The sequence below is a fragment of the Paroedura picta genome, chromosome 5 (assembly GCF_049243985.1).
Source record: "Paroedura picta isolate Pp20150507F chromosome 5, Ppicta_v3.0, whole genome shotgun sequence".
NCBI lineage: Eukaryota > Metazoa > Chordata > Lepidosauria > Squamata > Gekkonidae > Paroedura > Paroedura picta.
Window position 1 is genome coordinate 120540092 of NC_135373.1, and position 105345 is coordinate 120645436.

General features: G+C 47.0%; 2 protein-coding genes across 14 annotated transcripts; one reads left to right on the forward strand and one right to left on the reverse strand.

Annotated features, from left to right (window-relative positions):
* Positions 1–2073: 2073 nt before the first annotated feature.
* On the reverse strand, positions 2074–16684 carry CMAS (cytidine monophosphate N-acetylneuraminic acid synthetase). The gene is made up of 8 exons (XM_077340212.1): positions 16400–16684; positions 12667–12809; positions 11862–12017; positions 10733–10866; positions 9184–9278; positions 7796–7967; positions 6652–6805; positions 2074–5782 (listed from the first exon to the last, which is right to left on the reverse strand). Exons 1-8 carry the CDS (start codon positions 16621–16623, stop codon positions 5589–5591), a joined length of 1272 nt encoding a protein of 423 aa, XP_077196327.1. The 5' UTR covers positions 16624–16684; the 3' UTR covers positions 2074–5588.
* A 5785-nt stretch (positions 16685–22469) lies between these two features.
* ABCC9 (ATP binding cassette subfamily C member 9) lies at positions 22470–96152 on the forward strand. 13 transcript variants are annotated; one of them, XM_077340215.1, is made up of 41 exons: positions 25482–25680; positions 29488–29657; positions 30571–30712; positions 32275–32396; positions 33863–34029; positions 35420–35662; positions 41316–41510; positions 44708–44866; positions 47006–47161; positions 49328–49462; positions 52161–52323; positions 53570–53610; positions 54470–54612; positions 58532–58640; positions 58793–58903; positions 59414–59486; positions 61127–61232; positions 62602–62640; positions 65719–65781; positions 68647–68745; positions 69513–69597; positions 70371–70451; positions 71641–71778; positions 72350–72475; positions 73105–73207; positions 73447–73706; positions 74834–74982; positions 75253–75322; positions 77210–77367; positions 78414–78506; positions 80057–80159; positions 83445–83546; positions 86777–86897; positions 87894–88024; positions 89426–89504; positions 90799–90907; positions 91489–91592; positions 92425–92558; positions 94571–94633; positions 95269–95434; positions 95821–95960. In XM_077340215.1, exons 2-40 carry the CDS (start codon positions 29501–29503, stop codon positions 95404–95406), a joined length of 4770 nt encoding a protein of 1589 aa, XP_077196330.1. In that variant the 5' UTR covers positions 25482–25680; positions 29488–29500; the 3' UTR covers positions 95407–95434; positions 95821–95960. The 13 variants fall into 13 exon arrangements, with proteins under 13 accessions (XP_077196329.1, XP_077196330.1, XP_077196335.1 ...); XM_077340214.1 differs by lacking the exons at positions 25482–25680; positions 95269–95434 and adding an exon at positions 22470–22589 and having other exon boundaries at positions 95821–96152; XM_077340220.1 differs by lacking the exon at positions 62602–62640 and having other exon boundaries at positions 25486–25680; positions 73105–73201.
* Positions 96153–105345: the final 9193 nt, after the last annotated feature.

Genomic DNA, 105345 nt, shown 5'->3' on the forward strand with positions numbered 1-105345 from the left:
CTCCCTTTCCCCTCTTTATGGACACTCAGGGCCATTCCGCACCCAATAAATACAATGAAATGCTCACCTTATGCAGATGCCATATTTTTGGCGTTTCGCACAATGTTGCTGACATCCAGCATCCAAGCAGCAAATTGGTAGCTACATCCTCCATTTTAAAGCGCTAGTTGGGGAATTGCATAAAGTGGATTCCACCAACTCAAAAGCACAAGCTAGAGGAAAGCAACCAGCAAGCCACACACTAAGGAAATGTGTGGAGCCAAAGTAGCGCTATCTCCGCCTCCAATTCCTGCCCTCACACCCACTTCCCTCTCCCTTCTCCCAGCGTATCACTATTTTTTTAAATGTGCGGAACTTCCCTCAGAATGACACCTCTTTCCACAGGGGGGGGCTCCCCACCGCCAGTCTGATTTCTTCCACTGCAATTCTACTCTTCTAGGGCCCTGCAAATCCTTACACTGCCTCTGGTGCTACAGGCCCAACCAATGCTTAAAACCCTTCTGCGGGCCAGGCTGGCCTGACCTGGTCAGCTCGCAGAAGCATTTTCTCTAGGGGATTTCTGTAGTCTGATCAAAAGTAATACTGGGAGAGTTCCAGGCTCCACCGAGAGGTTGGTAACTAGAGTTAGCTAGAACATTCTGGATACTCGGCGGCCATCTGAATCTTGAGACCCCTTCCTCCAGCTGTCATCAGCTCTGCCTTTTAAATTAACTGATGAGATAATTCCGCACAGAGCAATAACGACGCCAGGCAGAAAATTTATTATACCACGGGGACTTTCTGATCCACCCTGGCAGAATGCAACGTCCTCTTCCAATACGTTGACCGGCATTCGTTATGTCACAAAAATTATGTCAAGATGACAATGTGCCAGACAGCAAAATACCATCCAGTATGACCCACTGGTTTATTCCCAGCAGCCTTTTCAGGTAGTCTGCACCAGCGTTTCTTGACTTCTTTTTACCGCTGAGAAACCCCTGAAACATTCTTCAGGCTTTGAGAAACTCCAGAAATGGCACGATCATGCTGAATATGGTTAAGAAGCGGAGCTATGGACACACCCACCCGAGCTCCCCCATCCTGACCCCTCCCGTCCCATCACTGGCCATTTGGGGGGGGGGGCAGGTCGATGTGATCATATGGTCATATCACCTGATGTTTAGCAATTTTTTAAAAATATTAAAAATTACCTCCCACTCATTCAGGAAACCCTTCCAGGGCCTTCATGAAACCGTGGTTGAGATACTGACTTTAAAGAAGCAATTTCCCATGGTGTGACCCTGAACTGGAGAAGAATCGATGCATTTTTGACTTGCAGATTTCAAAATGACCGTTCTACCTTTTCAGAGGGGCAGGCCCTACGTGTATCCACAGGTGCAAGAAAGACCACATCTCAGAAGATGAAGAGATAGCTTTTACCCCCTGGTTTTCATTACCTGAAGGAGTCTTAAAGCAGCTTATAATCTCCTTCCCTTCCTCTCCCCACAACAGACACCCTGCGAGGGAGGTGGCGCTGAGAGAGCTCAGACACTGCTATGTGAGGACAACTCTAACAGGACTGTGACTAGCCCAAGCTCAACCAACTGGCTGCACGTAGAGGAACGGGGAATCAAGCCCCCATTGTAGGAAGAGATGTGTAGTTAGCATATTTAGATAAGGAACTTCCTAGTATTTGCAAATAATTCTCTTCCGGTTTCCTGATTGGCTATTTTGGAAACTTCCTGCTCCTTTGAGCACACTTCCTCATGGACTGTCTGGACAATTAGTCAGTTAGACTGTTAGGACTATCTCTCTCTCCTCTCTTCTTCGTGTAGTTGCATCTCTTAATAAAAATATTCTTTAAGCAGCCAGTGCTCCGAAACCCCTTTGCATATTTAAACTATCAACAGTGAGCCTCTGTCCAAACAGCCACTGTGCCTACAAAGCTGAGTCACAGCGAGAGATGGTCACACAATGTCACGAGGGGTCAGGCCCATTTCAGCAGCAGGCGAACGGCTCCCCAGAAATGGTTGGAACAATTACTCTTAAGGGGCGTTGTTGTACTTGTACATACTGAAGAAAGGACAAGAAACAGACCTTAATATATATATATTTTTTGCATGTAGAAAAAAATTCCCAAACTGTCCCAAAGATTGGTCATTCGTTATCTGTGCATAAATAAATAATCAACAGTAAATCAGCCAGGTTTTTATCCGTATCATCTACAAATGTCAGAATTTCAGGACAAGAGACAGAGAGAAACGGAGTAAGAGAAAGAGATTGAAGTCTGCAAGTTTGGGCCTGTTGATAAATTGCAAATTGCAGGTTTCTGCAGCCTCAACTTGCCTTGGGGTTATGCAGGAAAGTTAGTAGAGGGTGGTGGTGGTGGTTAACTCTTTAATCACCAATCAGTTTTACAAATCAAAACCAGTTCCCAGGTCCGTTATGTTTATAAAAAGGAGGGAGGGAATGGCCTTGAAAACATCCTTCCCCTTTAACATACCGACTACAAAACAAATAGGGTTCCCTGCTTTGCCGTCAGCATTTAAACGAGAAAACATGGTTTAAAGGAGATTCCCCCTCCCCCTTTTAAAATGTGTATAGGAGAGTGGGGAACCTATTTCAGTTAGCAAAACCAACTGGAGGATGAAGGGTTAACTCCCCTTCTCCTTTCCCTGCACAGCCCCAAGGCAAATCGGGACCTTCATCTCGTTTGTTTTTGCCCCGAGTTAAGTTAAAAATTCCTTTGCCCCGAGTTAAGTTAAATCATTTCCTTGTGTGCATACTCTCAACAGCAGAAAGACGAAGGGTGACTTAGTAATATCTCCACTTAGTAATACCTCCTGGTCCTGCTACCTGCCTGCCTGCCTGGAACTCCAAAAATCGGGACGTTAAAAAGTGCCCAGCTAGCAAACTGCTTTTTTGCATGGGCAAGTCACCAGCTGGGCTGCTCCACTCGGGGGAGTAATCCACCTACAAAAGTTCCCGTGTTGCATAACTCATCCAAGACCAGGGTAGAGCATGGGCAAATCAAAGGCATTTGTGAAATTGCCAACATTTATGTTCCCATTCCTGTAAAGGCAACCAACCCAGGGGAATTAAGTTACTATTGTTTCTTTCAACCCAGAATAACTTAATCTCAAAACGACTGGAAAGGAGGCCTATAAAAAGACTGCAGACGTTACATCTGCCATGAACTCCTATTTTTGACCATTGCTGACAGGGCAGGAAAGATGCCCCTTTCCCCAAAAATACAGACACACATACATAAATATGAAAATGAGCCATTACCCCCAATCTTTCTTCCAGGGAGCTGAGAATGGCACACGCAGGGTTCTGTCATTCTGTCAGCAAGACAACCCTGCGAGGTAGGCAGACTCTGAGCAATGGGAAGCACGAGCCACTGATCATAAGGAAAGCGGGAGTGGAGCACGACCCAAACAAAAGGGGCGTGGGAAGAAAGGACATATGGAAAGGGCAGAACCACCGCAAAGGGGGGATAAACAACTTAATAACCAACTTTTTAAAAAGCCTCCCTGCCTGTAGAAAATTAGCTCATCAGGGAAAGAAGCAAGGTTAAAACCTTTTCTCCTGATGTGCTACATTAAAAAAAAAATTTTTTTTTAATGTGACATATTAAAATACAGCCACCCTCCTGTATCCACTCAGAAGTGGCATGTACCACTAAAGAGTTTCCCAGGATTGTGAGGAAGGGGAAGTTCAACTAGAAGAGCCACTGAAAGAAGAAAAACTCCAGTGAAGAAAATAAGGGGGGGGGGGCGGGGAACTGGTGCTTGTAGGGGAAGAATCTTTTAATATTTCTGAAACCCCACTTCTTCACATTCTCAGTAGAATAATACTTCTGTTAAGTATAAAACTGATCCTATTGAGAATCTGGATTCAGGGGTAGTCAAACTGCGGCCCTCCAGATGTCTATGGACCACAATCCCCATGATGGGATGGGAATTGTAGTCCATGGACATCTGGAGGGCCGCAGTTTGACTACCTCTGACTGGAGGGACATCTCCCTGAAGCATCTTGATGCAAAACATGTTGGGGGCCCACAACTATGAAAGATCCTTTCCCTACGAGCACCACTGGTATTCCCCCCCTCCCCAATTTCTTCATCTAGGAGAGCAACAGGGCAACCAGAAAGGTTCCCAAGAGGCAGAGAGCTGGCATGTTAATTATTTTGCTGTGAAAGCCCAGTGCCTTTTAAAACTCAGCCGGTTAGATTGACTGGGGGGGGGGAGTGGGGCCCCGAGAGACCTACAAGGTTTAGAAGGCAATAAGACTCTTCAATTGCCTCCAGTGGGGGTTTCTCACCATGGCTCAGCTGGCCAGTGGGAGGAATATGGTACCCAAATGGAACAGGAAGCGGGAGGTCAACTGTAAGTCGATACACTGACGTCATTTCCTGTGCCCGGAAGTGACATCAGCCCACTGCTGAGGGAAGCCTAGGACGTCTTGGTATTTAAGCAAAACTCTATGGTTCGCCGGCAGTGACATTGGCACTTTGCTAGTGATTCCAGCGTGTCGCCGATAAGGACCCTTCCCCCAGGTACTCCCCTTCTGCTCTGTTTTGTTGCCAGAGGAGACCTGGCAACCTGCCTCACCAGGTCCCCCCACCCCCCACTGTCATGTCAAGCTGGGCATCTGCAAGGACTGGTTGGAGACACTCACCACCCCTCTTGTATCTAAGCAGCCTTCAGCATATACAGAACTGGAAGCAAAGGGTTTGTTTTGATTTTCCGTTAGCCTGATCGTCTGAACGCTGCTACCTTAGTCAGGGCCCACCAAAGCGGGATCTGAAATCACAGCTGGTATCGCTTAGCCAAAGAGGAGACTAGGATTTCGCAAAAGTATCAACACAGAAGTCCCCACTTCACCATGGCTTGCACTGCGACCCCAAACGGCAACTCCTCGGGAAAGCCACTGTGGGATTCAGAAGGGGGCTGTTCTGCTTTGCGATTTCCCAGCCAGTCTTGGCCAAGGCTGAGGCGTGGCCCCCCGGTTACAGCGACGGCAGGCCGGAACGTAGGGAACCAAAACGGCACTGGTCACAGCGAAATGGGAAGTGCTGAATTCCAATTTCACCAACTAAGCGGGTTAGTTCAAATAAACTGTAGATACAGGTGACATCTGATCTCAGCCCATATCTGAGTGCAGATAAAGATGTGACCCTCACAAACATCTTTTTTTTCCAACCCGTTTTCTTTTTAAGTAGGAAACCAATTAAAATATTTTCCCGGCCCGTTCTCTTTTTACATGTTTGCTTCTTCTTGAAAGCCGGGCCACCGAGGAGCAGGAAGGAACGCCGTCAATTTCTTAACCTTTTCACAAGCGCTGTCAAGCTACGTTGACCGTCATGGTCTTGGTGGGCTGTGGCTTTTGTACTAATGGGGGGCAGCAGCTGGAAATTAAGATTTAAGTGCTTGGGGGGAGGGGGGACATATACCGTGCTCCACATTTCTCAGTGATGCTCTTTGGATTTCTGAAATGTCAAGAACCAAGTCCCGAGTAAACAACAGAGAAAGCAGCAGAGAGAAAGGATAAGGGGGCGCCGTTTTCCTTCCCCTGCGGCGGCAGGGGCTCCGGGGGGTTCGGCATCAAGCTTTCTTTCCCGCTGCATTCACCTTTTCCATCAGAAGGAAGATGTGCTCTGCAAACTCCCGGATTGCGCCGCGGCCACCGTTGCATTTGCAAATGTAGCTCGTAGCTTTCTGCGAGGCTGGGCAACCGTCAGCGGGGACTGCGCTCATGCCGGCTTTTTTCAAGCACTCCACGTCCGACTCCTCGTTTCCTGCAGCGAAAGAGGCACCAAGTGCACGGTCAGGTTATTGGAAGCCCGTTGCCAGTAGGGAAATCTGAGTTCGAATGCCGCCGTGGGCCCCGGAATCCCATTGGATAGCCTTGGGCCAGTCAGACTCTCAGCATGACCTCTTGGGGTAATTGGGCAAACAAAATGGAGGGGAGGAAGAAGAGTTGGTTTTTATGCCCTGTCTTTCACTTCCTGAAGGAGTCTCAAAGCAGCTGGCAATCGCCTTGCCTTCACCTGATAGAACGGCTGATTTTAGGAACTTAGGCAGATTGGGAGCGGGTGGGCAGAAGGGATTGTGTCAGTGCTTGGCTCTTATGGCCCTTCCTTGCATGCCCAGGGAAAGGCCAATCAGGAGGTGAATTTCTCCCAGGCCAGGCTATTTTGGAGGGGAGGGCGGGAGGCATCATTTGGGCATGGAATTGGGTTCACTGTGCGTGGGCAGGGAGTTTTGAATGTCCTGCATTTCGCAGGGGGTTGGACTAGATGACCCGGGAGGTTCCTTCCACCTCTATGGTTCTAATTATTCCATCCACATGAGGCATCAAGTCACTTCTGACTTACGGCGGCCCTGTGAATAAAACATCCTGTCTCCGGGCATTTGCGCCCATGCCAAATGATGCCACTCCGATCTACATCAGCTGCCAAGCACAAGTGGACTTCTCCATTACACAAAGTAAAATTCACTCACGAAAGGCACAGGACATGGACGGAACGCGCTTCATTTACCATGTGTGAAAGCGCCCACTGACAACTGCGCTCAGGTCTGGCAAACCGAAGGTCACCGCCAGTTCCCGTCCGAAAGGATACCACCTCCAAGAGGTTACGAAAAATGTTTGGGAGCAGGGCCTCACCTAAGTATGCCACCTCCTTCCAGCATAAGTTCAGCTCTGTCCTCCATTTCTCGACGACGGGCAGCTTGTGGGCCACGCCGACTTCCGCCACGCAGCCCAGCTTCATGGCAGAAAGCGTCTTGGGCGAGCAGTTCCGCTCGGAGATCAGGCGTACCTAGAAAAAGAGTTGGTTTTTATACCCTGCTGTCCATTGCCTGAAATGAGTCTCAAAGCAGCTTACAATCGCCTGCCCTTCCTCTCCCCACAAAAAGACACCCTGAAAGGTAGGTGGGGCTGAGAGAACTCAGAGAGAACTGTGACAGGCCCAAGGTGACCCAGCTGGCTGCATGTGGAGGAGGCACAGGGAATCAAACATTAGTCTGCGATTCTGGACCAGGACACCATTTGGTTCTCTCAACAGACATCCTGTGAGGCAGGTGAGGCTGAGAGAGCTCTGAGAGAACAGAACTAACAGGACTGTGACTAGCCCAAGGTCACCCGGCTGGCTGCATATGGAGGAGGAATGGGGAATCAAAGCCAGTTCTCCAGATTGGAGTATGCCATTCTTGACTATGACACCATGTTGGTTCTCCCAACAACAGACATCCTGTAAGGCAACTGAGGTTGAGAGACTTCTGAGAGAACTGTGGATAGCCCAAGGTCACCCAGCAGGCCTCATGTGTTTCAAAGTTCCTTACAATCTTCTGCCTTTCTTGTGAGGCAGGTGGGGCTGAGAGGCTCCCAAGAGAACTGCGACTGACCAAAGGTTGCCCAGCATGCGGAAAAGTGGGGATTCAAACCCAGTTCTCCAGCTTAGAGGCCACCACTCTTAACCACCACACAAACTGGCTCTCAATGTAAAAATGTTGCTTTGGCAGCCCCGGCACAAATATCTCTCCACTCCCTGACAAAAGGTAGGCTACAGAAGCCATTCTGTGGCTGGCACCGCCTCCTGGGGCAGCCATTTTGGGGCTGTGGCCATCCCCCCCCCCCGTATCAGAGTTACCAAGGCAACCACAGGGTGTCGGAAAGGTTGGGAACCAGTGCTACATATGACACCGGCCTTGAAGCCCCTCTCTCAGAGGGTCTCCTCTAAACTGAAATTTCCACGACCGTCCAGCCCTTCAACACTCCCCTGCTCCCAACTGTCAGAAATGCGACGTACTTCAACGCCCCTTTGCTGTAGTAGCTGGACCCCAACGGCATCCCGGACGTCGTAAGAAAGGACCTCTTTTCCGTCTTCAGACATGTAGATGTGACCGGTGGTCAGGCACCCGTCGATGGTACACACCAGCAGCTTCACTTCCTTCAGCGCCTCCTTTCCGAAATACCCAAACCTGGAAACGCAGAGGGGGAGATCAGGGTTGAGAGGTCGCTGGTTCGTTGCCCACCCTCCTGAAACAGGCAGATGAAAAACAAAGAGTCTTCTGCATGTACTTCTTTCTTCTGGGGACCCAGAGCAGCTTAAATAATTTGGGAGGGGCTTTGGCGTAGTGGAAGGGCCTCTTGGTGTAGTGCTTAAGAGCAGCGGCTTCTAATCTGACAAGCCGGGTTGGATTCCCTGCTCCTCTAATGTCTACACTGAAGATGGTTTTATCCTGGACCTCTAAGACTGCAGACCGGAACCAGCATGGTAATGATTTCTTTACTTAGTTCATTTCTACCCCACTTTTCTCACCAGGGGGGACCCAAAGCTGCCACCCATTCAGAAAACCCTTCCAGGGCTGTCAAGAAACCCCAGGGTCTCACAAAACTGAGAAAGCCTGGTCTAACCACTACACCACTACTCTGAGCAACTTCTCATGAAGCAACGAAGGTAAAGGTAAAGGTATCCCCTGCGCAAGCACCGAGTCATGTCTGACCCTTGGGGTGACGCCCTCTAGCGTTTTTGTGGCAGACTCAATACGGGGTGGTTTGCCAGTGCCTTCCCCAGTCATTACCGTTTATCCCCCAGCAAGCTGGGTACTCATTTTACCGACCTCGGAAGGATGGAAGGCTGAGTCAACCTTGAGTCGGCTGCTGGGATCGAACTTCCAGACTCATGGGCAGAGCTTCAGACTGCATGTCACTGCCTTACCACTCTGCGCCACAAGAGGCAACAAAGGTACAATGAGATTTTTGCTGAGTTTGGCGCCGGTTTGGTTTAAAGGCTTTCTCAAAAAAGGGTTTTAAGCAAGGAAGATCTGGAACATCCCAACGGGCATAAGGTGGGGCGAGCAAACATGAGCCTCAGCTCCTGTCTGAAAAGGCTTTGCTATTATATTATCAACCCCCCCTTTCAGTCTCCAAATGAGCTCTCCCAGGGGTTTGAGGCAATGCGAACACCAACAGCCAATCAAAGTGTGCCTTGGGGAGGGGCATGGCCAGGTGACCGGCTCCCTGGTAGTCCTCTCAATGGATCCCAGAACAATGGATGGGGGCAATCCATGGCAGAAGGGCCTGGCCAATCAGTTTAGCTGACTCTACAGAGAGCTTTTTTTTGGGGGGGGGGGAGAGAAGGTTCCCCACAGCGACAAATCCAGTGGTCAAGCCAATGGGGCTCTTTTTCTTTACCGCAAGACTCTTTGCTCGGCGATCGGCCAATCGATGTCCACGTCGATGTCCACGCTGTGCTCGGCCCGCATTTCGTAATAAGCCATCTTCCCACCCTAAACAAAATGAAGACCCATCAGCGTTTAGCTGAGCTCCTCAGGCAAAGAGCAGAACCGAAATGAACTCGATATCTACAAGAAGAGTGGGTTTTTATAACCCGCTTTTTACTATCCGAAGGAGACTCAAAGCAGTTTACTATTGCCTTCCCTTCCTCTCTCCACAACAGACACCCAGAGAATTAGGTGGGGCTTAGAGAGCTCTGAGAGAACTGCTCTGTGAAAACAGCTCTGTGACTGGCCCAGTCACCCTGGGGTCCTGTGTCTCAAAGCGGTCTACAACCACGTTTCCTTCCTCTCCCCACAACGGACACCCTTGTGAGGAAGATGGAGTTGAGAGAGCTCTGAGAAAACTGCTGTGAGAGAACAGCTCTAACAGGACTGTGACTGGCCCAATGTCATTCAGCTGCTTGAATGTGTAGGAGGAGTGGAAAATGAAACCCAGCTAAACTGCCCCTCTTAGCCACTACACCACACTGGATCTCTAGATCTGGGCTCACTCCAACCCTCTTAATATTCAAGATGGTTTACTCTACCTCCCATAAGAAATAAGCAAATAGAATATAATTCACAACCACTCTGGTGGCATGGATGCGAATGGGTTGTTATTTAGGGGACACTCAGGAGTGTCAACAGCACTCCACCCCCAGAGAAGCCTCAAATCCAGCTTGGGAGTCCGCAGAGAAAGCTCAGAACTGGGTCCCTTTGGGGCACCTTCATGATTATGAAAAAAGACATTGGCCAATGAGCATGGAAGTCATGTGACCAAAACTGGCTTAGAATCCCTGGCCCCAACAGGTGAGGCTGACCTTAACCCATGACTAGGGCCTTTTCGGTGTTGGTTCCAGCATGGTGGAGCGCTCTGCCGAAAGACACCAGAATAAATTCCTGCAGGACCTTAGCCAGTTCCTCAGAACTGTCCTGCCAGGCCTATAGCTGAGGCCCAGACCGGCCATCAAGAAGCCACTGCTGAAACAGAAGGAAGATCTGCCCGTCCAAAGGTCTTAACCCACCCCTCCCGGTTCAACTTATAAAAATGTTTTAATGATTTATATTTTGAATTTATTCTAGGATTGTTTTAAAACATGTCGTTACCCGCCCTGAGTTATTCTGGAAGGACGAGCTACAAAACTAAAGGTTATTATTATTATGTATTATTTATCATCACCATAAAAGGCAGAGCTAGTCCCCAAATGAAATGGCGCCAACCACAACAAGGCACGGATTGAGGTTATATATAACTCTAACAGTTATCTCTTCAATACTGCAAGCAAAAGGGCGGGTTCACAAGATGCCTTTCAATCCACACAGCCAATCAGGAGCTCTGCTGGGAAATAGCCCCATCTAGTCCCGCCTGCTTTCTAACGCAGCACCCAAAGGCACCACTTTGGGGAACCCAGCCTGGAAAGTGTGGGCGAAGTTGGGAACAGGCCCAGCCCTGCATCAGCACCAACCTGTAAATACCCCTTGTCAATCAGGGACCGTTTGGCAAAGTAAAACGAACCATTTTCGTAAAGTTCCCCATCCCAGTCCTGGCGCCGGGGTCGTTTTGCCGGATTCAGGTTCTGGGGTTTTGTCACCTCACACACTGTGAACAAAAAACAAGAGAATCTTATCTAAGGGGAAATATTGAAGGTGAGACTCGGATTTGGATTTCTATCAGCATCTTAATCGGAAAAGATATGACAAAATCTTTGTGGAAACGTGCAAACTTGCACTTAATCTCCCAAACAGAGTTTATTCAGCGAAATGAGGAAAAAGATTGTGTATTGTAACGGCCAGGTGACAACAACTCTTCCTTGGCTATTTTCTTCTTATTTGAAAACAAACAATATATTCTTATTTAGTAAGAATAAATACATTTTACTTACACACTAGTAAAACGTTCAAGCATAAAGCTTCAACCGTGGCTTTCTTCTGAGGTAAAAACCGGTTTTCAGAGATAGTTTTTTCCTGTTTACATCAAGTCAGAATTGGTTCTGTTACACCAGGGGTAGTCAACCTGTGGTCCTCCAGATGTTCATGGACTACAATTCCCATGAGCCCCTGCCAGCGTTTGCTGGCAGGGGCTCATGGGAATTATAGTCCACGAACATCTGGAGGACCACAGGCTGACTACCCCTGTGTTACACCGTTTCCTTTTTGACATTCACAACACAGAAGCGGAGATTATTTTACATTTTCTGACTGACTTATAAACATGACCGGAGACTCACTCTAAATCTCAGCATACAACACGGTCACTAACTATCAAAGCTAACAGAATTCTTCTACCAGGCATCACTTTGGTATCTGTGAGTGTGCATGCAAAAATTTCCACAGGGAAGGCACAGTTCTACCATCTTCCTGCAACATTCCCTGACCGAAGAAAAGAGTGCATTTCCGCCAGCAGCTTGAATGGCTCAGACTACCCCAAGCAAAGCCTCTTGACTCGGAAATATCTGTAGTGCATGTGATTCAACAGGATATGAATGGCTCGGACTAGCCCATGTTTGCCAGCGTTCGAAAGCTAAGCAAGGTCAGCCCTTGTTCCTCCTTGGACAGGAGACCATGAAGGAAGCGGAGGTTGCTATGAAACCTTACCTCCTTTTTTGATTTCACTCCACCTGAACTGATGCCGCCTCACCACAGAAAAGACCGAGTCGAAGCCGTCCTCTCGGATCATTTTGGCCACTCTGATCAGATCCTTGGGATGCAAGCACGGAGAGGTGGCTTGGATGTTTCCTACGACGTCGACCTCTGCAAACACAAACACAAACGAACAACAAAATTCCATAAAGTAACCGTTAGGTAACGTTACATAAGGCAAACAAGTTCAGGTTTGTAGTTTTTTTAGAGCGGTTTCTCAGTGGGCCAGGCTTCCTCGGGAGGTGGTGGGTTCTCCATCTTTGGAAATATTTAAACAGAGGCTGGATAGGCGTCTGACGGAGAGGCTGATTCTGTGAAGGCTCAAGGGGGTGGCAGGTGACAGTGAGTGAGCGAGAGGGTTGGGAGTGTCCTGCACAGTGCAGGCTTTTGGACTACATAACCCAGGAGGTCCCTTCCAACTTTATGATTCTATGATTCTAACCTCTTATCACCACTGCATTATAGACAGGGATTCCACTACACGCTCTTATCAGTCACTTTCTTTCTTTTTGTACCCCCCTTCCCAGCCGAAGAAAGTATTCTGTGAAGCTCAGATGCTCTCTCCCTACCTCGGTAATGCAGGGCTCCCCAAGGTGATGCCTGTAGGCAACAAGCATTCCCCCACCTTGCTTTCACAGAAGCATTTCCGGGTCAGGATGGGGGTTAGGCTGAACTTGTTCTAAACTTCCTCAAGGGGGTTTTTTCCTCCAAGCTCCCCACTCCCCGATCGCTGCCCGTTTTAACCTCGCAAGGGCCGCACCGTCGTGGTAGTGAAGAAACTCCATGATGGCATCCAGAGACGTCGAGGAATCTTTGGACACTTCGGAGCTCCTTCGATGGACTTGCGCTCCGAACTGCTTGGCCACTTTCTCGATCTCATCGTGGTCGGTGGAAACCCAGACGCTGTGGGTAGACAAAAAAATATAAAATTAAATTACAAGAGCAACATGAGAAGTTGCTCAAAGAGGCGAGGAGGAGCAACTGTGTCAGTGAGGACTCAGCGAAACCACCTGATGCTGGGCCAGTAGTGCCTTCAAGAGACCAAACAAGAGTTTCGGGAAGAAGGTTTTGAGAATAAAAGCCTCTTTCATCAGTCACGAGTAGAAATAGAGATCGCTTGAATGGTTTATCAGCCATTCTCAACCTTTTTACCCTTGAGAAACCCCTGAAACATTCTTCAGGCTTGGAGAAAACCCAGAAGTGGCATAATCATGCAGAACATGGTTGGGAAGCATCACTGTGTACATGATCAGGCAGTGTGATGCAGCAGTAAAAAAGGCAAATGCCATTTTGGGCTGTATCAACAGGGGCATCACATCAAAATCACAAGATGTCATCGTCCCATTGGACACAGCACTGGTCAGACCACACCTGGAGTATTGTGTGCAGTTCTGGAGGCCTCACTTCAAGAAGGACGTAGATAAAATTGAAAGGGCACAGAGGAGAGCGACGAAGATGATCTGGGGCCAAGGGACCAAGCCCTATGAAGATAGGTTGAGGGACTTGGGAATGTTCAGCCTGGAGAAAAGGAGGTTGAGAGGGGACATGATAGCCCTCTTTAAGTATTTGAAAGGTTGTCATTTGGAGGAGGGCAGGAGGCTGTTCCCGTTGGCTGCAGAGGAAAGGACGCGCAATAATGGGTTTAAACTACAACGATATAGGTTAGATATCAGGAAAAAATTTTTCACAGTCAGAGTAGTTCAGCAGTGGAATAGGCTGCCTAAGGAGGTGATGAGATCCCCCTCACTGCCACAGTCTTCAAGCAAAGGTTGGATACACACTTTTCTTGGATGCTTTAGGATGCTTAGGGCTGATCCTGCATTGAGCAGGGGGTTGGACTAGATGGCCTGTATGGCCCCTTCCAACTGATTCTATGCCTACCTGGAGCTCCTCCCTTTCTCATGCCCTCCATTGGCCATTTCTGGAGGGGGGGAGAGAGAGGTCGACATGACCATATATAACTTTCTCCCAATTGGGAAACCCTTCCAGGGATGCCAAAAAACCCTAGGATTCACAAAACCCTGGTTGAGAAAGCCTGGCTTATTATTTTGTTTATATTATTAATAATAATAATTGGACTTATATGACCGCTGCTCTCAGCAAACTGGCTCACGGCCGTTTACATTTTCACTTGCACCCTTAAATTTGGGTTGTTCTCTAAGGCAGGGCTAGTCAACCTGTGGCCTCCAGATGTCCTGGGATTCAGAGTCTTAGTGCAGATATAGAGGTTCCCCAGTCACTGTGGTTAGTAGGCATTGATAGACTTTAAAGTTGGGTCACCAGCTCTGGGACGGGAAACACCTTAAGATTTTGCAGGTGAAGCCTGCGTAGGGTGGAGTTGGAGGAGAGGAGAGGCCTTAACATGGGGCAAATGCCACAGAAGCCCCCTTCCGAAGCAGCCATTTTTCTTCCAGGGGAACTGGTTGTCTGGAGACCATTTGTGATACCAAGAGACCTGCAGAAGCCACTTAGCACCCTAAGTCAGGGGTAGTTAACCTGTGGTCCTCCAGATGTTTGCTGGCAGGGGCTCATGGGAATTGTAGTCCATGGACATCTAGAGGACCACAGGTTGACTACCCCTGCTCTGTGCTATGGACTTGAATCTAACTGTTCTACTGCAGATCAGACCAGCTACCCTCTGAAATTACTCAAGAAAGAAGCCTTTCTAATCACCATTCTAAACAGGATGGTATTCACTTTTGGCCCAATTTTGAGTAAAGGGACAGGGGTTTCATACAGTGATTTTTCTTCCATTAATCTGTAAAGCACTATGGACCTTTCAAACAAGGCCGCTTCCCCCACTCCGCTACTGTGCAATCTTCCGCAGGCTTTATTTTAAAAGAATGTTCTGAGTTGAGCTCCATTGCCAAAGAGGGGTCGGAAACTGAAGACGGTTGTTTCCCCTCAAAAGTGGCTCAAAAACGCTTTGCTAACCTGATGCGAGTGGGCTTGTGCAAACAGGTAAATAAATTCTGCTAGTGGCGGGTTCCTAAAACAGGTCTGTCTGAAATGACAGGGGGGAAAATCCATGACCAGCTAGTCGTCCTGCAGAGACAGGCAATGGCAAACCACCTCTGTCAGACTCTTGCCACGGGCAAAAAACAGCAAGAATGATAAAGTGAGTTTTAACCGCAGCTGAAACCCAAACCCAAAGGACTGATTAGCTTTTTAAGCAAAGAATTATCATGCGGCATAATTGGGATGTTATAGAATCATAGAGTTGGAAGGGGCCACACAGGCCATCTAGTCCAACTCCCTGCTCAACGCAGGATCAGCCCAAAGCATCCTAAAGCATCCAAGACACACTTTACTAATTTGCTACTAATTTACTTTTTAAAATATCTGTACTCTTATGATCCCGGTTCCATTGTCTGAAGAAGCATGCATACACTAAGGTGACCAGATTGTCCCACTTTTGGAGGGACATCTGGGGGTACCTGGCAAATTGTACTTATGTTGAAATTAAATATATATATATATTACAATACTATTTTTGCATTCTATGAAACTTTTTGTTGCCCTATTTAGACCAAATTTTTAATCAAGGACCCCCCCCCCCCCCGGTCAATGGTTACCAATGTTAAAATCTGGTCACCTTAGCATACACGGAAAGCTCACACCCTGAATCAATCTCGGTTGGTCTTAAAGGTGCCATTGGACTCAAATTTTGTTGTGCTGCTTCGGATCAACATGGCTACCCACCTGACTCAACCTTATTGGAGAAGGATTCATGCAGATGGCCATGTTGGTCCGAAGTTGCACGATGAATTTACTAATTTGCTACTAATTTCCTCTCCCCTTATATCTGTGATCTTACGATTCCTGTTCCATTGTCGGAGGAAGCTCACACCACGAATAAACCTTGGTGGGTCTTAATAGAGCCAGTGGACTCCAATTTTGTAGCGCTGAAACAACTGTACAATTTACCACCATGTAAAATCCCCTGCATAGATGGTTACGGTAAAAACCAGATTCTCGTATTCCTTTGCTTGCTCGCTCAAATAAGGAATCAAAACCAAGATCCAGATTTTGGACCTGCTGCACAAGAGCTAACTTCAGAATCAAATGGGGGTTACTCCTCAAGGCAGGGGTAGTCAACCTGTGGTCCTCCAGATGTTCATGGACTACATTTCCCATGAGCCCCTGCCAGCGTTTGCTGGCAGGGGCTCATGGGAACTGTAGTCCATGAACATCTGGAGGACCACAGGTTGACTACCCTGCCTTAAGGTGCCACAGTCCTCCCTGTTTATCCCCCCCCCCCTGCAAAAAAAGGCCCCGGGCTTAAGCACTCATTCGCATTTTCCCTTGTTTGTTTCGGGGTCCAACCCTCTGAACCCCAAAGCACCACGCCCCTACAACGTGGCCACCCTAAGAACAGCGCAGAAGCCAAGTTGCATCCAACACGACACGGAAGTCGCGCCCGGAACTAAAGGAACCTTTCCCCTTTGTTTGAATATCAATCGGGAACGCCCCTTACGGGCGCATGCGCAAACCTCTGGAAGACGCCGGCGTCCAGGGCTGCCCTCAAGACCCAGCCAATCAGCGGCACTCCGGCCAGCAGCTTAATGTTCTTCAGCGGGATCCCTTTGCTGCCCCCGCGGGCCAGGATGAGCGCCGCCATGTGCGCGGAAGGCCGCTCGGCCTCGCCAGACCCCTCGGGACGCCCGGCAGCGGCAGAAGAGGAGGCAGGAAAAGAAGGTCTATCGGCAGCCGCCATCCTCCTCCCGGAGAGACGAACATTTCCCTCACGGACACGTCTAGGCCGCGCCTCCTCACGTAGCGTTCGTGGGGCGCGGCCGAAGAGCATGCTGGGAGATGTAGTTTTCCCCCGGCGTGGCGTTAGATTGCCGCCTTTGCTTCGTAGACCGGAAATGGCCGGGGGCTCTTGGTGAAGGCTGATGGGAAATGTAGTTTGTTGAAGCGAAGAGAGCGGGGAGAGGCCGTGTCTCCCGCTGGGTGATGGGAAATGTAGTTCTAATGGTGGTTCTCTTGGAATTAGAGCTCGTCTCCAGGCAATTGAAATCTGCTCCCCTGGAGAAAATAGCTGCTTTGAAGGGTAGATTTAGGGATGCCAGTCTCCAGGTGGGGCCTGGAGATCCCCTGGAATTAGCAAATGTCCAGATTAAATAGATCAGTTCCCCTGGAGAAAATGACTTCTTTAGAGGGGGGACTCCATTAGCATTATGCTTCACTTAGGTCCCTCCCTGCCCTAAGTCTAAGGTGACTAGATTGTCCCATTTTTGGAGGGACATCTGGGGGCACCTGGCAAATTGTACTTATGTTGAAATTAAATTATATATATTACAATATTATTTTTGCATTCTATGTGTTTAGGGTTGCAATGGGTTGGACATGACTTCGCAACTAACAACAACATTTTAAGTGTAGTAGCCTCTAATCTGGAGAACCAGGTTTGATTCCCCACTCCTCCACATGCAGCCAGCTTGGGACAGTCACAGTTCTCTCAGAGCTCTCTCAACCCCATCTGCCTCACAGGGGTTTTGTTGTCGGGAAAGGCAGAAAAGGCAATTGTAAGCCACTTTGAGTTCCTTTGGGTCGTGAAAGAGTTACCCTTAGATTCTTGCCTAGCCTTGCCCTCCAAGGTTTTGTGGGTGGCTTTGCCTCTTGTGGGAACCATTTTGTGGCTGCACCCATCACCCTGGTGTTGGCAGCTCTCCCTTCCCACCCGGTTGCATTCCAGAATGTGAGAAGTCTCCCTGGCTTTCTTTCTGCAATATTCCTGATCCCCAGAAGAGGGCAGGTGCATCACATGGAACTGTTTTTTTTCATTTTTGCATGTGTGAAATTAGGCAGTCTCCTTCAACCCTTTTGAGATTTGAGAATTGTGTCACAGGTGGCCAAACCCAGGTGCAATCAGGAGGTCCACCAGTGGGGCCAGAACTCCCGAAGCCCTCCCATTGTGGCCTCCCCAAGCGCCAAGAATACAGAGCATCGCTGCTACACACAGAGTGTTCCCTCTATACCAAGGGTGCCCAACGTGTGGCTTTCCAGATGTCTATGGACTATAATTCCCATGAGCTTCAGAGACCCATGGGAATTGTAGTCCATGAACATCTGGAGAGCCACAGTTTGGGCACCTCTGCTCTATACCTTGTAGCTAACAGCCCCTGATGAATTTCTGTTTCTTATATTTATCCAGTCCCCTTTTGAAGCGTTCAGTGCTTGCAGCCTCAAATGAGTAGCCGTGTTGGTCTGAAGTAGCACAATAAAATCAGAGTCCAGTGGCACCTTTAAGACCAACAAAGATTTATTCAAGGTGTGAGCTTTCGAGTGCAAGCATTCTTCGTCAGACTAAGAACTGACCATCATAGTGGGAATATATAAGCAAAAGTTAATCCTGTTACATTAGTAAACTGTGTCACCGCATCCAAATACAGCCACATGATAATTATCAGGGAATTATCAAAAGCTCCCACCTTGAATAAATCTTTGTTGGTCTTAAAGGTGCTACTGGACTCTGATTTTATAGTGTGGCAGGGAATTCTAGATTTAGTTTTTCCTTTACAACAATTATATGCTGCCTTTTTGAGACTTCACTGAGAGGGGCCACAGTAGAAAAGACACAATCAACACACAGTATGAAAATTTTGTTTTTGTTAGGTGCAAAGTCGTGTCCGACCCATCGCAACCCCATGGACAATGATCCTCCAGGCCTTCCTGTCCTCTACCATTCCCCAGAGTCCATTTATGTTTGCATGAAAATTAAAGAGTCCATTAAAATTTACTAGTATCCAAATAGGGCCGGCAGTCTCCAGGTGGTACCAGGGGGGTCTCTCACTGTTACAACTGAGCTCCAGCAGACAGAAATCAGTCCTTCCAGAGAAAATGGCTGGTTTGACGGGTGGTCTCTATTGTATTATAACCTGCTGAGACCCCCCCCCCCTCCTTAAATCCCACCATCTCCAGGCTCCATCCCCCAAATCTCCAGCTGCATCCCAACCCAGAGCTGGCAACCCTAGTTCAAAACCATCCACTAAAACCCAGAAGCATCAAAGTGCATTAAAAACACAAGCCATAAAAGATTGGGCCATCTAAAGAATCCCCATAAATGTCCTCAGGCTAGAAACACTTTGTAAAATCATGTCAAGATATCAAATCCCTTGTTAAAAGCCTGGATTGTTTTTGGTTTGGTTTGTTTTAAACTCCAATGTTTTGGCCTAGCATCCAAAGGAGAGCAACACAGGCACCAGGTGCGAACATGCAGTGTCTGCCTCTTGTTAGGCCACCAGTTCATCTCTTAAAGGCTTCTGGCAGCCACATCCTTTGGCAGTGAGTCCCACAGTTTAACGATATGGGGTTGCCAACTCCCACTTGGGAAACACCTGGATGTTTCCGGGGTAGATCCTGGGCAGGGGGAAGCTTGGAGAAGGGGGGTTTTCTGTGGGGCAGAGCGTGTACCCTCCGAAGCAGCCATTTTCTCCAGGGGAATTGATCTCTGTTGCCTGGAGTGCAGTTTGATCCCAGGAGATCTCCAGATACCACCTGGAGTTTATTGCAAACAAATACGTGGAGGTTGGCAACCCTAATGACAGCTGACCAGCTGCCTCTAAAAAGCCCATCAACAGGCAGGTTTCAAGAGCACCATCCTGCCTGTGCTCTCCTGGAATTGCTCTATAGATGCCCACTGCCTCTGGAACAGGTAGATATCCGTCATGACCAGTAGCCCCGTCCGCCATGAATTAGTCAACTCCCCTTTTAAAGCCTTCCAGGTTCGTGGCCGCATCCTGTATCACTGAGTCCCACTATAAGAGTCTTAACTATACGCTACGTAAATAAGGAATCCCTTTTGTGCGTCCTGAAATTCCCACTGTTCAGCTTCAGAGGATGAACCCTGGTTCTAGTGAGGGTGGCCGGTTCTGGGTTGGCAAATACCTGGAGATTTTGGTGGTGGAGCCAGGAGTGGGTGGGATTTGGGGCAGGGAGGGACCTCAGTTAAGTATAACGCTATGGAGTCCCCCCTCTAAAGCAGCCCTTTTCTCCAGGGGAACCGATTTCTTTAATCTGGAGAGGAGCTATAATTCCAGGGGATCCCCAGGTCCCACCTGGAGGCTGGCATCCCTATGTTTCCCATACATTTTAAATCAGAAAAAAAATGATTGGATTGTGTCGTCCCGCCCCTTCCTGCCCTCCCCAGTCTTCACCCTCAAATATCCAGGGATTTCCCACTATGGAATTGGGAAGGAACGCTAGCCAGTGTGGTAGAGTCTGGGTTCAGTTCCCACTTAGTCATGAGGCTTAAACTTTAAAAGGGCCGTTCCCTTTTTCCTCATCCTAACCTACCTCAAAAGATTGTTGTGAAAATAAAATGGAGGAAGGGAGAACTATGTACATTCCTTTAGTGGCTTATAATAGGGTGTGTGTGTGTGTACACACCTCTTGGCTCAAGGCAGAGTTATCCCCCCCCAGTCTTTCAAGTATAAAGAGCTCCATGGCCTTCCTCCTATTTATTTTGGCCCTGAGAGGTCCAGCACCTCCTACAGTCAGAATTAAGTACTGCAGGCTGTTCAAAAATTTAATAAATGCAACGAGGGATGTTAGTTTTACATTAGGAACAATTTTTACAGTGATCTGACATGGGAAATGTGTTCCCATCCGTTCTTTCTGGGAACATGACAATTACCCCTCTGGGATTTTCCTTTTGGACGCCACTGATGATGCCTAGTGTTGCGTAGTTTGGTGTGGGAGTTTGCTAATGGAATTCAGATACCGCAACAAGGGGCGTCTTCTCAGAGTTGTTCTCATGCCGGCACGGATGGAGCGAGGTCGTATTCCTTTGGGATTAGCCCACTACGTGATAGAGAAAGGTTTTCGTCCCCTGTGTACAATTGGTGTAAGGCATGTACAGAAAGAAAGTAGATTTCAAATGCCACATTTGTGGTCTCTCATCAAGAAGAGTTGGTTTTTATATCCCAATTTGCCCTACCTGAAGGAGTCTCAAAACAGCTTACAAAATCATCTTCCCTTCCTCTCCCCACAGCAGACACCCTATGAGGGAGGTGGGGGCCAAGAGAGGTCGGACAGAACTGCTCTCTGAGAACAAGACTATCAGGACTGTGACCGGCCCAAGGTCACCCAGCTGGCTGCAGGTGGAGAAGCGGGGAAACAAGCCCAACTCTCCGGATTAGAAGCCACTGTTCTTAACCACTACACCAAGCTGGCTGGTTCTTCAGATCTTCGGAGAAGAACCAGTTCTAAGCGACATCCTAAAACAGCAATCAGCTTAACCACCACTCTGGAATGGCACCATGCGTCTCTGTCTCACAGTCAGGGATACAGCAAATCTCATCAGGTCTACCAGATCCTTGCTAGCCAGCTTGTCATGTTTATGACTCTCCACATACCTGGTCTATCTTGCAGGTGTCACTGGACTCAGACTTTCCACTGCTGCTTCAGTGGTGGATTTGCTGAGGACCAAGCTTGAGGTCCGAGGCAGGATCCCAGCAGACATGTAATTGACCCATACGCTGCTAGATCCCGTCTGCCGCATCCAATCGGTTTAAGCCTGAAACTGACCAATAGCGCACTGGCAGGAAGATCCATGGGCTGCCCTGTGAAAATATGTTGGTGTTTTCAGGTGTGTGTGTGGGGGGGGGGAGAATTTCGGTTCAGTTTTCTTCAGTCTTCACTTTGTACCATGCTAAGGTCCTATTAAAGAGCTGACTGAACGCCCACTGTCCTGGCCTCCTTTGAACCCACGGATTTAACACGCCCCTCCTTGAATCTCATGTGCCGAATGATTTTATTTATTTAGATTTATATTGTCCTGGATTCATATGAACACACAAAGTGGCCTTCTACTGCATTGGACCCTTGGTCCATCAGAGTCAACATCATCTGCTTAAATCAGCAATGAGTCTCCCGGGTCTTAGAATCCGAATCAGACAGAGCTGGAAGAGACCCGAAAGGGCCATCCGGTCCAGCTCCCCAATCTTCTCGGGGACTTAAAAAAAACCACACCCTCCTGACAGGTGCTCATCCAGTCTCCTCCTCGAAACTTCCGATGAAGGAGACTCCACCACGCTCCGAGGCAGCAGATTCCATCTATGGACAGTCCTCGCCATCAGCAGATGCTTTCTAACATTTAAGTGGAACCCCCAGCTTGTGTTTTTGGATCCGCGCTGATGCCTGACAACAACCAGAGTTGCCAGGTGAAGGCTGAAGATCTTCCAGCTCTGTTGAGTTAAAAAAGCCTGCCCAGGAGGGTGGATTCTATGGTATTATACTCCTTTCCCCAAAATCTGCCCTATCCAGCCCACCCCTGAATTTCCAGGAATTTCCTAATTCAGGGTCAGCAACCCTAGGAACTGATCCGGACCCTGACTCCAGCCCTCAATAAAGGCCATGCAGCGAGGTCCTTATTTGTTTCAGTTCCTGGGGAAAGCATTCCTTTCAGCCAGGGACGGAGGGGGAGAGAGTCCCCCCCTCCCGGTCCCCCCCTGTGGGATGGCAGATGGCAGAGGCCCAATACCTGCACCATGGCATTTGGAGATCCCCCCCCCACAAGCACGTACGTGATGGCTTTGGATGCTCTCTGCTTCCCCTCCCTCTTTAAGCTGGAGTAGCCAGCGCCTTTGGCTCTGTGACCGGCTGCCGGCTGCAGCCTTTGAACATGCCTCCCCGTAAGAGCCGCTCCCTGGCAAATCGCTGCTGCAGTAGATCCCGGTAGGTCCTTTTCTTTCAGAAAACAAAGTGGGCCGGGCGGAGGGAGGGGGGGAGCTGCTTAGGGTATCTGAGCACGGCCGAGAATTGGAAATCTTTCCTGTAGCATGGCCCTTACGTAATGCGTGGGAAATGGAGCGTGTCATTAAGAAGAGCGCATGGTGCTTACAGGGAGAGGCAGCCGCATCCCTGGTCCCTTGGAACTTTTCCCTCCATGCTTCGGTCACTTAGATGAAAGGCATCTCCTTGTTCGCCCATCCGGCTCTCCTGTTCTGGCCCTGCAGGGTAGGGGAGATTCCTCGGTCAGGGTCTTTTACGCGTGGCACTGCGGATGGCAGACGTTTTGGGCGCTGCAGTCATAGAATCCTAGAGTTGGAAGGGACCTCCAGGGTCATCTAGTCCAACCCCCTGCACGATGAAGGAAATTCATAACTACCTGTCCCCCCACAGTGATCCCAACTCCATGCTCAGAGGAACCCCTCCAAAAAACAGAATCCCTGGCCTGGAAGAAATTAATCTCCCGACCCCAAAGTAACAATAGGCATTTCCTTAGGCATGCAAGAAAGGGTCACGAGCCAAGCACCCACACGATCCCTTCTACCTGCCAACTCACAATCTGCCTACATTCACAAAATCCACAGACCTCGCTCAGTCCGGAAGGTCTGGGGCCAGTTGCTTTCTCTCGGCCTCCTTCTCTGCAGGGTTGTTGTGAAGACTAAACGAAAGAAGGAGAATAAAGTACATTGCCGGGAATTCCTCAGAGGAAGCATGTGATTTTTTTTAAAGCAGAGTTAAATCAAAATTTAGTTAACGCTCAAAATCCAATTCCCTCTTTGCAGAAATGGGCTTTAACAGAGTTCATATTATACAAAAGTGAATGGATGTTGTGCAGAAGCTAAGGGTGACAATTTGGGAAGTGCTTGGTTTGAATCTCTGTCACAGGCTCTTCGGATGGCCTCAGTCAAGCTACTTCCGCTCAGACATGCTGCCCTGTCTGCAAATGGAGATTACCCTGCCCTGCTCAGCAGGGCTGTTGTGAAGATTGCAACAAAGTAACAAATGGGAATACTCTAGTCTATACTAATGCCCCGCATTCTAGTTTAAAGAGCAATCATGCCTGTATGGTCCAAAGTCGTATCTTCATTTATTTAGATCCTGACTCTCTCCCCAGTCGTTCTTCTCTCCACCATTTTATTCTTGCAACACCCCTGTGAGGTAGGTTCGACTCATAGTGTGTGACTGGCCCAAGGTCAGCATCCATGGCAGAGTGGGTGTTCAAAGTCGGGTCTCCCAGAACCTATTCCAACCCTCCGAACACTGTGCCACGCTGACCCCCAACTTTTATTGAATAAAACTGGTGTCATTTCTGGAAAACAAGTTTACAGTTGTTCACGGGGGTGGCAGGTTATAATGGATGAGCGAGAGGGTTGTGAGTGTCCTGCATAGTGCAGGGGGTTGGACTAGATGACTCATGAGGTCCCTTCCAACTCTATGATTCTATCATTCTATGATTCAGGCTTCCTCGGGAGGTGGTGGGTTCTCCACCTGTGGACATTTTTAGACAGAGGCTGGATAGCCATCTGACGGAGAGGCTGATTCTGGGAAGGTTCAAGGGGGTGGCAGGTGACAGGGGATGAGCAAGAGGGTTGTGAGTGTCCTGCATAGTGCAGGGGGTTGGACTGGATGACCCAGGAGGTCCCTTCCAACTCTATGAAACTCTGTCTCAACATCTGGAAGAAGTTCCTGACAGTCAGAGCGGTTTCTCAGTGGAACAGGATTCCTCAGGAAGTGGATCTGTGGACATTTTTAGACAGAGGCTGGATAGCCATCTGACAGAGAGGCTGATTCTGTGAAGGCTCAAGGGGGTGGCAGGTAACAGTGGATGAGCCATAGGGTTGTGGGTGTCCTGCATAGTGCAGGGGGCTGGACTAGATGGCCCAGGAGGTCCCTTCCAACTCTATGATTCTATGATACGTTTAGGCTAATCCTTGAAAGATCTTCCCTACCTTACCTTTTTGTTAATGGCTAATCTGAAGAAGGGCTCTGGCAAACCCAGAAGCATGCAGTTGTTATTTTGCAGTAATTTGGGTGGGTGGTCCTCAGAAGAAAGCAAAAGAAAGTCAGAGAGAAGCCATGTTGGATCAAGCCAATGGCCATCCCGTCCAACACTCTGTGTCACCCAGTGGCCAAACCCCAGGTGCCACCAGGAGGTCCACCAGCAAGGCTGCAAGAACATAAGAGTAGCCATTTTGGGTCAGGCCAATCACCCATCCAGTCCAACACCCTCTCTCACACAGTGACCCAAACCCAGGTGCCATCAGGAGGTCCAACCGGCAGGGCCAGAACTCCAAAATCCCCCCCTGTTGCCTCCAAGAACCAAGAATACAGAACCTCAGTGCCCCAGACAGATTCTTCCCTCTTTATTTTGTGGCTCGTTGCCTGTGATGCACCTCCGCTCCATCGATTTATCCAACCCTCTATGCTTGTGGCCGTCATCAATCCCAGCGGCCGTGAATTCCACGTGTTCATCATTTTAAAAGTCACGAAAGAGCATCTCTTTCAACTTTTGATCCAAACACCAACAGAGCTACTCAATGTTAGGGTTGCCACCCTCCTGGTGAAGCCGGGAGATCTCCTGGAATTATCATTCATCTCTAGAGCAGAGATCAGTTCCCCTGGAAGGAATGGCTGCTTTGGAGGGGGGGGGGACTCTGTGGCCCCAGACCCCGCTGAGGTCCCTCCGACCCCCGACCCTTAACCTCCAACCCCCCAATCTCCAGGACGCTCCCAAACCAAAGTTGGCTGCCTCCTCCTTCTGGAGACGTGTCCTTAACCACAAGGCGGCTAGTCTGTTGATCTCTTCCCCGTTTCCTGCCTTCTGGAGCGTCTGTGGGTGAGAAAGCCAAGAAGAATTCGTACACTTTGGAAACCCGATAGGAGGCAGCAGCAGCTGATCTTCTCTTCGCCTGTCTAAAAATAATCAGTACTGGGGCTCGTGCTGGCTCCTTGCTGGGGAGCAGACAACTTTCGTCCGAATGGTAGCTGCCACCCCAGGAGGAACTTGACTTGGGGGCCTTGGGGGGTGTGCCTGAAGGTAAGGCGCTTGACCCAAATTGATCTAACAACAAACCTGACTCAAAGCCCGATTTTCCAACCTGACCTGACACAGCTTCCCCCCTCCCCACTAACCTCTCTCTCCGCCACCCTTTTCCTCCTACCTTCTGCTCCCCCCCTCTTCAGACTCCTCCGGGCTTCCCCACTGCAAGCAGAGTTGCCAGATCCAGCCTGGAGATTTGGGGAGGGCCAGGACCCCAGTGGGGTATAATGCCAGAGAGCCCACGCTGCAAAGCATCCATTTCCTCCAGGGGAACTGATCTCTGTAGTCTGGAGAGGAGCTGTCATTCCAGGGGAGCTCCAGGTCCCCACCTGGAGGCTGGCATCCCCACATTGTTTTACTCTTTGCCATCCTAGAGGGCGGGTGAGAACTCTACTTTGTGCCGGAATGATCCCAAGAACTTTTTTCGTGTTTCGACAACATGTCTGATGTACTATTTCAAGACAGATGATGTATGAAAACATCAGGAGGCACAATTCAGGTCTCTCTCTCTCTCTCTTTTTAAAGTGATTAAGTTTTAACAAACTCCTGTCTTTTTAGCATTTCAGTCCCCAAAGTATAAAGAAGGCATTCTCCAGCTTGAGAAATGAAGCATTTTTGAAGTTGGTTTTTAAGTCGTGAATGTTTGCGTTGTACTCATTTACGGGCCGATTTTGTGCACAAACCCGAGAGCCTCTCAGCTAAGGGGATGGAATAGGAAGTTTTGCCACAAAGAAACAAGATTTAGAAGCCATGAAATGATTGTAGCATCAGCCAATGTGCTTTCCTTGGTTTTTAAAGTCCCTTGATTTGACTGGTATCTCATCTTCAGGAAGATGGCCGTAATTCCGGATAACTCAACGGCAGGGTTTTGAAAAGCCTGATTTCAGTTTATTGTTGTGTGGACACAGGTATACTTTTGAACACGTGCAGATAAGAATAATTTGCTGCATTTGTGCCTGGGATTTTATAGTCTGAAATCTTAACCATCCATGTCAGAGTTCCAGTTTATAAAATAAAATGAATTAGGGAAGGGTCCATAAGAGATTTGGGTTATTTCTCTGGGAAATGCCAATTGCACGTATTTCTCCTATATATACTGAATGTAGGTATTTTTTAAAAATAGGTTGAATGGCTATAGAGAATGTGGATATGCTTAACTTAACCAATGGAAACAATGTAAAAAAGCAGGATAGTTATTTACATAAATTTATATAAATATAAGAGCCTCTTGTGGCGCAGAGTGGTAAGGCAGCAGACATGCAGTCTGAAAGCTCTGCCCATGAGGCTGGGAGTTCAATCCCAGCAGCCGGCGAAAGGTCGACTCAGCCTTCTATCCTTCCGAGGTTGGTAAAATGAGTACCCAGCTTGCTGGGGGGTAAATGGTAATGACTGGGGAAGGCACTGGCAAACCATCCTGTATTGAGTCTGCTATGAAAACGCTAGAGGGCGTCACCCCAAGGGTCAGACATGACTCAGTGCTTGCACAGGGGATACTTTTACCTTTTTATATAAATATATTTATTTATAAAAATATATGGCAGTATATATCTGTTACAAAAGCCAAACGCTATAAGCCTCGCTGAACCCTTAGGGAAGCGTGGCATAAAAACCTGAAAAATAAATAAATAAAACCATTTTCTTTTTACACAAATGAAAACGCACAAACAGTTGTCATCCCTTTTTCTCTGCCACCCGCAAATGACATTTGTCGTGCTAGAACAGACAAGCGGTACTCCTAAATGCAGAAAAGAAATCGAGTTTGAGGTTCAGCCAGAGCGTCCTTACCTACTTATTGTACAAAGCCATCTCTCCTTGTTTTTCTGCTCCACGGAAGATGTTGCCTTAACCTCTGACAACTATAAAATAATCCTGAGGCCAAAACATTAGCGATGAAATCAAAAGCACAGTGACTTAAGACAAGTGATTGGACACCAGAATCCATTAAAAAGAGAGGGGGGGGGGGAACAATCAGCAGATTTCAAATCTATAAAACAAAGCAGGAGAGAATAATCAGTGCTCCAAGGCACTCGGGAACACCGTCCCTTTAGTGTAGCCCAAAAGGCTAAGGGAGTAGGTGCCAGCAGGGTACCTCTGAAAGCAGAAATTCCAGAACCAGGGCTCATTCCGCACACATAGGGTAATGCACTTTCAATTGGCAGCTGGATTTTCCTGTGCGGAACAGGAAAATCTACTTTTAAAGTGCATTGAAAGTGCATTATCTATTGTGTGCAGACTAGGCCCAGGAGACAGCAATAGAAACGGATTTTCCCTGAGTACCTGTTAGAAACCTGTATTATATACTGGGAGGGTAGCCAGGTCCCAAATGATTTAAAAAGCAAAAATGAATATCTTATCTATTGGGCACACCTAAAACATCTCTTTGTGTACCCCACAAAGGACTACAAGTTCAGACCTAACACATTACGATCAAACTGATTTTCATCAGATATCCGTATACACATAGTTGTGTATAACTCCCCCCCCCATTTACAAGGGGGGGGGACTTCTTTAATCTGATGTGGCTGGTTCTGTTCCTGAAAAGTATTCATATTAGCGGAATCCTCTGCCGGCAAATATTTCCTCCCCCCCATACTGGAAAATCTTGCCATGTGTTTCTCTGCAAAAAGGTCCAAAATGGGTGCGAAATGTTATATACAACTGTGTGTACCTATATATGATTGAAACATGTTAGGTCTGAACTTGTTGGCCTTTGTGGTATACACTCTGAGATGTTTTAGGTGTGCCCAGTAGATTAGATATTCTTTTATGTTTTTAAAATATTTTGGAGCTCTGATGATAAATTGTTTCAGTTTTTCTGTATTTGGTTTTATCCCTAACCTTTGCAGTTCTGACCGCCTGGTGGAGTCTGGAAATTTCCTACAACTGATATCTAGGCTGCAGAAATCAATTTCCCCGGAAGAAAAAGACGAGTTGGTTTTCATACCCAGCCTTTCATTAGCCGGAGGAGTCTCAAAGCAGCTTACGATCGCCTTCCCTTTCCTCTCCCCACAACAGACAGCCTGTGAGGGAGGTGGAACTCAGAGAGCTCTGAGAGAAATGCTCTGTGAGAACAGCTCTATCAGGACTGAGACTAGCCCAAGGTCACCCAGCTGGCTGCATGTGGAGGAGGAGTGGGGAATCAAACCCAGCTTGCCAGATTAGAGGCCACTGTTCTTAACCACTTAACCATGCTGGAGAAAATGGCTGCCTGATAGGTTGGATGGTAGGAAGTTACATCCTGCTAAGGTCTTTCTCATTGCTTCATCCAGTCTTCAGGAATTTCCCAAGCCAGAGTTGACAGCTGGATAACAGGCTGGAGTTTGAGCCAGTTCAAGTTGTCCCACCTCTTCCTGCTCCCGCGTAGGGGAGCATTTTTCCTGGAACACCTTGTCCGTCCCAGATTTGTGCTCCTGCATAGAGCCGGGGAAGCAAAGTTCCAGTGAAGAAACGGATTGGAAAAAACTTGGAGATTTGGGGTGGGGAGGAGTTGGGGAGTGTGTGGTTTGAGAAGGGGAGGGACCTCAGCAGGTATAATGCCATACAGTCCACCCCCCCCCCCAATGCTGCCATTTTTCCAGGTGAAGAGATCTTGATTGCCTCGAGATCAATTGTAATAGCCAAAGATCTCCACTTGTCACGAAGAGAAAAACGAAAGAGGGAAGAGCAACGGACATGGCCTTAAATCTCCGGGAGGAAGGACTGGGTTCCAAAATGCACTAAATATCAAGAGATAAATGGGAATATCTTGTTTCATCCCCCCCCCCCCCCGTGCAAGTTTTTAAACATTCATTTTGTTTTTGGAAGGGCGACTGACTAAATGCGGGAAGTGATGGAAATTGCCTTTTGTGGCACCGACAATTCTTCCGCCTACGACATCAGCGGCGGCTTCTTAAGGAATGTCTGCTTTTTGGATGCCCTCAACTTGGTGCCGCACGTCTTCCTCTTATTTATCACTTTCCCTATTTTGTTCATTGGTGAGTAATCTTTCCGCTACCTAGAACTCTCCTTTCCTTTCCTTTCCTTTCCTTTCCTTTCCTTTCCTTTCCTTTCCTTTCCTTTCCTTTCCTTTCCTTTCCTTTCCTTTCCTTTCCTTTCCCTTCCCTTCCCTTCCCTTCCCTTCCCTTCCCTTCCCTTCCCTTCCCTTCCCTTTCCCTTTCCCTTTCCCTTTCCCTTTCCCTTTCCTTTCCTTTCCTTTCCTTTCCTTTCCTTTCCGTTCCGTTCCTTTCCTTTCCTTTCCTTTCCTTTCCTTTCCTTTCCTTTCCTTTCCTTTCCTTTCCTTTCCTTTCCTTTCCTTTCTTTTCCGTTCCGTTCCTTTCCGTTCCTTTCCTTTCCGTTCCTTTCCCTGTATGCTATGTCCATTTAGGATCATACTTAATATGATATGCCCAGTATTCTCTATATGCATGCTCCATGATGGGGTGCCAAACTTGAGGTGGGGCTTGGAGACTAGGATACATTCTGCAACTCACATTTTTTTCTATTGTAAATCTTGCCGAATTTTGGTTGATTTAAACCCGTATCTACAGCCTTCCTTTCTCCTGATTTTAAACATGTCACCCTTCTGCATTTGCATTGTCCCAATTTTCAGTCTCTTTCCAGCTTGATTGGGGGGGGGGGATGTCCAGTGAAGCTCCAGCAGTCATTGAAGGAGCACAAGGCTGGCGAGTGCTTTATTTCCTGTCCTTTGACTCCTGGTGATACAGCCAGAGCAAACCAGGAGAGGGGCAAGTGGAGCAAGAGGCTGCTTGGGAAGGGAGGGGAGGGGGTAGCAGCCTCACAGAGAACGAGTAGGGGAAAGTAAACCCAAGAGGACACCTTCAGGCAGTGAAAACCTCCAGCTCTTCTTCTTTTCTTCTTAGTTATTTCATTTCAATGTCTTTATTTCAGGTTGGGGAACCCAAAGCTCAAAGGTCCAGATCCATCACAATACATGGCTACACTTTCCCGGCCACAATTTACGATGGATCCTGACGTTCACCCTTCTGTTCGTGCATGTGTGTGAAATAGGAGAGGGCATCGTTTCTGATACGTAAGTTCTTGGGTTTGGGGACCAATTGCACAGAAAAACTGATAACGGAGGTGCCCACGTGTTCCAAGGTTGATGTTTTAATTTTTTTTTTTAAGAATCTGTTGGGAACTCTCATGAGCATGTGGCCTCAATGCAACAGCTATTATGTAGGGTTTTATTTATTTGTTTGTTTGTTTATTAAACATACCCCGCCCCTCTCAACAAGTCAGCTCAGGGCGGCTTACAAATAAAAGGCAAATAGCCTTTACAATAATAAACACAATAAAAAGACTAAAAACAACATTCCCCCCCAGTTAAAACATAACAATCAAACAGCACAAATAACCAAGCAAGGCAGATGGCAGACAAAAAACAGAAACAACTCCCCAATTCCCATGATGCCACCTGTATCATGCCATTATTTATTTATTTATTTATTTATTTATTTATTTATTTATTTAGATTTATATACCGCCCTCCCCGAAGGCTCAGGCATATTATTGGCATATGATGGAAGAACAGGCAGTAAGATGTCATTGGGCTGGACCCATAGATCGATCGATCAGCCCCGGTATTCCCCTCCTCCCTTGGAAGGGCAACCATGTAGATCCATGTTATGGAAATCCTGGAGATTTGGAGCTGATTTAGAGCTGAAGTCTGGGGAGGACAGAGACCTCAGTGGGCTGGACAAATACTTCTGGATGCTTTAGGCTGATCCTGCATTGAGCAGGGGGTTCTTCTTCTTCTTCTTCTTCTTCTTCTTCTTCTTCTTCTTCTTCTTCTTCTTCTTCTTCTTCTTCTTCTTCTTCTTCTTCTTCTTCTTCTTCTTCTTCATCTCTAGGAGGTGGCTTAAGACGGTTTCATTCAGGACTATGTTTGGTTAAAACAGTCCTAAACTGTGATTTCAACATTTTGGTTTCAAGTGTTTTTAATACACTCTCTGTATTTGTAGCGTAAGCCACCTTGAGCTCCCTAAGAAAAAAAGGCAGCTAATAAATGTTTAAATGAATTAATTCAAGTGCTGTAGTTCCCAGAGGGAAAATGGCATTGCCTTTTCGGTTTATGTTTCCCTGTTGTACTTTACACCATGGTGCAAATGCTTTAATATACCTGATTGATATTCTTCTTCCATGAAACTGCCATTGTCCTTTCATTGCCTCTATGCATCACAGAATCATGGAGTTGGAACAGGCCTCCATGTTCATCTAGTCCAACCCCTTGCAGAACGCAGGAAACTCCCAACTGCCTGCCCACCCAGAGTGACCCCAATTCCTTAATCCCCCCTCTAAGAAAACCAGAACCCCCGGCCAGTCTGGCTTGGAGGAAATTCGTTTCCTAGTCCCAAAGTGGCGATCGGCATTTCCATGGGCATTCAAGAAAGGGCCACAAGAGTCAAGCACCCACACAATCCCTTCTTGCTTATTCAATGTGTGTAAGTTTACAGAATGAGAATGCAGTCCCAGTCTGTAATGTTCTCCCTTCTGCCTGGAGACTCTCTTCTCCTTGGAATTCGCGTGAAACAAAATACCCACCACTATGAGGAGAGTGTGGGAGTACCTCATGTTCTGCTGGTTTCTTTGCAGACATCTAAAGTCTCGCCACCTGCACCTCTTCCTTCCAGCTATCATGGGATTTGTAGCTGCCACAACATCGATAGTCTATTACCACAACATTGAAACATCAAATTTTCCAAAATTACTTCTGGGTAAGTAGCTGTTCTTTCCTGTTTCCGGTTCAAAAAGCCGCTTGCACAAACCATGGGTCCTTTAGGACAGGGGTAGTCAACCTGTGTCCCTCCAGATGTCCATGGACTACAATTCCCATGAGCCCCTGCCAGCGTTTGCTGGCAGGGGCTCATGGGAATTGTAGTCCATGGACATCTGGAGGACCGCAGGGTTGACTACCCCTGCTTTAGGAAACAAGGCTGGCGTAGCCTCAGAAATGCTGCAAACGGTCTTCTACTTAAGAGGTGTGCAAACGGTTCTTAAGAAGTGTGAAGAAATGCATTTTCTCTGTGAAATCATTGAGCATTTTCACAGTCCCCCCCCCTTCTCTGGACAGACCAGGCAGAGAGGGGTAAGTCAGTCCAATGGCTCAAATTCTTATCAGTCAAATGAGTTTATCCAAAGACAAAGAAACAGTCAAGTTTTCTGTCTTCCTCCAAGCAGGGAATAAGAGATCTGGAAGACTTTAGACCAGACAGCCTTCAGGTATAATCTCCCGGCAGGAATTCCTGGAGATTCTCCAGGATGTGACTCTTTGACCCAGCTTGGCCTGTGCAGTGGGTGGGAAAAGAGAGGTGGTAAAATCCCCTGGCAGCAAGGAAGGAGGGCTCTTTGGGGCTGTGTCCCTCAGGGCAATGAGCTCTCTGAACTGTATCTGGGGCAGGCAGCCATTGTCCATGCCTGGAGTGCTAAGGGAAGCTTCAAGGTAATGGAGCCAGTGTAGAGAGCTGTAATTTATTAAGATAAGGAGCCTGTCCTATATTTTAACATATGATATGACATGTATAGCAAGAGGGATAGAGGATTTGGATTTCACCTAATTCTTTTGGATCCTTTGCTCAGTCTGGTGCTGTGCTAAAAGTCTACATGTAAATATTTTCTTTTTCATACTTTGGATGCTGGTAGTGGCTCTCTCTACCACATAAAACTCCACTGCCTTGGATACCCTATTATAAAGGGGTGCCAAGAAGGGAAGGGCTGGCAGAGGCAAGCAACTATTATTCCATGGTTGCACAAAACTGTAAACTAACCCTGTAGTGACCAGGTGCTGGACAGCAGAAGACACAAAGGCAGGGCCTCAGAACTCTAAAAGGAAGCTGGGAGTCCTGACATTCCCAGCGGGGAATTCCATACTCTGGTCAGGGTTAGTGGCAACATTTACCAAGATTGCAGGGCGGGATCTCTTTAGAAATTGGAAACCTTTTGGAGTGGGCAAGGTAGATTAGGGCCTACAGGCCTGTTTCACCACAAGAGGGTGGAAACTGGTAGACTCACAAAAGACTCACAAAATTTGTGACAGGATATGAGCTTAGAGGCTCATCAAAGCTCCTCCCCTGCTACAATTTTGTGGGTCTTTAAGGTTCTAATGGACTCTTGCTCTTTTATACTGCTACAGGCAGACTAACATGGCTGCCCACCTGTATTTACTCATTCACTCACTCCACAGCTCTGTTTCTGTACTGGGTCATGGCCTTTGTCACCAAAACCATCAAGCTGGTCAGGTATTGCCAAGATGAGGTGCCGCTTGCCCAACTGCGTTTCTGCATCACCGGCATCATGGTCGTGCTGTATGGGTTGCTGATGGCGGTGGAGATCAACGTCATCCGTGTTCGGGTACGTGCTTATAGCATCGACTCTTCATGGCATTACATGGCATTATTGAGAGCCAGCTTAGTGGTGTGGTTGAGAGCTTCAGCCTCTAATCTGGGGAACCTGGTTTGCTTGCTGCTCCTTCACATGCAGCCAGTTGGGGGACCTTGGGCCAGTCAAGTTCTCTTTGAGCTGTTCTTTCAGAACAGTTCTCTCAGAGCTCTATCAGCCTCACAGGGTGTATGTTGTCGGGAGAGGAAGGAAAGGTGATTGTAAGACACTTTGACATGTGTCATAAAAAGGGGGGAGCATTGACCAGTGTGCAGCCAGATCCATTGGCCAGATCCAGATCCAGTCAGTTTAAAGTGAAACTGACCAATAGCGTGCCCTGGCAGGAAGATCTATTGTGAGGCTTTTGTATATAAGTTGGGGTTGGTTGTGGGTTTCTTCAGTTCAGTTTTCGCTTCTTTATACCATCATGCTGAGGCCACGATACAGAGCTGAAATGAATTCTCCATGCCATGGCTCGAGTCTGCACTTTGCTTTTTATCCTCTCCCAGTCCGAATAAACCCCTCCCCTCTGCACTATATTCAATTTCCTTTTTGATTTTTGGCATTTTAAATTTGCCCTCTGCAACATCCATAATTGATCTGCGGTGACCCTGCCTTTCCCCCATGATATCCAGGAGCAGATATAAGTCGCTATATTTGAAGACCCGGATTTTAAAGCCTCCAGTATAAGTGCAGATGTTCTGCATTTTGCGGATTAACTTCCTGCCCATGCCTGCAATGCTGACGTAGCAAAGCAGTCTTCCTCGATTGGCCAGGGCGTCAGTTCAAAGACTTCCTAGTTCCCGGTTGCAAGATTTCCTTCCCGGTTGAAACACTTTCCCTCATTTTGGGATTTCCAGAAGCCCACACTTCTCTCAGCAGAGATTTGTCTCTTGGATTTATTTCCCCCTCCTCATTTTCTGTGAGGCTGCTGTCTCCAATCCCCCCCTTCAGGAAAATAAAGAAAGAACCTCATTCTGCACTTGGCTTCCCTCCCCGCTCTGAGCTTACCCAATCAAGTGCAGAATACTTCCTGTTTCAATTTGGGGGGAGAGAATAGGAAGGAGGAAGTCCCGAGTTCTAATCAATCTGAATTCAGCAGAATCGACAACAGGAAAAACAAAGTAAGTGCAGAATCATCCCTGGTCTTACAACCCATGGCTCTAACACAGCCCACCCTCCAAAGCAGCCATTTCCTCCAGGGGAACAGGTCTCTGACCTCTGGAGATCAATTGTAATAAATGGAGCTCTCCTGGCAGCCATAAACCGAAAGCCGTCTGTTTGCATAAACCTCAAGAGAGAAACGTCATCCCATACCAGCAGGGGAAAATATCCGGAATCCTCTTTGCCTTTTTGTTCCCAGAGATACGTGTTTTTCACAAATCCCCAGAAAGTAAAGCCGCCCGAAGACCTCCAGGACCTCGGAGTGAGATTTCTTCAACCTTTCGTCAACTTGGTCTCCAAGGCGACATATTGGTGGATGAACACGCTGATCATATCGGCGCACAAGAAGCCGATCGACCTGAAGGCCATCGGGAAACTGCCCATCGCCATGCGAGCGTTGACAAACTACGTCTCCCTGAAAGACGCCTACGAGGAGCAAAAGGTAGTAGGTGTGGTGTCGTGTCTTCCAAAATGGCGCCACTGTCCTCCCATTTCTGGCCTGTGGCCTGCCGGTTTCCAAACTTCTGGTTTGGGGTCTGAAACGGTCCTTCAAAAAAATGTCATTGCGAGGGCACTGTGGACTTTCTCAAATCCATGTTGATGACAATAGGTCAAGTTCCAGAGCCATTTTAGATCAGAAGAACTGTTACGAGGGGAATCATAGACACGGAGCTCTTCCGCCAGGCATATGGTTGAGGCCAGGGCAGCTCTCCCACTAATCCATCAGAGGATCCCCTCCAATATTGAGATCTCTAACACCGAGATAATGGTTAGATGTATTGTATTGGTGCCACCCTCTTCTGAACATTATTCTCTCCACCAGGCTGAACTAAGATCAGAATTGTGACCACCGCCGCTATATGTTATGTGATATGTTATATGTAACTTTTAATTGGGGTTTTTATGGGGATTTTATTGTGTTTTAACTATTTATGTTGTAAACCGCCCTGAGACCTATTGGGAGAAGGGCGGTCTAGAAATTAAATAATAATAATAATAATAATAATAAACCTCTCCTCTTGTGCTGTCGTCCCCAACCCAAATGGACAGCTAAGCTTGACAGATCCAGGCTGGGGAATCCCTGGAGAATTTGGGGCTGGATCCTGAGGAGGATGGGTGTCTGGGGAGGGGGAGGGCTTCAGATGAATCCATTTTCAAAACAGTTTTTTTTCTTTAGGAGAACTGGTCTGTGTTGCCTGGAGATCAAAGGAAATCCCAGGAGATTTCTAGCCAACACCTGGATGTTATATGCAAGAAAATCCATCTAAGGCAATGACCTAAAGCCAAAATGTCTCTTTCTGTCTCTTTTATTTTTTCAATATCTGTCTTCCGGTCATATTTTACATGCTTTTAGATCAGGGGTAGTCAAACTGCGGCCCTCCAGATGTCCATGGACTACGATTCCCAGGAGCCCCTGCCAGCATTCGCTGGCAGGGGCTCCTGGGAATTGTAGTCCATGGACATCTGGAGGGCCGCAGTTTGACAACCCCTGTTTTAGATATTAATGTTAGACAGCAGTTCTGATGAAGATGTTTTGAAAAGGGCTATTACCAGAAGCTGGGTTGACTGTAACTGACTGTGATTTATTGATTTTTTTGTGCACGTCATTACTGAAAAAAGCAAAAAGAGACATTTTGTCTTTAGAAGATTTATTATGGTTTTCCTTTCGTATAGCCTGCGCTGTTTGGGCTCTCCTTGCTTAGAAATTGGCAATCCTATTTCCATCCAGTCACCCTTTACTGCAGAGGTGGCCAAACTGTAGCTCTCCAGATGACCATGGACTACAATCCCCATGAGCCTCTGTCAGGATGTGCTGGCAAAGGCTCATGGGAATTGTAGTCCATGGACATATGGAGAGCCACAGTTTAGCCCACGGGTAGTCAAACTGCGGCCCTCCAGATGTCCATGGACTACAATTCCCATGAGCCCCTGCCAGCGAATGCTGGCAGGGGCTCATGGGAATTGTAATCCATGGACATCTGGAGGGCCGCAGTTTGACTACCCCTGGTTTAGCCACTTCTGCACAGCTTCCTAGGTTGGACCATAGGGTTGCCAGGTCCCTCTTGGTTACAAGTGGGGGACAGGGAGCAAGGCTGTCAAATCCAGGCTGAAAAACTCCTGAAGATTTGGGGATGGACTGTGGGGAGAACAGGGACCTCAGTGGGGTACAGTCCCATAGAATCCACCCTCCAAAGCATCTGTTTTCTCCAGGGGAACTGATGGCCATAGTCTGGAGATGAGCTGTTATTCCAGGGCATCCCCAGGTCCACCTGGAGGCTCGCATCTCTATTGGTCTACAATTCAGCTGAAGTAGGGGGAAATTGCAGGAGATCAGAAGTTCTGGAGTCATGATCAGGCACTAGCTTCATATGTCTGAATGGGCCTAATAAATTGGCCCCCGAATCTTCATTTTGATGGCTTCACTGTTCAACGAATAAAGCACTGCTACCGTTTCTGCATTAGGAGACCTACCTCGTTTTAGCGTCGTTTTGGACTCCGATTGATGCGAGTTGGCATTCTGCTTTCCTCATGTGGGCGACGAGGAAAGAGGCATGCTCAAACACTCAAATTGCGGCCGCCATGACAAACTGAGCACATGCATTTCCACCCTGAACAGCCCTGAGACTGCCCCAGTTAGACCCCACGTTAAAAAGTGAAAACTGGAATTTCTGGGGAAGTGAGAGAGCCATTAGGGCCTGCGCCTGAAAAGGCAGATTTCAGCACAGAAACAGACAAAAAACTCAACCATTTAAAAATCTGAACGATACCCCTAGTGCAGAAACGGTTTGCATTGTATGAGGACAGCAAATGGCTCCTTCTTTCCCACAAAGCCAAGGTTCCTGGTGCTAGGCTGTGAGAGACGATCGAGGAGATTTCGGCAAGCTGCAAATCATGAAGAAACCATTACTTATGTTATAGTTTATACTATTACTGTCGATTTGGAAGAAACCTGGCCTGTTTCTCTCGGTTGCCCAAAGGAAAAGGATGAAGTCAAATTAATTCCTGTCTGAAAGTCTATGTGATAGATTTGGCCTGGCTGTTATTCGAGCTCGCCCACAAGGAGAAGGATGAAGGCAAATAGGATGCTTTAGGATGCTTAGGGCTGATCCTGCGTTGAGCAGGGGGTTGGACTAGATGGCCTGTATGGCCCCTTCCAACTCTATGATTCTATGATTCTATGAAATAGCTCCTTGTCCAATTCGAGGTCACATAAAGTGCGTTCTAACCTCCTGCAGAATTCAGGGGCCGGTTCTCTTCTTAGCCTTTTATCGTGCTTGGGTGAAAGATGTGGGATACGAGGACAATGTCCTCCGTGTCTGAGGTAATGACCCGTGAGGTTCTTCTGGGGAGAGATGCTGGTCAGAGAAAATGGATCAGACCAAAGTTCTGACTCACTCCAAGTCAGCTTTAGATGTCTGCCTCTTTTTCAGTTTCGAGATCATCTCGCCAGCTATTGTGAGAACAGAAGGCTCTTGACCAGATTAAGAAAAGACTAAAAGACTGGCTCGCTTCCTATGAAAGCATTTAGTCATAAATGAAAGGGAGATAACTCCTGAGGAAGACGTAGGAAGGGCAATCTCTGAGGAAGATCGGCTACCAAACAAGCTTACATCTAGATGTATGTCGCGTCAGCTCATCTACGGTTTATTAGTCTGTTTGTCTACAGTTTATCACGGAAGCTTTCCCACGGCATCCCAACCTAAGGGTTTCGTCTGCTTGTCTACAGCAGTTCTCCACCTTCCTAATGCCGCGACCCTTTAATACAGTTCCCCATGTGGTGGTGACCCCCAGCCATAAAATGATGCAAGGGTTCTTTCCCAGAAAGTAAATCAAAACTGACCAATGGTGTGAAGATCCATTGTTCATAATTGTATATAAATTGTTTTTTCCCTGGGATTTCTCAGTTCAGTTCTGCCTCTTGTCCTACCATGCCGATCCCGCCCTTTTCCACTGCTCCAGACAGACGAACGCTCTATCTCGATCTACCCCACAAGGCTGTTGTGTGGATGTCCCCTACTACATGGATAAACCAGTTTCTGGTTCTTTGCACTGTGCTCCCGGCTGGTTTGCCTGATTCAGAACAAGGCAACTTCACGGTTCCATGTGCATTACAGCTTATCTCTAGACAACAGAGATCCATTCTCCCAGAGGACATGACTGCTTTGCAGGGTGGCCTCTCTAAAGTCCCCTCCAATTCCCAAGCCTTGCCTTCCTTAGGCTCCACCCACAAAATTTCCAGGAATTTCCCAACCCAAAGCTTAGCAATCCTCCTCTGTACCCTCTTTGTCTGGCTCTCCAGGGCCACTGTGTGCGGCATGTTCACCCCTCCTCCCCTGTTCACAGTGGGAAAGCTGGTCAGATCCAACCCTGTGATGGGGATCGAGACCGAGGTTTGTCACAGGTAGCTTAACCCATACCCAAAGTCCACAAAGGTCAGTGACGTGAACCCCAGGTTTGGAAGTGGAAAGCCAGGTTGAAACTTCCGTGGTTATCAAAGTGAAATTGGAAATAGTGGGTGTATAACTAGGGATGCCACCAACTATGCCATTTGGGGCTGTATCAACAGGGACATCACATCAAAATCACAAGATGTCATAGTCCCATTGTATATGGCACTGGTCAGACCACACCTGGAGCACTGTGTGCAGTTCTGGAGGCCTCACTTCAAGAAGGACGTAGATAAAATTGAAAGGGTACAGAGGAGAGCGACGAAGATGATCTGGGGCCAAGGGACCAAGCCCTATGAAGATAGCTTGAGGGACTTGGGAATGTTCAGCCTGGAGAAAAGGAGGTTGAGAGGGGACATGATAGTCCTCTTTAAGTATTTGAAAGGTTGTCACTTGGAGGAGGGCAGGATGCTGTTCCCATTGGCTGCAGAGGAAAGGACACGCAGTAATGGGTTTAAACTACAAGTACAACGATATAGGCTAGATATCAGGAAAAAGTTTTTCACAGTCAGAGTAGTTCAGCAGTGGAATAGGCTGCCTAAGGAGGTGGTGAGCTCCCCCTCACTGGCAGTCTTCAAGCAAAGGTTGGATGCACACTTTTCTTGGATGCTTTAGGATGCTTAGGGCTGATCCTGCGTTGAGCAGGGGGTTGGACTAGATGGCCTGTGTGGCCCCTTCCAACTCTATGATTCTAACTAGGGGCGGACCTGGGGATCCCCTTGTACAGCTCATCTAAAGGCTACAAAGATCAGTTCCCCTGGAGAATATGGAAGTCTTGGAGGGTGGTCTTTGTGGTGTATGCCCCCTGAAGAATTTTGTAGTCAACAAATTCTAACCTGCTAACGACCCTTGGCCCTAAAGAGGTGTGACTGGTTTCAAGCAGAGCAAGGGCCTTTTTGCCAGCAGAAACATGGGCCCTCGCAGAGCTGCTGAAGTTCCAGAGGGCCAGCAGAATGGTGCTCTTCCACCAAGTATTTGGTTGAGGTCAATTATCCACCTGGGCCCCATGGCTACTCCCCTCCTCAAGCCAGGCTCTCAGCTTTCATGAAATACATTTCAGACTCTCTGCCTGGCTCGCTGGATTGTTTGTTGTCTAAGGCAGGGGTAGTCAACCTGTGGTCCTCGAGATGTCCACGGATTACAATTCCCATGAGCCCCTGCCAGCGGTTGCTGGCAGGGGCTCATGGGAATTGTAGTCCATGGACATCTGGAGGACCACAGGTTGACTACCCCTGCTCTAAGGTGAAGCAAATGATTAGGATTTTCAGAATTCATTTCTAAATGGGATTTTAGCACTTTGTTGTTACTTTATACCTTGTACTTCTTATTGTTGTACACCACCCCAGACCAATTTTGGGGGAAGGGGCAGTTTACAACTCACAATATAAAGAAATACAAATAAATATTGTTTCCCCCTCCCCATCCTCTCCAGGCTCCATCTCTAAATCTCCAAGCATTTTCTAACCCACCTTTGACAGCCCTACCCTGAATCCCTTACTGGTGGCCCAAGGGGACCTCGTAACCCTAAGTTTCGTCTTGAATTTCTTGGGCGAAAGACAGGAGTTAAATGGGAAATGTTGCCACAGGCATTCTTAAGGAAGCCTCATCTTGCTTATGGTGACTGTACTTCTTGGCTTCCTTTGCCAGAAAAAAGTGGCCGATGAACCGAATCACATCCCTTCCATCTGGCTCGCCATGTACAGGGCTTTTGGCCGGCCGATCCTCCTTAGCAGCATGTTCCGTTACCTGGCCGACCTTCTGGGCTTTGCCGGACCGCTCTGCATCTCCGGTATCGTTGACAGCTTGAACAATAGCGACGACAATACCAGCAAACCATACAATGTAAGTGAACAGTGATCAATCGCTCGGAATCCGTGAACAATGCATTTGCGTTTCATTTCTTCCCCTCTCGATGTTCCATTTCGTTGACAGGGAACTGAGCCCAGCTCCAACCCCATGTCTTCCGTCTGCCAATGGAGCCAGAGGGTTGGATCTAAGGTTGCCAGCCTCAGGTTGAGAAATATCTGGAGATCTGTCAATGGATCCTAGAGGGGAGAGGGATGAAGAGGGACCTCAGCAGCATATAAGACTGTAGAATTCCCCCCTTCCAAAGCAGCCATTTGGACACCTGGAGATGACACCTGTCATCTGGAGATTCAGCTATAATTTCCGGAAATCTCCAAGTCCCACCTGGAGTCTGGAAGCCCTAATTCAGGGGTGGGCAGACTGTGGCTCTCCATGGACTACAATTCCCATGAGCCCCGGGGCTCATGGGAATTGTAGTCCATGGACATCTGGAGAGCCACAGTCTGCCCACCCCTGATGTCGTTGTGACCTACCAACATTTCCTGCTATGCAAGAGGGAAGGAGGTAATTTTTGACCTCTTGTACGGCTATTTTGGGGATCACGAGACCCGTGCAGACCAAAAATAAAGTGTTACAGACTGCAGGAAGGATTTGGGTGACACTGTTCCTCTTACACCCACAGAAGAGTTGGTGGGATCTGATCTCATTACTCTCTTCTGTTCTGTCCTTCTCCAATGAACAAATTACTTCCCACAACGGAGAGGAGACCTCCTGCATGGTAGGCTTGGAGTGGAATCATTGGATCCAGCTTGGCAGAAAGGAATCATCACGTTCGATCTGTTATATTGTAATTTAAATGTTAGGAAAAGGCCAGATCCCTAAAAGAGAAACTCTTCCTTGGGTGAAGATCTCTAGCAGTCTTGCCACAAACGATCAACAAACCATATTTTGGATTATGACCCAAATGGAGACCCAGTTGGTTGTCGTGGTTAAGAGTGGCAGCCCCTAATTGGGAGAATCAAGTTGGATTCCGCACTCCTTCTTCACATGCGGCCAGCTGTGTGACTTGGGGCCAGTCCCAGTTCTCTCAGAGCTCTCCCAGCCCCACCTCCCTCACAGGGTGTCCGTTGTGGGGAGAAGAAGAGAAGGCAGTTATGACCTGCTTTGAGACTCCTTCCCTGCTCTAGTTGTGAAAAGCAGGGGATAAAAACCAACGCTTCTTCGTCTTCTGAGATGTGGTCTTTCTTGCACCTGTAGATATACATAGACCTGACCCTCTGAAAAGGAAGAACAGCTAATTTGAAATCTGCAAGTCATAAATACATTCATTTTTCTCCAGTTAAGCACCATGCAATGGGAATTTTTCTTTAAAGTCAGTATAGACCAGGGTTTCTCAGCCAGGGCTTCATGAAAATCTGGGGGTTCTTGAGGGCCCTGGAAGGGTTTCCTGAATGGGTGGGAGTTAATTTTCATATATTTCTTAAATTTGTCAAACATTTATCTGGTGATCTGACCGTATATGATCATGCCAACCTGCCCCCCTCCCAAAATAGCCAATGATGGGCCTGGAGGGGACAGGAGGGGAGATGTGTCTCCAGCTTGGTGGGCGTCTCTACAGCTCTGCTTCCCAACCATATTCTACATCAGGGGTAGTCAAACTGCGGCCCTCCAGATGTCCACGGACTACAATTCCCACAAGCCCCTGCCAGCATTTGCTGGCAGGGGCTTGTGGGAATTGTAGTCCGTGGACATCTGGAGGGCCGCAGTTTGACTACCCCTGTTCTACATGATCATGCCAGTTTTGGGGTTTCTCAAAACCTGAAGAATGTTTCATTGGTTTCTCAGCGGTGAAAATGTCAAGAAAGTAGGAAGAAACAGGGTCCAAAAAAAACAGCTTGAAAAGCGATAAGAAGAAAGAACCTACAATACATTTAAGGAAGGAAGTAAAAGAAGGGTCTCTTTCTACATGTTTGTTTTAATTTATACTCAGTCCATATGAAGAAACACCATTAGTTTCTTGTAGAAATACACCCAAAGCAAACACAACCAAAAGGCAAAAAGTTGCGTCTTCTTGAAATTCATTAAATGCAATCCTGAATTAATTTGCAAACAATTTTATTTTGGGTTGCAAATTTATTCAGGGTTGCATTTAATAAATTTCAAGAAGACACAACTTTTTGCCTTTTGGTTTCGTTTGCTTTGGGTTAATTTATACTCTGCCTGTCTCCTCAGTGAGTGACTTGGGTCATTCTCCTCCCTTCTGTTTTATTCTGACAACAACCCTGAGAGGTAGGCTAGGCCCAAGGTCACCCAGAAAGCTTTTGTGGCAGAATGAGGATTTGAAGATGGGTTTCCGAGATCCTAGCCTGGCACTTTAACCACTACGCAATACTGTTACACAGAAAAAATATCTGATTTCACTTATGGAAGAAAAGTATAAAGGCACGGGTAGGCTCATAAATAGGGGTCTTATAAAGCGCTAATCTTTGGCTATCATAGTTTTGTCAGAGACTATTGTCTCTACGGCTCTGTAAATGTTTACGTCTTCTGACGGTGAGCAGCACTTAGACTCAGATAAAGATATTTCATGGGGTTGTTTGTTTAAACATACCATCGAATCAAAATTTGGTCCAAATGCCCTGTCAGATCTCAAAGCGCAGTTTCTTCCTGGTGAAATTCAACTTCAGATTTTTCATACAACGGCTCGGATCCAGTAACACGCAACTGGAAACTGAAATATGAAGGGCAATTTCCCCAACTCATGATTATTTAAAACACCGAGAGCCAGCATGGTGTAGTGGTTAAGAGTTGCGGACGCTAATCCGCAGAACCGGGTTTGATTCCCCACTTCTCGACGTGCAGCTAGCTGAAAGACACTGGGCCAATCACAGTTCTCTTAAGCCTGCTCTCACAGAGCAGTTCTTTTACAGTTCTCCCAGCCCCGACTACCTCACAGGACGTCTGGGGAGAGGAACGGTGATTGTAAGCCGCTTTGGGACTCCTTCAGGAAGTGAAAAGTGGGGTATAAAAACCAGCTCTTCTGTTCTAGCTGCCTTTCTTGTGGACCTCAGGTCAGCTTACAATGTAAGTTTCTTCTTGGCTATCATTGACCGTTATGCAAGTTAAGACAACGCCACTATCTTTAATTTCCTGTAATGACTTTATTGTTCTTTGTTTTTCGGGGAGTGCTCTGACAGCCCTCTGAGACCCTGCCTTTCCTTTTTCTTCCCAAGGATTTGACAAAGCCCTATCTGACCTCGCACGATTTCCTGAAAACTGCGTATGTCTTGGCGATCCTCCTCTTCCTGGCCCTCATCCTGCAAAGGACGTTTCTCCAGGCCTCCTACTATGTCGCCATTGAAACAGGCATCAATCTACGTGGAGCTCTGCTGGTGAATAAAGATATTCTTTCATTGGCTCGCTCGCCAATGAAATGTCTCGATAAGGGCCTTAAGATAATTGTTCCTGATTTGTCTTTTCCAGAACAACAACACAGAGAGCTGGACAAGGATAAAAGCTGGACCAATAGCTAATAGCTGGACCAATAGTGAGAGCCAGTTTGGTGTAGTGGTTAGGAGTGCGGACTTGTAATCTGGCATGCCAGGTTCGATTCTGCGCTCCCCCACATGCAACCAGCTGGGTGACCTTGGGCTCGCCACGGCACTGATAAAACTGTTCTGACCGGGCAGTGATATCAGTGCTCTCTCAGCCTCACCCACCCCACAGGGTGTCTGCTGTGGGGAGAGGAAAGGGAAGGCGAATGGAAGCCGCTTTGAGCCTCCTTCGGGTAGGGAAAAGCGGCATATAAGAACCAACTCTTCTTCTTCTTCTTCTTCTTCTAATAGCTTTCTTTGCTAAAGTTGCCAGCTCCAGATGTTTTGAGAGTTGGGGGTAGAGCCTGGGGAGGACGGAATTTGGGGGGATCCTATAGAATTCGCCTTCTCAAGCTTTTGGGAGTCACGACGCAGTATCTGAAGAAATGAACAATGACTCGCGAAAAATTATTTATTTATAATTACATTTATATATCGCTGCTCCCTGCAAATGCAGGCTCGTGGTGGTTCACGACGTAAGCCAATAAAACAGCAACCATAAAACCATTAAAACATCTAACGTTATCACGATAAAACAATGACCCCCCCCCCAACCCAATAAAATCAAGATGACGGCCAAAATCCCTCTACTGCAGATGTGACCAGTATGGGCCGGGAAACTGGGAATGATAGAAAAAAAAAAACGAAGGGGTAGAGCAAACAGTGGGTCTTGGCCGATTTAATACCTTGGCCTATGACTCAGGGGTGGGGGGAGATGCCACAAATTTAGCCTTTTTATGTTGCTACTGGACCCTTAACTGTTTTATTTATTTATTTGGCTTTTATGCTACTTCTCCCTGCAAGCAGTCTCTGGGAGTTTATATCAGCCATTCCGAACCCTTTTGTTTTGATCATGGCCCTTTTAGAAGCTCTTTTTAGGTTCTAGGGACCCCTGCGGTAGGCTGGGTGCTTACATAATGAGCTCGGCTAAAAAAGGCCTAAGCTAAGGGTGAACTAGTTATACTTAGAATCATAGAATCATAGAGTTGGAAGGGACCTCCTGGGTCATCTAGTCCAACTCCCCGCACTATGCAGTACATCCACAACCCTATCGCTCATTTACTGTAACCTGCCACCCCCTTGAACCTTCACAGAATCAGCCTCTCCATCAGATGGCTCTCCAGCCTCTGTTTAAAAATTTCCAAAGATGGAGAACCCACCACCTCCTGAGGAAGCCTGTTCCACTGAGAAACTGCTCTAACTGTCAGGAACTTCTTCTGGATGTTTAGATGGAATTTCTTTTGAATTAATTTCATCCCACTGGTCCGTCCCTCCGGGGCAAGAGAGAACAACTCTGCTCCATCCTCTACATGGCACCCTTTTAAATACTTGAAGATGTTTATCAGGCCGCCATGGCCTCAACCAGGTGGAAGAGTGCCATTTTACAGGCCCTGCAGAACTTTGGTAGTTCCATGCATTATTGGATTTCATTTTCTCTTCCTGCAACAGCAACTATTCGTAGCTGAGTTATTCATTGCAGACAAGCCAATCCAGTTGCACGTGGTACCTCTTGTATGCAAATGTGAACAGAAAGACACTAAGGACATTTCTTGTTGGCCACTGGGATAAGTAAACAAAAGGACCAGGCAGTAGATGATGGAAAAGCCATCAGCCTAAGCTCAGGGAGAGGCTGTGGCTTAGTAGAAGAGGCTCTGCTTGGCATACAGAAGGTCCCAGGTTCAATTCCCAGAATCTCCAGTTAAAGGGACCAGGTAGCAGGTGATATGAAAGACTTCAGCCTAAGACCTTGGAGAGCAGCCACCAGAGTGGACAATTTTGATGATGGACCAGGTGTCTGATTCAGGATAAGGCAGCTTGAATTGTGTACATCGGGATGAGGAATGTGTGACCTTATGGGATTCTAGGAATGAGTTTTTAACGATTCTCTTGCCCATCTTGGCTGTCAAAACATTGAACAATGTTGGCTTCTTTTCATAGGCGATGATCTACAACAAGATGCTGAGGCTCTCCACGTCCAACTTGTCCATGGGAGAGATGACCCTGGGGCAGATCAATAACTTGGTGGCCATCGAGACCAACCAGCTCATGTGGTTCTTGTTCCTGTGTCCCAACCTATGGGCTATGCCCGTTCAGGTAGAGCATCAAAGTAAGGGGTTAATTTTTAAAAGACAAAATACAATGTATTTATTTTTTTTGCAGCCTGCACATGTCAGATCTGCCAGAAATAAAGTCAGCCACTCTCCCAGTATTATTTCTTATTTATTTATTCACTACATGTAAACCCTGCTCCTCTCCCCAATGGAAACCCAGGAAGAAGAGCTGGGGTTTTGTAACTCACTTTTTACTACCTGAAGGAATCTCAAAGTGGCTTACAATCACCTACCCTTCCTCTCCCCATAGCAGACATTCTGTGATACTGAGAGCTCTGAGAGAACAGTGACCGGACCAAGGTCACCCAGCTGACTACATGTGGAGGAGGAGCGGGGAATCAAACCCGGCTCTCCAGATTAGAGGCCACCATTCATAACCACCACACCAAGCTTACTTTCCAGACCTAGCCCTCAAAATTCACAGAGAACAGGACTACTGCAATGTTCTTTACTTAGGGCTGATTTTGAAGAGTATTTGGAAGCTAGTGCAGAACCTTGTGGTTAGAAAGCTGGCGTGGGTCAACTATCAGGAGCATGTGTCCCCCAATACTATAGCAATTACCCTGGCTACTAATCCACTCACTCACTAACCCAACTCAAGACTTTGTCCATGATAGTTGAAGCCCTACATAACTTGGGACTCGAATGAGTGGAAGTTAATTAATTTTTAATATATTTCTTAAATTTCTTAAACATTTATCAGGTGATATGACCATAGATGGTCAGGTCGATCACCCTCCCCTCCCAAAATGGCTAATGATGAGCCTGGAGGGGGTGGGAAGGGGAGGGGCCCCTGGTGGGCGTGTCCACAGCTCTGCTTCCCAACTATATTTTGCACGGTTGCACCACTTCTGGGTTTTCTTGGAGCCTGAAAAATGTTTCAGGAGTTTCTCAATGGCAAAAAAAAATTGAGAAAGGCTGGTCTAAATTGTGATAAACAAATAAATAGGGACCAAAGTGGTCCCAGAGAAGTGAAACCAACCTCAACCAGAGCCAGGGCCTTTTCTGCTCTGGCCCCAGCCTGGTGGAATGAGTCCAGGGCCTTGTGGGACCTAAAACAGTTCCACAGAGCTGTTCCACAGGCCTATGGTCAAGGTCCATAGACTAACAGCAGCAATCCCTATGCAGAAGTCACATCAGAAATAACATTTAAACGCCAAATATCTACAGCAATATATCACTCCACACCCCGCCACAGGAGAGAGGGTAATAGCACCTCTGGTTTTGACCTGATTTTTTAAAAATAATTTAGATGTTTTAATAATGTAAATATTTTATCTCATTGTACTAATATGTTCTCAGCCTTTGGGGAAGAGAGCAATAGAAATGTGATGAACTACCATGTCATCAAAGTAGGCACGGCATTTGAAAGTGAGGCCTTATTTATGTCATGTTTATGGAAGATGGAAGCAACCAGAATCTTGGAGTCTTTCTGTGTGACATGGAACTGATGTCTTTATGGGTTTTGGCAGGAAGATCTATAGTGTGGCTTTTGTATATTAGTTGGGTTGCTTGTGGGTTTCTTCGGTTCAGTTTTGGTTCTTGTACTATTTGTTAGTTAGTTTATTTAATTTCTAAGATTTTTATACTGCCCTCCCAAATGGCTCAGGACGGTTTACATAAAACTTTGCAGGGGTTACATAGAACATCATAGGAATATAACACAATCATAACAACACTTCCAACAGTGGTTCTATGATAAACAGAATTTCGATGGCCTTGATTAACAATATTATAACAGGAACGATAACTTTAACAGGGAGATCAGGGAGATCTCTGAGAGATCTCCTTAACTTCAGGGAGATCATACTGGTTCAGATCATGGAGGGGGTGTCTGAGGGGGGACTAGTGGTCATGCTGGGGTCACAATAAAGAGCCAAAATGAACTCCCAGTGTACCAGTCTCTACGAATCTTATAGTGACATCGTGTTGGTCTAAGATGCAGTAGAAACTGTCGGGTAAAACCATAGCATTTCTGTTGAATTGTACAATGGTGTGATATCACTTCTGGGTTTGGCCAGGAAATGACATCACACGGTCAATGCAGCACTTTCCATGCCCCATTCCCAACCCCAGTCTTCAGGATACACTGATCCAGGTATACTAACGGCATTTCTTACATCTCTCTGTTCCTTTTCCTGTTTCTTAGATCATCATGGGTGTGATCCTGCTCTACCATTTACTAGGGAAAAGTGCCCTGGTTGGTGCAGCTGTGATCGTCCTGCTGGCTCCGATACAGTATTTCATAGCAACAAAGCTGGCGGAAGCTCAGAAGAGCACACTTGTGAGTTGTCAGGGTTTACTATTGACTCCCCTATCCCACCCCCTAGAAGGCATTTCCTGCCACATTGCCTTTTCCCTGCCCCTGGACGTTTTGTAACCTAGAAAGAGAAGAAAAGTCAGAAATGAAAGGAAGAGAAAGGCAGGCTAGCAAGGAGGAAGGGTAAATAAAGAAATGAGAGAGAGGAGAGGATTGGAGGAATGAAAAAGGAAGAAAAAGTTGGAAGGGGAAGACAAGAAAAAACAGAGGTGGCTTGATAAGAATGGGGGAGTAAAGGGAGGTTCCCTGGCATTCAGATTATTTGGGGTGAGATCTATTCCTTCTCTAGCCTATATTTCAGTACTGGCACCTTTTATGGCACAAAATGTAAGACCTAAGGGCTGACTGTAGATGGTGTCTAAGATTTGCCCTCTGTGACCAAATGGTTCTCGTCTCAGTCTGTTAATCACATGTTAGATAATGCGCTTTCAGTATGCTTTTGCGTCTGGATTCTCCTGGGCGTCACAGGAAACACTATTTCTAAATTGCACTGAACGTGCATTATCTTAATGTGCGTGGACAGACATTATGTATGGCTCATAATTCCAGCCAGTCTATGGAATTAGGACAAATTGCATAAAATACTCCTAAATAGTTTTCTTCTCAATATTATCTTTATTCCCAAATTCATAGAATCATAGAATCATAGAGTTGGAAGGGGCCATACAGGCCATCTAGTCCAACCCCCTGCTCAACGCAGGATTAGCCCTAAGCATCCTAAAGCATCCAAGAAAAGTGTGTATCCAACCTTTGTTTGAAGACTTCCAATTAACCTATAAAGTTTTATTATCTTAGTTCTATTTAGATATTTTGTATTTTAGTTGATGAATATTTTATTGTTTTATATGCCATTAAAGAATATATGATCTGATACTCCTAAATATTCTAGGAATAATTCTGAAAATGTGCTGGTATAGAAAGTATTAAGAGCCTCTTGTGGCGCTGAGTAGTAAGGCAGCAGAAATGTTGTCTGAAGCTGTCTGCCCATGAGGCTGGGAGTTCGATCCCAGCAGCCGGCTCAAGGTTGACTCAGCCTTCCATCCTTCCGAGGTCGGTAAAATGAGCACCCAGCTTGCTGGGGGGTAAACGGTAATGACCAGGGAAGGCACTGGCAAACCACCCCGTATTGAGTCTGCCACGAAAACGCTAGAGGGCGTCACCCCAAGAGTCAGACATGACTCGGTGCTTGCACAGGGGATACCTTTACCTTTACCATAGAAAGTATAATTTCATAGTGGCAGTCCCAAACCTTTTTGAACCTGTGGGCACTTTTGTAATTCTGACACAGTGTAGTGGGCAGACACAACCACAAAGTGGCTGCTGCAGGAGGCGGAGCCAGCCACAAAACGACTGCTGCAGGAGGCGGAGCCAGCCACAATATGGCTGCTGCAGCAGGTGGAGCTTAATTTCCATCACACAGTGAAGATCCTTGTGCTGTGGTTGCAGCTGCTGCAAAGCAGGTGTTTTTTAAAATGTGCATTGCCTTATAGTTTGTCCCGCTTACTCTTACTCATCAGGTATTGGTTTCAACCAATGTTTAAAAATGGTATAAATTTCATTCAAGGGCATTCTTCTGAATTTCAGTGATCACCAGCTCGCTTTAATGCAAAGAAGCTGATGGACAGCATGTTGCATTTGTGCTGTAATAGCTCCAAAAAAAATAGATATCCCATTATCTGAGATGCAAAGAACTCCTTGCAAAAGTAAATTTGCATGGTGGAAGCAGACTGGGAAGTGAACGTGACCCCAGAACAAGCTCAACTGAGCAGCCCTTAAAAGCCAGGACACTGGGGGCCTCTGAACTCAATGGTCCTGACCACTGACATGGCCTCACTCTCATTCCACAAAACCCCAAAATGGTAGGAGTGCCGGATAAGACAACCAGGGAATTTACACTGATTAACAAGGAAGGGTCTAAGTTGGAGATCCCCAACCAGGGGTCTTTGGGCCCCTGGGGGTTTGTGGGAGCTCTGAAGGGGTTCTGCAGGAGCTCTGGAGTGGCATGGTATGGGGGGGGGAGTCTAGGCTGTCTTCTCAACTTCTTTCCAGCCTACATAAGGCAAAGCCACCATAATAGTAGTAAAGGTGGGAGGAGGGAGCAAAAGGAGGGCTAACAGTATGTGTAATGATGCACTTCCAGGGGTGTGGCATGGGTGTGTCCAGCCACCTGACATCACTTCCGGGGTTCCTCAAAGTGTGAAAAATTAACTATTTCAGGGGCTCCTTCACAGTCAAGAGGTTGAAAAAGGCTGGTCTAAGTGGTCCTGGGGTTATTGACTCAGTTGTAGGGGTTTGGCAGTGACCCCCTGGGGAATTTCCCGCTAAATTACATGCCCCTGTTTTAAAGATGCAGCTGAAAAGATAAGCTTAGAGGCCTTATTTCCATGTTATTGGTTTTAAGAATATGCATTGTAATTTAGGGGGTTGACAAACGTTGTGGTGGGGTTTATAACCCCCCCCAACAACTTTTCCAAAGAAAGGTGGTTTAAAATACACCCCAAATAGTTAAGTAAGCATTATTGTACACAATATAATGCATAGCTATCAAAAGAGGCAATAGCTTTCTCAGTGTCATCTCTTTGAAAAAATGTTTCTTCTGCCTTGTTTTACAAATGGAATGTGCTGTGTTTTAACTCTTGTCCTTTGCACACTTCATGGAAAGGATTATTCTACCGAGCGGCTGAAGAAAACCAACGAAATCCTGAAAGGCATCAAACTGCTGAAGTTGTATGCGTGGGAACATATATTCTGTAGGAGTGTGGAGGACACCAGGATGAAGGAACTGACCAGTCTCAAAACGTTTGCCCTTTACACGTCTCTTTCCAGTGAGTAATGTACTTTGTGTTCTGTGTCCTCAGTGTCCTCAGTGTCTCAAGAAGGGCCTGCTCCTGAACTCCAAATTGTTTAAAAGCGAGTTGGTGTTGAATCAGGTCTTCCTTCTAGCTAGCTGGGTGTCAGGGGTAAGAGCGGTGGCCTCTTATCTGGAGAGCTGGGATTGATTCCCCCCTTCATCTCCACGGGCAGCCAGCTGGGTGACCTTGAGCTAGTCACAGTCCTGTTAGAGTTGTTCTCACAGAGCAGTTTTTCCAGAGCTCCTCTCAACCCCACCTACCTCTTTGAGCAGCCTTTCCCAACTTTTATTTTACTTTTGAGAAACCCGTAAAACATTTGTCAGGCTCTGATAAATCACAGAAGCAAGGGAAGAAGAAGAAGAGCTGAAGGAGTCTCAAAGCGGCTCACAAACACCTACCCCTCCTCTCCCCACAACAGACACCTTGTGAGAGAGCTGAGAGAGCTCTAAGAGAATGGTGACTCTCCCAAGGTCGCCCAGCTGGCTGCATGTGGAGGAGAGGGGAATCAAACCTGGTTCTCCAGATTAAAAGCTGCCACTCTTAACCACGTCACCAAGCTGGCTCTGAGAAGGCAAATCAAGATCTCTACATTTTTTTTCTTCTTCAAACGCTTCCCTCTAAACTGGGAACAAGCTGAGTGAAGCTTACAAATTCGTATAAATCCCCACTCTTGGTCCAATAAAAACGCCCCTCTGACCTCTCCCGACTTTCTCATACTCCCAAACCAACGAGACCAGCAAGAAATAATTCCCTGCGCTGACCATCTGTCTGTTTACACAAATAATGGCAGAAATAACATCTGTGGATCCCATAAATTAGAGTTTTAAAGTGAATTGCCAGCCTAGGGTTTCAATTGACCCGTGACTTATAACCCTGGTATTTTTTCAATACATCCTTTTGCATAAACACCATCACAAAACTCAACATTTTAACTATGGCACACAACTTGACAGTTCTTTGGGGAATATGTTCCCCAGCTCGGGAAAATATACAAACCATAATATTTCCAAGTTTGTTTTTGTTTCAGATTTGCAGTGGAAAGAGTTGTTTTGGGTTTTTTTTTTATTTTGGCTTCTTACAGAGTTGTTCAATATTTTGATTATAGGCAAGGAATAATATTCAGGGGAAAGTTCACAGGTCTTTCCAAACTTGTTCTTCGATAGACTCTGCTCCGTTTTGGTGTATAAAGTGCGTTAACGGTTGTACTTTGCTTTTGCAGTTTTTATGAATGCGGCTATACCAATTGCAGCTGTCCTCGCGGTAAGCTTCTGTTTTTTGCAGTTTTCGTTGAGCCAGGTCTTAACCTGGGTCTGTGAATAAGGCAGAATAGAGTGGGAGGGAATGGATCGTACCACTTGAGTTTGATAGGGTTCTCATTCATGAGTATTCTCCTGTGTCGACCCCTTGCAAACTCTTCCTTCAAATGGAAAATGTTTACACCGTGGAGAGAGGTTCTAGGCCGGTTCTTTGCTTGTTTTGTTTTTCATTGGAAGGAGTTTTATGTTAACGCAGCTGAGCAAGCAAATTTGGGATCCCCTGTAGCCACACCAAGTGTGTCTCCTAAAAAAGGCTTCTTCAGAAGAAACTGCAATTTGCTATACAACACTAACATTACTGAGTTCATACAAACATGGTTAGAATGTGTTATATTCAAAGTTTAAAAGCTTGTCTTAAAATATGCAGAACGGCTAGAGCTTCTTGTCGCCTTAAGACTGCACGTACGAGAACTCCTAGCCAAGAAAGCAACAAAGATAAGGAATTCCAACACTCAGCCAGCTGCAACCCGGAATTTTTTCTATATCTTTTCTTCTGTATCTAAATAAAACTGCCAACCTGCTTTTCTGTCAACAATTCATCAAGGGGTTGGCAAAGACACCAGAATAGCTTGCTATATTCTGAGGTTCTCTTTTTTTTTGGGGGGGGGGATTAGTTTTGGCAGTTTAAAAACCCAGTTCACCTGTTTTGCACTATTATTCTTGGCCCCCTTTCCTCCCCAACTTTAACTGGAACCGAACCGTTTGGCTTCAGGAATAACAGAGGGTGGTTCCTCGTATTCCGTCTTCTGTTTCCTCCCAAGCCACCTTAGCTCCTCCCACTTCTCTTTCTTCTGAACTTATAGACCTTCGTGACTCATACGTATTCCGAAGAGCATCCACCAAGTCCCGCCCAGGCCTTCGCCTCTCTGTCGTTGTTCCACATCCTGGTCACGCCACTGTTCTTGCTCTCCACTGTTGTTCGATTCGCCGTCAAGGCTGTCATCAGGTATGTGATGTCATCCGTATCAATATCTGAAAACGCCTCCTTCTCACTTGAGTCCAACCAGCAATCCAATGGGAAAGCAGTGTGGCATACTGGTTAGACCAGGCGTCGCCAACGTTGTGCTGAGAGCGCCGTGGTGCAAACTGATACCTATCTTGGCACCTTCCAAGCATTCTTCGGATGCAGGTGGAGCCAGGTATGGCTTTTCCCCCAGCAAGACTGCTGATCAACTATTGGAGATTTGATTGGCTGTGCAGGTTTTTAAAAACATTGTTTTGGCAGCAAATGCCCACCACAGCGCAACAGTCTAAACTGTATTGCTGCGGTTAAAGCAGTGGCCATCTTTTTCTGGCTGGCTCTGCTTCCCGTGGCAGCCATTTTGTGGCTTCTCCCACCTTGCTGTGTCAGAATTTCAAATGTGCCCTTAAGGTTCAAAATGGAAGGAAAACCCTGAGTTGGATTGTCCACTGACTGGCCCAAGGTCACCTACGGTCTTCCATGACAAAGCAGCTATTTGAACCTGGCTCTCTGGGATCCCAGGGCAACATTCTATCTCAGGCTTTCTCAACCAGGGCTTCATGAAACCCTGGGGTTTCTTGACGGCCCTGGAAGGGTTTCCTGAATGGATGGGAGGTAGTTAATATTTTAATATTTACAAAATGTGGTAAACATTTCAGGTGATATGACCATATATGGTCATGTCCACCTACCCCCTTCTCCCCAAATGGCCCATGATGGGCCTGCAGGGGGTGGGAAGGGGAGGGGCACCAGGTGGGCATGTCCACAGCTGTGCTTCCCAATCATATTCTGCATGGTTGCACCACTTCTGGGGTTTTTCAAAGCTTCAAGAATGTTTCAGGGGGTTCTCAACAGTAAAAAAAAAAGACAAGAAAGGTTGCTCTAACCACTATCCTATGCTTCCTGTATTTTTTTCGCCATAACATGAGTGACACATCCAAAGCAGATTCAACTGGGTAGCTATGTTGGTGTGAAGCAACAACACAAAATTTGAGTCCAGTGGCCCTGATAAGACCAACAAAAATTTTATTCAAGGGATACATTTTTGTGTGCATACAAATTTCCTCAGAATGAATTGCCAGGTAGGGATGAGTAGTAAATGAGAATTCAGCAGCCTTTCTCAACTATTTTACCACTGAGAAAACCCTGAAACATTCCTCAGGTTTTGAGAACCCCCAGAAGTGACATGATCATGCAGAATATGGTTGGGAAGCAGAGTTGTAGACACGCTCACCCAGGGCCCCTCCCCTTCCCACCCCCTCCAGGCCCATCATTGGCCATTTTGGAGAGGGTAGTTGGGTTGACATGACCAGATATGGTCATAAAGGTAATTATTATTATTATTATTTCGATTTATTGGTAAAGGTATCCCCTGTGCAAGCACCAGGTCATGTCTGACCCTTGGGGTGATGCCCTCCAGCGTTTTCATGGCAGACTCAATACGGGGTGGTTTGCCAGTGCCTTCCCCAGTCATTGCCGTTTACCCCCCAGCAAGCAAGCTGGGTCCTCATTTTACCGACCTCAGAAGGATGGAAGGCTGAGTCAACCCTGAGCCGGCTGCTGAGATCAAACGCCAAGCTTCATGGGCAGAGCTTCAGACCGCATGGCTGCTGCCTTACCACCCTGCGCCACAAGAGGCTCTTTGATATGGTCATATCACCCGATACATGTTTAACAATTTTTTAAAAAATTATTGAAAAATAATTAACTGCCACCCATTCAGGAAACCCTTCCAGGGCTGTCAAGAAACCCCAGGGTTTCACGAAACCCTGGTTGAGAAAGCCTGACATACAGCATGATGAGGATGTTTAATTTCCTTGCATTTTAGGAAGTGTGTGTGCACATGAAAACTTATACCTTGAATAAAATTTTGCTGGTCTGAAAGGGGCCACTGGATTCAGACAAGCAAAACGGGCATTACCAAACCCTCTTAGCTTCTCGATTTTGACTTGAAACTGAATAGTCTCCCTTGCAAGAACAGACTGGAAAAGCAGTCCAAGGAATCTTCTAAGGGAAAGCCGTTTTTCAGCCCTAAACATGGCATTTGGCCACCGTTCCTTCCAACGAGATTAGTAGACTCTCCTTTGTTTAAATTTCCAGTCGTGCTTTCTCTCCTTCCCCCCTAACGCTATATTTAGCACGGCTGTTAACGCCGGGAATGCACGTTGATCTTGCTTTGTATATCTGGACCATCGGAAGATCTCTCTTTTGACAGGACAAAGCTCAACTCTTCCGCAGCTGAATCCCTCCTCATCCGTCTCTCTCAGCCTAAGCCGCTTCCCTAGCAAAGGATAACTCATCCGAGGCCATTTTCTTCCGCTCCGTTATCATCCATCAAGTTATCGGCAGAGAATTAAGTGCTTGTTCCCAGCGTATTTAAGTACTTACATGTTTCTGCCAAGCTCATTTTAAGGAGTAGCCATTCTGTCAAGGGAGAAACCTTTTGAGGGCTTGAACCCTGGGGTCAACACAAAGGAGATGTTTGGGAATTTGTGACTGGACGCCTTCCATTGAAATGGCTGAGGAAAGCCACCGGGCAGGCCGAATGGCATTAGAGATTACACAGGAAGGGGTGAAAAGGGGCTTAACTCTTTCTCCTCCATGTCGTTTTGGCAAGCAAAAACATTTTTTCCCCCGTTTCATTTCCTTTCCGGTCTGCTTTTCTCCCCAGTCGGGACTCAAAACAGCTTAGAACATTTTCTCACAACAATAACCCTAGATTCAAGTGGGTAGCCATGTTGCTCTGACGTAGCACAACAAAAATAGAGTCCAAGAGCACCTTTAAGACCAATAAAGATTTATCCAAGGCGAGAGCTTTCGAGTGCAAGCAATCTTCCTCAGACTAAATGAACAACAACCGATATAGGCTAGATATCAGGAAAATAATTTTCACAGTCAGAGTAGTTCAGCAGTGGAATAGGCTGCCTAAGGAGGTGGTGAGCTCCCCCTCACTGGCAGTCTTCAAGCAAAGGTTGGATACACACTTTTCTTGGATGCTTTAGGATGCTTAGGGCTGATCCTGCGTTGAGCAGGGGGTTGGACTAGATGGCCTGTATGGCCCCTTCCAACTCTAGGATTCTGTGATTCTATGATTCTATGATAACCGTGGAAATATAAGGCAATAGCTAATTATGCTAAATTAGTAAACTGCATCACAACATCCAAATACAGCCATCTGACAGTTCTTTGCTCAAACAGCCAGTCAGTCCCCTTCAGTTCAGTTGTAGTTCACAAAAACATTGGAGAAATAAAACTGTCTACGTTCATGATTAAGGGCTGTCCCTTGACCATTTGTTGCTGGACACATCCCTCTCCCCCCAAGAGTGAAAACATTCCTGCAAGTGACAAGTTGTGCTGGCAACAGTCTTGTCCCGAGACCAGAGAGTTAAAGTCAAAATTAGCTTTTGCCTTATTTTTCCACTGTTATGATGGTAGTTCATTAGTCTGAGGAAGAGTGCCATGAAATATAAATGTATCCACTGAGATTTGCAATATGCCAGTCACACAAACAAATCAGTTGTATTCATTTAAAACCATCTTTAGCTGTCTTCCTTATGGAGCGTAAGGCGGCTTACAAATGTCGATAAAACACATCAAATAAAGTACATTAAAGCAAACTTTTAAATCAGGACTGTGAGTAAACTCAACCAAACGCAGTCCTAAATAAAACTTCCTTATGTTGCGTCGGGGAGGGGGCCAGGCACATCTCCCTGTGGAGTTTGTTCCATCATCGTGGGGCTACCACTGAAAAGGCCTTATCTCCTGTGCCCAGCAAACAAACGTCTTTGATTTACGGGACAGTCCAGAGGGACTTTCTGTGCCATCTCTATTCCTCGACGGGAACCTATGGAAGAAGACCGTACGTCTTCAGAATACTTCATATCCTCTCCCTTTCTCTCTCAAGTGTACAAAAGCTGAACGAATTTCTCATCAGCGATGAGATCGGCGACGACAGCTGGAGAAACGGAGATAGCGCCCTGACGTATGAATCCTGCAAGAAACACACAGGGCTGGTAAGGCCTCTCCTCTACACCAGACATCGAGTCGCTCCCTCCAATACGCCCAATGCTTAAGAAAAACATATAAAACATTGCTTTCTTTCTTTTCTTTTCTGGCGGAAATGAAACTGGCTCCGCTTCTTCTCCTTTGATTCCAACCAACGTAGCACCCCAAGGCTATCAACCGGAGGCATCCCATCCGGCATCATCTGGACAGCTGCGAACAGACCCTGAGGATACCCAGCCGCCATATAGACATAGACGACTTCGCCATCAAGGTAGCCAAACCAGATTTATTTTTGTTGTTGTTGTTGTTGTTAGTTGCGAAGCCGTGTCCGACCCATCGTGACCCCATCAACAATGATCCTCCAGGCCTTCCCATCCTCTACCATTCCCCGGAGTCCATTTAAGTTTGCACCGACTGCTTCAGTGACTCCATCCAGCCGCCTCGTTCTCTGTCGTCCCCTTCTTCTTTTGCCCTCAATCGCTCCCAGCATTAGGCTCTTCTCCAGGGAGTCCTTCCTTCTCATGAGGTGGCCAAAGTTTTATTTATTCATCCGTTATTTATTGTTACGCCATCAACAGCCCAGTTTCCTAAGTAATCGGTCAGAACAGATTGATTGCCTTTGAACACATTGGCGTCAGTGGAAATACGCTGGGGGAGGAGTCTGAAGGACAATCAGGACTGAACACAGATAGTGGCTTTACGGCAGGTCGGAGTTACACTAGATGCTTTATTTTTCTTCTTGATTTGCAATACAAAAGTCTTTGTTGGGGTTGCATTGCAGGTAACCAATGGCTACTTCTCATGGGGGAGTGGTTTAGCCACTTTATCGAACATCAATATCAGAATCCCAACAGGTAGGACGAATCGCTCTGCTTATTCGACGTTGCTTGGCTCCAGGCACTCCTCTCTTTGAGTCTACAGCCTCCAGATGGTTTTCAAACCATGTTAAATAAAATGGGCTATACAAAATGCTCAAGGGCCAGCTTAGCTCAGCAGCCCCTTCACATATAAGCTGCCAATAAAGAGCTGAGCATCATTCCCACCGATTTCAATGGGAAACCAGAATTTGCTCTGCAGTGCCATCCTGGGTACATCATAGTCAATGGACTTTAAAAAGATGTACGCCTTTATAAACAAACACACAGCTTTTTAAATGCCTTTTTAATGCCTTTATAAATGAACACACAGCTTGACTTCAGTTGCACAGTAAAAATGTTCCTACTGCCGTGGCAGGTGCTGTCAAAGCAATTCTATAAAAATCTGATCTCCAAATGCCAGTCAGATGTCGTATTGAGCAAAAGCCCTGCCGGGTCCGATCTGCTTTTGAAAAATGCCTGTTGGCAGGTATCATGATGCCCACAGGTATCTCTTCTTTCCTACTTTTCAATTAGATGGAATTTGAGGAGATCTGTTGCTGAGTACCCCTAACAGCCCTTAAGAGCCAGTTTGGTGTAGTAGTTAGGAGCGCGGGCTTCTAATCTGGCATGCCAGATTCAATTCTGTGCTCCTCCACATGCAGCCAGCTGGGTGACCTTGGGCTCGCCACAGCACTGAGAAAGGTGTTCTTACTGAGCAGTGATATCAGGGCTCTCTCAGCCTCACCCACCCCACAGGGTGTCTGTTGTGGGGAGAGGAAAGAGAAGGCAAATGTAAGCCGCTCTGAGCCTCCTTCGGGTAGGGAAAAGCGGCATATAAGAACCAACTCTTCTTCTTCTTCTTCAAGAAGAAGAATCGTAGAGCTGGAAAGGACCTCCAGGGTCACCTGGTCCAACCCCTGGCTGAATGCAGGAAACTCACAACTGCCTGCCCACCCACAGTGTCCCCAAATCCATGCCCAGATGATGCCCCTCCCCAAGAAAACCAGAATCCCCGGCCACCTCCCGACCCCAAAGTGGTGATCGGCGTTTCCCTGGGCATGCAAGAAAGGGCCACAACACAATCCCTTCTGCCCACCCAGTCACAATCTGACTAAGTTCACAGAATCAGCATTTCTGGAGGTGGCTCTCTAGCCTTTGCTTAAACACTTCCAAAGAAGGAGAACCCACCATCTCCCGAGAAAGCCTGTTCCACTTGAAGACCCGCTCTAATAGTCAGTGAAATCACTGCTGTGCAGGGCCCTGATTGGGACTGGCACCATGGAAAAGGGAGAGATGTAACCCCTTGGCCTCCTCCTGGTTTTGCTAATCAGAACCACATTCATGCCTGTGAGGTCAAAGGTGGGTAAATCAAATTAAAATAAAGTACTCTAAACCAGGGGTAGTCAACCTGTGGTCCTCCAGATGTTCATGGACTACAATTCCCAGGAGCCCCTGCCAGCGTTTGCTGGCAGGGGCTCATGGGAATTGTAGTCCATGAACATCTGGAGGACCACAGGTTGACTACCCCTGCTCTAAACCAACAGTTAAAAGCCCCGTCCAGTACATATTCTGACAATCACCAATTTCCCATTCTTAATGAAATCCTGGTCTGATTTTCTAATGATGTTCCATCTCAGGCCAAATGACGATGATTGTGGGTCAAGTTGGCTGTGGCAAATCTTCTCTCCTCCTTGCTATCCTCGGAGAGATGCAGACGCTGGACGGGAAGGTTCATTGGAGCCGGTGAGTTTTGCCCTGAAAATAAGGTTCCTTTCAAAAAGGGACGGGAGCTCTTGTTTTTAGATCCATGGCCTTCAGCGGGGCACCACCTCTTAATTTGACAAATCATGGAGAATCCAGCCAGTAGAGCAATCACAGTATTTCATGAAGGGATTTAGTGCTCTCATGCGTCATCTGGTAATAAGGTTTTTAAAGCTATTAAATACACCACTGGAATACAGGCAGAAGTCATGATAGCTCCTGTAACAGCTTCAAAGTCAGAATGCCTGATCCGCCTTCAAGAAAGCCAGGTAAACCCTACTCCTGGAAGGGAAGTATGGCCTTGCCAGGTCTCAGGAGCTAAGGAGGGTTGGCATTTGGAAGGGAGATCTCCAAGAAGACTCGGTAGAGGAAGGCAATGACAAACCACCCCTGCTTCTCTCTTGCCTTGAAAGCCCCTTTTTGGGGCCACCAGAAGGCTTGGATGAGAGACCATCAAGGAAAGCTCTGTAGAGGAAGGCCATGGCCATCTGCCTCTGCTTCTCCCTTGCCTCAAAATCTCCTTACTGGAGTCGGTGTATGTCAGCTGCAAATCGATGTCACTTTGCACACACAAAAACCCTATTCCCGTCTTCTACCTGGTCAGGGCAGTCGATGCTGGAAGCGACTTAATGACCCTTAATACACAAGCATATTTATCCTTGCCCAGGCCAGGATTTTTTGTGCAGATGGTGAAAGCAGGCATTAGAAGGACACCTTTTGAGGCCTTCAATTGTCCAAAGAAGAGGATCCTGTCTCCAAGACAAGACCCCACCTCTGCAGCACCTTTCTCCCAGGCTCAGATCCTTAAAGGCACAGACGATCTTAGAAAGAAAATGACCCAGCTGTTATCGTCTAGACCAGGGCTTCCCAACGTTACAGATCCCCTGGAGCACCTCAGCTTTCTTTTTTCTGAGGGGTGGCCAAACTGCGGCTCTCCAGATGTCCATGGACTACAAGTCCCATGAGCCCCTATGAACTCCCATGAGGGGCTCGTGGGAGTTGTGTAGCCCAGGGGTAGTCAACCTGTGGTCCTCCAGATGTTCATGGACTACAATTCCCAGAGCCCCTGCCAGCGTTTGCTGGCAGGGGCTCATGGGAATTGCAGTCCATGAACATCTGGAGGACCACAGGTTGACTACCCCTGGTGTAGCCCATGGACATCTGGAGAGCCGCAGTTTGGCCACCCCTGACTTGGCCACACGTCCGGCCTAGTTTTTGGGCACTTTGAAACCTGAAAGATGTTTCAGGGGCTCCTCCATGGTCAAAACGTTGAAAAAGGCTGATACGGACTCTATCCATTTATTTACAAGTCACATAAACGAATGTAGTTGTGTTTTGCTGATGATTTCAGGCTGCCCGAGAGAGAAGTGGCTACAGGAGGATACTTCAGGTATACCAAAATACAGACCTGCTGGTTTCAGTCCCTCTGGTGATGATAACCAAGGTTCTAATTCCTTCCATCTTACTACATGATACTACATCCTTCTGCATGCTTGAGAACTGACGCCCAGCAAGCAAACTAGCAAAGGGAGCATCAATGCATTAATATCACCAGGGACGTGAATGGGGATGCATCATTGTTTGGGTATGGTTACCAACCTCCAGGTGGTGGCTGGAGACCTCGCAGGGGCCACAGATCAGATCCCCAGGAGGAAATGGCCACCTAGGGAGGTGAAACATGAAGTCCCTCTCCACCCCCACCCCTCCAAAATCACCAGGAATTCCCCAGTCCAGAATTGATAACACTGTGTGCCTTTTATGCACGCATCGTGTTATATTTTATCTTTCAGTTGTTCTACTGAAGCCAGTGAGGTGGGCGTAGTGGTTGAGAGTGGTGACTTCTAATCTGGTGGGCCAGGTTTGATTCCCTGCTCCTCCCCATGCAGCCAGCTGCATGACCTTCGGCCAGTCACAGAGCCTGATGGGGCTGTTCTGACCAAGCAGTAATTTCAGGGCTCAGCCTCCCCTCCCTCACAGGGTGTCTGTTGTGGGGAGAGGAAAGGGAAGGCGAATGTAAGCCGCTTTGAGACTCCTTCAGGTAGTGAAAAGCAGAGTATAAAACAACTCTTTTTCTTCTCCTACCCAGAGGTCACTGACACACTTACTCAACGATGGTAAAGGACCTATTTCCTGAAGGTATCAGGGAACTGTCTTTTCAAGAATTCAAAATACAGTGAGAGAATGAGATTTCCAGGGGCCATAACTCATCAGCGGATCACGTGCCTGCCTGGAGAAGGTTCAGTCCCTGGAATCCCTCATTTTGGGTCCTAAAATCAGGGCAGATTTTTCCATTTTATCACAAGAATCCTGCAAGGCATATCACCGTAAGAGAGCTCAAACCACTCCACAAAATGCTGAAGTTCCCCAACTGTAATGACCAGAAATGGCCCAGGGTGACCGGACATCACTGGAGCTCGGAAACGAAGCAGGGTTGACCCCAGTTAGTACCTGAATGGGAGTCCATCCAGGAATACCAAGGTCACTACGCAGAGGCAGGTCATGGCAAACCCACCTCTGTTGGCCCCTTGCCTTGGAAGTCCCACAGGGTTTCCATAAACTGGGGCCAGGGCTGCTTATGTGCAGTGGAGACTGGGGGTTGTCTGGGCTAGACCCAATCTGGAAGAGAGTTTCTCCATTCACTTCAATGGAGGGAGCAGCCTCATGTGTGCTTCAAGAAGGGCTTGCCAACTCAATTTGACATAAGAATTCTCTTAGTACTAGAATCATAGAATCCTCAAGTTGGAAGGGACCTCCTGGGTCATCTAGTCCAACCCCCTGCAGAATGCAGGAAATTCACAACTACCAGTCCACCTATAATGACCCCTATATCCATATGATGCCCCCTTCCCCCCCCAAAAAAACCAGAATTCCTGGCCAGTCTAGGCTGTAGGAAATTTGTCTCCTTACCCCAAAGTAGTGACCAAAGGGCATTCCCCTGGACATGCAAGAAAGGGCCCCAAGAGCCAAGCATGGACAAAAATCCCTTCTGCCCACCTTCTTACAATCTGCCTAAGAAGAGGACTTCCTTGTTGCTGCACGCCTTGTGGAAAAGCCCAGCCCTGAATTTGAGAAAAAGGTGATGAGGAATTATTAACGGGTAGGAATTATACATCTCAAACCGCATAAAGTGGGTGTATTAGAAATCAGGGTTAACTTTAACAGGATTCCATTCCTGGTTTGAAAACATCTTCCATTTGCATCTCTTGCTTGATCCCATGTTCTTTCCTTTCTTGTTCTAAAATTTCATCTCATCCCCCTCGAATAACTGAAAATGTCCATATAACGCAAGTGTGAATAACCGTGCTAGTTATTGTCCGCTGTGTATTTCCAGTTGTGGGCATGTCCCCATTTCTTGTTGCAGTCAAGCTGTGCTCCTCATTCCTATTTAAGCTGGAAAGTCTTGTGTATCATATTGTCAGTGTCAAACTGGAAAGCCGGCGTGGTATAGTGGTTAAGAACTGCGGCACCTAATCTGGCGAGCTAGGTTTGATTCCCCGATCCTCCTCCACATGCAGCCATCTGGGTCACCTGGGGCTACTCACAGTCCTCTTAGAGCTGTTCTCAGATAGCAGTTCTCTCGGAGCTCTCTCAGCCTCGCCTTACCTCCCAAGTAGATTCAGATGGGTAGCCATGTTGGTCCGAGGCAGCAGGACAAATTTAGAGTCCTGTGGCATAGAGGCCGAAACCTTTTCCAGATGTTGCCTCCTGGCTTTGGGATTCAGACGTTGACCACCTCTGTATGTGGAGTTTCCCCTTAGTCACCATGGCTACTAGCCTCTGATAGATGAATCTATTGAAACCCCTTCTAAAGCTGTCTAAGCCTGTGGCCATCACTACATCTTCTGGCAGCTAATTCCACATTTGAATCCCCCCCAATGTAAAGGAGCATTTGGTCCATCCTGAACCTCCTGCCCATCAACTTTGTTGGGTGCTGTCAAGTTGACCAAAGTTCTTAACTTGTCCAATCAATGACTCTTCTCACCGTAGTCAACATCCCGATATCCATATCTACTTGAGCAAATAAGGGCTTCCTGGGGCCATTTTGGATCAGGACAATTGTCCAGGGGAAGTCATCATTTCATGTGCTTGATAGCCAAATCGAAAATCCCCATGAATTCTCCGGTCATGGAACTCCCAACATCTCATTTGGCTGGGTGGGTTTACAGTATGAACCCCCTGCGCTGAATTTGTACTCAGGTTTCCCTGGAAAGCAAGCATGTCCAACTGAAGGTCTCATCTGAAAAAAAAAAAGAACTGGTCAGAGTTTCTAGCAAAATGCGTGAGTTTGGTTATGCATAATGGAATATGAAACATAAGTGCCTTTCTTCCTGTGCTTCAATATAAGGATATTTTTTGTTAAGGATATTTTTTACTTTAATGGCAAAACATTCCCCCTGGTATGTGAAGTTTGTTCGCCAGCTTGTTGTCTGTTTCCCACGACTAAAATATCGTTTACCGTGACTTGCAGTGCAAATGAAACCGATTCTTCTTTTGAAGCAAGCCGGAGGTATTACCGCGATTCTTTAACGGGGTACTTTGATGCCAACTGTTTGCCTCTTCAGGATTGTCTCGAATCTCTGCCTTTCGTACTCTACAATCGACACTTTTGTTCTCATCCTATGATTACAACCATCTGCTAGACTAGCATTAACCAATAGACCTCTTCAATGCAGTGGTTCCCAATCTTTTAGGGAAATGGATTTATCTGTTTTAATTCCAAATTGGGTGAATTTGGGGGCACCTCGTTAAGACCCCGTTCAGACAATTACCAGACCGGCCAGTGACTCTGTATGAAATTAATTCTCTAATGGGCATTAGGGTTGTTACCCCACGGCTGGCAACCAGTGAGAGATCACAGGGGGCAGGGCCGACACCAGGATGTCCTTCCTGGTGTGAGCCAGAAGTGATGTCATCATGCCAAGTCAAGGCTCTAGCCTTCGCCTCAAACTCTATGATTTAATCATTGAATCTGGGGCTATGTTCTAGAACCAGAATTGACATGGTTGTATTAGCATGTAATGGACTGTCCCTTTCAAAATTCTATATAAGCGTTTTGCTTTAAGAAATTGAGATCTTCCAGCACTGCATACGCATGATTGCCTAAATGTAATCTTTACCATATATAATTCAGAAACTGCTATGTAGGGGGCCCTGTCTGGGTCGCAAAGGCGGGCCCTGTCCAGGTGGTGTCTGGGTGGTGTCCGGGTCAGTGGGCCAATCCTCAGGCTTCCTTTCTGATGTTGCGATGGCTCGCTGTTTATGACTTTGTTTGCAAAAACAGTCATTCAGAAGATTCCTGCCGTCGTATGCAACATGGATCGACACTATAGGGCAGGGATGGCCAAATGGTGGCTCTCCATGTAGTCTATGGATTACAATTCCCATGAGCCTCTGCCATCAGCAAGCTGGTACCCCTCCACCTGAGGGCCTGTCTGCCTTCAGTCACACAGAGACCTTGGCTTGTTTGTATCTGTCTGAACTGGGTCTTACTGTTTTTATTTCTATTGATATTGCCTCTCACATGTTCCCTGTTCTATATGGACTGGGTTCTCTTTTTAATTATATGCAATTGGATTTGGGCCAGAAATGTAGGTATCGATATGGCAGAAATCATACAGAGAAGAGGCCACATTAAATTTTCATGTAACTGAGAGCAACTGGGAATTTAGCCCCAATTATGAATACAAACATAACTAAGAACTGGGGAAAGGATTAAAAAGTACTTTCTGTGCTGCTGAGTTGTTGACCGTGTTGAAATGGATTTGCCAAACAAACCTTCTATTTTGGTCTACAGGGTATTGTTTCATACAAAACTTGCTTGCTGGATGACGAATGTCAACATCTCAGGGTTCAAATCCCAAGTGTCAAAATCCAGTTTCCATGTCTGGAACCAGATAACTGCCAAAGAGTCACAATCCTTCCAATTTTGTTCCAAAATAGAGTAATTTAGATGTATAGATGTTCACTTAAAAGTTGAAATTTCATTTCAATTTTTATTCCTAGCACAAGGGAAATGATTGGGAACCGCTGGGTTGGATCCAGCCACTGTTTGACACCTGATAACTGAAAAGCAATTATTAACATAGTTCAACATTTTTTTTAAAGCTTTCTAAACTCCTAAAATATGAGAACTGGTTGGATTCCTTCGTATGCTTCTAACCAACACTCCACTTTTTCATGGCATCCTTATATCTTTTCATCTAATTGTAGAGAGCAGCCACTGGATCCAATTTGACACATCAGAATAGTACCCAAAACAATGAGGACTGAATGAAATATCAGCAAATATTCAGAAGTGCCAACCATTTACCACATTTGCCATTCAAGAAATTCCGAGCGAGAAACTTTCAATTCAGAATTTCAATTTTCCTTTTGAAAGTGACATATTAATGCTGATATGTGAATCATTTTGATTTGTTGATTTGTTATCTACAGTTATCGGTTTGGGCAGACTTCCCATATAAAACTCTCAGAAAATACTAATTACTATTGTGTATCATCTGTCCGATGCTGCTGAATTAACAAATTATTACATATATAGTAAAATAGAAATACAATTGCCTACCAGTCATCAGACGTTATTAAATACGATAGGTCACTGGTTTTCCAAATTTTCATCGCAGGATCTGAGATTATTTGGAAAGCTTTTGATTCAAAATGGCTGACAAGATTTCCCCAAAGAGAGATGCTCCATCGTGGTGATCTTTCTCCGCAATGTGCAGCTACAGAGGAACATTGGATGTGTTCCCAATTTGCAATGTGATCCGATCAAACCTTTCTGAATGTTCTTTACACTCCTCTAGGGCAGGGGTAGTCAACCTGTGGTCCTCCAGATGTCCATGGACTACAATTCCCACGAGCCCCTACAAGCGTTTGCTGGCAGGTGCTCGTGGGAATTGTAGTCCATGAACATCTGGAGGACCACAGGTTGACTACCCCTGCTCTAGAGCATGCTCAGACAAATCAATAAAGGAAATATACCGTGCTGGTAGATCTCCTACAGCTTGGACCAATGCCTGTTGGGCTACATACATGTCTATTCCAATCCAATATGACATCCCATAGGACATGAGTTCAGATGTGGGACCGGGATGCCTTGATTAAAGGCTGAGTTCATAATTCATACACACACCCCCCCCCCCACACACACACAATATCTTTACATACTTGGAAGAAAGTGCAGATAAACCAGTCAGTTTGCCATCTGGGGAAGAGGGATAAAACACATGTCAGAGAGTAGGTGCTCTTTTAACCTCACCTTTTCCTTTTCTCCTTGGTTATGACGCCTGCTAATTGTTTGTGTGCTTTTGCCTCTTACCCAAGTTCAGTGTGCCTCGTCCAGAAGGCACCAATTTCCCAGGACTTAACATGTATTCATGTGCACTTCTATCATCAGGAGCAGATACACCGTGGCTTACGCAGCCCAGAAGCCCTGGCTCTTGAATGCCACGGTGGAGGAAAACATTACCTTTGGGAGCCCATTTAATAAACAGAGGTAAAGCACAATTTCTTTTTGCTTTGAATAGCTCTCAGAATTCCATCCTTGGTCTTGATTGGAGCTAGAAGATTAAAGGTAGCCAGGCAGATGGAAAACACAAGACAAGGTTGGGGCTTTTTCCCTCTGGAGAAAGGCTGAAGAGTCTGGGGCATTTCAGCTTAGAAAAAGAATGATTAAGGGGGAGATGATAGGGGTTTATAAAATTATGCACTGGGTGGGGAGAGTTAGCCAAGAGAAAATTTCCCCCCTCTCCACAAATGCTAGAACTTGAGGGCATCAAATAAATGTGATGGACAGTAGGTTCGGGATGGGAAAAAAAAAACCTCTTTACACAGTGAATGATTCCAAGGTAGGATTCACTGCCAGAAGATGTAAGGATGGCCACAGAAATGAACAGATTTAAAGGGATAGATAGATTCATAAAGGATAAATCTATCAGTGGCTACTAGCCACAGTGACTGGCCACTGGTTGGCCACCATGTGAGACAGGATGTGGGACTAGATGGACCACTGGTCTGATCCAGCAGGGCTGTTCTGGTGTTCTTATGACAGCTTTGGCATCTATGTCCTGTTATTGGCCTTCCAGAGGAACTGGTTGGCCACTGTGTGAGACAGGATGCTGGACTAGATGGACCAAACTCTGTGTTCAACCCTGTCTGGCCCCTTCCAGCTGTCCCCTGCCCAGGATCAGATTGTGGAAAGCAATACAGCTTTCATCTTCCAATGTAGTTTTGCATTAGATGTGCCTCCTGTTCCTCCAACAGGTACAAAGCCGTCACAGATGCCTGCTCATTGCAGCCCGATATTGACCTTCTACCTTTTGGGGATCAGACCGAAATTGGTGAACGGGTAAATAAAGAAGGGTGGTCTTTCTTCTCCTGTTGACCTGCTTACAGAGGTCACACAATCTGAGATAGTTTTAGGGTTGCAAGTTCCAGTTTGGGAATGACCTGGAGACTTTGGGGGTGGACCCTGAGAAGGGTTTGGAGAGGGTGTTAAATGGGACATAACGCCATACAGTCCACCTTCCAAATCTGACATTTGCTCTCAGTGAACTGGTATCTATTACCTGGAGATCAGTTGGAATAATGGGAAATCACCAGCCATTACCTGGAGGTTGGCAACTCTAGGTTGCTTGCCTGCAGCTCCCATGGTGCCACCAACAACTTTACTGACATGGTGGTAACTTCCACCTTCCAGGCTAGATTAAGTGTCTGCTCCTGCCCCTGTTCCGTACAAGTGTGACTGATGGAAGTCCAATCTCTTCCACTACACAAGGTTGCCTTGGCAATATGGCCTACTAAACCCAAGAGTCCAGAGGTCTTCAAAAGACAACTTGGGGGAATAATCCCTTTATGTCTTCCACTGATGTACCAGCATTCCCTAGGTCATTCCTTTCTTCTGTTTGCCTCCATTTTGTCATCCATTTTGGGTCTCTGGGTGTCACTGTTGGTTGTGTCTGTTGAACAGTTTGCATTGTATAAGGCACTGTCCATGCAACATTTATTTAGAAGGCAGATATGGATTCTCTACTGGAAGGTATTACTGTACTGGCCTAAGACCATAATCATTTGCTTGTTTGTTTGTTTGTTTGTTCATTCATTCTCTGCTGTATCCATTAGGGAATTAACTTAAGCGGAGGGCAAAGGCAACGCATCTGTGTGGCACGAGCGCTCTACCAAAACACTAACCTCGTCTTCCTGGTGAGATTTGTCTCTTTTGGGTTTCAACTCCATATGGCCTCTTTTCTCTTTCACCATTGAAGTTGGCAGCTTTTAATTAGGAACACAATGAAGTTATGATTTGAATTTCAATATTCATTCATTCATTCAGATTTTTATACCGCCCTTCCCTACGGCTCTGGCTGATTTACATAAAACATTTTGGAACATTTACATAGAACACTACCAAATCAATAACAGTATTGAATATAACAATAACATACCAACTAGAACAGTATTTCAACAACAATAAATTTGACACTCCCTTGGTAGGTTCAACCTCTCAGTCTGATTGAATTTGATTAAAGAGGGCTGCACCCCACAGATCCATTCTCCCAACAGGAGCTCTTTCCTTGGGTAGAACAAGCTTTCCACTACGGTAGCGATCCCCAACCTGTGGGCCGCGGACCACATGTGGTCCTTCAACTAATTGGAGGTGGGCCCCGAAGGACGCCTTCTCCCCGCCCCCCCATCATGAGTTAAACTGTCAGTTTAACTGTCATGAGTTAAAATTTCCATGAAAATAAAATGTTCCTTATGTTCATTGTTGTGGCGTGTCTGTATCTTATTTTGAAGGGATGTTTAAACATTTCCATAGCGATCAGAGAGCGTTAGGACAGTGGGTGAGAGTAGAGGAGTAAACTACCCCCCCACCGGGCCTCAGTAAAAGGCGTTGAGTGGTCCCCGATGTTGAGTGGTCCCCGGTGATAAAAAGGTTGGGGACCACTGCACTACGGGGTCTCTGTGGTCTGGCTGCAACTTGATGGTCAATGGGACCTTTCTGCCTAGCTGGATCCTCTTACTTCTTTCTTCTAAGAGTTCCTTTAATGAAAGTTTTCTATTGGAAGAAGTCCTGGTGGGAGAAGGCCTAGCATCCAGCCCAAAGTGTCCCGTGCACTAAGGCAGGACGGTTGCAGTCTGGCTTTAAAATCCATAAATGTCCCCCCCCAAAATGAACTCAGGACTGGCCAACTACATCCAGCTGGGTGATGATGTCATCAGCTCTGCATGTCAGCCTAGGGGGATTGTGTCCCTACTGTGGCATTCCCGAGATTCGTTCCGCAATTGAACAAATAAATACAAATATTCGCGGTGGCCATTCATCTTTTATGAGGTGCCATTTGTGAAGCAATAAGAACGAGTTCATGACAGCCTTTCCCCATCATTTCAGGATGACCCGTTTTCTGCCTTGGACATCCATCTGAGTGACCACCTGATGCAAGAAGGTATCCTGAAGTTCCTCAAGGATGACAAAAGGACACTTGTGTTAGTGACCCACAAATTGCAGTACCTACCACATGCAGATTGGGTAAGAGAGAACCTGCATATCTTACATAGCCTTAGGAGACTCAGTCCCTTGTTTGTGGGTGAACCCATTGTATGGTTTTTATCATCCGCACAGAAGCCACTATTGGATGCAGTGCTAATAGGCATTTGCTGATTTCCAAAGAAGTAGCTGGGTGTTTTTGTGGGATGATCCCTGGCCCCCAAAGACATCTGCCTGGACATCCAGTCTGGTGGAATGGGTTTCCTTCTGAGATCAGGGCCCTGGCGGAGCTATTACAGTTCTGCAGGGTCTGTAAGATGACACTCTTCCTTCAGGCCTATGGTTGAAGCCATGGTGGCCTAAGATCATGGGCCCTCCCCTCCCCTCCTCTCTCATTCGTTGAGGCTAGACACATACACCTGGCCTACAGCCAATTCCTGCAGGCCAGACTGAAGAAGCCTGGGGTATGGGGTTTTGCGTTATAGTTTTTAATTTTTAGGATATTTATGAACGTTTTTATCTATTGACGGAAACTGCCCCGAGTTCACAAGCGGAGAGGGCCATGCTATAAATCAAACAACAAACAAATAGCTTTCTTTGTTCTCCTCCCTAGATCATTGCCATGAAAGATGGGTCGGTTCTTAGAGAAGGGACCCTGAAGGACATCCAAAACAATGACGTTGAGCTCTACGAACACTGGAAAACCCTGATGAATCGCCAGGACCAGGAATTAGAAAAGGTAACTGCAAATAACGGGCACCCTAGAACCTGGTTGCAAAAAGTGTATAATACTCTCTGAATGTGTATTGTGCATATTTAATGTATTTGTAGCCATTGAGGAAGGCTCAATGATTTTATGTGGCTGATAGGACATATTCATCCACCAGGAATGTTTGTAAATTGTACAGCCTGGCATTCAGACCCCTAATGTTTTAAATTTGATATGGACTCACTCTATAACAAATATTGTAATTTTTTTGTTTGTCGTAGCTTCACTCTTTTGGCACACATTGGAAGATTTTCGGTTGAGTTTGTTTCCCCTCTGTTGTTTGCCCACCCTGAAACCACCAAGCATCTCCCAACTCAGGGTTTATTTAATTAATTTATTTATATGCCACCCTACCCAGCAAACCAGCTCACGGCCGTGTGTATCGTACTGACATCAACAATAATTAAAAGTTCATTAAATTAATTTAAAATCTAAAATAGATATGTTTAAAGTTCAATACAGCATCTGATGTTAAAAACAAACGGACATCAGCCTAAATTTGTTTTCTGATCTTCTGGAGCTAGAGTGTGGTCTGAGGAGCTCCTTTTGACAGGGAGGGGCCGGTAGATGCTGTTAACCCTATACAATTTGGGCGGCAGGACATGGAAGCTGACCAAACGACGCTGGAAAGGAAGACTCTCCGCAGAGCCATGTACCCGAGGGAGTCGAAGGCCCAGCTGGAGGACGAGGATGAAGGTGAGGGTGAGCTGTGGCCATTTTCTTCTTGGGCTTCCTGCAGAGGTCATGTTCATGCAGTCAAAGGAATCCGTTGGCTTGCTGGTTTGCTCATTTGAAGCAAACGAAACCAAAAGGCAAAAAGTTGTGTCTTCTTGAGATTTATTAAATGCAATCCTAAAGCCTTCCCAAGTTATAGGGGGTCGTTTTGGATCCAAATGACATTGGGCAGATGAAGTGATGAAGTGCTGTTTGTGGCCCATCAGAGGAAGAAGAGGAGGAAGACGAAGATGACACCATGTCTACAGCGATGCGACTGAGGACCAAGATGCCTTGGAAAACCTGCTGGCGCTACCTCACTTCTGGGGGATTTTTCTTACTCTCCCTGATGATCATTTCTAAGCTGTTGAAGCATTCAGTCATTGTGGCCATTGACTACTGGCTGGCCCAGTGGACCTCGAAGAACCAAAACCAGACTCAGAACCAGACCTTCTGTTCTAAGGAAGGTTCCATTGAAGAGAGCAAGGTAACGGTTTGCCAAAAAGGACTTGTAGTCAAAGCACCTAGGATAGGAACGCAGGACTGCAAAACGTTTATTAAAAGGGGATGGACTTGGAAGTGAAATTGACAATGGCCTAGTCCAGGGGTAGTCAAACTGCGGCCCTCCAGATGTCCATGGACTACAATTCCCAGGAGCCCCCTGCCAGTGAACGCTGGCAGGGGGCTCCTGGGAATTGTAGTCCATGGACATCTGGAGGGCCGCAGTTTGACTACCCCTGGCCTAGTCCCTAATTCTTCCCGATCTTCAGCCAATCACCATGGGGGGGGGGGGTTCATCTGATGGTACAATGTCTGCCAGAGAAGGGACCCAAGTTGTTCCTGACCCTGGCCTCAATCAAAGAACTGGAGGAAGAGTTCCATTATACAGGCCCTGTAGAACTTAGACAGCTCCGTCAGGGCCCTCAGCTCTTCTAGGAGGTCATTCCACCATATCGGGGCCAGGACTGAAAAGGTTGAGGCCAAGTGTGCTTCCCTGGGGCCAGGGACCACAAGCAGATCAGCACCTGCAGAGCTAAGAACCCTGCGGAGGGCATATCTGTCCACTGCTTGAAGACTGCCAGTGAGGGGGAGCTCACAACTTTCTTGGGCAGCCAAAGCGTTGCATCTCCCATGAGGGTTACCAACCTCCAGGCGGTGACTGGAAATCTCCTGAGATCACAACCCATCTTCAGCCAACAATCATTCCCCCTGGAGGAAATGGCTGCTTTGGGGGTGTCCTGTATGACATTGTACCCCACTGACCTCCCTTCCTTCCCCAAACCCTGCCATCCCAGGGCTCCACCTTCCAAATATCCATGAGTTTTCCAACCCAGAGTTGACCCTGCTAACTGCCTCAATCATACAGAACAGATGCTGAAACTGAGTTACATTCACCAATTCCATTTCCCCCCTTTGGTTTTATGCAAACATAGTACTCATTTAAACAGGAAGTTCATGGACTATGGTAATAAAAACCTTTGGGAGCTTCTGTGACCCATCAGCTGGTCCATACCAGAGGTGTCTGCATCATCCCTTGGAGGGTGTTTCATAATCAAAGGAAAATAAATGGTCTCTTTCCCAAGATCAGAAATATGTTTCTTGTCTCTTAAACAGAACTGCTACGTAGCCATATTCACGGCCCTTAGCGCTGCGGGGATCGTCCTTTGCCTTGTGACCTCCTTGACCGTCGAATGGATGGGCCTCATGGCCGCCAAAAACCTTCACCATAATCTCCTCAACAAGATCATCCTTGGCCCAATCAGGTACAGACCGAATGAAATGAGCGGTCAAGGATTCAGTACTGCAACCGCAAGGTCTCTGGAATAGGGATGGCCATGAACCACAATTTTGCATTTCTGTTCATGGATTGTGGCTGAACATCGGCCCAAATCGATGTGTTGGTTCGTGCCCCTCCTTTCTGCTCCCCACTGCAGTTTGTATTGGTCAGTGCCCCTCCTTTCTGCTCCCCACTGGGGGAAAAAAATGACATTTTCTCTTTGTTGTTTCTTTTATTTTTTTTTTCTGTCCCACAGATTCTTTGACACAACCCCCTTGGGGCTGATTCTTAATCGCTTTTCTGCGGATACAAATATTATCGATCAGGTGAGCCCATTGAATCGGCCTTTGGCAGGATTCACTGATCTGCTGCAAGGCAGAGTTTGAGGTTTATTCCCCATCTGTTTGGATGAGCTTCCTGTGAACAACATAGAAATGTTAATGACCGCAGGATTCGGTGCCACCATCACAAAGGAAGATGCAAAATGAAAGCACAGGAATATGGGTAGTAACAAGGATGGCGCAGAGCATGAATCTGGGTCCCACCCAGTCCGAGTTTAACACTGTGACCATTTCTTCACTTTGATAGATCAAGATGGGCCATTATATCTGTCTGTAGCTGTAGAAAAGAGTAAGAGTCCAGGAGCCCTTAAAGATTAACACATTCAGGTTACATAGAAAGGTTGAGGGAGCTGGATAGGCGTAGCTTGGAGAAGAAGAGGGCAAGGGGTTTTAGGATAGCTGTTTCAAAGACCATTTATGCACTGGGAACTTCACTGCCCCAGCTCCCATGCAGGAGCACAAATTGGAGGCTGATTAGGTGCACTGGGCCAAATGGACCCCGTGTGGGTACAGGAAGAGGTGGGGCAACCTGCCACAACCAAAACTCCAGCCTGCAGCACAGCAAGAAACCTCCAGTGCATAAACGGTCAAAGGGAGACGAAGAGGGGGCTGACTTGTTTCTTGCATCTTTAGAGACAAGGGCTAGGAAGAATAGGTTCAAATGATGGGAAAACAGGTTCCACTTCAATGTGAGGAAGCATCTTCTGATGGTAAGGGCTACTTGTAGACAGAATATGCTTCCTTAGTGGGTGGTGGAGTTGGAAGTTTTTAGGCGGAGTGTGGATAAACACCTATCAGGAGAGTGTGGTTTTAAAGTCCCTAGGAAGGTGAGATGCCCTTTGTGTGTGGTTTTGATGAGCTTTCGTGAGCCACTGGTCACTTCTTCAAGATACCTGAAAAAGCGAGCAGTGACTCTTGAAACTTCATGCCCTGCCGCAAATAGCGTTAGTCTCTAAGGAGCTACCAGACTCTTAGTCTTTTCTTGACACTGCTTCTTCTATTCCGTATGAATCTCACTTTCTTCAACTGTTTTTTATCCATTACCGTTTTCATTATAAATTCGGGTGGGTAGCCATGTTGATCAGAAGCAGCAAAACACAAGTTGTGGCCAATGGCACCGTTAAGACCAGGGGTAGTCAAACTGCGGCCCTCCAGATGTCCATGAACTACAATTCCCAGAAGCCCCTGCCAGCATTCGCTGGCAGGGGCTTCTGGGAATTGTAGTCCATGGACATCTGGAGGGCCGCAGTTTGACTACCCCTGGTTAAGACCAACAAAATTTTATTCTGGGTATAAGCTTTTGTGCTGATAAGCTTTTTAACGTGTGCAGCATTCTTCAGATACACGGAAAAAGACATCACCAATCCTGGAGGTCTTTTCCCAGCTCTGTGGTTCTATGATTAACGGCAGTAATGGCTGTTTCAATCTAACTGAGGAAGTGTGCATGCACACAAAAGTTTATACCCAGACAAAAAAAACTTTGTTGGTTTGATCAATCTGTCTGTCCGTCCATCCGTCCGTCCAATCCACCCACCTGTCCATCCGTTCGTCTATCCGTCCGTCCGTCTGTCCAACTCTCTATCAATCTAATTGAATCTATTCATTTGATTTTTAGATCTGGGCAAACCGGCCCAGGGCGGTGTACAAAGCTGTATATAAAATGCAATAATTTAAGCAAACAGAATTTGTTTAAAATCAATTGAAGATGATAACAAACAGGTTAAAGATTAGCAACGACATGGTGGATGGTGCTGGAGAATGGATCTCCTCAACCCTGTTGCCAAAGCAACCATGAGTGAAGACGAAATGCACCTTTCCCCTCCCGAAGAAGGTTTGTCCTAACGTGACCTTTGCCAATCGCTTTTGCCACAGCACATCCCTCCGACCTTGGAGTCGCTCACACGGTCCACTTTGCTGTGCCTGTCTGCGATTGGGATGATTTCGTATGCCACGCCTTACTTCCTCCTGGCTCTCGTGCCACTTGGGATCGCCTTCTATTTCATCCAGAAATACTTCCGCGTGGCGTCCAAGTGAGTACTCCAACATGTCGAATGCCTTCCCAGTTGGTGCCTGTCAGTCAATGCTGTGGCCACGCTGAGGAATGCTGGTTCTGTGAACTTAAACTGTGAGTGGTTGTGCGGAAGGGATTGTGGCCCTTTCTTGCATGCCCAGGGAAATGCCGATCGCCACTTTGAAGAAGAGTTGGTTCTTATATGCTGCTTTTCTCTACCCAAAGGAGTCTCAAAGCAGCTTCCCTTTCCTCTCCCCACAACAGACACCCTGTGAGGGAGGGGAGGCTGAGAGTGCCCTGATATTACTGAAGAAGAAGAAGAGTTGGTTCTTATATGCCGCTTTTCTCTACCTGAAGGGGTCTCAAAGTGGCTTACAATCCCCTTCCCTTCCTCTCCCCTCCACAGACACCCTGTGAGGGAGGGGAGGCTGAGAGAGCCCTGATATTACTGAAGAAGAAGAAGAGTTGGTTCTTATATGCTGCTTTTCTCTATCCGAAGGAGTCTCAAAGCATCTTACAGTCGCCTTCCCTTCCTCTCCCCACAACAGACACCCTGTGAGGTGGGTGAGGCTGAGAGAGCCTTGATATTATTGCTCGGTCAGAACAGTTTTATCAGGGCCGTGGGTAGCCCAAGGTCACCCAGCTGGCTGCATGTGGGGGAGTGCAGAATCGAACTTGGCATGCCAGATTAGAAGTCCGCACTCCTAACCACTACACCAAACTGGCTCTCTTTGGGGTCGGGAGGTCAATTTCCTTCAGGCCAGACTGGCCAGGGATTCTGGTTTTCTTGGAGGGGTATCACCTGGTCATGAAATTGGGGTCCCGGGGGGAAGGCAGGCAGTTGTGAGTTTCCTGCATTCTGCAAGGGTTTGGACTAGATGACCCTGGAGGCCCCTTCCAACTCCATGATTCTATCATCATCAGGCACCAATGTCCGTCACCCTTTTTAGAGGAAGAAAGTTTTGACAAAGAAGCTTAGAATAAGGGCATCTACGCTGTAAGCTGCTGTTTTCTGGGATGGTTCTTAAAATCATTTACTCCTTCCCTTCTGTCCTTTGGGCACAGGGACCTTCAGGAGCTCGACGACAGCACCCAGCTGCCTCTCCTCTGCCACTTTTCGGAAACAGCCGAAGGCCTCACCACCATCAGAGCATTCAGGTTTGTTCTTGGGGACTCCTCTTTGGATTTGTTGGATATGACGCTGATTCTCAATCTGTGCCTGCTGATATACCTCTTTGATCTAACATGCACCTTGGGTCCAAAGGACCATGAATGGAACGGAATAACTTCTCCAGGCCCCTCCCAGCCCCTGGGGTAGGTTCCTCTTTCTCTAATCCCAGATTTAGAGGGATGTTAGCTTGGGCCTTATGTGTTGTAAAGCCATTTCTGGTTGCAAAATGGATCCCTGGCCCCACGCCCAAAAGCCGGAGAATCTTAAATTAGATGATCCCCCTATTCTTGCCATTTATAATAAAGCAGCCGAGAGCTGTGCTTGCTTGTTTCCACCAGCCCTGAAGCACAGCTCTGATTTATATACAACGGCAGCTGGTCTTTGACCAGCAGTTATATGTTTCTAAACATTTCACTGCTGCAGCAGCCCTGCAGTTCAGGCTGGACTCTTTTCCCCGCACAGAGAAATCCACGGATGATGAAATGGCTCTGAGCTGTGTTTTGGGGAGGGCAACAATATAAAAGCCTAATTATTGCGGAAGGATGATGAGATTATGAGTACAGTGGAATCTACGGCATTATACCAGCCTTTCTTAACTTGTTTATTGCTGAGAATCCCCTGAAATATTCGTCAGGCTTTGAGAAACCCCAGAAGTGGCGTGATCGTGCAGAATATGGTTGGGAAGCCAAGCTGTGGACATGCCCACTTAGGCCCCTTCCCTTCCTCCCCACTCCAGGTCCATCATTGGCCATTCGGGGAGGGGGTGGGTGGATCAACATGACCATATATGGTTATATGCTACAAATCCACCCAACCTACTAGGTCTCAGGATGAGTTGAGTTGATGGTCTTTGTCACCTTAGTATTACTATAAATGGAATTATTATTATTATTATCATTGATTTGATTTGATTTGATTCGTTGCCCACCACTCCCTGCCGGGAGTGTTTACACAACATCTGTGTAAAAAATCCCAGATAAAAATCACAATTATTTAAACTACAAAAAGATACACAGAGGAAAAGCAGTGCCCTCAATAATCTCAGTTACCTGTATCGTTTCTTGTTTCATATAAACCGGTCTGAGCCTTCAGGGTGGGCAGTAGATGGATAGATGGATGGATGGATGGATGGATGGATGGATGGATGGATGGATGGATGAATGGATGGATGGATGGATGGATGGATGGATGGATGGATGGATAGATGGATGGATGGATGGATGGATGGATGGAAGGACAGACAGATTAGACAATACTGACTTTGATCGAACAATCCTCAATCAATCAATCAAACTTTATTACAGTCGTTCAAACCAAGTTACAGAATAATCATCAAACTCAAGATAAGGCAGCTTCGTGATACCTGATATTGTTTTATTCCCTTTCTTTAAAAAGTGCTTATGGCCACCCTTTGTCGTGGAAGTCCATCAGTCCAGTGTGGATTGCGAGATTTTGCAGTCCGCTGTGCTTGTCACAGCCTCAGAACGGCGTGAAAAAGTGAATTGCTTAATGCGAGAATCGTTTTCGTCATCTGCAGGCACGAAGCCAGGTTTAAGCAGCGCATGCTGGAACTGACGGACACCAACAACATTGCGTACTTGTTTCTCTCGGCTGCCAACAGATGGCTGGAGGTCAGAACGGTGCGTACAGCGGCGTCTTCGCCGTGCTTGCAAAACCGTCCCACCAAACGGTTATTTTCCGCTCGATGCATCTGGGAAGCCCGATGACTTCATGTGCAACAATCCCCCAAAATAGCTCGGTCTTGAGTTTGTTATGAATTCCTCGGCAAGGCCAAGGACGTCTTCGTTCGCCGCTGCTCTGTTGACCATCGTTTTGGAAGAGTTTATAAAAGCAAACCACCCCGTGTGGAGTGGGAGGTCTGTGGCGAATGGATTTGCAGTGTCAAAGCGATGAACTTGGCCTCAACTAGGGCCAGGGCATTCTCGGCCCTGGCCTTGGCCCTGGCCTGGTGGAAGGCTCTGCCAGATGACATCAGAGCCTTGCGGAACTTTAACCAGTTCCGCAGGGCCTGCAAGACAGAGCTCTTCCACCAGGCCTATGGTGGCTAGAGTTAACATCTAGAAGATGCTGGCCTCTCTGCCTGGAAGTTCACCTGTAGGTAACAACTAAGCTAGGGATTCCCAACCAGGGGTCCACAGTCCAGGGGTCTGCAGGAGCTCCGGAGGGGGTCCACGGCCTTTCCCCTCCTGCCTTAATAGACTTGGCCACAAGTTAGGGAACTGGCTCAAGGGGTAGGCTATGGGTATAAATATCAAAGGGGGGGGGAGTTGTTTGTTGTGGGATATGGGGGGGAGCTGTGTTGTCTTCTGTACTCCTGCCCTTATTCTACATGAAGGGAGAGCTACCACCAAAAGCGACGTCAAATTTTCCTGTTTGAGGAAACATGCTGAGGAATTTGGGGAGAGGAGATCCAAAAGAGTTTCGCTGAGGCTAGCGAAAATTTCTCCACAGCTTTAGGCTGTGGCTGAAATTTGCCAAAAGCATGCCAGTCTGAGGAACGTCAAGGGAAGCAAACTGAATTTCGTTAAGAGTGGTGAAATTCCCCTCAGACATTTCCTTGCATCCCTATTAAAGAGGCCCTCAAAGGCCAGTATTATTTTCCACATATTAGACTATATAAGGATAATATTTCATGTGGTTACCTAGCAAGGCTACTGTTGTGTATGCGGGATTCAATACTTCGGTGCACAAACAAGACAACAGTGGGCAGAAGGGCTGGCTTAACACATTTTAACCTCCACCACCGGGTTTTCTGCCTATGGTTTTCAGGCCAAGCTTGCCTACTGGTGGGAGGGTTAGGGGCAGGGACAGTGAGGGGGAGATATAAGTTGTGTTGCTACATCACTTCCAGAGAAAACCCAGAAGTGGCATAAGGTAACTCTAGGAAGCCCTGGAAACTCAATGGCCAAACCACAGAGATCTTTGGAATTCCTAGAGTAATCCCACATTTTCTAGATTTTCTCCCACAACCCCACAGAATGGCCACCAATTTCCTACCGGGCTTCCATCTCTTGTAACATCCCTTCTTCTCATGAGAGTTTGGCCATCCTTTGGGATAACCCTGGCTGTCCTGCTGATGATAGTGGTGGCTTAGGTCACCAAAATGGCAGCTGAAGCCTCCCAAGAGGAAGGAATCTTGTGAGAATTTGGGAAGCCTGTTAAGTCAGGCATAGCTTGTTTCTGAAGCGCCTTGAGACAAGAGGGAGGTGATTTGTCTCGTTTCAACCTTGCTGGAATTCTTTTTGCTTCGCTCAGCCGTTTCCCTTGTTGAGGAAAGGACACCTATTTGCCAGCATGGGCACCAGTCTCAAATTCACCGCAGAGTTTCCTTTAGGTGAGCTTTCACAGGCAGAGTCTAAGGCCTCTTGGAATAAGTTTCAGCAGTGGAGGATCCCATCAACTTCTCATTGCCAGGGTCAAACTTGAATGCTCAAGACCTGTCCGCTTGCAGCGTTTGCCAAAAATCTCCTCACGTTCAGTTTTCCAAAATAAAGTTAGAACTGTTGCCATTACACGGGCTGGATTTCAGCATGTTTTGTCTTCGAGCTGCCTCAGAATTTTCAGAATTGTAATATAAGCAGATCACATCAGCAAGTTAGACCCCCTAGTCTCTGCTCCCTTGTTTGCACTTCCCATCCTTTGGAAACCCCTGGGTGCATTTATGTGATGGAACAGAGGTCAGATTGTGAGCCATTAAAGGGCTGTCCAGAGCCCTGTCCTTGAAGGCTGATTCCCATGGCATTCCCCCCAGTTATGGCATTAAATTTCAATATGATTCCTAAACATGGAACTTCTTAAGATATAATGTCAAAATATGCAATACATGTGTCGTGTTCAGGGGTGGCCAAACTGTGGCTCTCCAGATGTCCACGGACTACAGCACTGGCAGGGCCTCATGGGAATTGTAGTCCATGGACATCTGGAGAGCCACAATTTGGCCACCCCCTGGGGTCCTAAAAATAGTGCTTGTGGGCGATTTTCAGCAATTTTCCTGGCTCCCATGTTTTTTTCAAAAGTGGGTGGAGCTTTTGCTTAGCAAGACTTTTGATTGGCCAACTGAGACAGCCTCTGCAACCCCGCAACAAAGATCTTTACGCTGCAGCAGCTATTTTTGCGGCTGGCTCCGCCTTGTGTAGCAGCCATTTTGTGGTAGCCATTTTGTGGCTGGGCCCACCACACAGTGTCAAAACTCCAAAGGTAACCACCGGCTCAAAAAGCTCAGGAACCTCTTCTCTAGCCCTTTTACTTTGGGGCATGTAGGGGAAATCAAACCAAGGTCATGAAGGGAGCTTCGCGACTGAGGGGGAACTGGTAACTTGACCTTCCCAATCTGACAGCAAGCATGGTGTTGTGGCTAAGAGGAGTGGTGTTTATTCCAGAGAACATGGTTTAATTCCCCACTCCTCCTCCATGTGCAGCCATCTGGGTGACCTTGAGCTAGTCACAGTTCTCTCTGGGCTCTCTCAGCCCCACCTACCTCACAGGGTGTCTGCTGTGGGGAGAGGAAGGGACGGAGATTGTAAGCCACTTTGAGACTCCTTTGGGTAGAGAAAAGCGGCCTATAAGAACCAACTCTTCTTCTTCTTCAGTAATATCAGGGCTCTCTCAGCCTCACCCACCACACAGGGTGTCTGTTGTGGGGAGAGGAAAGGGACGGAGATTGTAAGCCGCTTTGAGACTGCTTCAGCCAGTGAAAAGCAGGGTATGGAAACCAGCTCTTCTTCTACTATGACCTAGTCCAGCAACTTAAATACGGCACTGTCTTTCTACAAAACACATTTCAGGATTTTAGTCCATGAACAGAATAAAGTCAAGTGCTTCAACGTGCACAGTGTGGGGTTCCTGCCTCTCCCCTTCAGTGGCAACCCTTCTCTGATGTGCACCTTTCCTTTTCTTCTTCGCAGGACTATCTCGGGGCTTTCATCGTCCTCACGGCAGCCGTGGCTTCCATTACCCACGGGCCCACTTCCGGCATCATGGGCCTGGGGCTTCTCTATGCTTTGACGGTCAGTGCGAAAGCAAAGCTTCATGCTCCCTTTGGAATAATCCATTGAGAGTTGGGGAATTCCTAGAGATTTGGTGCTGGAGCCTGAAGAAGGTGGGACTTGGGAAGGCTGGGGGAGAGACCAGACACAGCCCACCCTCCAAGGGTCCCGTTGTCTCCAGAGGAAGTGATCTTTGCAGCCCCGAGATCAGTTGTAATTCTGGGAGACTAGAATCATAGAATCCTACAGTGGGAAGGGGCCATGCAGGCCTTCTAGTCCAGCCCACTGCTCAATGCAGGATCAGCCTAAAGCAGCCGGGAGAAGGATCTGTCCAGCTGCTGCTTGAAGACTGTTATTGAGGTGGGAGTTCACCACCTCCTTAGGCAGCCTATTCCACTGCTGAACTAAACACCTAGAATCCTAGAGTGGGAAGGGGCCTTGGAGGTCCTCCAGTCCCACACCCTGTTCAATGCAGGATTGGCCTAAAGCATCCAGGAGAAGGATCTGTCCAGCCACTACTTGAAGGCTGTGCATGATGGGGAGCTCCCACCTCCTGAGGCAGCCCTTTCCACTACTGAACTACCCTGACTGTGACATTTCCCCACCTGATATCTTGCCGATATCATTCTACATATAGTTAAAACCCATTACTGCGTGTCCTCTCCTCTGCAGCCAGCAGAAACAGCATCCTGCCCTCCTCCAAGTGACAACCTTTCAAATACTTAAAGAGGGCTATCATGTTCCCTCTCAACCTCCTTTTCTCCAGGCTGAACATTCCCAAGTCCCTCAGCCTTTCCTCCTAGGGCTTGGTCCCCAGGCCCCAGATCATCCCCATCGCTCTCCTCTGCACCCTCTCCATTTTGTCCACGACCTTTTTGAAGTGAGGCCTCCAGAACTGCACCCAGGACTCCAGGTGGGGTCTGACCAAGGTGGTATCCAGCAGGACTATGACATCCTGCGATATAGCTGTGATGCCTCTGTGGGTACAGCCCAAGACTGCCTTTGCCTTCTTGACCTCCACATCACAGTGTCTGCTGATATTTAGGTTACAGTCCACCAGCAACCCAAGATCACGTCCACACTTAAGTTCTGCTTGGACTTAATGATGGAATCCCCTGAAACATTTCGCACAAACTTGATGGGGATTGCTCTAGGGCAGGGGTAGTCAAACTGCAGCCCTCCAGATGTCCATGGACTACAATTCCCATGAGCCCCTGCCAGCATTCGCTGGCAGGTGCTCATGGGAATTGTAGTCCATGGACATCTGGAGGGCCGCAGTTTGACTACCCCTGCTCTTGGGGATTCCTTGGGAAAGGTCGTGTGGCACATCACCCCACGGCGGGTTATGTCCTTCCAGTTTCAAGGCAGAAAGGAACGATCTTGCGAGTGATGGATTCGAGCCAGGGCCGAGGAAATTAGGGACAACTTGGAGCGGCTTCAAAGTTTGGGCGCTAATTAAAAAAAAACACGTACAGCCACCAAGATTCCCAGGCCCCGAATGCTCCCGACCCGAAACAAAACCAAAAAAGCCCTGAGGGCGTAGTGAGATTTCATTGGACCGTGCGTTACTCGTCAGTGACCTTTAACCTTCTGAGACTCAACATGAATCCGGCCTTGACCCTCTGGAATATTACGTCATTATTTGGTCACGAGATGCTTTCGAGGGGGCCAACGTCAGTGGAAAGTCAGACGGGGATTTTAAAGTTTGGGAATACACAAAGAAGAGCATTTGCCTTTACGCCTGTCTCTTCCTTCCCTCCCTTCTTGCCCAGGGGAAGGATCACGCTGGGGGATCATAGGCTTTTCCACTCTTGTTTTTTTCTGCAGATCAGCTTCTTCACTGAATCTGCCCCCCCACTTCCTTATACATAATACCGTTTTCAGGTCATTGCTCTCCCGGTTGTTCTCCCTGTTTCTGACAAGTTTTATTTGATGGGCTGAAAAAACAGGGGGGGGGGGGGAGGACAAGAAAGGAAGAGCAACAACCAGGAAATTCTACTATTTGGGTTGTCAGGACCCCCTGGCCTCCAGTGGGAGATGGGGAGGGAGAGAGTTACCAGATCCAGGTTGGGAAACTTCTGGAGATTTGGGGAAAGAGCCTTAGGGACCTCAGTGGAGGTCTTCCTCTCCTAATATGTCCCCTGGAACAAGTATGCTGACAATCCCTGGCCCCAGACAGATGTGCCTGGCCTCTGGCGGAGACAGGGCCTATTCAGTCTTGGCTCCAGCCTGGGGGAATGAGTTGCCATCCAAGGTGCAAGCCCTCATGGAGTTCCCAAAGTTCCAAAGGGCATGTAAGATAGCCCTCTTCCACCAGGCATTTGGGTGAGGCCAGGACCCACCATGACCATCTAATGGGGCTCCCTGGCCAAGCACCCCCCCCCCCAATATCCTCCATTCTGTGCCTGGTTGCAATTTAACCATCAAGCTAAAGGCACTAGAGATAGATGTTTGAACTAGTTGTAGCATATTTTAGAATTTTAAATTTATACAGGTTTTTAATCCTGGGCCCATTCCGTACACGTTGGATAATGCACTTTCAATGCACTGTAGAAGCAGATTATCCTGTTCCACACACGTAAATCCAGCTGCCAAAGTGCATTGAAAGTGCATTATCCAACGTGTGTGGAATGGGCCCTAGTGATGAGAGACCTCAGGAGAGGGGCGGCATATGAGTCGAAATATAAATAAATAAATGAATGAATGAATGAACAGGGCCACAGAGTGTGTCCTCCAAGGCATTAATTTTCTCCAGGGGAACTGATCTGATCAGGTGCAATTCTAAGGGATCTTCTCTTTCTCTGTTCCATCATCTTCACTGGCAGTCTTCAAGCAAAGGTTGGATATACACTTTTCTTGGATGCTTTAGGATGCTTAGGGCTGATCCTGCGTTGAGCAGGAGGTTGGACTAGATGGCCTGTATGGCCCCTTCCAACTCTATGATTCTATGATTCTATGATCATGGAGCTGGTTTCTAGCCATGTGGAAGGGTCTTTGCTTGGCATGCAGAAAGTCCCAGGTTCAATCCCCGGCATCTCCAGTTAAAAGGACCAGGTAGGAAGCAATGAGAAAGATCTCCGCCTGAGACCCTGCCAGTCTGAGCAGACAATACCACCCTTGATGGACAAACTGTCTGATTTCGGTATAAGACAGCTTCATGTGTGATTCCATGATTCTCTCCTCTTCTGTCCTGTTCCTTCCCAGTGGGACAACAGTCTCCATTCTGTCCTTATTCCCCCCTTCTATTTCAGATCACAAACTACTTAAACTGGGTGGTGAGAAACCTGGCAGACCTAGAAGTGCAAATGGGTGCGGTGAAGAAAGTGAACAGTTTTCTCAACATGGAGTCGGAGAACTACGAAGGCACCATGGGTAGGATGGCGGGATCCATTTTCAAGTTCACCAATAGACTTGAAAGGTGTCCTGTCCTGTCATTTCACCTCCCAGTAGAAGGTCATGTTGACTAAGTCTTTGGAGTTCTGACATAGCACGACGGACGCATCCACAAGATAGCTGCCACAAGATGGCAGCCACAAAATGGCTGCTGCAGGAGGTGGAGCTGGCTACAGAATCGTTGTCGGAGCTTACCTCCCATCGCAAAGTGGATATCCTTGTGCTCTACTAGCAGCAGCCGCCAAAAGCAGTTTTTTAAAAAATCTGCAAAGCTAATAAGATTTCCAGTGGCCAATCAGAATCCTTGCGGGGCAAAACCCCCACCTGACCATGCCCACTTTCTAAAACCACCTGGCTAGTACCTGAAAGGGTGTTGGTGGGCACTGGGCACCTCCTTGGGGACCCCCGGACTAAGGCCTAGCACAAAGAGTAGGCATCATCTCATGCCTGAAAACATTTCCATGTTTCCCTACACTTAGGAAACTGAAAGCTGGGCTGCAGAATTAAAGCCGCCTCTGATGTGTTCATCTTGAGGGATTGGTTATCTATTTTCTTGGTGTAATATTTAAAAAATGCAAAATGTTTTCCCATGGAAGTGAGTTGAGTGGCCAGAAAAGGTGGGGGCCTTTTTTTGGTTGTTTCTCCTTGTCTATGAATGCCCCCCTCAATAATCGCCATCAGAGCCAACCTCTTAATTTTCCAATGACAAGCCAAAATTTTGCTCTTTTACCAGACATCTGTTTGGTTGGTTGTCTGGAGACCTGACTTCATTCTTTTGTACAGACTCTAATTGCTGGCCCTTACAGTGATTTTGTTGTTTTTATGCTTTTTGGTGACTTTGTTTTTGCAGTTGTTATGCCTTTTGTTTTTGTCATTTTTAATGCTTTTTATGCTGATAGACTATTACCGCATCATAACTGGTTCCGTGGACATAACTTGGAGGTGTTCACGTCTGCCTCCTTTGTCATCTTTCAGATGTTTCTCAAGTCCCCAAAGACTGGCCACAAGAAGGGGAAATCAAGATTGATAATTTGTGCGTCCGCTACGAAAACAACCTCAAGCCTGTTCTCAAGCACGTCAAGGCTTACATCAAACCTGGCCAGAAGGTTTCACACCAGCTTTCATTTACTTCCTTTTGTCAGGTTGCCCCACGAGGGGGAGAGTGAGGGAGTTCTATTGCAATCATTGTCCATTTATTTAGAGCAGTTGTAGGCTACCTCCACATAAACACCCCCAGAATGGCTTACAACAGTAACATAGGTATGGCAACATATGGCTAGCCATGCTATGGACATTACAACGAACGTGTTAAACAAGTGACCATACCTTGTTTGAATTCTCTTAGTTATATGCAATGTAAGCTGCTGATCTGTTCACCATGATTGTCCTTGATGAAATTTGTTACAAGCATGGTTCTGGGTTGAACCATGTTTACCCAGTAGATACTTGGTTGTCACAGCTTACAGCTGCTTTTGCCCAGTATCCATAAGAACATAAGAAGAGGCCTGATGGATCAGACCAATGGTCCTTCTACTCCAGCATCCAAAGAACATAAGAAGAGGCCTGATGGATCAGATCAGTGGTCTGTGTAATCCAGCAACCTAAAAACATAAGGAGAGCTGTGTTGGATCAGACCAGTGGTCCTTCTAGTCCAGCATCCTAAGAACATAAGGAGAGCCCTGCTGGATCAGACCAATCGTCCTTGTAGTCCAGCATCCAAAGAACATAAGGAGAGCCCTGGTTGGTCAAACCAGTTGTCTGTTTAGTCCAGCCTCCTAAGAACACCAGAAGAGCCCTGCTGGATCAGACCAGTGGTCCATCTCTAGTCCAGCATCCAAAGAACATAAGGAGAGCCCTGCTGGGTCAGACCAGTGGTCCTAGTCCAGCATGAGTTCTAGTCTTTTGGTACAGAGGGGAAAGACCTCTCCACCCCATGCATGATATTCTACACCTCTATCAAATCTATTAAACCTCTATCAAATCAGATGACCTCATCCATCAGTCATCAGGCAGTGAACCTGGTCACTTGGGTCATCAAGTTGGCCCCAAACCCCTGGAGATGCTTGCAGTCCATCCCTCCTTTCTGCCAGTGCAGTTGGAAGAGATGGTGATGCAAATAACTTCTACTGAGTGCTTGGTGAGCCTCAACCAATCAGAGCAGACAATGCTGAACATAACAGACCAACGGCCTGGCACATTCTACGGCAGCCCCATAGAAGAGGGAGAGGCCATGCCCACAGAGGGACCCATCTTGTACTGAAACATCAGGTCCCATCTTGTATTGAGAGATCAGGTAACAGGTGATGGGAAAGACCTCTGCCAGAACCTCTGGAGAGTTGGTGACAGTCAAAGAATTGACTTTGATAGACCAGTGGTCTTGATGGGTTGGTCAAGGGCAGCTTCATGTATCCATGTGAGGAATATCTTCTCCAGTTCTGAAATCTCCCCCTTTGGTTTCCCTCCCAAGCCAAAGGATGGAATAAGCCACAGTGAAGTTTCTCTTGCAGGTCGGCATCTGTGGTCGCACAGGCAGTGGGAAGTCATCCTTGTCCTTGGCTTTCTTCAGAATGGTGGACATATTTGACGGTAAGGGATGGCAAAGACCTACTGCTTACAATAGCCTCACATAACTTGAGACCCAACAATCTAAATTTGCCCTTCAAAGGTTTGGTAAACGTGCCGGGTTGCAGGCTTGAGTTTGAGCCGGCGTAGGTTGCCCCATCTCTTCCTGCTCCCGCACGGGGGAGCATTTGGCCCGGTGCTCCTCATCCCAGACTAGTGCTCCTGCACAGGAGCCGGGGCAGTGAATTTCCCAGTGCGGAAACGGACCCAGGTCAGGGCCTTGCTAATACGGGAAACCGAAAAAGAAACAGAAAGCATAGGTTTGTCCACCCTTACTTCTAGGATCCTTCCCTGCCATGTCCATTGTATAATCTCAAAGGATGCCTGGATATTTATTTGCTTTCTATGTGTCTCTTCCGGCCGCTCCACGTGTACGCTACCAGTCATTGCAAACCAAGTGGCGAAACAGGCAAGAAAGCCGGCCTGTTTCCCGGGCTGAATCAGCCCGTGGTCATGACAGCTCCCTTGCCGCTGCTCAGTGTCTGCCTCCGTCCGGTCATTAATCATGCGCCGCAGAATGAAAATATTTCCTTTATGGGAAGCAGAACACAGAAGAGCAGAGAAAACCAAAGGCGGGGGGTGCGGCAGTGCTGGTCAGTAATTCCGTTTCACTCCGTGTCGGATCATCAAAGCTTTTCCTCCCCTTTTGGCTGAGCGAAATCCTGGAGTCGGAGGCAGCCTGTGTCTTTGCTTGCTGATCTTCTGGCGATGTTTGGGTTTCGTTTTGGGTGGCTTGTTCTAAAATTGTTCCACGCCACGGGCTTCTTTGATTCCAAATAAGAGGGCTGATACCATGATACGATAAAGCAAAAAGGCCAAGGGGGCCTTAAAGAACAACGGAATTTATTCCAGCACGTGCTTTTCTGAGTCAGGCTCATCAGAGCTCATGCCACGATAAAAGCTCATACTTTAGTCTGAAATAGACTGTTGGAATCAAGGTCAGTATTGCCTGCTTAGGCTGGCAGCTGCTCCCCAAGGTCTCAGGCAAATGCCTTTCACATCATCGACCACCTGATACTCTTCACTGGAGATGCCGGGGATTGAACCTGGGACCTTCTGCGTGCCAGGTAGATGTGTTGCCACTGAGCCATGGCCTCTTCCTTCAGATAGTCTGGAGATGAGGTATAATTCAAGGGGATCCCCAGGTCCCACCTGGCTACTCTCCAACTTTGAGTCTGTTTCTTATCTGGAGACAGAAAGCTCCCCTTGTTTCCCTCTGCCTCTCCCCTTTGTCATTGATCTTTGTCATTCCGTACAGGGAAGATCGTCATCGATGGGATTGACATTTCTAAACTGCCCCTCCACATGTTGCGCTCCAGGCTGTCCATAATCCTCCAAGACCCCATATTGTTCAGCGGTTCCATTCGGTAAGGACTAAACTGTCAGCATGTCACTGTGTAGCCCATTAGAACTGTGTTTGAGTACCAGTTATCTAAAGAAGGGCTTTCTCCCACATGGACCCGCCCAAGCACTGAGATCTCAAGAAAGGGATCTTCTTGTAGTTCTTTCTCTCTCAGGGGCACGAGGGGGGTTGACACGCAGGAGGGACTTCTCTGTGCTGACCCCCCAGACTTTGGAACAGCCTCCCCCTGGTGGAAGGGAGCATGCATACATAATGGTGGACCTTGGACTAGTCACAGTCCTATTAGAGCTGTTCTTGCAGAGCAGTTCTCTCAGAGCTCTCTCAGCCTCCCCTACCCCACAAGGTGTCTGTCGTGGGGAGAGGAGGAGAAGGTGATTGTAAGCTGCTTTGAGACTCCTTCAGAGAGTGAAAAGTGGGGCATAAAACCCAACTCTTCTTCTTCTAGGTCAGAATTTGTTTCCATCTGGATGAGAGGTGCTAGCTAAATGCCACTGCACTGTGTAATACCAACAAGGCCTAGAGTAGACAAAGATGCATGTTCAGTTACAGGCTGCTGAATATTTGTCAATGCCTTTTCCTCCTTAGTTTTAATCTGGATCCAGAGTGCAAATGTACGGATGATACGCTTTGGGAAGCTCTGGAGATCGCCCAGCTGAAGAACATGGTCAAGTCCTTGCCAGGAGGTCTAGGTGTGTCTACCTGATTCAGCTCCAGCGACAAGCTGAAATTAAAAAATCCAGCATACAAAGGGATTTGGGGGTTACTTGATGTTCCAAAAAGGCTATAAGCAGCTGCACTGGCCCAGGCAAAATCCAAAACAAAATCTCACTGAAAATGTGCAAACTAATGATGTACAATTTCCACTCAGAACTCCAAAGCAATCATTTTTTCCAGGGGAACTGATATCTTAAGTCTGGAGATGACCTATAATTCCAGGGGATCCCCAGGTCCCATCTGGAGGCTGGCTCCCCTACACAGTCCCCCCTGCAAAGCATGCATTTTCTCTAGGGGAAGTGATTTCAAAAGTTTAAGAGTAGTTACAAAAGCAACACATTGCAAGCCTCTTGTGACTAGGCTGCAGGCAGACTAAATGCCACATGGAGAGAGCAGAGAGACTAATGGCTGCTTCTTGCTCGCTTTAGCAAAAGCACACCCACTGATCACCCTGAAGGAGGAAGTAGGCCGTGATCAGCTCAAACAAAGGGAGCGCTTAGACCATGTGCTGGGGTTTTTCCACTGCTCAGGGCTGCAATCCCTGCTCCGACCACCTGGCACCACTATTGAGCTCCCAAGCACAGTTCAAACAGCTTAACAAGAGCCCTTAAAGGCCAATGACCAAATTACTTGCTGATTGCAATTCCAACAGTGTTCCACCCGGCTGGAGCCAGTGCCAAAAAAGCCCTGGCTTTGCTTGAGGCCAATTTTACCTCTGGGATCAGGGACCATGAGCAAGTTTGGTTGCTGAATCTTAATACTCTTTGGGGGATATAATGGATCGTTCTTGACTTTATACCTTGACAGATGCGGTGGTCACTGAAGGTGGCGAGAACTTCAGCGTAGGTCAGCGCCAGCTCTTCTGCCTGGCCCGAGCCTTTGTACGTAAGAGCAGCATCCTTATTATGGATGAAGCCACAGCATCCATCGACATGGCCACAGTGAGTATCTCGCCTTCTGGTTTGGCTGGCTTTTTCTTAGGGAGGAAGGTTTTGACACTAAGACTTGGCTTACACTATGACAAAACCTCCCTTCATTGCAGACCTAGTGGGTCCGAGCAGCCAGATCTTGTTAGAATTCAGAAGCCCAGCAGGATTATCACTTGAATCATAGAGTTGGAAGGGTCTGTACCTCCAGGGAACCAGGAGAGGAGTTACTGGGAGCAGGAGGGAGGTTCTAGAGGGAGTCACTTTGGTATTTGGGCAAAACTCTATGGTAAAATTGGAATCATAGAGGTGGAAGGGTCCGTACCACCAGGAAATCGGGAGGGGAGTTACTGGGAGCAGGAGGGATGTTGTAGAGAGAGACAGTTTGGTATTTGGGCAAAACTCTATGGTAAATTTGGCTTCTACCATAGAGTTTTTGACCAAATAACAGAGCATCGTCCCAATGTTGAAGTAACTAAAGGGTCACATGGGCAGTGACAGGGGCATGCCACTGAAAATTGGCAGAGCCAATGTCTTTTTCAGGGTAAAGTCCCCACCCCACCCCCCACCAGCCAGCTGTTGGGTGGTAGGGCCTGGCAGTGGGGAACCCTGCCTCCACTGGACAGTCTGGCAACCCTTGCAGCTCCTTGTTGCAGTTGGTTGAGCTTTAAAGAGAAGTCCTACATCTGCTGTCAGAACCAGTTCAGACACACTGAAATGGCCTGCTCTGTGAAGCCCCGCCTTTTTCAAACTTTTGAATGTGGAGGAACCCTTGAAATATTTTTCAGATTTCAAGGCACTCCAGAAGTGGACACAAAAGTAAGATGCAGGAGCCAGCCAACTGATCGATTATTTGCCATTTCCATTGTGGAGAAAGAGACTAGGCCTGTAGAGCAACAGGGGAAGTGGGATCCAGGGAGGTCTAGTGATGTCAGTGGCCATCCGAACTTCTGGGAAAGGCCGTATAAGCACTGGAGATCTCTCACGTAACCACAGGGGTCCCCAGAGTCCTGTTTCAGGGGATTACATTCAAAATGGCTGCCTACAAAGGTTGCTGAGTACACGAATGAACAGCCTCCGGAGTGAACCCAATTTAGCCTTTTCCCCTAGCAATCCCTTCTGCCATCCAATGGGTCTACTCTTAATTATCAAACTAATTTGATTCGCTTTATGAAAAAAACCCTGTTCCTCGGTTTCCTGAAACATCAGTGGTGATGTCTCGACTCAGGAATCTTTAAAAAGGCCGAGACTTGACATCATCCAACCTCCTAAAACAGTGGTCCCCAACCTTTTTATCACCAGGGACCACTCAACGCTTGACAATTTGACTGAGGCCCGGTGGGGGGGGGTAGTTTACTCCTCTACTCTCACCCACTGCCCTGACGCTCTCTGATCGCTATGGTGATGTTTAAACGTTCCTTCAAAAAAAGATACAGACACGCCACAACAGGGAACACAAGGAACATTTTATTTTCATGGAAATTTTAACTCATGACAATGACAAATCAATGGGAACCCTGAGCTTGTTTCTCTGCAATGAGATAGTCCCATCTGGGAGTGGTGGGAGACAAGGACACCCTAAGTGTGTTGTAAAGGGCTGGGGGAGATGAAGTAAAGGGCCGGGGGAGGGGGGAGAAGGCGTCCTTCACGGCCCACTTCCAATTAGTTGATGGACCACATGTGGTCCGAGGCCCACAGGCCCACAGGTTGGGGATCGCTATCCTAAAACATCATCCAACGCAGCACAGCCCCACATTTAATTTCATCCCCATAAGGAAACATTGGTGCACGTGCCCCAAAATGCCCCCTTAAACTAATTTATATATTTAAATACTTAAAGTTTATATACCTTATATAAAAATTATATACTTAAAGTTTATATTATATAAAATTTATATACTTAAATACTTAAAGTTGGAAATTCCCAACCTGCTGTGCGTTCTGTTGACCTGGTCCTTTAAATAGCCCAAGAAAGCACGGTAGAATAGGCTGTCCAGTGAGTAATTGTCACATCGCTCCTTTGCTAGGAAAACATCTTGCAGAAGGTTGTGATGACGGCCTTCGCCGATCGCACCGTTGTAATAATCGCTGTAAGTATCAAGATGGGCCGCTGCGTTAGTCCGTCTGCAGCAGAAGGGAAGAACAAGAGGAAGCCTGGTTGAGAATGACTCGTCTAGAAAACTCTGCATATCCTGTTTGGCATATCCTGAGGAATGGGATGCTACTGCACAGGATGATGGGCTTAGGTGGGGGTAAGGTTGCCAGCTTAGGTGGGGGTAAGGTTGGGGGAAAAACAGGAAACTTCAGGGCTTGAGCCTGCAGAGGGTGGTGTTTGGGGAGAGATGTAACACAATACAGTCCACCTTTTAAGTGTCCATTTTCCCCATGGGACTGACCTCTGTTGCCTGGAGATGAGCTGTAATTCCGGGGGTTCCCCAGGTTGCACCTGAAGGCTGACATCTCTAGGTGGGGGAAGAGATAACACATCTAAGGAAAGAACTATGGGATTGTGTGTCAGATTCTGGTTTATGGGATTCTTATGCAGAACACGGTGCTTTCTAGCTGACTCTGTTTAGTTCTTTCCACTGGCATTCCACTGTTTCTATTTATATTCGCATTTCTTATTCTTTGCTTGGTGTTCTCTTGGCATTATTTGCCTGCTCTCCTGACTTCTCTTGCATTCTTCTTTCTTTCTTTCCCTTCCCGCCTTCCTTCTGGCCTCCAGCACCGCGTCTCTCAAATCCTGGACGCCAACTTGGTCTTGGTCCTTTCGGATGGGGACCTTGTCGAGTGTGACAGTGCTGCCAATTTGTTGCTGAAAAAGGACGGCCTGTTCACCATGTTGGTGAAAACCAACAAGTAGAGGCTCTCAGCAGCAAGACTTCCTTCTGGTACTTTTGCCTTTAGCTCTGTCTGCTTCTTTTCTCTGTTCAAGCATGGCCAGCTGAGGCACTTTGTTTAGGCTACGTAGCATTCTGCAGAAATGCTTAACAGCTCAGACACATATCTTTCTGATACTCATACACTTTTGGCCGGCTTTGGCCGGTGTGTCAGTTGCATCTATTCCTGGATCAGTCACCTCTAGCCACAGTGACCCATGCCTTAGTTACATCTAGGCTGGACTACTGCAAAATGCTCTACTTGGGGCTACCCTTGAAGAGTGTTCGGAGGTTGCAGCTAGCACAAACACTGTTGTTAGACTGCTGTTTGGGTCAGCTATTGGATCAGCACACCATTATCACTGCCCAAAGGTAATAGATACCTGTGTTAATTGCAGCATCGGGTTCACACCATCCTGACGGCAGACCTGGTCATTGTGATGAAACGAGGGAACATTTTGGAATACGACACACCAGAGCATCTCCTGGCTCAGGAAGACGGCATATTTGCATCCTTCGTACGGGCTGACATGTGAAGAAGTCACAACATCCCACGTTGTTGGCTTTTAATTTTTTTTTTTTCAAAAGAGGGGAGAGGGGAATGAAAAGTTCTTTTTTTCTATTTAATGTAGCGACATTGCAGACTTTGCCAAAGATTATGCATTTGTATGTTTTATAAAATGGAAAACTCATCATGTATGCTTTGAAGCAATAAATTCTTCTTCATGTAGCCTAGCGAATCCTCCCTTTCTTTTCCCTTTGATCTCCTGACCAGGAGATCTTTAAGCTTTAAGAGCTGAAATTCCCCCTTACGATGAGCAAAAAATTTTACTGCACTTTGGGGTAGATATGATGGATGGTGCTGCGTGTAAATGAAGGAAGGTTATGACTTTTTGAGTGTGTGCCTGGGAGAGAAACAGCGAGAGCGGTCTTTATCAGATATAACACAGCCAAACCTAATTGCCGCTAAGGGAATGGAATGTGTCAGGCAGCCTAATCTAATGAATGTTTACTTAGAAATAAATCTCACTATAATCATTGGCGTTTACTCCCAAGAAAGTGTGCGCAGGAATGAAGCCTTCACTGAGATGAACAAATCCTAGTTTTCAATGGGAATTTGATTGTCGCTCACATCTGATGGCCTGTGCTTGGTATTGTTTGTATTTGGCAACATTGTGAAGGTGGGAAAGAAGAAGAAGAGGAAGAAGAGGAAGAAGAAGAAGAAGAAGAAGAAGAAGAAGAAGAAGAAGAAGAGGAAGAAGAGGAAGAAGAAGAAGAAGAAAAAGAAGAAGAAGAAGAAGAAGAAGAAGAAGAAGAAGAAGAAGAAGAAGAAGAAGAGTTGTTTTTTATATGCCGCTTTTCTCTACCTGAAGGAGGCTCAAAGCGGCTTACAGTCACCTTCCCTTTCCTCTCCCCACAACAGACACCCTGTGAGGTGGGTGAGGCTGAGAGAGCCCTGATATCACTGCTCGGTCAGAACAGCTTTATCAGTGCTGTGGCGAGCCCAAGGTCACTCAGCTGGCTGCATGTGGAGTGCAGAATCGAACCCGGTGTGCCAGATTAGAGGTCCGCACTCCTAACCACTACGCAAAGCTGAAATGGAACCTTCCATCCTTTCCCACTGCATTGTTGGTTTATTAGAGGTCTGTGATCTGTGGTTAAATTGGTCTCTCTTAGTTTGTAATCTGCCTGGGATCTTGGTGAGAAAGGCCATTATAAACCAAGTCAGAACAATAGACTTGGTAATAGTACTTAGGACGGATGCGAACTCACAAGTTGAGCCGAACAATAAAAATTGTTAAATATTTATTATGGTGCACAATTAAAAACAGAATAAAAACTTCTTAAAAACTATACCGAACTAACAGCACATAGAACCAAGGACCAAACGCGTTTCGACCCTTCCGGGTCTTCCTCAGTGGTCAAGATTATAATAATACACTCTCTATATAAATATACCTATATAGAACTCTCTATAATGTATAGCTGAATGGTTCAGTGGGATCTGTAATGTGTAAATTTTATCCTTTTCGGAGACCAGTTCCTATGTTATGTCCATAAAGTCACCACTCTTCGCTATCATTAAGTTCTGTACTCAGAGTGTAATCTCATGTGCGTCAGAAAAAGCTGAACGGTGCGCCACCAATTTTTCAACCGGTAACGCTAGAAGAGCATGAAACTTACTCCTGCCAGGGCGTCCCATTCTTGCTCTGTTACCACAAGCCCCTTTTCCCATAATGCTAAGGGTCTAAAAAGGGGGAGAAAAGCACATGGCAGTAACCTCCCCCATTTTGCAACGGAAGTTCAGCTCTGTCCTCTCAATACTGGTAATAGAAGAGCATCCAGAGGGACACATGATGCACAAACAGCCTGCAAATTCCATTCAGCCAAAGGAGACCTAATTTAGTTTTTCTCCAGACTGAAAGGGGAAATCCTGTACAGCCATGAGTCATGTTTGGAATTAGCACAATGGCGTGTTGAAATTTATCTGGGGCTTCCTGCTTTTCATGTAGGGGGAAGTTTCCTTGAAAGTATCCATTGGATTCCACCACAATCCTTCTTTTGCAAGCAAGCCTTCATAGCTCCTTTCACACCACTGCACCACTTAGGCTGATTCTGCACTTACTTTTTTTTCCCATTGTGGATCCTGCTGAATTTAGATAGATTTGAACTCGGGTCTTCATCTATACCTCCCATTGAAACAGAAAGTGTTCTGCACTTGATTGGGGAAGCTCAGAGCAGGGAAGGGATCCAAGTGCAGCTCTTTCCTTCTTTTCTTGAACAAGGGGGGGGGGGAGGAATGGAGACAGCAGAGGAGGGGGAATAAATCCAAGAGGCAAATCTCTGCTGAGAGAAGTTAAGGCTTCTGGAGCACAGTCACTTTAAGGGAAGCCTTGCAACCGGGAACCAGGAAGTCTTTGAACTGATGTCCTAGCCTATCAGAGAAAACTGCTTAGCTACAAGGCATGGAAAAGGAAGTTAATTTGCAAAAAGGAGAAATTTAATGGTGGTGGTTTTTCAAATATCAAGGTTTATATCCGCTCCTGGAAATCATGGGGGAAAGGTAGGGTCACTGCGAATCAACCATACATGTTGCAGAGGGAAAATTTAAAGTGCCCAAAATCAAAATGGAAATCGAATTCAGTGTAGACAGGAAGGATTTATTCAAGCTGGCAGTGGCTAAAAAGCCCCGTACAGACTACATCTTAGTCTAAAGCAGGGATTCCAAACCACAGTAACAGCGAACTTATCCAAGAGCTCCCTAGTGGTTAGATGGCCTTTCCCGTGAAATTTGGATGGGCACTGGCATCACCAGACATTACTGGAGCTCCCCCCTCCCCCTCAAGCTCTAAGGCCCAGCCTCTTTCTCCACATTGGAAATGGGAAAAGATTGATTGACACACTCCTGCATCTTATTTCTGTGCCCACATCTCTGAAGGGGCATGTCACCAATTCTAAGGGTCCTGAAAGCCTGAAAAATGTTTCTGAAAGCCTGAAAAATTTAGAAATGCCGGTCTAAAGGCTACAACTTTCAAACAAGGGGAGGGAGGTCATGTGGAAGTCACTACTAGAGGTGGAATTATCAGAATCTAGAATAATAGAATAACAGAGTTAGAAGGGACCTCATGGGTCATCTAGTCCAACCCCCTGCAACATGCAGGACATTCACAACCCTCTCGCTCATCCCCTGTCACCTGCCACCCCCTTGAGCCTTCACAGAATCAGCCTTTCCATCAGATAGATATCCAGCCTCTGCTTAAAAATCTCCAAAGATGGAGAACCCACCACCTCCCAAGGAAGCCTGTTCAACTGAGGAATCGCTCTGACTGTCAGGAACTTCTTCCGGCTGTTTAGATGAAATTTCTCTGGCTCTGGAGTTAGAGTTCTTGAGGTCGAGCTGCAACCTTTTCAGCTAACTGGCTGTTGTGTTCCATGGGGGGGGGGAGTCTGCCGCCTTTACCATGCCCTCTGCTGGCTGTCCGTGGCTTTTTGTGCATGTTTGCTGCTTGTGCAGCATGTGGGGATGGGAAGATACAGCACGGAGACTGTACTGTGTGGAGGGGTGTAAAAGTGTGATTCGCTATCACGCTATTGCAGGCGGGAGGCGTCCCGCCATGTTGACCACTGTGCGGAAAGGCTCTAAATTTGTTCTGCTGCTTCAGACCAGCGAGGTTATCCACTTGAATCTACCCTGTAAATCACTTCCCTGCAACTCATCCAAAAACTGTCACGCCTAATTCCTAACACCATTGCCTTGTCCCTTGGCCTGACCCATGCCGAGATTGAGCACTCCCTCTGTCATTCGCTAAAGCAATTATGGATATTATTTTTCATGAGATGGGAGGGCGTTGACGTTCACGGAAGAGGCGCTAACGTGACAAGGGCTGCAAAAGCCAAAGAATTCCCAGATGCAAAGTGTCAAGTGAGAAAACAGGGCACACAGCACTCCGTTGTTCGACGTGAGTCATGGTTGGCACCAGGGCATGGGACAGTTCAGTTTGATCCAAGTCCTAAAAGGGGTAGAAGAACCCATTAGAGTGGCAGAGAAAGGAACATTTTTTGCGAGGTGGCCATATTCAGGGGGAACGGGAGGCATGGTGTCAAAAGAATTTTTGTGTGCCTCTGGTGTGTGCGTGCACATACATGCAGGGAGTATTAGTCACAAAGGGCTAAAGAGATAATCTGGCTCCCAGGCTTGTAATCAATCTAGCCCATATGCAGGCATGAATTTGGAGCCAGGTCATGAGTATTTTCTGTACACTGGTTCCCAAAAGACAGCACCGCAGGAGAGGAAAGGAATAATCCAAATCCAGCAAGTGGCAAAAAAACAACAACATGTTAATTCTAACTTCTAAGGATTCCCATAAATTTTAAACTTTTCTCCAGAGGACAATAAAAACAATAGCTTGCAAATGGAGCAATTTTAATAGTTGGTTCCAAAAGGAATCGCCTAGGCTTCTAATATATATATATATATATATACACAGTATTTGCTGGCGTATAAGACTACTTTTTCCCCCTGAAAAACATGCCTCCAAGTGGGGGGGGGGTCGTCTTATACGCCGGGTGCACTTCAGTTGGGATAGACATAGTTGCCCATAGTGGCCCATAGCCCTGTATTTTGAGTGGAAATGTTGATATACCGGCAAATACGGTATATATATGTTGATATACCGGCAAATACGGTATATATATATGGAGCAGCGCCAAGTGACCTTCCCTTTCTCTCTCCACAACAGACACCCTGTGAGGGAGGTGGGGTTGAGAGAGCCCCGATATTACTGCTCTGTGAGAACAGCACTATCAGGACTGTGACTTGCCTAAGGTCACCCAGCTGGCGGTATGTGGAGGAGCGGGAGATCAAACCCAGCATGCCAGGTTAGAAGCTGCCACTCTTAACCATGACATCTGTGGTGAGATTACAACAATTCCTACGGTGAAATTAGAATCAGGTGGGTAGCTGGCTTGACCTGAAGTAGCAGCACAAAATGTGAGCCCAATGAGCACTTTTATGACCAACAAAGATTGCACACCTTGAATAAAACTTCGTTGGTCTTAAAGGTTCAAGCGTGAAATTAAAAAGGGCAATACATATCGGTGGTCTTCAGTTTTTTTGAACCTTTCGAATTCTGCCAGTGTGCTGAGCACGGTGACAAAATGGCTGCTGCATAAGGCGGAGGGAGCCACAAAATGGCCGCCATGGCTCCCCTTCAGTCACACAGTGAAATTCCATGTGAGGCGATGGCAGCTGCTGCCAAAGCAATGTTTTCAAAGATCTGTGCAGGCAATCGAATCTTCAGTGGTCAGTTGGAAGAGTCGCTAGGCAAAAACCCCAGCTGGACCCACCCAGTTTCTAAAATATATGGGGATCTCTGGTATCTACAGCCATTGCGAGGGCAAGAGAGGACACATCCTCCACTTCTTTCTCTCTTTTTTTGACATCTCCAGCTAGATGTAGGAAATATAACTAGGGCCAACTCTTGGGGCCATTTCGCACGGCTTCAAAATAGCACAATGGTTGCTAATTGGAAACGCTACTAATTTGCCATAACCCACGACGTCGTAGACAATCTGCAACAATCCTGAAACCGACCCGCAAAAAGTGCTTCGTTGTAGCGCTTTCAGGGGAATCCAGAAAAGTGGATTCACCCTCCGGATAGCGATACACTCCTGCAACCAATCTGCAACAGTAGCGCTAAAGACCTGTGCGTTACCATTGTTGCTGGTTCTTCAAAGTCCCTCCCCCTGGCTCTCTCCTCCAAACTTCCGGCGAAGCGATCGCCATTTTTTTTTCTCCGAGCGAGCGGGGATAAACGCACCAGCGAGCCTCTTTCTGTTTAGAGGCTTCCCTGGCTTCAGTCCTTCACCTTTAGTCACTAAGCACAAACCACATAAAAGCCCGTTTGCTGAAATAAAGTCCCTTTATTTTTTACACATAAATTCAGCCGAAAATCGGGCCCGTGAGAGGGGGGGGGGATTTTTTTTTTATCACTCGAGGCAGCGTGCCAACGATCATACAATCAAACGACAGCTCACATTAGGCAGCTGGATGGGTCTCTCCGTAGCAACGAATCTACCTAGATTCGTTGCTATGGGTCTGTTTTTTTTTTTTAAAAACCTTTCTTAAAGGGAAAGGGGCTGTTTGGGAGCATGCTAACGGCTGCCCATTGGCTGCTTGACGGCCAGGGGCGGGACGAGCTTGGCAATAGCGCTTCCTTTCTAGCGATTTCTGCCGAGACCGGAAGCCTGTGGGAAACGCTAAAAAACGCAACTGATTCCACTACAAAGGCAGGTATGCATAACGACGAATTCCACTATTTTAAATGGCGATTTTTCATTCCGCAAACAATTTGCAACAAAGATCCCCGTGCGAAAAGGCCCTTGGACTCGCTGGGGCATTTGCCATGCAAATCGTTCAAATTCTCAATCTCCGGGTCAAATAAGGACATGCATAGTAAACCCACAGAAGAGAGATCTACAGTACAGATTGTTATCAGTCAAGATAAACATTCCAGGAACATTCTTCTACAGTTCTCTGGCTGGGGTTGAAAGCCCCTGATAAAGCTCAGGACTTGCAGAAGTCTAATGCAACGATCGGCTACTAGCAGATAACATTTGAACCTTTAAAAAGGGGTATCTAGAGGAGGTAGAATCATAGAATCATAGACTTGGAAGGGATCTCCTGTGTCATTTAGACCAAACCCCTGTACTATTCAGGACACCCCGGTCTCTGGGTTGTTGCAATAGAAAAGGCGAAGAGTCATTATTAGAATCACAGAATCATAGAGTTGGAAGGGGCCATAAAGGCCATCTAGTCCAACCCCCTGCTCAACGCAGGATCAGCCCTAAGCATCCTAAAGCATCCAAGAAAAGTGTGTATCCAACCTTTGCTTGAAGACTGCCAGTGAGGGGGAGCTCACCACCTCCTTAGGCAGCCTATTCCACTGCTGAACTACTCTGACTGTGAAAATGTTTTTCCTGACATCTAGCCTATATCGTTGTACTAATTTTTTCCTGATATCTAGCCTATATTGTTGTATATCGTTGTTATTGTTTCTCTTTAAAATGGGTTGATTAAAGATGAAAGTTTGTCTTCCAACTGAGGAGGAAGAATGTGTCTTTTGCAAATAGTACCATAGAAGAGAACGTTTAAAAGTGGCCTTTCGCCACTTTTTTACCATTGAGAAACCCCTGAAACATTCCTCAGGCCTTGAGAAACCACAGCAGTTGTGTGATGGTGCAGACTATGGTTGGAAAGCAGAGCTGTGGACACGCCCACCCGAGGCCCCTCCCTTTCCCATCCCCTCCAGGCCCACCATTGGCCATTTGGGGAGGGAGGGGGCGGGACAACATGACCATATATGATCAAATCACCCAATAAAGGTTTAACAAATTTTAAAAATATACAAAAAATTAATTAACTCCCAGCCATTCAGAAAATGTCAGTTAAATCCAGTTATATGTTTTTGTAATTTTGTTCTGAATGCGCTTCTTGTCCTGGCCAGTGTTTTTCTAATGCTTCATGGTGAGGGTGAGACAAGATGGTGGAAAGTCCACAGCTGCACTTCCACTGAAGAAGTAGAAGAGTCGTTTTTTTATACCCACTTTTCACTATCTGGAGGAGCCTCAAAGCAGCTCACAATCGCCTTCCCTTCCTCTCCTCACAACAGACACTCTAATAGGTAGGTGGGGCTGAGAGAGCTCTGAGGGAACTGATCTGCAAAAACAGCCCTGACAGGACTGTGACTAGCCCAAATCTCCAGGAGTTTGCCAACCTGGATCTGGCAAACATTCCAGAGGGAGACTTCAGTGAGACAAAATCCCAAATAGTTGAACTTCTAAGTGGCGTTTTCTCCAGGGGAGCTGATCTCCATGGCCTGAATTTGAGCTGTAATTCCAGGAGGTCTCCTGGACCCACCTGGGTGTAAACTGCACTGAACTTTTATTCCAACCCCAGATCGATTCAGTCCCTGCCCTCTACACAGAATGCAATTTCCGTTTGGATTTGGGGCGATTCAAATAAGAGAGTAGTGTGTGCTTTCATAGAATCACAGAGTTGGAAGGGACCTCCAGGGTCATCTAGTCCAGCCCCCTGCCGATTGTAAAAAACTCACAACTCCATGTCCAGATGATGCCCCCCAAAACCAGGCTCTCTCTAGCCAGTCTGGCCTGGGAGAAGTTTGATTCCTGACTCCAAAGCAGCAATCGGTATTTCCCTGGGCAATTCCTTCATTCTATAAACCTTGGTGCTTGATGAGGTCGGGGTCTGTGAAGGAAACCGATTTCCCGGAATGCAAGTTTCCATTGAGCAGAAGATGCTCATGGCCAGAGCTGTACATTTCATCGACTTAATCCAGTGGGAAAAAAAGGGGAAACTCTTTGCTATGCACTGATTAGTTTTGTATGGAAACGCTGTCTGGAGCATACAATTTCTGTGTTTTCCACCACATATTTCCCCGGGTGCTCTCAGAGGAGAGAAACTGGATAGGGGAAATCCTCTTTTATCAGACCCATAGCTGCCAGAAACGTTCTGCTGGAGTGTGCTTTCGGTCAAAAGGACAGATGCTGTCGTATACCTCGTTGCCTTTTTGAGTTTTTGCACCCTGCTTTTTTACCACCCAATGCAGTCTCAAAGTGGCTCACAGTCGCCAGCCCTTCCTCTCCCCACAACAGTCTCCCTGTGAAGTAGGTGGGGGTGAAAGGAACTCAAGGGAGAACTGTGACCAGCCTGAGGTCACCCATCAGGGCTTCATGGACAGGAGTGGGGAATCGAACCCAGATCTCCAGATTTGAGGCTGTCGCTCTTAACCACTTCACCAAGCTGGCTCTAGTCCTGAATTGTGACTTTTAAAGTGGGGTTATATGTTTGTGCGTGTTTGATCTTATGTATTTCATCTACGTTGTAAGCAGCCTTGAAGTTTGTAAGGAAGAAAGCCAGTTGATAAATATATTTTTTAAGCAAATAAATAAATACTTGGGCTGCAAGTGAAGCGGTGGGTGATTCATGAGTTATGTCCCAAAATCCTTCGCGGTAGCCCAGGATGTGAGGCAGCCTTGATTGCCAACCTCCAGATGGGGCCTGAAGATTTCTCAGAATGACCTCTGATCTCCAGACTGCAGTTCTTCTGTAGCTTCAGATGTGGACACTGTAGCATCGTATTGTTGCTCTCTCCCTGCCCCAAGCTCCCCACTCTCTGGGTTCTGTCCCCAAATCTCCAGGAATTTCCCAGCCTGGAGTTGGCAAGTCTAAAGTCACACAGGTCTTAGCTAGGCAGGAAGCAAGTGTTTTAAGACTACCATCCAAATGTGGTGCAGTGGTGCATAGTGGCAGCCTCTAATCTGGAGAGCTCGGTCAGATTCCCTGCTTCTCCACATGCAGCTAGCTGGGGGATTTGGGGCTAGTCACAGTTCTTTTAGGCCTG

Excerpts from the sequence above, each read along its gene's own strand:
- ABCC9 (XM_077340214.1), top strand. The coding sequence starts at position 29,501 with ATGCGGGAAGTGATGGAAATTGCCTTTTGTGGCACCGACAATTCTTCC. Across the intron at positions 30,713-32,274 it reads GAGGGCATCGTTTCTGATAC|ACATCTAAAGTCTCGCCACC; the intron begins GTAAGTTCTTGG and ends GTTTCTTTGCAG. Across the intron at positions 53,611-54,469 it reads CAATTGCAGCTGTCCTCGCG|ACCTTCGTGACTCATACGTA; the intron begins GTAAGCTTCTGT and ends CTGAACTTATAG.
- CMAS (XM_077340212.1), bottom strand. The coding sequence starts at position 16,623 with ATGGCGGCTGCCGATAGACCTTCTTTTCCTGCCTCCTCTTCTGCCGCT. Across the intron at positions 12,018-12,666 it reads GTTTCTTCACTACCACGACG|AGGTCGACGTCGTAGGAAAC; the intron begins GTGCGGCCCTTG and ends TTGTGTTTGCAG. Across the intron at positions 5,783-6,651 it reads GAAGGAGGTGGCATACTTAG|GAAACGAGGAGTCGGACGTG; the intron begins GTGAGGCCCTGC and ends CTTTCGCTGCAG.